We start from the raw sequence: 110817 nt of genomic DNA on the forward strand, positions 1-110817 counted from the left end.
AATCACTTTCGGACTTTCTACAACCTAGGATCACCGCCTCATGCCATTTTTCTAGTATCAATTATCCGACATAAAAAAAAGAGAAATCATCGGTGTAAGCTCCCCAAAAAATCGATAGTTTTATAATTCTTACAATTAAAAAAAAACACCAAAAAAACAAGACAAGAAGAAAGAACATAACCCGTGGTCCTTCCACACTCAACAAGCATGTCATTCCACACTCTTGTTTTTAATTTTTTCGACAATTTCGAGTCGTGCTTAGCAATCTTATTACAAGATTTACACATTCTTCCTGGATTCTCTAAGGCTTCCTCCTGGGGGGCCTTTCATTCTCTCCATTTTTCTTCTTCCTCCCCTTCGTTTGAGAAATGTTGGGATTCAAAACCAAGAGCTGAAAAGAAGATTTAAGAGTTAAAATCAAATAGGATTTTTATCATTGCAAAGATTAAAAAAAAAAAAACAAACTAAATAAATTACATGTGAGGTATCAACTATAGGCTTTTCAATTGGAGATGCTTCATTATTCATTACATCCGCTTTTGTTGATAGTTTCCTTGAGCTCAAACTCCAATAAACATTTCACTCATCTTGAATAAAATATGCATATGTCTCAACACTAGTTGATGCATCATAAGCCAATTGAGTAGCAACCTTGATACAATGGGAAACTCTTAATGGCTCCTCGGTCTTCATGACCGACCACTAGTCCACCATCAAACACCGCTCAGTATGTGTTTGCCTTTGCGAATCTACCGTTTCAAAATAAAATGATATGGAATCTCTTCGATGTCATAACAATTTGAAAAAGCTTTAAAATGTGAGCACAAAGTAATCCTTGAACTGAAAATTCTTACATTCATTAATCACCTCCAAAGTTCTTTTATTAAAAGTCACTTTCCAAATTGAAGTTTGCTTAATGTCCCTTGTCTTCACCCAGATAAATTCATGTTCCATGTATGTCTATCTCTTCTCCAACAATTCTATACTTCATCTTAGCCTTTTCTAAATGTTTCTTGAATATATTGAAAGCACTAATGGTATAAACTTTACCTCGCATGCTTGAGGAGGAAAGCATCCTTAGCCACAATGCAAGAAGTATGTTAGGTAATGATAATTAGATTCCCTTTCATTCGGCTATCGATTCCAAAGACCTCTCATTACCATGGACAAATTCCATAAGTGTAGTCGCCGAACTAACGAATTGATCATAATGAGAATTCATTGATTCACTTCACCCAGTCGTATGCATACCAAAAAAAAATGTCATTGTGATAGTAGGAACCCAAGACGCACGATTTTTTATATATTTCGTCAACCAATATATATTTCGGTCAAGTTATACTTCTTGATGGTGCAGACCACTACTTTCAAAATCAGCAATCCTATGACTTTAAATAATATATGTAAGCTCTAAACACAATACATCGAAGCCTATGGTAGACAAATGACAACTTCTCTCAAAATTTGCAGATAATGTGCCAAAGACAAAATCGATGTCGTAGTAGTAGGGAAAACTCTTCTAACTGCTGCAGTCATCGCTAAATCTTGGTCAGTAAGTATTAAAGTTGGTGGACGACCACCCATAGCTGCAAGCCATGTCTAAAACAACCACACAAATGTCTCTTCTGTCTCATCAAGTAGCAGGGCACAACCAAACTGAATGAACTGCATGTGGCGGTTGACTCCAGTAAAAGGGGCAATAGGCATACCGTAAACATTAGTTCTATATGTTGTATCAAAAGATACGACATCCCCAAAGTACTCATATTGGACACAGGACCTTCCATCAACCAAAAGAAATTTACTACTACACATTTTGTATCTAATTGAACGGCATAGTAGAACTGAGGATTTTCAAGACTCTTTACATTTTAAAATAGTGAAGCACAAGGATGTTGCATCATTATTTGTAGGCATTTTTTCGTCAAACCATAATGGTGGTTCCAACAATGCTTTCTCCTAAACCCTAATCTCATCCCATGGAAAACATCCGCCACTTTCCCTACAAGTATATCGTTGTCATGAAAAACCTCTGGTCAAACTCTTTGACTTCAAGCATATTTTTGTTACCTTTCATATATTGTCTCTTTGATGGAGTGATGAAACGTGGCTATGGTGATTTTCAGCCAAACTCACATCATATATATCTTCAAGTTTTTCTTTTTGTAACTCAAGATTCTAGCTTGGCAACCACACCTAATAGTCAAGTACTTCTCAAAGCTACACCTTAAATTTCTTTTTTCTTGTTATGGACCTCCTCGCATGAGCAAACCAATAGACAACTAGAAGGCAATTCCACACCCGCGTTTGTTTTTATCCAAAGTCCGAACACTAATCTCAAATCCCTCCCCGTTTACCCAAACTCTCAGAGTAATTCTTTGCTTCATCAACACTATTAAATTTCATACCAAAGTATGGAGCAACTAATTTATTAATGTCATTACTTTGAGAATCAAGACAACAAGAAGAAGTGCAATGTAAGCTCTAACATTTTCTTCCATTTCTAAAAAAAAAAAAAAAACAGAGAAAAAAATCAAACGGCGCAAAATAGATATTAATGACTCCCATATATTATTAAATTGACAATTTTAACGTCTATTCTAATTAGCAAAAAACGATTATGGTATAAAAGAGGGCTATAGAGCAATTCTTCAAGAACAAACAACTAAGAATTCTAATTCGAAAAGAAAGCACTTAAGTTCAAAAGGACAATATCAAAGCAAAGAATATTAACTTCTTACAAATCGGAAAATCCAAAAGAACGATAAAATAAGATTAACTTACCTTGGTTTACAGAGATGGCTAATTCCAAAAAAATAGTATAGTGATTTTTTGTGAAGAAGAAAGAGAATGGGCTCCAATTGAATAGTCGGGTGATCTTTTGTGAAGAAGAAACCATGTGGGTTTTCTCTCAGAGAGTGAGGAGGAAAAGAGACAAAGAAGAAGTCTCCAAGGTGTTTTGTTGGGTTTTTTTTATGAATAGAAAATTAAAATGACCATTATACCCACCCTAAATTCTTTGTTTGATAAGGAATAGTTTTTTTGACATTGGATGGGTTGTGATCGAATGGACGTGACGAGCTGTCAAGATAAGCTGTCAATGGAGCTATCAAGGTAGCTAGCCCCTTATATATATGGGGAGGATAGAGGCACATTCTTATATATTATAACCACATTTTTTCACACACAAAATGAATTAAGGCACGGTTTTTTTATAGAAATGATCTATATATGAAGATCATTCTCATAAAAATTATAATATTTGATATGTCTAACCATGTAAAATTAGAGTTCATTATTGAGCTTTTCATCTAACGGTCCCAAAATTTTTGTGAGCATGTTCTAAAGGTTAGATTTTTGGTAGATGAATTTTCTGAGCATATTAATTATGGTGGATAGATTATATCTACAAAAATTCAGCCTTTAATTCAACTTTGAAGATGTTTTTGTCTAGTCTTGTCATTGAATGTGCCTGTTAAAATATCTACGAATACATACTTAAAATGACATTTCTAATTTGAACTTAATCCAAAAGTGGGGTTGAACATGTTCTAAAGGCTGATTTTTGTAGATATTTTGTACCATAGATGATCTCCCAAAAAAATGTTAAATCGGATGTGTCTAGTCTTGTCAAAATAGTGTTAAAATTCTGGACCCGGTAGGATAAATTTTAATTTGAACTTAATTTTGGTAGGGTTAGGACATGTTCAAAGAGCTGATTTTTGTAGAGATGATCTCCATGTTATGGAGATCACATCCCCATAAAATCAGTTTTAGTTCATTATGTAGGTAGGTAGGATATATATATATAATATATATATATATATATATATATATATATATATATATATATATATTCCAAATAATATATTAATTAACAAGAAAAAATACATATAATACAAAATGTCATAATATATGTATATGTATATGTCATTCCAAATGATATATAAATTAGACTTGGTCTTTGGAGAAAAGCCTACATATATTACTTTAAGAAGTAAATCACTAATATGACATTGAGAATGACATACAAACCATTGCCACTTTTTTGGCCAAATTAATTTTTAATTAAATAATTAAAAATCTAACTTGGGGCCCATTTTTAACAAAAAATAATTTTAAAATAAAATTGGGTCCTACTATTTACTTGATTTGGTTGCTACTACTTAGAGTTGGAGATGATTTGTGAGTGACTATTCACATTGGTGGAGGCAAACTATGGGGATTTGCCTCTACCACCTAGAGATGCTCTTATGTAATTACAAATGACGTAATATAGGTCTATGTCATTCCAAATGATATATGGGTACTTACGTCATTACAACTGCATAGTATAGATCCATATGATTCCAAATAACATATTGGTTTTTATGTCATTACAAATGGAGTAATATATATATATGTCATTCCAAATGATATATTAGTACTAATGTCATTACATGTGTGTGTATATGTGTGTGTATATCATTCCAAATGATATATAAATTAGACTTGGTGCTGGAAAAAGCCTACATATGTTATTTTTAAAAAAAGTAAAACACCAATATGGCATTGAGAATGACATACAAACCATCGCCTTTTTGGGTAAATTAATTTTTAATTAAATAATTAAAAACTAACTTGGGGCTCACTTTTAACAAAAATAATTTTAAAATAAAATTTGGTCCACTATTTACTTAATTTGGTTTCTACCACCTGTAGAGTTGGGGACGATTTGTGAATGACTATTCACATTAGTGGAAAAACTATGAGGATTTGCCTCCACCACTTAGAGATGCTCTTATGTCATTCCAAATGACATAATATAGGTCTATGTCATTTCAAAAACATATGGGTACTTATGTCATTACAACTGCGTGAGGTATATATCCATATTATTCCAAATAACATATGGGTTCTTATGTCATTACAAATGGAGTAATATATATATATATATATATATATATATATATATATATATATATATATATATATATATTCCAAATAACATGTGTGTGTGTGTGTGTGTGTGTGTGTGTGTGTGTGTGTGTGTGTGTGTGATTCCAAATGATATATAAACTTGACTTGGTGTTGAGAAAAGCCTACATATGTTATTTTAAAAGTAAAACATCAATATGGCATTGAGAATGACATACAAACCATCGCCACTTTTTTTGGCTAAATTAATTTTTAATTAAATAATTAAAACTAACTTGGGACCCACTTTTTAACAAAAATAATTTTAAAATAAAATTGGTCCCACTATTTACTTAATTTGGTTCTTACCACCTAGAGTTGGAGACGATTTGTGAATGACTATTTCATTAGTGGAGACAAACTATGAGGATTTGCCTCCACCACTTAGAGATGCTCTTATGTCATTCCAAATGATGTAATATAAGGTCTATGTCATTCAAATGATATATGAGTACTTTATGTCATTACAAGCTAGAATATATATCCATATCATTCCAAATAACATATGGGTTCTTATGTCATTACAAATGGAGTATATATATATATATATATATATATATATATATATATATATATATATATATATATATATATATATAAATTTGACTTTCCAAATGAAATTACACATATCAGATTTAAAAAGTAAAGCACCAATATGGCATTTTGAACGACATACAAACCATCGCCCACTTTTATTAAAATTAATTTTAATTAAATAATTAAAACTAACTTGGGACCCACTTTTTAACAAAAATAATTTTAAAATAAAATTGGGTCGCACTATTTACTTGATTTGGTTTCTACCACTGGGAGTGGACAGGCGACAAGTTTGTTTCACCTATTCACATTAGTGGAGAGCAAACTATGGATTTGCCTCCAAACCACCTGTAGATGCTCTTTCTTTATTACAAATCGTAATATATTATGGCGTGATATATAGAGTACTTATGTCATTGCCAACTCATAGTATAGGTCCATATCATTCCAAATAATATAATAGTTCTTATGTCATTATTAAATCAAATAATTCTAAATATATATATATATATATTATGTATATTAAATGGCTTATTATATATGTGATTCCAAATGATATATAAATTAGACTCTATGGCTCTCAAAAAGCCTACGTATCGCTACTCTTTGTAAACTTTAAGAAGTAGAGCACCAATATGACATTTGTAATGACATAAATGCATTAATATTGATATTTTCATTACAAACAATTTAGAGTCATATGAGACAAACTTGATGTGGCATTGAAACAAATCAGACTATGTCATTCCAATTGTCAAGTAAGAAAGATATAGTTCCTTCTCCAAACGCTATAATAAATGCTTAATATGTTATTGTTTTTTATCATAATTCTTAACAATAGATGACAAATATACTGCCATATCATTGATGTCAAAAAGAAACAAAATTATCATAATATAATGATATATACAATTATCCGCCACAAACCATTTTAAAGACTCGTACATCAATCATTTGCTCCTCGCACAATCAATCATTTGCTCTTGCACAATGCAACCTTATACCCTTAGATTTGAGTAGACAAACTATTGTGGTTGAGACAAAATGAACGTGGAACAATTACTATCTCTTTAATTTTTGTTTGGATAACCAATATGAAATTATATTATAATCTTAAACTGATATATACCTTAACCAATAATTCAATAATTTTTTCAATACTGCCAAAGTTTAAACTTAACTTATCATTGGATTGGAGGTCACCGATAGTATTTGGAGCATAGGTGCTCTACTAGTTGTTCTAATATCACTCAAGCTTTGACTTATAACTCGGTGTATAAACAAGTTGTAGGAATGCCCCTTAACTAGGAAAACTCTACTCATTAGCAGAGATTAAATCATTCTCTGGCAAAACTCAATTGAACATTTAATTTCTTACTGAAAAAATAATTGATTTTTTACGTTTCCATAGCACCACCATTGAATGGAAGACAACTGTTTTTTATCGTTGTTAAGTGAATAGACTCATTTGTTTAGTTTAGGATGCCTCGTTGAAATTGGTGAAGTATTGCCAGATTTTTGAACCATTTCAATAGCCATCCCATATTTTATTAGCAAATTTACATTCCCATAAGAGGCTCCATATCTTGCTGGCAACAAGGACATTTCAGCTCAATGCTATTTTGACACAATGACACTTATGCTTTTAGCGGCAAAGATTTGCATGTTACGTCTGATTTTTAAACTTCCGGTAGTAAAAAGCATATTTGTGATGAATATGGTGGTTCCACACTTTGTTCCACACTCCAACTTTTTAGCTCCAAGCTCTCTGCATTTTATAGACAAATATTAGCAAAGTGTATTACGTTAAAACTTAGTCTCATAAAATAGCTTGATTACTAAGTAGAGTCTTTTCATTCAAAACAAAGTATTCTATTATATACCAATATAAAAGCTATGAAGCGCGGGGTGTATCGGTGCATAGGATTCTCAGCCACTCATGTTTAATAACATGAGCGGGTGAATAAGTTTCTCACATAGGGGAAAAGGGTAACACAAAAAGCACAACATATTCTTTCTCAACCTTAACTTCTACCTCTTGAATGTCAAGACCATATTTACTAGAATTAGTCATTCATATACTTCAAGTTGGTTGCATGTTTGTCTTTTGTGATATCAAGAAAATTAAAAGTAGAAAAAATAATGACAAAGTTAAAAATAACAAGAAAAATATAACACAAAAATCTCTCCTCAAGCATTTAGAAATTCTTATGAGTAAAAGAAAATTATTCATCATCGCATGAGTGAATCTTTAGTACATTGATATTATACCTTGATGGAGTAGCTGTGAAATTTTCCATATTTTCTTATAAACATTTCATATGATCCTGACCTTTTATTTTTCCATTTTAGGTGTCCTTTTTTTTGCCTATAAATGTGTGCAAGATCTAGTTGAGAATGAGTGGTTAGGAAAGATGTCTTGTGCAATAATATTAAAAGATATGTCGAAAGTGAGTTGGAAGTCTCACTGGCTGTTACTTTTTTAATGTTTTCATCTGACTTGAGTTTTTATACCTCTCATCCTGAAATTCCCATCTTAAATGGGTTTTAATTGATTTGGCTGCTAAAAAAATTGTAGCACTAGTTGGTCACAATGGTTCGAAAAAGCGATAATTCCTCTCATGGAGAGGTTTTATGATCCCATATTAGGGATATTTGGATGAACATTTTCTCATACACGGTTGGCATGTTTTTTTTTTTTTATTTAATATTTTTATTATGAATTTTTAGTTATGTTTCATCTATATCATCATCGGACTTGATATTAAATGCATTTTGGCCCTTTGCTTTCGAGAAGTCCCGTTGGATGGTGAGAATATTAAGAGTCTTAAACTTAAATGGTTAAGAAGCCAAATAGGATCGGTCACACGGAACATGCTTTACTTAGTTTGAGCATTAGAGATAACATTAATTGACGGACGATCCGCCATGCCCGACGCCGGATCGAGGGAAGTCGCTAAAACAATGCATGCACATACATTTATCAGCTCCTTTGAGAAGGGCTATGAAACACAGGTAGAATATATATGATATTTTCTTCTGTTCAAATTGTTTTCAACCTTGGTGAAAATTATACAAGTAAAGGCATTCATTGAATTATTGTATAACTATATTTGAAAAGTAAAGATGCAACCCACGACTCATTTTTCATCTTGACAATATACAAAGTATCAACTTGTGAAGTCCTAGAATTATAGATATTCCCGTTTCGTTAAGAGTGCAATCCAAAAAAACTCGAAAACTCTCGCAAAGAATACCCCCAGAACCTCTGAGTGGGGAGCTCTTAAACAATGACTATTATCATAGCAAAGTCATGTATCTTAATGCTTGGTATTAAGTTATTAATGGAAGAATTATTCTTTTGTTGATATTCCTCTATTTTTATGCATTTTAGGTGGGCAGAGCTGGGTTGGCGTTAACGGAAGAACAAAAGATTAAACTTTCTTTTGCCGAGCAAAGATGCTTTCAAATACATCTATTCTTCTTCTTGATGAGGTGGTGGTGGCCTTGACTTTGAAGCGTAAGAGGGCTGTTGAGGAGGCTCTAGATATTCTCGGTTGGGGGCGATCAACTATTATCATAGCTTGACGTCTTAGCCTAATAAGAAATGCCGACTATGGAGGAAGGGCGACTTGTTGAAATGGGTACCCATGAGGAACTGTAGCCATTGATGACTTGTATGCAGAGTTACTTAAATGTGAAGAAGTTTAAAGCTTTCCAAAAGGTATAACCAATGTCCTGCTTTTACATTCAACATTTTATCTGCCTAAGTTATTGTCATGGAAGACAATTGATATGTTTTGGGAAGTCCGAAAAGAATTGTTAAATTGTTATCCGATTCGGCAATGCTACTAGAGATTCTCATTTCCTGTTCATGAGCTTCCACAGCACTAGTTTAGTTATTACCATATGCATGGTTCGGATGAAAGTTGCATCATTTGGCGTCCCTTTTGCCCTTTCATTTTTCATTTTTATTTATATTTTTTATTTATTTTTTTACCAAACTCTTGCATGTTAGGTGTGTTTGCTTGTTAGAAAATATTACATGCATACAAAACTTTTGATTAATTGATAACCGAAAGTTATATCTATTTACCGAGGATTTTTACACTTTAACGGGTTCTAGGACATATATGTTTGACATACAAAATCACTCATCCGACAACCACAGGATCTTGAAAGTTTAAAAGTGAAAAGATTGCCACGTGTCGAGTCAAAATGGTGAATTCTTTGCTTTCTAATTCAACTCGAGCCAAGCCAAGTGCACTTGAGTTTCTATAACAACTTCTAAGTCCTCGCTGTCTTTTGCTCCATGAAGCCTAGTGTTTTCGAAGCTCACTTATTGTTTGGGGTTCAATTGGTCGGAGATGCGTTTGTTTATTATTTACAATGTATCATGGCTTGACATGGTATATATCCACATATACTTGTCTTGCACTTGAGCTTATTGCTTCCTTGGTTGCTAAATAATTCAATCAGAAATTCATATGTAAGGGCAAACTTAGAAATTCAATTAGAAATACCCAATCATTTTACATTACCTATTTGATAATATGTTGTCTGATAATATTTTATCAATGACGTGTAGGCAAAAAGTGTGAAAAAATATAAAATTAATTCTTGTGAAGCAAAAGTAACCCCAATTGCTTTCGGGATGGACACCCGGTAGCAACTTGTTAAGCCATGAGATTGCAAAGGAAAGAGGTGTGCGGATGTAGAAGTTTTCGTGGTGACTGTACCTAGGCATGCATAGCCATGGGAAAAACAAAATTCCACAAAGACAAGATTTGGTGGTAAGTCTTTATATGGTACCTTTTGTGATTTTTCAATTTGTATACATATATGGTATTGATACAGAGTTGGTATGTTTATCTCATTAATAGGATAAGATTGGTGCACATTCGCCTCCAATCTTCAATCGAACCAACTTGTGATCTTTGTGGCGTAGGTTTGATTTTTTGATTTTTTATTATTTTTTTAATTTCAAAAGGTAAATTAGTCTAGAATATTAGTTATAAGCATAAATTAAAATTTTCCAATTAAATAGGTTCTTGGCAAGGATGGTAGAGGGCGATCGCGGTTGATGGGATCGGGTTGCTCCAAATCAAAATTGAAGAACTCATCTCCTTATGTCAAGAGGAATCAGAAACAAGTGAAAGTGACTTTGGACTTAGCTGCCTTGTTTGAAAAGAAACTTGATCGGGTGACTAACAAATTTCAAGGACAAGTAGATCACCGACTCAAACAAAGTCTGATTCTCTCCCGTTATGGTACCAATCACGCCTAGTACCCCTAATGGACCATCTTCTTCTTAAAGTTCTCTTCACATAACGCGCAGTTTCCAATGTATGAATCTATTTAATCTTTTTATGTTCTTAATGAAACAACCGTGACTTCGACTAGTAATGTTTCTTGCCTCAAGCTTTTTTCAGGAAAGCAATTACATTGATGTTGAAGTGGATGTTAGAGCTCATTGGCCTTTGAGAAAAGTTGCATCCGGGAGGGTGATAAATGTTGATCCGGGACATAAAATTGGTAGAAGAACCGTAGGGGAGGGCAATTTCCTGGTCTGCGTGAAGCTATTATCGAAAAGCTCATGTGAGATACCTGAACCATATAACCACTTTCGAACCCTTGGACAAATTGGGCAGGGAAATGTTATATGGCCTAAAGCGTTTCTCAATTTTCTCCCTCCTCGTTGTTAGGAAGCAAACTTGAACTAGTTTTAACTTGTATTAGACATGTAAAAACTTCATTTTGAGTTCCATGTAAGCTTAAGTACTTTATTAGACATGTAAGGTTCATTTTGAGTTCCATGTAATTAGCTTAAGGTACTTTTATTAGACATGTAAGCTTCGTTTTGTGCAGACTTTGTCTTTCTATGGATAATTTTGTTAGATGGAATAGTTTATCTTATTCATCTATTATTATTTTTTTTTTCATTGTGGAACTTGCATATGTATGTATGTGTTTGATATTTGGGTGGTGGACTCTACTCAATTGTACTAACCCCTTTTTAACTCCGCCAATTTATTTGCATTGTCGGTCCCAAGCCCGAATAAAAGAGGAGGGAAAAGGGTGCCGACTTGAAGGAATGTTGAAACATAGGTATGCGCTATTCTACATTGAAATATTTACATCTCACTCTTTTTAAAATTTCAAGTTCACTAAGTAAAGTTTGGTTGGCATCGAGGTGGTGGATTACAACAGTATTGGGGATTACTGGATGCGCTGTTGCACAAAGCGGAAGCGGAAGCTAAGGGAGGAAGAAGAAGTTATGGGTTATTGGTTACTTTGGTACAGTAAGCTGCATGATTCCCCTAATATCTCTTCCTCTCCTCCTCGAACTCAAAACTGTGGTATTTGCTTCATTACAGGGGAAAAGTTATGGCTGGATGAGTGGGACAGTGCAGAAGAGTCAGAAAAGTGGTAGAGTTATAGCTTTCTGGGACAAATTAACCTGCGCTGTTTATCATTTTAATTCAGCTTATACTCTTCTCGAATGACTTGGTGACTTACACCGAGCAGAAGTTCTGTTTGTTTTTTTCAGTGAATGGGGTGAAAGATAGAGAGTCTGTGGAGAGCTCTTGGAGAAACCTCATTTACAACCCAAACCGGTGGCGAGATCATGGGAAGGAAAAACTTAATGGACAGGTCTATCTACATTTGAAATAGATCATCTATCTTTTGCCTACTTGTATTTGTTGAAATATACCAAAGTTGTTAGACACTAAAAAGAATGGAAACTCTACAAGGAGGTGTTGAGCCTGTTACCTTTCTACAAGTATCAAATTCAGTTTGTTGTGTGGCCATACTTTTACAGAATCATCTACGATCACTACTGATGATTCCATACCAGAACCCCTTCCAAGTCCACTACTGAAAATACCCGACGTGCAGCTTTTAATGATTAACGCAGAAATTAAGAAGTGTGTTCTGTTCTTCTATCCTCCTAGCCCTCTCTCTTTGGATAGCAGCTTTCTGCTGGTCATCATATCCTACAAATAAATGTTCAACATCTCCCCATGTGGTCTCTGAAGTTTCTGTTTCACCTTCTGCAGGTCTCAAAAAAGGTCCAATTTGCTTGTTCTGCCTTGACGGGTATTGATAGATAGGGAAGAAGGAGCACTCTGAGGATCTTCTATATATCTACAACTTTGATCTATGTTAGCTTCTAGTATCACTTGGATGGTAAAAGATCGTCTATATAAACTTCAGATTTTATTAAGATAAAAAGACGTACTATAGAGTTAAAGAGACACTTATCACTAGTTGTTTTGTGAACAGATGGGCAAGAGAATGGTGATGTGTCTGGACAATTACACTTATGCTGGTGGATGTCTCTTCCAAATAGTCTGTGTAATGTGCTCTACTCTATGTATTATAGCATGCCAAAGGATTAGCCATATGGGCTAAGAGACAAGGTATATCGATATATTCATATATCCCAAACGTAGCGTCCCAAAATTGCCAAAATTTGAGATTCCCTGTTTGTTTTTCACTTTGTTTTTTTAGAAGAAGTTTTATGGAGGGTTTTGTAAAACCCCATAACGAACCAATGCAAAATGGGAGTGTGGAGAATCTTCTGGTCTGCGGTATATTTCTTTTCCTTATGTCTAATTCGAAAATTAATCTTAAAAGAGTGTATGGTGTCAGTTCTTGTTAAACAATCAAAACCATGAATTTGAACTCATCTTTTTGTACTTTTTTTTTTTAACAGCCAAGAATTCAGAAAGACTCTGGAAGTAGCATTAGTGGCACCTCTGCCCCTCGGGCATATGGTTTGTGAACTATGTGCTGAGAAGCTGTGCTGAAAGACAATTTACCTGCGGTATCACATATAAGGTATTTTGACTTAATCTGTTACCTTATATTTCCACGGCTACCGAGTTTTTCTGCTCTTACACATGATTTGTTAAAGATATTGGTTCTTTGTTCTTTGTGTTTGTCTTTTTTAAGATGATATTTTTTTTTTCTTTTTTTGCAACAAATTGTTTAATAGCCGTAGTAGTATCGTGAAATTGCTTTTTTAGCGGACCGATATTCTAGACATCGACCCTATAATGGAATTCATGAAGTTTTCATGTATAGAGCAGTATTGTGAACTTGTGGAAACTAAGTAATTGGTGGTATCTCTCATATTCAATAGCTGGTTGTCGTATTACTTTGTTGCTGAATATAGGTCTATATGTAGGAATACAATTTGATTTGTGGGGAGAGAATGATGGATTACTAGGAACTATGCTTAAATCTGGCTTGTTTCTACCTTGCAACTTCTGTCTTGAGTACCGCTAAATCGACCCATCTATTACAATGTGATGCCTCAGGTTCTTCGTCCTCGTTGTTCATCAGCTTGTGTTTTGAATCATGTCTTGTGGAGTTGTGAGATCGTCTCGTCCTTCAACAATCATAAGAGGAGCTTATTTTTTTCTTACTTCCACCGACTTTTTTCTCTTGGAGCTCTTCTGAGTTTGTTCTGTAGAGTTTCTATGTTGTGTTATACATAGACCCTCCGGATTGAGAATGTGCTTCCATGACGGCTTTTCTAACTTTTGCTTTGATGTGAGATTCCTTAGCTTGCAAGTCTTCATATATTGCGAGTGAATCTAATTGTCCACGTACACTTATTACACTAGTTTTGCTTCTTGAATACACTAGTGATTTCTAAATTTATTTTTCAAAAGTTAGGCCACTAATTTTTTATTTATATCCTCTTATGGTTTGTAGGAAATTGTGAAGGATTGATTCAATTCAATACAAGGTTTGCATTTCTTCTTATCCTATTATCAGTTGTTGAATACTATTTTTATATAGATTCTATGGGAAAATAAGCTTCTTTTATTGTTGAACATACAAAAGATCCTATCGAGGTCATATTATGTCAAATTTGCAACCTTTTGTTTTTTGTTTTCCAGTTTGGTATAGCTTTCTTCACTAACTTTTTTTTAATGTTCTTTCTCATGCCAGTGAAGGAATTTAATATCTAGACTTGCACTTGGTGTTCGTGCCTTGAAGAATCATAGAAAAAAGTACGCTATTTGATGTGCATCCTTCTTAACGGAACAATCAATATGATGCATCTTTATCTTCTTAAACTACAACGAGAAAAGAAAAAGAAGAGATTTCTTTTTAGTACCAAGGTTCTTTCGACACTTTCCCCACTTCTTCTTGACTAGGGCAGAATATGTTTAATTGTTCCACTTGGAATTGGAACATTTTGTTCATCTTCAAATGGTTTTCAACCCCCTAATAGTTTGTCTACTCAAATCTAAGGGTATAAGGTTGCATTGTGCGAGAGCAAATGATTGATTGTGCAGGAGCAAATGATTGATGTACCAGTCTTTAAAATGGTTTGTGGCAGATAATTGTATATATGCGTATATTATGACAATTTTTGTTTCTTTTTTTGACATCAATGATATGTGATATATTTACTGTCATATTGTTAAGTATGATAAAAACAGTAACATATTAGGCATTTATTATAACGGTTGGAAAGACATATCTTTCTTATGACAATTGGAATGACATAGTACGACTTGTTTCAATGCCACATCAAGTTTGGTCTCATATGACTCTAAATTGTTTGTAATGAAAATATCCATAATGTCGTATGTCATTCTAAATGTCATATTGGCGCTCTACTTCTTAAAGTTTCTAAAGTAACATACATAGGCTTTTTTCCAGCACCAAGTCTAATTTATATATCATTTGGAATGACATATACATATATTACACCATTTGTGATATATATATATATATATATATATATATATATATATATATATATATATATATTTGGAATGACATAAGAACCCATATATTATTTGGAATGATATGGACCTATACTACGCAGTTGTAATGACATAAGTACTCATATATCATTTGGAATGACATAAACCTATATTACGTCATTTGTAATAACATAAGAGCATCTCTAGGTGGTGGAGGCAAATCCACATAGTTTGCCTCCCCCAATGTGAATAATCACTCACAAATCGTCCCCAACTCTAAGGTGGTAGCAACCAAATCAAGTAAATAGTGGGATCCAATTTTATTTTAAAATTATTTTTTTGTTAAAAAAGTGGGCCCCAAGTTAGTTTTTTTAATTATTTAATTAAAAATTAATTTTTGCCAAAAAAAGTGGCGATGGTTTGTATGTCATTCCAAATAACATATAGACTTTTCTCCAAACCAAGTCTAATTTATATATCATTTGGAATTACATATATATATAATACACCATTTGTAATGACATTAGTACTAATATATCATTTGGAATGACATATATATATATATGTCATTCCTAATGATATATATATATATAATACTCCATTTGTAATGACATAAGAACCCATATGTTATTTGGAATTATATGGACCTATATTACACAGTTGTAATGACATAAGTACTCATATATCATTTGGAATGACATAGACCTATATTACGTCATTTGTAATAACATAAGAGCATCTCTATGACATAAGAACCCATATATTATTTGGAATAATATGGATATATACTTCACTAGAGTTGTAATGACATAAGTACCCATATGTTTTTTGAAATGACATAGACCTATATTATGTAATTTGGAATGACATAAGAGCATCTCTAAGTGGTAGAGGCAAATCCTTATAGTTTGCCTCCACTAATGTGAATAGTCATTCACAAATCGTCCCCAATTCTAGGTGGTAGCAACCAAATTAAGTAAATAGTGGACCCAATTTTATTTTAAAATTATTTTTTGTTAAAAGTGAGCCCCAAGTTAGTTTTTTAATTATTTAATTAAAAATTAATTTATCCAAAAAAGTGGCGATGGTTTGTATGTCATTCTCAATGCCATATTGGTGTTTTACTTTTTAAAGTAACATATATAGGCTTTTCTCCAGCACCAAGTCTAATTTATATATCATTTGGAATGATATATACATATATTACACCATTTGTAATGACATTAGTACTAATATATAATTTGGAATGATATATATATATATATATATATATATTATATATTACTCCATTTGTAATGACATAAAAACCCATATGTTATTTGGAATGATATGGATCTATACTACGCAGTTGTAATGACATAAGTACTCATATATCATTTGGAATGACATAGACCTATATTACGTCATTTGTAATCACATAAGAGCATCTCTAGGTGGTGGAGGCAAATCCCCATAGTTTGCCTCCACCAATGTGAATAGTCACTCACAAATCGTCTCCAACTCTAAGTAGTAGCAACCAAATCAAGTAAATAGTGGGACCCAATTTTATTTTAAAATTATTTTTTGTTAAAAATGGGTCCCCAAGTTAGTTTTTTAATTATTTAATTAAAAATTAATCTGGCCAAAAAAGTAGCAATGGTTTGTATGTCATTCTCAATGTCATATTAGTGATTTACTTCTTAAAGTAATATATGTAGGCTTTTCTCCAGCAACAAGTCTAATTTATATATCATTTGGAATGACATATACATATATTACGTCATTTGTAATGACATTAGTACTAATATATTATTTGGAATGATATATATATATATATACAGCCCGGCTCCTAAAATGACCTTAAATAAGGACCTTAAATAAGTACCAAATCTAAAACACCCACAACTTCACCTACAAAATGAACCCTAATCTTTTGTGCATATGATCTACTAACCATAAAACACATCTTTACAAAAATTCAACTCGTTTGATATCCTCTAACTTAGATAAAATTGTTTTCCACTTTTGAATATATATATATAAAGGTCCAGAAATGTCTAGTTTTTGCATTCATCTTTTGCCAGTGTTAAAAACTGTCAAACGAGTTGAATTTTTGTAGAGATGTTCTTTATAGTTAGCAGATCATATGCACAAAAGATTAGGGTTTAAATCATTTTGTAGGTGAAGTTGTCGGTGTTTTAGATTTGGTACTTATTTAAGGTCCTTATTTAAAGTCCTTTTAGGAGCCAGACTGTATATGTATATATATCATTTCTGTATGTCGACGTAGCCAGCTCCAATTGACAGCTTATCTTGATAGCTCGTCACGTCTGTTCGATCACAACCCATCCAATGTCCAAGAACTATTCCTTATCAAACAAAGAATTCAGGGTGGGTATAATGGTTATTTTAATTTTCTATTCATAAAAAAAACAAAAAACGCAACAAAACACCCTGAGACTTCTTCTTCGTCTCTCTTCCTCACTCACTCTCTACAGAGAAACCCATGCCGGTTTCTTCTTCACAAAAGATCACCCAACTATTCAATTGGAGCCCATTCTCTTTCTTCTTCACAAAAAATCACTATACTATTTTTTTGGAATTAGCCATCTCTGTAAACCAAGGTAAGTTAATCTTATTTTATTGTTCTTTTGGGTTTTTCGATTTGTAAGAAGTTAATATTCTTTGCTTTGATATTGTCCTTTTGAACTTAAGTGCTTTCTTTTCGAATTAGAATTCTTAGTTGTTTGTTCTCGAAGAATTGCTCTATTGCCCTCTTTTATACCATAATCATTTTTTGCTAATTAGAATAGACGTTAAAATTGTCAATTTAATATATAGGAGTCATTAATATCTATTTTTTACCGTTTGATTTTTCTCTGTTTTTGGCTAGAAATGGAAGAAAATGTTAGAGCTTCATTGCACTTCTTCTTGTTGTCTTGATTCTCAAAGTAATGACGTTAATAAATTAGTTGCTCCATACTTAGGTATGAAATTTAATAGTGTTGATGAAGCAAAGAATTACTACAGAGAGTTTGGTAAACAGGAGGGATTTGAGATTCGTGTTCGGACTACGGATAAAAAACAAACGGGTGTGGAATTGCCTTCTAGTTGTTTATTGGTTTGCTCACGCGAGGAGGTCCATAACAAGAAATAAGAAATTGAAGGTGTAGCTTCGAGAAGTACTTCGACTATTAGGTGTGGTTGCCAAGCTAGAATGCGAGTTACAAAAAGAAAACTTGAAGATATATATGATGTGAGTTTGGCTGAAAATCACCATAGCCACGGTTTCGTCACTCCATCAAAGAGACAATATATGTGAGTTTTGCTGATTTTGAAAGCAGGTGGTCTGCACTACTGTTGAAGTATAACTTGACTGAAAATATTTGGTTGTTAGAAATATATAAAAACAAGACGTCTTGGGTTCCTACATCACAATGACATTTTTTGCTGGTATGCATCATGATTGGGTGAAGTGAATCAATGAATTCTCATTATGATCAATTCGTTAGTTAAACTGACTACACTTATGGAATTTGTCCATGGTAATGAGAGGTCTTTGGAATCGATAGCCCGGGAATGAAAGGGAATCTGATTACATCGTGCGAACATACTTCTTGCATTGTGGCTAAGGATGCTTTCCTCCTCAAGCATGCAAGTAAAGTTTATACCATTAGTGCTTTCAATAAATTCAAGAAACATTTAGAAAAGGCTAAGATGAAGTATAGAATTGTTGGAGAAGAGATAGACATACATGGAACAGAATTTATCACGGTGAAGACTAGGGACATTAAGAAAACTTCAATTTGAAAATTGACTTTTAATAGAGGAACTTTGGAGGGTGACTGTGAATGTAAGAATTTTGAGTTCGAAGGATTACTTTGTGCTCACATTTTAAAGTTTTTTTAGCGTTATGACATCGAAGAGATTCCATATCATTTTATTTTGAAACGGTGGACGCAAAAGGCAAACACATACAGAGCAGTGTTTGATAGTGGACTAGTGGCCGGTCATGAAGACCATGAGCCATTAAGAGTTTCCCATTGTATCAAGGTTGCTACTCAATTGGCTTATGATGCATCAACTAGTGTTGAGACATATGCATATTTTATTCAGAAGATGAGTGAAATGTCTATTGGAGTTTTGGAGCTCAAGGAAACCATTAACAAAACGGATGCAATGAATAATGAAGCACCTCCAGTTGAAGAGCCTATAGTTGATACCTCACATGTAATTTATTTAGTTTGTTTTTTTTATCTTTGCAATGATAAAAATCCTATTTGATTTTAACTCTTAAATTTTCTTTTCAGCTCTTGGTTTTGAATCCCAACATTTCTCAAACAAAGGGGAGGAAGAAGAAAACAGAGAGAATGAAAGGCCCCAGGGAGGAAGCCTTAGAGAATCCGGGGAAGAATGTGTAAATCTTGTAATAAGATTGCTAAGCACGACTCCAAAATTGTCCGAAAAATTAAAAACAAGAGTGTGGAATGACATGCTTGTTGAGTGTGGAAGGACCGCTGGTTATGTTCTCACTGTCTTGTTTTTTTGGGTGTTTTTTTTTTAATTGTAAGAATTATAAAACTATCCAATTTTTGGGGAGCTTACACCAATGATTTCTGTTTTTATTTTTTTATGTTGGATAATTGATACTAGAAAAAATGCTATGAGGCGGTGATCCTAGGTTGTAGAAAGTCCGAGTGATTCGATTGTTGTTCCCGATGGAGCGGCTTTGTCTACATATCGAAGATTTTGAGAATGTGAGGAATTTCCTTGTAGCTGTGGAAGAAATGGGACTTCCCAATTTTGAAATATCCGATCCGAACAGTGTAGACACAATTTTGAGAAATTTCGGTTTTGAGGATGTACATTGTTGCTTAGGTAGCTGAATTTGGATGACGGATGTGGTATGTCAAGATTTGGTGGGAGTCTAAAACCTAGCAATTCTGGAAAATATTTCACAAGGAAAAATTAAGAACCTTTTACGAATTCCTTGTCAAGGAACGCATCCAAATCATTTGGTGTGGAACTGAATTCAAATGGTGATCTTGCCCATGATACTGATATGGTTTGTAGACTATAATTATTTTTCGGTTTATGCTTCGAGTTTTTCCATGTTATGTAGTGAGTTCAAAAGTTAAAATATCTGCAAATTAAATTGGTGCAGAATAATCGTTCATTGAACATGTTTGTCCATACTCTTTTTTCAGAGAAGAAACCAGAAGATGTCCCAATTGTAAGAGTTCTTTATCTCGTTAAGTTATTTCCTTTCAGTATATTAGTAAAATTGTTGTCCCAATTGTATGAGCTATGAACAATTGGACCATGAACAATGAGCTATGAACAATGAGTGTTCATAGTTTATACTTTTGGTAGCTATGAACACTCATTGTTCAGAACAATGAGTGAACAATGAGTGTTCATAGTCCATACTGTACTATGAACATTCTTTGTTTATATCACAATTGGACTATGAACAGTGATTGTTCATAGTCCATATTGTACTATGAACAATCAATGTTCATAGTCATGAGCAATGAACAATATATGTTCATAGTCATAAGCAATGAACATTCTTTGTTCATATCACAATTGGACTATGAACAATGATTGTTCATAGTCATGAGCTATGAACATTCTTTGTTCATATCATTCAAAAAATGAGTTGGTGCAATACTGTCAGCATGCGCCTATATCCCAAGACACTATATCCCAGGCACTATAAGAGGGCGGGCGCCTATAGCCCAGACACTATAAGACGGCGGGCACCTATTTGGGTTTAGAGGTGTGCGCCTATATCCCAGACACTATAAGAGGGCGGGTGCCTATTTGGGTTTAGGGGCGTGAGCCTATATCCCAGGCACTATAAGAGGGCGGGCGCCTATTTGGGTTTTACTTTTCAGTTGTTATTTTCGGTGAGTAGATTGTGGGCTTTGTGACTATGAACAATTGGACTATGAACATTGATTGTTCATAGTTCGGTAGCTATGAATGATCTTCGCTTGTTTATCACTACTTAGAGTTTTGAACTCTCTAAATTGGTGCAAAAGCAATCAAGGTTCCTTACTCACGATCTTCGTTTCGTAGAGTTGGAATAAAGATTCGAACTAAACTAAAGCTTAGAACAACTACAAATTGGAATTTACAATAAGGGAACTAAAGAGTAAGGAGTAATTATTAATGCTAGATTTTTTTCCTTCCTACACAAACATTAACAAAACATTAAAATGAAAACATGCACTTAATACCGAAATAGAAATTTGAAAGAGAAGTTGGAGAGTTAATCCTCCTCATGTGAACTACCATTAGTGTTGATTTGAAATAGGTTTTGATTCTTCCTAAACTCATAGACAAGTCCCTAACGGAAAAATAGATTTGATCCCTAGCATGCATGGCTCACTAAAGAGCTCATACATGCTAGCAAGTGAAACCAAACAATGACTTATCTCTAAGCTCATTGCTTGATTTCTAACTAAACTCTACACCAACTACCATTTTGGGGTAGGATGTAGAGTTAGTTGTTCTTCCTAAACCTACCAAACCAACAATTGATTTACCCTCACATGAGTTAGACTAACTCCCCAAAAGGGAAGTTAGCTCATGATCCTTGGGACAAGGACTTATGAACTAATAAAAACACCAAAGAGAAAGAGAGAGAGAGAAGAAAATCCACCACCAAACTCACTTCTATTATTTTCTAGAAGAACAAGAGTTCCTCCATTAAAAACTATTACAAGCTTTTTTTCTAAAAACCAAAAATTAACTTCTCATTTTCACTAAGGAACTAAAATAATGCCATGTGTGGAAAATAAGTCAAGGAAGTAAATGGAGTGTCCCCCACCCTTGTCTAATTTCTTCTCCATTTGAGAGAAATCTCATTTCCTCCCACGTGAATTATCAAACCACATTGATTCATTTTTATCTACCACATTAAAACAAAGTGACACCTTGCCTTTTTCTCACTATTAACACCTAATCTAATTTATTACATGCAAGGTGTCAACTTTGCACCAATAATTTGTTATCTTTGTCTTGACATGCTCCATGATTGATGACTCATCCATCTTGTAGCCCCACATAGTGGAGTCCATGTGTAGTCCAGTGGCGATCCGGTATTTTTTGGTTTTACAACTTCCCGCCTATCGTGTTCATTCATCCATACGATTATGCGAGCAGCTCTCTTGTCGCATTCGGAGTCCCGGTTCGAGAGGTAGGAGCTTTGGAAGTTTGATGCTTCTACGTGGATTTGGGAGAATTCATATATCGTGGATTCCTCGTGCTTTATTGCGGGTTTAACCAATATTTCCATGTTTCTTGCAAATACACGCAAAAGTATGAAAACATATTTATTTCATGATTATTAAACACATAATGAACCAAATTTATATGTCTCAATGGGGTTTCATAATACACTTTTGGGTGCTTATCACACTACCCCCAAACTGACACTTTGCTTGTCCTCAAGCAAAGAAGAGACACTAAATTAGATAAGTGGCCAAAAATGTGTAGTCCCAAAACTAATTCTCGTTTAGCAGTCGCGATTGCATTGACCATATGCAACAAGGCCTTAAACCACTAGGAATTCCCTAGTGGACGAGTTATAGCCCTCGTGAGAGTTTTCGAGAAAAGATACTCACAAACTTCATTTTATACTACGACTTCGATTCGATGAAACTTGTTTCCTAAATTAATCTCGGATATCCATACATCTCCTTAGCGAGGAAGCGAGGATTTATTTCTTTGAAACTCAAGTTAATATGTATTCAATAATTAAAACATCTACATATGATTATTCATGCAGTGAACTTTTCATTGAAATATACTAGCGGGGGTTGTTTACGGATCCTTGGAGAGCATACCTAAATGGGTTCTCACGGTATGTGTTGAAACACATGTTCACTCAAAATTTTTTCCACTTTCGGGTTTTGTTAACTCCGGTGTCGCGGTGGGCACACGTTTCCTTACATCTCAATGCGGTCGAGGAGGAGCGATGTCGATCAATCACGTCTACTACTTATTATCACACCACCCTACTCCTAATTGAGCTAGAGGTCTTTATTAGGTATTGTGGGGCTTAGGTGATAGTGTACAAGAAAATGGAAATGGATAATCAAAATTTACGAGTATGAGAGAATAGGGTCTTCATATATTTACACTAGAGAAATCCTTGTTCCTTTTCTTCTTCTAACTGAGTTTTTCCAACCTTGTTCTTAAGCCTCTGGATACTAAGGATTTTTTTTTTTTTTTTTTTTTTTTCAAGCTTAAGAACATGATTCTATTTTCCTTTTCTGAAGCAAGTAACTAACTTATATTTGGGACAAGTCTTTCTCTTTATTCTTTCCACATTTCATCCTATTTCTCATACTCATCACTTAGGTAGGTTCTTTTATTTGGTTTAATAGATGGGTAAGGAATTTTTGTGGTGAAAGTGAAAGGTTTGATGAAAGGTTCAGTGGAGTGACTAAGCGGGTAATATTTGTAACAGGTAAGAATTTTTAGCTATGTCGATCCAAAGAAGGCCTAAATTCTCGCCTAGGGTTCGGATGGTGATCAAGTAAGTAGATGCGTGATTTTCTCTAATCGGAAAAACTACTCCTCTGTGTCATCACACATAAATCACTCATGTCAAGGCTTTTGGTTAGATTCTCACAGGATTTATAGTTTAAGTAACTAACCGTTGGTTCCAGAAACTTACTGCTATGTACAATCGATGACACTCAGTACATGAATATTCATGAAAAGATGTATAAACTATTGCATACGTATTATCTAAAGTTTCTTAAAAACAAATCCTGATTCGGATACTAATGTGAGATTTCTAGACAATTTTCATCATTGAAAGGGAAACAAGACTTTGTCACTAAGTACAATTATTAATATGAAAATAGAAACTATATATAGGTTACAAGATGCCTAATTTTTGCTACAGGTTTAAAACACCCCCAAACAGAATGATGCTTAGTCCTCGAAGGATCAATAATTAAATAGAGAAAGTACCTGAGAACCGTGAGCAAAATTAAGGCTAGATTGCTGAACAGAGGGTTGGAGATCATAATATATTATTCGAAAAAGAACAAGAAAATGTTCAATAGCACACTAAACATAGCACCACGAAATAATGAAACATAGCATCTGAAAAACATGAAAAACAATAGCACACCAAACATAAGGTTTAGCTAGATATATGTACAATGGCAAACCCAAGTTTACCATCCAGCCAGGGCGTGAAGGTCGGGGCGTCCTCTTTAAGAAATGCATTTCCTTAGCATCGCTACCAATAGATAATAGTCCGCCAAATTTCTGCCCATTCCTTGTCTCCGGATTCCCTCAAATTGGTCTTCATCTTTTCGTCCTTTGGGTAACATCGAACATGCTTCAGGTATCTTGCGGGACGCTTCCATTGACGAAACCTCAATGAGCGTATGATTACGTTTCTTTGGGCACATGGAGTCGACCTTTGACCCAGATCATGAAAAGTGGCTGCAAAGCGTGGGAAATATGTCCTCATGATCCGTGGCGGTGGTTGGTAAAAGTATATACTTATCCTGAAAAGTGCGAGCTCGTTTCGGCCGAGACAACACAACCTAAAATGTTAAATAATGCATGACCCTGAGCTAGTGCAATCAATACAACGCATAGCGGCCTCATTGGCGTGAGAAAAATGCCAATCTCCCATAATGTTAAGGAGTACAAATAACATGGCAATCCCCATGTTCATGGTCATGCTTGCTAATGGAATGGTGATGTTAGCCATGGCACATGGCCATCTCCTTCTCGTTTGATCTCAAGGCCATCACCATAAGAGTCGCGAAATGCTTGCCAAAAAAGAACGGTAAGAATTATGATAGATGTAATGCCAAGATCGCAAAGCGGGGTTAAGTGATATGGAAGGTCCAAAGTTAGGGCAAGTTGTTGTTGAGAAAAGATATGAGGTGTGTCACCAACTTCGGATAGTGAACCCGTCTAAAGAAAAACCATGCGCATGGTTGAATGCTGGTGTGTGTCTTCCATATTAGCATAAAAATATGCGGCTAAACTTCGGAGAATAAGTCCGGTCAGGTTGAAGAATTAGGGAAGACCACCCAATGTTTGTGATGTAATCATGGAAGAGATGGCCATAGGCATTGGAATCCATCATCGACTGAAAAGATTGCTCAGGAATGAGTTTGGGAGGTACCATGGATGATGTAGATGCAATGTTTGATGAAGATGCCATGGTGGAGGAAGTGAAGAAATCGAAACCGGCAGTTGGATGGAAAAATGAGTATGTAAGAAAATAGACCCTCCTGTAGCACATGTTAAAATTATATTAGTCACAACGGAAATGATGACAATCCCACTAAACATTTCATACAAAAGAAGACAAAAAGATAAGACAAAATACATAATACGACGAAAAAACGTAATAACATATATTATTATATACTTATTGACGTAGTAATATCATGGATTCTGATATGGATCTTGGAGATGCATATTTTGCACCAAACAGTTTAGGTCTACTATTTGTTGGCCGAGCTGCATCTGAATGTCCCCTTGGCTGGCAGAGAGTACAGTTTGATTTTCCATTAGGAGCGCGTGATTTTGCAAGGATTGAGAATGATTGTCCAAGATCTCTTCCTGTTCAACATCATGAGTTGCTTGACGATCTTGGAAATCCTGAAGAGTGGTGATGATGATATTCTGGCGAGCGTGTAGTTCCCTCGAAACCACGATGAAGAAGTTTAATGCCGTCCATGGGATTAATAATATTGACATGGCATTTTCATCAAATAAATGGTCAAATTTGAGCTTGGGGTGTTACTTTCATCTATCAGAGTAGCAGGGGTCCAAAAACCAACGGAGTAGTCTGTTTGAAATACCTTTATATATGCTCTTTGAAGGGGTGTCTCGGAAATTACGGGATAACCCCAACGCAGCATAATCTGCGTAACCAAAGTGGGTAGAGCTTGACCTTCTTGTTTTCTTGGTGATTACGTTCGAGAGGTGTTGGATGATACAAAAGTCATCTCTCCGAGTTTGCAAAATCCAAAGTAGGTGAAATTTGAGGCTTTGTGACTTGATTGGTGTGATGTACCTAACACATTATGTCCCAACCAAATGGAGCACAACACGTTGATTCTGTTTCAAAAGCGTTGAAGAACAATGGGATGTGTATTTCGCGGCGTCGCCATGAGATCTGGTAGCTTCCATGATAAAGTTTTTCGGGAATCAAATGATGACTCTTGAAAGAGGACTCTTGGTTATTTATTGGGATTTGAAGTATGTGGAGATCATGTCCTTATTCAATTCCAAACGTTGTCCATAGGCATTGAAGTAGAATCTTCCATCTTCATATCCGCTAAATTGGTAGAACATCAAAACCAATTCTAGAATAACTAGGCTGCTGAATGATATAGAAGAGGCGTCCGGCCCATGACGGTGATTCGATGTCAAAATAAGGAGAAAACCGCCCTCTTGAAAGATTTGGTAGTCTTTCTCTGCCGTTATTTTTTTCTTGGTTGAGCCATTCTTGAGGGTAGGATAGTGAAAATTGTATGAATAAGAATGGCTTAAAAAGAAGAGATTTATAGGCAATCTATGAGGCTAAACCAATCTGAGTCCAAGTGTATTTAATGACCCATGTGATTATGAAACGCGACATCATAGGGGATCCACAAGAAGTCTTTGTCATGTCGAATCCAAATATAATTAATGAGATGGTTTAATGTTTAGAAATTACAGGAGGAAAGTTTCACGGGGTAGTTAGGCCCGACCGCGTAATTTCAGAGAATCGATGATCATAACTTCGGTAATAGAATAAGGATAGAATACTCAAGTTGCATGTGTGACAAGTGTTATGCCTATCTTGTAGCGTGCGCGATTTTCTCTGAACACCATGTGTAGCCATTAATTAGTTTGATGAATTTTGGATGGCCTTACTTTAATTATATTATCCTTATAACTATATATATATATATATATATATATATATATATATATATATATATATATATATATATATATATATATATTTTTTTTTTTTTTTTTTTTTTTTATTTTTTATTTTATATATATATTTTTCATTTTTTTTTTTTTTATTTTATATATATATATATATATATATATATATATATATATATATATATATATATATTATTTTAATAGAGAGGAAAAGACAACTAATATACACAAATATGTAATACGGAACTTCTCCATTAATACGTAACCCGTACAAATGTGTGAGAATTATTTAACACACCATACTAATATACAAAACGACAGACGGAAAGAAAGATAGTTACATAGATCTAGATGTTCTGGATCATGTTATGCATGAGTGACAAGAGAATAATGATAAACACTGTTATCACGATTATTGTGATAGCCCAGTCGCGTTGATCCTTTTCCCATCGCTCTAGTTTATTCATTATCGTCAAGAAATTGAAAATTTGTGAAGAAGAAGTTGTGAAGATTGAGAGAAGGGAATGAGTGAAAGAGGAAAGGAGAGTTGTATATATAACTTGATATCTGACCGTTGGGCATCTGACCGTTTGGATCAGTCCGTTGAGTTCTGACCGTTGGGCTTTGAGAGTAGGCCCAATGAATCAAGGAGCAAACTCATATTTTTGAAAGTACTATATTCGCTTAACATAAATAATTTCTCATTTAAACCGTCTGGAGATACAAAATTATGAGAAATCAACCGATATATAATAATTTAGCACTAATAAATAAAAATGACATGCATTAGGGAAATAAATGACATAGTCATTTCCAAACCAAAGAAAATAAACAGCTACTGTGAATCCTCCGGGTTAGCAGAAGATGAACCCGGGTTTCTACGTCTTGACCCACGAACTTAACTTCATTTGGCCGATATTTCGGGAATGTGGCCTATAGATCAGAAACAACCGATCTTGGAATTTCTTTGATTTGCCATCATCATTCTCTGAAATTGGCCTTGGCGATTTCTCATTTCTTCTTTGGAATTCATTAAGGGAAGTAATCATCTCTTCTGGCGAAGAAACATCCTGCGCGATACTAGAATTCATGTTCCTCAAGGCATCCATAGGAGTATTGATTCGGGCGATGGTATCTTCATTAAAAGCAGTCGTGGTGAAGGAGGAGGAGGAGGTGCGTTATCATGCTCAATGTCATCTCTAGCTCTTGGGTCCCAATGGTCCAAAACACAAGTCTCAAAAATTCCAAAATTCTCGAAAAGCCCTTGTTTCAATGAAAGGCGAAGCGATGACCGGTACCCTAAGTTAAGCATAAAATTTGAGTAACAAGTCTGACAAAAGAGGAGTGACTGTTTTGACGCCAGTCGTCGTAAGAATATGGCCCGAAATGGACCATCTGACGAAAGTGTGCTTCCTCTCTGTAGGATCCACGGCCAGTGCAAGAAAGTCTTGTTCACATCGGGCGTCTTTGAAGTTCCAATGGCGTTGTGTGCCCGACCATTGAGTGGCGGCTAATTGGTTTACGTTTGGCGAATCTTTGATACACGCCTTGATTCGAGCGGTGTTGTACTCTCCCTCGAAGCGTGTCAAACATCAAATCCCTGCGTGGTCGGATACTCGACAATAACGGGGTCGGCTATCGAGTTAATCGGAATCTACGGTATTCGAAATCAACTCCGGCGTGAGTTCACATTCCATCCCATCCGCCGTAATCAAAATTAAATCACCCGGAAACCTCCATTGTTATAAAATTTCAACACCAAATCTTGAATATTGGCTGGGATTCGATGCAATAGATATTCCCACTCTCTACTTTCAATTTCCTCATCAAAAATGGGTGAAACATCCGGGAATTATAGAGATTTCGAAATTTCTCTCGATTTGTAATTAAATCTTCGTCTTTGCCATAAGCGGGTATAAATTAACTTTTATGGTGCAAATAGCAAGAGGAGGTGGAGGAGGTGGTCTCTGGAGGAAGGGGGTTGAGGTTGGTGGAGTTTGGCCCGCGTGTGCGGGTCGAAATTACTTGGAACAGGTCGCGCGCGCGAGTGGTATGTAGGGGAACCAAGATCCGGTTTTGGTGGAAGAAGAAGTAAGGGGGGTGGACGCGTGGGTGCCCCGCGCGTGGGCTTTGTAACCGGATATTTGGTTTTTGGATCGGGTCAAAATTTTGGCCCAAGTACAAATGAATTACAGAAATTCCTCTTATGTCCCGAAATGTTCCGAAATTTCAAACGTGGAAATTGGATTCGTTTCAACTCCGAATATAACGGATGAGATATCGAAACGATCAGTATTAAAAATGCCATCCACTAGAATATGAAAAATCACATTCAAACATCATTTTTTTTTTTTTTTTTTTTTTTTCAATCTTTGGTTTTTATTTATTTATACTTTTATATACAAATGTACAAGTCGAAGAAGAGCGTGTCAACAACACCGAAATCCAAATAAAACAACATATCACAACAACTTAACTTTCGAGGCAACTTTCATGTCGCGACTCTTAAACCCGATCCGATCCAGGTGGCTTTATCCTTTATGTTTTGGGGGCCTAGGTTCGGGGCGGTACCATCCACGACCAATGTGCAATGGTCTAATAATAATATTACCCTTAGTACATATGGTATAGCCTCAAACCGCCCGAAACGGTCACATAGAAAACCCGATCGGGGTTGGCACGGTGGAATCCATTGCCCGTCTGAACTAGGAAATTTCCGATGGTGCATATCCGCGACTCTCTTTGGGCACCATCTTTGGGGGTGCTAATAAAACAAAAGCGAGTATATACATGTTGAGTCTTTTTCGTCCGGATCCTCAAGGCGAATGTGAGTCTTTTAACGTCGATCCTCAAGGCGAATGTGAGTCTTTTAACGTCGGATCCTCAAGGCGAATGTGAGTCTTTTAACGTCGGATCCTCAAGATCTAATCCCAACCTGTGGGAGCAACGGGGACGGACGGCGAAGTTTATCATGTTGAGCTGGTGTCGGACAATAATATACCTTATACCGCTCATCTCGGATAAAAGATCAAGACACGGACGAGAAAGGAGCTTGGCGGTTCATACACCACCCCATCCTTTTTTAAGCGCGGCGCTTCGAGCAAAAGTACTACGACCATTACCAATTCGAGATGGGTGAGATTTGGACCAAATGATGAGTTGGAGTTCGCGAGGAAAGAGAATAGAAAAGGAGGAGAAAAAGGAGTTGAAATTTTTGGTACCCATTGTTTTCACGGAGCACGCGTTTGCTTTCGATTATCGGAAGACATTTATACTCGGTTCAAGTAGAGTTTTTGTGGACTAAGGTTCCGTGCTTTGCAACCACACACTCTAGGGATTTTAGAAAAGAAAATAGAAGAGGGGCCGGCTACCCTAATGGCATACTTTTCTGTTTAAATCCATGGAAAGAAGTACACCAAATAATCTATTAGTCCGCGGTAGATTTGGATCATTTAGAAGAGTCTCTTCGACATCCGGAGAGCCTTGACTCATGATAATGTTTAAAGCGGGCCATTTACTTGGAATTCGCTACCATCATTTACATTTTTCACAGATAGCCCCATAAGGGGTGGCCAGAGACAATGAAAAGGACCGGACCATCGAGTTTTTAATTTTCACGGAAAAATGTGTAATCTTGAGTTGTACATCAAAACTTTTGACCAACTTTGAACTCTTTTTCGCAATATGTGCTTGTCATGCACTTTTTCATGTTGGCTTTATAGGATTTCGAGATCATAGGCATCACTCCGAATTTCCTCAAGCTCATTTAACCGTAATTTTCTCTTTTCACCGCCACGTTAGTGTTATAATTGAGGCTTTTGATGGCCCATAGAGCCGCGGTGCTCAAGTTCAACCGGCGGATGACAAGGTTTTCCAAAAGCGAGGCGATCTGGAGACATCCTTATAGGGTCTTAAAAGTCGCTTACGTATGCCCACAAGGCATCGATAATCGTAGAGACCGATCTTTCCGAGATGGATTGACGGTTTTTCCAAAATAGATTTTATTTCTCGATTAGAGACCTCTACTTGACCAATCGGTTTTGAGGATGATACGGAGTTGCCACTTTGTCGCGTGACTCCATATTTCTTAACTAATGATTCAAAATTTTTATTACGAAATGTTTTCCCGTCACTAATTATAGCTTTTGGAACACCAAATCGAGAAAAATATTTTCTTTTACAAACAAAAGCGACCGTTTATGATCGTTAACCGCGACATGCCAATGCCTCAATCCATTTTGACACATAGTCAACTGCTACAAGTATGTATAGGAAGCCATGAGAATTTGGAAATGGACCCATGAAGTCGATGCCCCGGACATCAAAGATTTCCACAATTAGAATGGGATTTAAGGGCATCATATTGCGTTGAGTAATGCGACCTAATCTGGCGGTAGCGATTGCATGCTTTGCAATGCTCATGTGCATCTCTAAACAAGTGTTGGCCAATAAAACCACATTGTAGAACCTTGGCGCAGTTTTCTTACCACTAAAATGACCACCACAAGATTGTTCATGGCGGAAGGATAACACATCGTCGATGTGTTCCACCGGGAATGCAACGGCGAATTAGCTGATCTGAACAATACTTAAAGAGGTAGGGATCATCCCAGAAATAAAATTTCACAGTGGATAAGAACTTTTTCCGGTCATTACGAGACCAAGATAAAGGGACTTCCTCGGTAACTAAGTAATTAACTATATCGGCGTACCAAGGGGACGAAAAAATAGAGTACAAGTGTTCATCCGGAAAGGAATCACAGATAGGCTCAGTATCAGTATCAACATCATTGACAAGTCTTGATAAATGGTCTGCAACTACATTTTCGCTACCTTTTTTATCTCTAATTTCGAGAGTAAACTCTTGCAAAAGGAGAATCCATCTGATCAACCTTTGTTTTGCATCTTTTTTTGGCTAATAGATAACGGCGTGCGCATGGTCGATGTAGACAATAGTTGGAGAACCCACTAGATAAGGACGAAACTTATCTAACGCATATACAACGGCGAGAAACTCTTTTTCAGTGGTGGTATAGTTACGTTGAGCTTCATTAAGGGTTTTACTCGCATAGTAAATGACAACTGGCTTATCGTCTCGGCGTTGCCCTAGTACAGCTCCAATAGCATAGTCGCTCGGGTCACACATTAATTCAAAAGGTTTAGACCAATCAGGTGGTTGAATTATGGGAGCGGTAGTTAATGCGGTTTTTAATATCTCAAATGCTTGTTTGCAACTGAAACTGAAATCAAAAACGACATCTTTAAGCAAGAGGTTGGTTAAAGGTCTAGCAACCTTTGAGAAATCTTGAATAAATCTCTTATAGAAACCTGCGTGTCCTAAGAAAGCGCGAATGTCTCGAACTGTTTTTGGTATAGGAAGTGAAGCAATTTTTTCTATTTTAGCTTTGTCGACTTCGATTCCGTCCTTTGAAACGAGATGTCCTAAAACTATACCTTTAGTAACCATGAAATGACATTTTTCCCAATTAAGAACAAGGTTTTTCTCTTCACAACGTGTAAAGACCTTTTCAAGATTTGATAGACAGCTATCGAAAGAATCTCCATAAATTGAGAAGTCATCCATGAAGACTTCCATAAACCGTTCAACCATATCACTGAAAATATGAAGCATGCACGTTGAAAAGTACCGGGTGCATTGCAAAGGCCAAAAGGCATTCGTCTATATGCAAATGTACCAAATGGGCAGGTGAACGTTGTCTTGTCTTGATCAACAGGGTCGATGACTATCTAAAAATAACCTGAATAACCATCTAGAAAACAGTAATAGGCATGACCGGCTAAAACGTTCGAAAGCATCCGATCGATGAATGGAAGTGGAAAGTGATCCTTACGAGTGGCGGCATTAAGTTTCGCGATAGTCAATGCATATTCGCCATTTTACCGGATACTGGCGAAATGCATTCATCTTTATCATTTCGCACAAACTGTAATGCCGATTTCTTTGGAACTACGTGTACAGGACTCACCCAAACACTATCGAGATAGGGTAAATAATACCCGCATCTAGTAATTTTAACACTTCCTCTCGTACCACATCTTTCATGGTAGGGTTTAGACGACGTATTGTGGGTTCACGCGGCGCCTTAGCATTTTCTTCCGTGTATCGCGATGGGTGCACACATTAGGTTCAATGCCTTTAATGTCATCGAGGGACCATCCAATAGCGAACGATGTTGTTGAATGACATTAATTAAACGAGCTTCGATCGTCCGGTTAATTGTGAAGAAATAATAACGGGTGGCGACCATCGGCATCAAGTCATGCGTATTTTAATTCGAAGGAAGTGGTTTTAATTCAGGGGTGGTGAGTGGGTATTAAAGATTCTTGAGGAAGGTCATCATCCATGTAGTAAAACAGAGTGATGATCATCCAAGTTACTAGACATCATTGTTGTAGGGTCAATTAATGGTACTGACTCTAATAACTCATTTACTTCGTTTGTATAATCATCGTCCTCAAACTCAGAGTCGCTAAAGGAAAGAAATTGGTACACTTCATCTTCGGAAAAGAGTTTGAGAAACTCTTATGGAATGTCATCAACCCCATTGACCTCACCATCAATGTCGGGCTCTGAATTTGTTTCATCAACTTGAACACATTCACCTCGACCGAAAGATTTCCGAAGGACATGGTCATGGAACCATCTCGGCGGTTAATAAGAGCATTAGCGATTGGCAAGGAACGGACGTCCTAAGATGATAGGAATGGAATCACAAGCAACTTCAGATCCAAAATAACAAAGTCTACAGGGATAGAAGAAATCTTGGACTTTTACAAGGACGTTTTCCACAATTCCTTTTGGATACTTTATGGAACGATCTGCTAACTGTAGAGTCATGGTGGTAGGTTTGAGCTCATGAAGACCTAATTGTTTAAATAAATAATATGGAAGTAAGTTCACGCTAGCTCCTAGGTCTAATAAGCGATGGTAGCGGTATTTGTCACCTAAGGTGCATGGAACCGTTGGTCTACCAGGGTCCTTGTATTTTACAATACCATTGTGTTTGGTGATGGAGGGAAACTGTTCAGTGAGGAACGCTTGTTGAGGAACATTAGTTCTCCTTTTTGTGGTGCACATATCTTTTAGAAATTTTGCATGTTTTGGTAATAATTTTAAGGCATCGAAAAAGGTAAGTTGATTGTTAAATTTTGAAAAGTCTCTCAATTTCAAAGAAAATTCTCATCGTTTTATTCTTTGCCAAAGCGTCAAGCAGAAACGGTGCCTTAGGGCGAATTTGGCAAAGGGGTCTACTTGCTTGTTTCCTACATTCGAGGTGTTGACTTTGTTGTATCGGGGAATCTTCCGTAGGTTCATTATTAGAAATAGATTCCGTGGAACTCTCTTTTTCCTTTGGTTGATCATCTGGCATACGTATCTGATTGTCTACAGTTTTTACAGATCGTAAAGTAGTGATTGCATGCACCTCACCTTGGTTGGTTGTGCTTGTACCAGGGGCATTGGTGAGTTCAAAGGCTGTGTTTGCTGGTTTAGGGTTTGGAACTGCTTGTGCAGGAAACACGCCTTTCTGACTCTTTTCTTGCGCCAATTGCTGAAGTGATTGTTGTATAGACGTTAAAATTTGAGATTGTTGGTTCATGTAAGCCAAGAAGGTCTCATTTGTCCTATCCGTAATGGTTGGCGTAGGTTGTGCAACCGGTAATAGTTCTCGATTATTGCTTAGAAGTTGTTGATTATAGTTGGGATTTGGATTAGCTGGAACAAGGCTGCGGTTGGTCTGATAATTAGCATTGGAATTATTTTGAAATTGACCTTGTTGGTATTGTTGATTGTTTCCTTGGCGGTATGGAATAAAATTATTGGGGAGGTCGAGCAGTGGATTAGCGAAAACCCGGAGGAGCCCCCATTTGTTAGTTATTTTGGCCAAAGCGAAATTTGATGTTGTCTCCACGGTGCATTGGGAATGTTGAATGCACATGCCTCCTCTGCTTGTTGAGTAGGGGAAGCATATAACAAGGGACAATATGCATCAGGATGATCAGGACTAAGACAAAGGACACAAGGAGCGGTGTCAACGTTCATGACTGGTTTTGGTAGTTGATCGTTTACTTGAACTGCAAGGGCATCCACTTTTTTAGTTAGGGATTCTATCAAAATTTTTATTTCAGGATCGGGTTTCACCTCAAAAATAGATGTGGCTTTTGTAACAGTATCCTTTGATGATCTAGACGACTCAGTGTTACCCCAGTGTGTACCTTTTTTCGCTTGTTTTTCAAGAAAAGTATAAGCTTCAGTTGCTCCTTTGTCCATGAAGCAACCTCCGCTCATTATATCAAGAGTTTCTTTTGATGATCCGACGGACCATTAAAGAATGAACGAACAAGGACAAGCTTTTTCTAGTTGGTGGTGAGGACATTCTAACGAAGATCGAGAAAACGACTCCATGCTTCAGTAAAAGGATTCATGAGGATTTTGACGAAAAGAATTGAATTTTTGAAGCATTTCAGGTTGTTTTCTTACGAGTGTAAAACCGAAGCATGAAAGCTTGAACTAGTTTATTCCATGTGTCTATGGATTGTGATTGTTGTCCCGCTAGCCGATTGACGCTTTTTCCGCTAAAGTGAATGGAAACAAATCGGCAAAGAGTTGTTCCTTAGAGACTTTCACTGGATGGTGAAATGTTGTTGCCACTTGTTGAAGCCTACGAAGATGATTATGACGGTTTTTCGTGCTCCAAACCATGATATATTGGTAACAAACTGAAAACGCGTTTGGTGGGATCTGAAAATCACCGACAATGTCCTCAAGTTTGATCACGGGAAGAAGGTCCTTCCTATAATGCAAAGATAGAAATCCGAGAGGGGCTTCTTTGTTTGGTGGAGGATCGTCGACCATAATGACGAAGTTGATGGCGGCGAAGGATTGTGATGAAGGTAATTAGCGTAAGAAGAACAATTTTTAGGTAAGAACTTACGCAATTGCTTATCGTATTTTTTCCGATGATAGGTATGTTCAATTTCTTTAGTGGAACCAGACCGTAATCTCATGCAAGCATAAAATTAGAACAATCTTACAGAAGGAATTATGAGGACTTGAAGTTTATTATTATCTTAAGCATGAGGGGTGAACAACATATGCCTAAGCTGCTGCTGACGTAGCAGGGAAGCTAGGAATACGTGTGCATAAACCAACAGCCAGGTCACAAGAGAGATATGAGGGAGGATTTCCGTGCAAGCACGGTTCTAATTAAGTAACCTCAATATTTCAAGTTTCCTAGACACCATTGGAATATGATTAAGATTTATGGAATTAAAATTTATGCAAAGGAGGTATTAAATTACTTTTAATTTAATTTAATTTAATTAAATAATTTGTTTTGTTTTTTTTTTTTTAAAGATTTATGCAAAGGTTAAAATACAAACATGCAAATACGATCTACTCATACAATACTAGGTGTAGTAGCATGTGAAGATACTCTATCACATTATGATAGCTATCTGAATAGGCAAGCTTGTGTCATCGATAAATATTTCCATAATGCATGGCAAGTATACATCAAGAATAATGATGTGTATGCGCTAATTTGTAAATCGATATTACGTGGCGATATATCAACAATGAATGTGCTTAATTTGAATCACTCATACGTATTTAAATACATTAGCATACGAATACAGTATACATACGCAGCATAGATGACAAACTAAACATGCAAAGTATTATACCTAAACTAAAATACAACTCGTGAATTGCATAATAAATCGATTTCGACAATACTCATTGAGATTGCGAATGTCCTATAGAGAGCAGCTTTACCCCGTAGGGTTTAGAAACAACTTACCCAACTCAGATTTTAACCCTCGTTGGAATGTTCTCCTCTTTCTTGACAAAATCGACTTAGTATACAAGACCGTGTACGTATACGTAGAGAAATATCAAACATGTAACAAGAAACATTTATACGTAGAAAGACATATACCCATGCAAAACAGTACCATTAATATGTAAATATACATTAATATGTAGATCATGTCCAAGTAATCGTATATAAATATTTACCGGTATACGAACTCGATTCATACATAATTCGAGGCTAAAACTTAAATAATGATCCATAAATATTACCTAATACTATATACATGGCATACATGCAGAAAAACATAAAAAAAAATTTACAATAATACTGAAAATTGGAACCTGTAGCTTCCCGCGTTTTCGCCAAAGAATTGAAAACGAACGTTTCGATCCGTCAACGCGATTAATTCCAAAGGATTATTGAATTTTTCAGGTACAGGGCCAAATATTTAGGCCTGGAAATGGATCAAGGTGGATCAGGAGATGCTGGTGGCCGAAGATGAGCAGCAAACAAGAAAATTGACTTCATGGACGCTGGTCCCACTCAGCCTTCAGACTCTACACAACACACGCTGGTCAATTTTTTTTTCAGAATGACTTCAAATTTTCACAGAAGTCTTATAATTGTCTGTAGTTATCTCTCCCAGTCCTAACTTTTGGTACTAGAAGGAAAGAAAGAAAGAGATTGGGGGTTCCCCCTTGATGCAACTTTCGCTTTGTAGCCCAAGTTCTATGGCTTTAGAACAGCAGCGGCGCCATTTGATCTTTGCTTGTTTATCACTACTTAGAGTTTTGAACTCTCTAAATTGGTGCAAAAGCAATCAAGGTTCCTTACTCACGATCTTCGTTTCGTAGAGTTGGAATAAAGATTCGAACTAAACTAAAGCTTAGAACAACTACAAATTGGAATTTACAATAAGGGAACTAAAGAGTAAGGAGTAATTATTAATGCTAGATTTTTTTCCTTCCTACACAAACATTAATAAAAACATTAAAATGAAAACATGCACTTAATACCGAAATAGAAATTTGAAAGAGAAGTTGGAGAGTTAATCCTCCTCATGTGAACTACCATTAGTGTTGATTTGAAATAGGTTTTGATTCTTCCTAAACTCATAGACAAGTCCCTAACGGAAAAATAGATTTGATCCCTAGCATGCATGGCTCACTAAAGAGCTCATACATGCTAGCAAGTGAAACCAAACAATGACTTATCTCTAAGCTCATTGCTTGATTTCTAACTAAACTCTACACCAACTACCATTTTGGGGTAGGATGTAGAGTTAGTTGTTCTTCCTAAACCTACCAAACCAACAATTGATTTACCCTCACATGAGTTAGACTAACTCCCCAAAAGGGAAGTTAGCTCATGATCCTTGGGACAAGGACTTATGAACTAATAAAAACACCAAAGAGAAAGAGAGAGAGAGAGAAGAAAATCCACCACCAAACTCACTTCTATTATTTTCTAGAAGAACAAGAGTTCCTCCATTAAAAACTATTACAAGCTTTTTTTCTAAAAACCAAAAACTAACTTCTCATTTTCACTAAGGAACTAAAATAATGCCATGTGTGGAAAATAAGTCAAGGGAGTAAATGGAGTGTCCCCCACCCTTGTCTAATTTCTTCTCCATTTGAGAGAAATCTCATTTCCTCCCACGTGAATTATCAAACCACATTGATTCATTTTTATCTACCACATTAAAACAAAGTGACACCTTGCCTTTTTCTCACTATTAACACCTAATCTAATTTATTACATGCAAGGTGTCAACTTTGCACCAATAATTTGTTATCTTTGTCTTGACATGCTCCATGATTGATGACTCATCCAATCTTGTAGCCCCACATAGTGGGTCCATGTGTAGTCCAGTGGCAGTCCGGTATTTTGGGCAGTTTTACAACTTCCCGCCTATGCGTAGAGTTCATCGCCCTGATTGTCTGAGCAGCTCTCTTGTCGCATTCGGAGTCCTGGTTCGAGAGGTAGGAGCTTTGGAAGTTTGATGCTTCTACGTGGATTTGGGAGAATTCATATATAAATGTCGTTCCTGGTGTGCTTTATTGCAGGTTTAACCAATATTTCCATGTTTACTGCAAATACCTGCAAAAGTATGAAAACATATTTATTTCATGATTATTAAACACATAATGAACCAAATTTATATGTCTCAATGGGGTTTCATAATACACTTTTGGGTGCTTATCAATGAACACTCATTGTTCATATCACAATTAGACTATGAACATTGATTGTTCATAGTCATGAGCTATGAACATTCTTTGTTCATAGTCCACAAAGAACTGTTTCTGTATCCAATTGGCATTCAAATACAACAATAATGAATGAACCCATATAAACAATAGCATAGCATTGAATTATTTTTTATATTGCTGATAACAAAGCTTTAAGTTTACAAAGCTTTCAATGTATACACTAACACACCTTGATCAAATACTTGAAGCTACACAAAACAGCTAACAAAATACAAACCAAGAAATGGCTAGATTTTCTTAATCAAACATTGCTTTTTCTTAATTCCCATAAAAAAAAAAGTTATTTATGCTCAACTCAAATTGCAACATGAAACAAGCTTGAGGGAGCTAGAAGCGAAGTAGAACCTCGAGTAGCTCGAGTTCACTAATACTTTGTCGGAAGTCAAATTTCAGATGTTCATACTCGCCCATATTACAAAGCAAAATGAACTTGCTTGAGCCAAGAATGAGCGGCGCCTGAGTAGATCAGTTAGTTTAGCAACCCTACGTGAGGCGGGGGCTCATCGGTGAGTTTAATAGCTAAACGACCAAGTGTTACAACTAAGTGAAGTAATACATTAAAATTAAGTCAGAATGAAACTTACTGCGGCAGCTTGGAAGGTTGTAGTGCCAAAAAAAGCCTCGGTTTTAAGGTCCAACATTATAGCCTTAAGGGAATCAACTTGAGAGTCCAAAGCCTTTCCTCTTCTTTGTAATATATCAACAGTTTGCTTGGATGTTCGTTCGTCATAGTACCCTTCTCCTAACAGAACCTTCAGAGACATAATATAAAAACAAAAGGAAAAATTACACTTAGCAATTGTAGTGAAACGAACAACTTACCAAAAACTTATTCATGTGTATTAGTCGACCAGAAAAGAATGATGCTTTGCCAATGGGAACCTGCCAAATATGCATAACACTTCATTTTCATATAGTGCAAATGTCAAGTAAAGAAGACTTACCATTACATCATGAAAAAGTTCATCTGGTAGCTTCTTCACAAGTCTGACCAAGTTATTATTGTCAGCGATGAAATGTTGCAATTAGTACTATTTTACTCAAACCTCCATATGCTTATATGCTTCGGTTGCAATAATTAGTACTATTTTGGCAAGAAGAAATCTATAAGCTCCTATAATATGCTTATATGCACCTCTACAGGCTACAGTTATAGTTCATTCTACCTAGGATAGTGTGGATGCAGACAAGTGCTATATATCTCATTGGTCAATATCCTCTATTGAAATATGAGATCCTTAGTTTAGGCCAGATGCAAAAATTTCGCACCCCACAACTTAAATTCATTGTTTATCAAAGAGGGAAAAAATAAAAATGATCAAATTAAATAGCATCGGAAAATTAAATTGCATTGAAATCCACTGTTTATCATAACAAAAACATCAATTTATCCAATTTAGAACTCAACATTCATCTCAAACACTACATAATAGAAGAAAAGAGAGTTAATAGAAGAAAAAAAAACTTACATCTTTTGAGTTAATCAAACGTGGTGGTGGGTTTCTTTGTAGTGGTGATGAGTTTCTCGATCTGTAGTGGTGGTGGTTCTCTCTGTAGTGGTGGTGGGTTTCTCGTTCTTGAGTGGTGGTGGGTCTCTCTCTTGAGTATTGGTGGGTCTCTTTGGTCATTTCTCTGTAATGGTAGTGGATTTCATTTTCGTTGTTGAGGGGGAGGAAGCCACTTCATCATCTTCACTGTTCACTGTTGGTGAGGAGAGAGACAGCGAGAAAGGGAGAGGTTTGTGTGTTTTTTTTTGGGTTTATTCAACAAGAAAGCTAAATGACTAGTTTGCCCCCGTTCTATTCTTTAGTTGTTTGGGTGCGTGATCTGGCCATTGGATTAGATGGGATCGAACGGACATCTGGCAAGATAAGCTGTCAATTGGGGCTTTCAAGGTAGTTATTCCGATCCATTTGTAATGACATAAGAATCCATATGTTATTTGGAATGGTATGGACCTATACTACGCAGTTGTAATGACATGAGTACCTATATATCATCTATCTAATAAGATAGGGATTTTTTTAGCACTAAAAGACAAAATTATAATAAAATATGGTCGGGATCATTTTGAGCAAGATCTAACGGCGTGGGTTCGAGCCCAAAAAATATTAGTTTCGGTTTTTTTTACCAAAACACATCTTCTCACCATTTCTCTCGCTGGGGTTCTATTTCTATCACTGGGGTTTTATACCATTTCTCGCACTCGAACTCTCCTTATTCCAAAATCCCCAAATCCTAAAAACGGAATCATCATGTCTTCTTGATTGAGTAGCCATTGAAGAAGGAACGGCAGCTACACTTAACCAATTATTGATCGCCTTTTCTGTCAGCTAATTCTCCTCTGCATCTTCAAGGATATCTTGAATTACTGATAACGTGTTGGAAAGTTTCTTCATCTCTTCATGACCAACTTCGTTTTGGATCAATGAGCTGAGGTTGTCAACTGCCATTAATTGTTTCTTGGTGAGAAAACAAGGAAGAGCTCTAGAATCCAGTTTAGGAGTATGAGAAGAAAATTTTCAGTTGGAATCCAGTTTAGGAGTGGACGACCATAGCAAGATTTGGAATAGTCAAGTTGATAGTGGATTGGACGACCATAGCAAGACTTGGAATAGTCAAGTTGATAGTGGATTGGATGACCATAGCTCCACTTCCTTGCTACTGTTTGGTTTGATACTTTGATGATCTAAAGCCGTTTAAGGTGAGTTTTATTGAACCCTCTAGCTTATTTGTTTTTTATTTTCAAATTACAAAATTGGTATCAAAGAAATGTGTACCATTTTTTAGCTTCGTGCTGGCATCGTTGCTAGGGGTGGAGACAACTTCCGAGAGATCGAAGTTGGCGTCATTGCTGTTCCGCAACTGTTTCGAGAGATCTGAAGCCGTTTAAGGTGATTTATTGATCCCTCTAGCTTATGTTTTTTTCTTTTCGAATTTTATTGAACCCCTAGCTTATTTGTTTTTTCTTTTCGAATTAAGAAATGGGTATCAAAGAAATGTGAACCATTTTTTTAAACTTTGTGCTGGGGTTGTTTAATGGCGTTGTAATGCTTTTGAATTCCTCTTTTTAATTTTTATGACTATTTCCTCTTTTCTTCCATTTCTTTGATAGTGGAGAATGTAAATAAAATGAGAAAAGCTAGAAACCATCGATAGTGGAGAATGTAAATAAAATGAGAGGTATACTAAAACCACTTTAAACAAAAGAACAAAAGCTGAAAAATAGACTTAATTGAATTAGAATTTTCTATGTTAATTCCTAAATATATCTGAAAGTCAATGTATTTCAATGCTTTTCAATTAGGTGTTCTACTATTTACTACTTTGAGTCTTCACCGTGCTCTTTGATTAGAGCTCCATTTTGATTCTTTAACTTTGTGTTTTCCAAATTTTTTTATTAATTGACGCTTCCTAGGCAATCATGGTTAAAGAGCGCATGGAAGAGAGAGGAAGGGAATCGTTAGTTCACCCAGACAATTCCATAGCATGTCATCCTATTGAACCTCCCAATCTGGTATATGTGCCTCCACATCGAAGAAATGTTGTGCCTCCTAATCTGGTATATGTGCCTCCTAATCGAAGATCAACTGCGACTTCCAATATTTTATTTGTTGTGCCTCCTAATCGAATATCTAATGCGGCTCCGAATAGGTTATCTGTTGTTGTGTGGTTGTGCCTCCTAATCGAAGATCTAATGCGGCTCCTAATAGGTTATCTGTTATGCCTCCTAATCGAAAATCTCCCACGGCTCTTAATAGGTTATCTGTTGTGCCTCCTAATCGAAGATCTCCCGCAGCTCTTAATGGGTTATCTGTTGTGCCTCCTAATCGACGATCTCCTGCGGCTCCTAATGTGTTATCTGTTATTTCTCATAATCGATGATCTACTGCGCCTCCCAATCTCTTATCTATTGTGCCTCCCAGTCAAAGCTCTATTGCACCTCCTAATCGGAGATCTATTGCACAATGTCTTCGAAGAGAAAAAGATATCGATCAAAGGACTATAGCACAACAAAATCGGAGACGAAGAGAAAAAGACGTTATGTCTAATTACATATCATATTCCTTTAAGAAGACGAGGTACGAAGTTGGGTCCTCTTCATCTATCACGGAAGATGTCACAATCCAAAGTTGTGAGGATAACACTATGTAAGTCAAGTGCTTAAATTCTCACTCTTATGTTAGGTTTCAATATACCGTAAAACATGATATATCATAGATCTATTTTTGCAGTGATCATGATATGACTGGATTTGATGAAAGTGAAGAAGAAATTCTTAATCCTCATAGAGGCCATGTGCTTCCTATTCCAAATCACCGCCACTTTCTGGGAAAGATGGATGTTCTCTGTCCATTTTGTTCGGCCCTTCATTGGAAAGATGAACAGTTATCAAAATCAAAGCGCAACCGACCTTTATTTGGAACTTGCTGTTTACAAGGAAAAGTTATGCTACCGCTTCTTTCTCCACTGCCTCCGGCACTTAAATATTTATTCGAAGGATCTAATAAACGTGCAAGATTATTCTATGAGCAGATTCGAAATACAATGTGTGTAATGCCTTTACCAGTCTTGGTTGAAAATTTAACGATCGTGTGTTACATGGACGTGGTCCTACCTCATTCACTGTTCATGGAGAGTTGCGGCACCAAATCGGTTCATTGTTGCCTGATCCAGGGATGGAACCTAAGTTTTCACAACTTTATATTTATGATCCCCTAGCTACTTTGGATCACCGCCACAATCGCAACCCGAATTTGTCAAAGGAAGTGTTGAAAACTGTACAAGAAACTCTTCTGCAGACCCACAAGTTTTGTGATAACTATAAGCAAGCATTTGAGGTTTTAACTGAAAATGCTTCTGAGAATAACAATGTTCCGGTTCATCTACACTATTATCCGCGTTCGGATAGACGAAGGTACAATCTTCCGACAACTGATGAGATCGCAGTGATATTGCCTGGAGATGGGAGTAAGGTTGATGCCATGCGTGATATTGTACTTCGCTTGAGAGGAGGGCATGAGTTGGAACGGATAAGCGAATGTCATCCCGCTTTATTTGCCTTTGCATTATGTTCTTCTGTTTCCTTATGGGGATTTGGGTTGGTCACCGATTTGAAGTTGTGGGGCGTCAAGAGAAATGCTCCAAGCAATGCAAGACTCACCCAATTATTGTATTATGCCCTACTTGTTTGTTTGAGCGACCCACGAGTACTCATCTATCTTCTTTGGGGTGTAAATTGTTGCATGAATTTTTGGTTGATGCTTGGGCTGCATATGAACGAACCGGCCATACATTAGACTAAATCAAGACACCATCCGTTCGGATGTGTACAAGTGCTTGATAGATGTTGCACTTGAGGGATTAAGTCCCGATCACATTGGCCAACGGTTCATTTTGCCTTCCTCGCATGTTGGAAGTCCAAGGCACATGTCTGAGATTTTTCAGATTCAATAGCTATCACCCGCACTATAAGCACCCGGATATTTTTTCTTACGGTGACTGCAAACCCTAATTGGCGGAAATTAAAGATGCGCCAAGGAATACCAAACTTCGACACTTCGGCCTGAAATAGTTGCACGGGTATTCGAGCTGAAACAAAAAGCAATTATGAAAGAAATTTTGAAGAATGATATCTTCGGTCGGGTGGTTGCATATGTCTATACCATTGAATTTCATAAGCGCAGTCTTCCACACATGTATTGCCTTTTATTTCTTGCGCATGATGACAAGATCCGAAACAGTGAGCAAGTGGATAAATTTGTATGTGCTGAATTCCTAGACCCTGACACCCACCCTGCATTGTTTGAAACAGTGAAGAAGTGCATGGTACATGGCCCCTGTGGTGATCAAGATCCGAGTGCTTCATGTATGGAAAATAGTCGATGCACCAAAGGCTATCCAAAAGAGTTTGTGGAGGAAACAATTATGGATAAAAAAGGGTACTCCATTTACCGAAGGCGCGACACTGGCAAGAAATATTTTGTGAAGAGGAAGAATTAAATGGTTAAAGTTGATAATGAAGATGTTGTTCCCTACAATGCATATCTGTCTGAAATGTTTGATTGCCATATCAATGTTGAAGTTTGTGTATCGTGTCAAGCTGTTAAATATATTAACAAGTACATCAACAAAGGCTATGACAAAGCAACAGTGGTGGCGGCAAGAACAAATGATGAGATTCAGCAATATATCGATGCAAGGTACATTGGACCAACAGAAGCTGCATGGCATATATTTCAGAATTCAATGCATAAAGAGTTTCCAAGTGTCCAACGATTGGCGCTTCATTTGGAAGGTATGCATAGAGTTGTTTTCAATAGCAAAGAGCCCATGGATGCAATTCTTGCCTAAGCCAGAGACCAAACTTCAACACTGACAGCTTTCTTTAAGCGTTGTGCTGAAGATCCAGATGCACGTGCATATACCTATCAAGAGTTTCCACGATACTATGTTTTCCACAAAGACTCTCAAGAGTGGACTCCTAGGACTCAGGGACCTTCCATTGGTAGGATGTATTTTGCAAGCCCCAATGCCAGGGAGCGGTTTTATCTATGCTTGCTACTTACTATTGTAAAAGGGCCTACCTCATTTGCATATCTTTATAAAGTTGGTGATACCGTGTACAACACATACAAAGAAGCATGTATTGCCCATGGGCTGTTGGAAGCTGATGATGAGTGGATACAATGCCTAGAAGAGGTGGCGATAATGAAAATTGGATATCAACTGCGGAGGTTGTTTTGTGTAATTCTTTTAGAGTGTCATCCGTTACGACCAGATCTACTTTGGAGCAAATTTGCATCGAGTATATGTGATGATCTTGGACACTGGCTTCGAACAAAGCACGACATCCCAGATCCAACTGATGAGCAAATAACAGATTACAGCTTATATTTGGTGGAACAAGTCCTTTTAGAATTTGGGAAGACATTGGAAAATTTCCTGCCCATGCCAAAGCCAAAAGAGGATTGGAGAAAAATTGTTGGCAATAGGCTCATTTGGGAGCAACGCCAACTTCAGCATGAAGGCATAGGAGAAGAGGCTGCAGTTGATGTGAGTTGTCTTAATGACGAACAACTTTATGCTTATAGTGCTATGACTGATTCAGTGTTTGGTGACAAGGGCAAACTTTTCTTTTTGAATGGAGCAGTTGGTACAGGGAAAACTTTTTTGTATAATACAATTGCAAAGGCCTGCCGCAGCATGGGTTTTATTGTCATAATGGTGGCATCATCGGGAATTGCATCTTTGTTATTGTCTGGTGGACGCACTGCTCATTCTACATTTAAAGTTCCAATTGATGTGATGGATACCACTTTTTGTGGCTTCACTAAACATTCTGACCTTGCTGACCTATTTAAAGAAACAAAACTAATTGTTTAGGACGAGGTGCCCATGCAACATATATACTGTGTTGAGGCTGTGGATAGAACACTTCAAGATATTTGTGGAAACAAGAAGATATTTGGTGGTATCACTACAGTTCTTGGTGGTGATTTTCGACAAACACTGCCTGTTATACCGTTAGACCAGAGAGAGCAATTTGTTGGTGCATCACTACGGCGCTCTTTCCTTTGGTGTTATTTAGAAGTTTTGCACTTGGTACAGAACATGCGGCTTGAAATGGTAGAGTCCGAGAATGTCGAATTCGCCGATTTTTTGTTGGAGGTGTGCTACTAATGCCTTCTAATTAGAATGTTTTTTTCTCCATTAGTTCCATATATAAACGAACTATTTTAGAAACTAATGAATTCAGTTTTTGCTTTGATTCATTTAGATTGGTTCGAATCCTAAAGAATGCGTACAATTGCCGAATGGAATACGTAAGTGTACCAATATCCAAGAACTTATCTTCTCTGTCTATCCCCAATTGGATGTTATGGACTCACCGTCTCCAAATTTCTTTACTGATCGTACTATTCTTGCTTCCCGTAATGATGATGTGAGTGCAATTAATGAGGTTGCACTGAATTTGTTCCCTGGTGAAGCGCTTGAGTATTTGGCTGCAGATAAAATCATCGGAGATGATATTGATAATCCAAGTGGGGCTCACTATCCCACCGAGTTTCTGAACTTCGTCGACCCTTCTAGCTTACCACCTTTCAATCTCAAGTTAAAACCTGGATGCCCTATAATGTTGCTCAGGAACATAGCACCTAAAGATGGCCTTTGCAATGGGACACGACTTATGGTGCTTCAATGTGCGAGTAAAGTCCTTCAAGACAAAATTTTAACTGGAGAGAAAGCTGGAAATCCGGTACTCATCCCAAGAATATCTCTGTCTCCCTCAAATTAAGAGTTGTCTTTCAAACTATCAAGGCGACAATTCCCTGTTCGACTAGCTTATGCCATGACAATTAATAAGTCACAAGGCCAGTCAGTGAAATATGTTGGCATTGATTTGAGGACACCGGTTTTCAGTCATGGGCAACTCTATGTGGCCATGTCCAGATGTACTTCTTCAAAAAGAATATATGTTTTTCTTCCACCTAATGCAAGAAATTGTACCACAAATGTCGTATACCCAGAAGTTCTTCTCTAAAGACATTGATACCAATGAGAAAAGGCGAGTGAGAAATTAAAGAATGTTACTTTTATTGGTTTAGAAATTAAAGAATATGTTGTATCCATATATATGTTATGTAAGTTTTTATGATAGTTTTTTTTTTTTTTAATAATAGCGTGGATACTTAAAAATAATAATAGAGATTATTTTATTTTGAAAACCATTTCTTTTGTAAACAATATGTTAAATGTATCAAGTCTAAAAAAATCATGTATATGTGGTTTGTTTGCAGGTACCAAGTTAAATTGCTATAATTTTTCAGCGACATGATTGTAGTCTTTGCTCCATGGCGCATTTATCCATATGGTAGTAGAATGGTGTGAACAGTATGCATAGAGGGGAGAATGAGAGAAATGAGGAACTCGATCAGTGGGCGTGGAGTATTTATTTTATTTAATTTTTCCCTTTCGTTACTAGAATTAGCCCCAGGTGAAAAATTATGCAAAGTCTTCTTTAATGTTTAATGAGTTGTCTTTTAGTTTTAGAAGTAATTTGTGTTGTATATAAATATGAAGTTATATATTTTGGTATGGTTGATCTATTATGAGAATTGCATTGTTTGATTTTCAGGTTATGACATGATTTAGGTTTTTGAAATGTTGAAAATACAAAGGAGACTCTGCTGAATTTTTTTATTTTAAAAAAAAAATGATGATGCTCTTAATTGAAGACTCTCTCCCTTTATTTTCATCATTCTCATTCTGATATGTATTGAATTAAGGTATGTGTAATGAGTTGGTTTGTGAGAAATGAAATGCATAGAATTGCAATAATTAAGCTCACTTTAGTATGCGTATGAAATGATTAAGAAGTATAAAACTGTTAAAAATAGTTATATCATCGATCCAATGCTACTATAGAGATGGTCTCTTGGGGTGTTGTTCAAAAGCAATGTGTCTAGAGTGCCGACTGCCACGGGCATTCACTAGTTTGGAATGACATAGACCTATATTGCGTCATTTGTAATGATTTAAGAGCATCTCTAGACGGTGGAGGCAAATCCCCACAGTTTTCCTCCACCAATGTGAATAGTCACTCACAACCCATCCCCAACTCTAATTGGTAGCAACCAAATCAAGTAAATAGTGGGACCCAATTTTATTTTAAAATTATTTTTTGTTAAAAGTAGGCTTCAAATTAGTTTTTTAATTATTTAAAAATTAATTTGGCCAAAAAAATGGCGATGGTTTGTTGAAAGAAAACCCGCGCAACACTCCCAAAATCACCCCTATAAGTTGAAAAGTCAAAAGAATACCCAAGCGACATTGCCAAAGTCGCGTGACACTCCCAGTGTAGTGTCGCGCCATATCCTCAAACAAAATGCCAAATTTGTGAATACGGATGCAAATAGAGGGGTTTGATGCTAGATTTGCCTCCATCTAGATATGGAATTTTGGTAAATTTCGAATTGGTGGAGGCAAACCCATGTATTTGCGTCCACCTAAAGATGTTAAGTACCCATATAACATTTGGAATGATATATACATATATTACGCCATTTATAATGACATTAGTACTAATATATCATTTGGAATAACATATATATATTACTCCATTTGTAATAACATAAGAACCCATATATTATTTGGAATGATATGGACCTATACTACGCAATTGTAATGACATAAGTACTTATATATCATTCAGTATGACATAGACCTATATTACGTAATTTGTAATGACATAAGAGCATCTCTAGGTGGTGGAGGCAAATCCCCACAGTTTGCCTCTACCAATATGAATAGTCACTCACAAACCGTCTCCAACTCTAGGTGGTAGCAACCAAATGAAATAAAGTGTGGGACCCAATTTTATTTTATAATTATTTTTTGTTAAAAGTGGGCCCCAAATTAGTTTTTTAATTATTTAAAAATTCTTTTGGCCAAAAAAGTGGCAATAGTTTGTTGAAAGAAAACCCTCGCGACAATCCTAAAGTCGCCCCTATAAGTTGAAAAGTCAAAAAAATATTCACACGACATTGCTAAAGTCGCGCCGTATCCGCAAACGAAATATCAAATTTGCGAATACAGATGCGAATATAGTGGTTTGAGGCTAGATTTGCCTCCACCTAGATATGAAATTTTGGTAAATTCCGAATTGGTAGAGGCAAACCCATGTATTTGCCTCCACCTAAAGATGCTAAGTACCTATATATCATTTGGAATGGCACATACTTATATTACACAATTTGTAATCACATAAGTACAACCTTTGTTAATGTCACACCAAGTTTGGTCTCATGACACTAAATTGAAAAAACAAAGACACTAACATAATTTTGGTGTTACTTTTTCAGATGTTGATCCTCAACACCCTAGCTTTTCCTTCCTAAATGCCAAATCAAGTTTCCTTTAGCAAAAAAAAAAACGTATAATGAAACAAAAATGGGCATATTCTAATGTCAACTGCCCTTATTGCTATGACACATAATAAATAAATTGTTTTACCAAGAAAAAATCAATCTAAGTACAATTGATAATACTGGGATTATAAATATCACCTCGAGCTATAATGTTGCTCATGTAGCAAAACTTATGACAATATATTCATCATACTTAAAGTCACGCTAGTTATTTTCTCATAAACTTAAGTATGTCATATGAAATGACATTAGAATTTGGGCATGTATGATTAAAAACTACACCGATGTATGCTACATGTTCTGTCATAACCACAACATATTAAGAGGAATCGTTTTCACTCCAAACGTGAGCTTAAAGAGAATTAGTTTCCTGGTTCTTGCCCCATCTAGGCTTAATTACACATTGAAAGATGTAATTGTAGCATGTTGAGTATACTTCTATCATCAATCTGGTGCAACTCTTCTTTTGCAGCTTTCTCCGCAATAAATCAACTTCGAAATACGTCACTTGTCCTCGCCCAGTTATTGAAACACTCACAATAGTTAAATCCTTATATTTGTAAATAAAGCCAAATCCACCTCCACCACATCGAGATACACAATTAAACCAAATAAGTTACTCAGCCAATAATAAACATCGAAACTCTATATAACCAATCCACATTCTTTTAAGGGTTAGTTAGTTATACTTACCCCCCATTACTAGTTGTTAGTGTTAGACCCAACCCAACACCCACCCTCCCCACCACACACACCCACCCCAAGATCAATGATCCAACGAGATTTTTTTTTCCAGATGAAGAAACAGGACTGTTGGATACCAATCATAATAATTATTAAGGTATGCAGCTTCAATCCATAACGGACTTGTAAATAAAATCCTTAGAATATGGTTATACAAGTATTTGAACTAACATCATCAAGAGTAAAAGAGTAATTGCATTCAATAAAAAGTAGTTGAATAGAAACACAAAGATCTAAAATAACCAAATTAATCACCACAACAAAATAGTAATTAGAGATACTACACAAAATGTGATATTGATAAAAATGTGTTCATAACATGTAATAACATTAGATGCCTCAAACTGCTATAAGAAAAAACACACCAAATTAAACTGTAAAAGGATGAAAAAGAACAACACATCTCTAATTTTTAAAATCGTCAACTAAAAATCAATGGCACAATCTATAAAGTGTTATATTTACAATGAAGGAGAACACAAAAGACCATAAGATCTTGAGCTTCTAGTGATGAAGATGTAGGCTAGGAAATTTAACCTACCAACAACTCGACTAGACCAGAGAGTTAACATACGTTCATCAACAAAAGCATGATGCCTTGATATCTGCAGCCAATAAATAATCCCCATGCCAGATCAATATATATAACAATTTAACAAGTATTATGTCGTAAATATAAGTATGTTTTATGTAATGACATAAGTTTCTTGTATGATTCAAGATTATCAAAAACTATGAATAGTCACATAACGCATTTAACAATATAATAAATTGCTTCCGCTACAATTATAATTGAAATAAGCAACCCGAAAAAGTACTACCACAATATCATAGAAAGTTTTAGCTCAATATTTTTTTGGGTTAAATTTAGACACCCTCCCCCCTTTTGATTAGCCCTCCCCACTATAAGGAAAAAGATTAGCCCTCATATTTCAATGCTCAAATTTTCGTTTATCTTTTTGTATTTCAATCATTGTGATTAGCAATGCCTCATGTAGTCTTCCAAAAACATAGGTTGAAAAAAAAAGTGAAGTTAGTTGCAGAAAAACAAAGAACTAGAGGGAAAGAAAATCACAATGAATTACAAGCCATCTTAGAAAGGAATCTGTCACGCCCCAAATTTTGTAATGCCTGAATACCAAAGACACATGACATCTACAATCATTACGAAACTCAGAACGTGATACGAGACAACCAAGCAAAACCCAAAATAAACAAAAACAAAAAAATCCTACAAAAATTTCGACAGAATCTCCTCTGTATTTTCGACATTTCATAAACTTAAATCTTGTCATAACTTGTAAATCATAACAATATATATTTCATTGCTCAACCTAACTATTTAACCGTCTCAACAAATGCTAGAACAATTAAGTAAGTCTCACGCCTCAAGACAATTTAGTTCCTTCCCTCGGAAGGCATTAGTTTCTCTAGTACGTCTACTAAAAACATTATATAACTTACATCAGGACAGTTAGTTCCTCTATACAGTGTGAGGCGTCTTTTTTTTTTTCAAAATTAATCAGCAAATAAAATAGATTTACCTTGTTCAAATATCTTTATATGGTACACCCCTACAAGAAGGTTACTATACTTACCATTCTACAAAACATATTTTAAACAAGTGAAACTAGTTAACATTTATAAAAATTCACACTTAACTACATATCTGAATTCATTATAATATTACACACAAATATCCCTAGTCGCGACCACGATAGTCACCTCTACACACTGCTGTGACTGACACATATATCCATCTGTGTCTTCTCGCATAACCAGCTCCCACTCTCAGTAACAGGGAACCATCTCAGCTGTGATATCGACTCAGGCTCACAGAACGCTAAGAGAGCTGGATCTATGCATCCGCACGCTAAATCATATCATAAATATCACAACAGCCACTCTTGGGCTAACAACCACACTTGAGCTAATATATATAATCACACCTCGGGGAATACAGCTAAGGAATTTCGTGATCAAGCAAGCTAAGAATTTTACCATGTTAACTACACCCCAGAAGATTCACCAGAGGAATTTTCATACAATAAAATCAGTCATTACATGACTTTCATATCAAACGAGTTATAGCGGACTAGGAATTTACACACAAGCATACAATTATTTTCAAGGAACCAATGAATCATATCAAAATAAAACTAAAGTGAAACCAATATCACTACAAGCTCCAAGAGGGTATATCGTTTAATACCCAATGATCAATATCAAATAATACAAGCTTTATCAAATATCGTTTAATCAAATAATCAATATCGTTTAATATCAAATAATCAATATCAAATAATCAATATCAATATCAATATCAATATCAATATCAATGGGTATATCATTCAATACCCATTGTTCAATATCCATATAAGTTTTATCTATTTCAATTTTCATATCTTGGAACCCCTAGGTTCCCGTGGTAACACCACCACTAATAAATATTAAATTTCTACAAAATCCAAGCGTGATCGCCATCACATATAAATATAATACCACATGACCACCGTTTAGTTTAAACAGTTTAAAAGCATACAACAATACTATTTAACCCTACATCAAGACCAGTAGTTCCTCTTACTTTCCGAGACTCACAGGATAGTTTCTCGTTTAAGTAGAAACATAAAGTTTTTTGACTCATACGTAAAACACAAATTTATTTACAGATACTACATCCATTGCACACATATATCGGTCGCAAAAACTAAATATATAATATGTACTATAGCGGCTACACCTTTACATAAGGCTGCTTACGTATCCAATCTTTCAAGATTATAATCAAGCCTTACGTAGCTCTTAACCAAAAACATAATTGCCCTACAGAACCGTGCTCAAAATAATCATTATTCTCATTTTAGATAATGTTCATATTCAAAACATCATATATAATCCCCAGGGCATATCCAACACTAGCACAATGAAAACATTTCCAACAAGTTCAACTAACATTCGTTATGATATAATTGTCCCATTTCAGTAAGAGAACTTATCTAGAACTCACCTTGGAACTCTAGAGCACAAAACAGTCTCCACGACATCCAAGTATAAAATTCCTCTAGCAATAAAGAGAATTCGAAAACAATAATGTATAAATCTCATTATGTTTACAAATAAGGAAACCAACTGCTTAAATCATTTAAATATATATATATATATATATTTGTGGGGATATTTGGAACTTGTTGTACCTATTTTTAAATGATTTAAGCAGTTGGTTTCCTTATATATATAAAGTTTCAGCCCTAGTGATGCACAATAAACCTATAAGTCATAATTGCTCAAAAACTGATTTTAATATACTTTCGGGCCTCCAAAAACTATCTTAAGATTCACGTCAGATCTAAACAAAACCACCATCTAAAAGTATGCTGCAAACGTTATATAAAACACCCAAGAAAAGTTTAAGAAACTCCTTGTTCATTACTAGACATATTTCCCAAAACAAGTTCATGCACATAAAAGGATAGCACGATAGGTTTTCTAGCCAACTTGTCAATGCTATAGTTTTTTTTTACATTTATCCAAATGAGACATGACTTGATTATTTTGAAACTAGGATATGTTTGAGCTGTGAATTCTCTCTAAAATGACAGACTTCTTTGCTATCAAAAAGAAGACTAGAAGTTTTGGTTAAGAAATAAATGAAAACTGCACAATAAGTAACCAGCAGCTACCTTTTCTAAGTTGATTATGGAAACCATCCACCAGTAATGAAATCAGACTAAAGTAAATAGGTAGATGGAATTACCTCTATTATTAGATCTAGCGAATTGTGTTCCCCTTCTGCATTGGTATTAGTTCATATTTCTTTGCTTGGTCGGCTGGTGAGAACTGTAAGAGGGAAGCCAATATCCCAACCGCCACAGTCACAATGTCCACCAGACCGCCATCTCTCAGTAAGACTAGATGGACCGCCATTTCTGGTTCCAGGGCCACCGTGAGCACCAGCTGGAATTATAACATTCATGCTTGTAGAGCAATCACCCATATCTCTAAGTCTACTTTCCTGTGAAGGCTCGGAAGAAACAGGTGCTACTTGAGAAGTATTAGCACATCCAACCCGTGCTTTCTGAAGAAATTTCAATCCCCAACCTCCGACTACTGTTTCTTGATGACTGTCATGGGCTTCTTCTCTTAGAACAACGGCAGCAAGCTCAACATTAGGTGGGCCTGCTTGAAATATCTTGGCACCCAACCTACCAACATTGCTTGATGTATCTGCCTCCCAAGAAATATGCTCACGCACATAGCTTTCTGTACCAAATTGAGAGCAGGATTTATGCTTGGGCAAATGCTTTGGCCTGAACATATCTACCATTTTGTTTACTGACACTTTAGTTTTGCCAAGGATATAATCTGAACATGCAATGTTCCCAAACTCTTTTGCATCAGCACCAAATAAAACCCACTGGGTTTCCATCACTTGCGAATTGTCAGAGTCTGCGCAGAGGGTCAAAGAACTTGTTACATTCATCTTTCCAACAAGATCCAATGACTTATCACAAATTCCCTTTTCCCCTTTCCACCAACCTTTTTCTTATAGAATAAATATACACAATCAAGAGGCATATTTTTAGAAAATTCAGACTCCACAGTTTTAGAAACATAAACTACTCTTTGATCATCTACCGAGTACTTAAAGTACGGAACTCCATTCTCCCACTCATGCTGAAGTGTACCTTGAGAAAAAGTGGCTGAGGAAGACAATGACTGGTCTGAAGATGTAGAGACACCATTTGAGATAGCAAAAATGTGTTTATTTAATGATTTCAATCCACTTCTTGGATTCTCAACATACAATGTTCCTATCTCTGGCTTCTGCAGTGACCTAAGACTGGGTCTAGAAGGAAAGCTCATAAAACCGGAGTCTTTTGTTCCTTTAACATCAATCAGTCCCACTCTCCCCATCACATTACTACCTAAGGCCCCCAAATGGCAAAGTAATGAATCGTTCAATACGTCTTTCCCACACTCTTTCTCATCAACAGTTTTCAAAATCCACTGTCCACTCTGGGTTGCTGATGGGCAATGAACAACAAAATTACCCAAATCACTTCTATTTCTTCTCATGTTTCGATGTGGCTCCAAATGGTTGTCATAGAAAACCTGCTTTGAAGACCTCAGGTTCACAGCAACATTGCATGGTACTGCTGGACTACAGATCATACTTAAAGAGTTGGCTGCTCTAAATTCTACCAAATCCAAGCAATGCTGGAGAAATTTCTCATCCAGATTTACAAAACGTAGATATTTGGGGATTCTATGGTTTGCTATGTGTTCACTTTGAAGTAACGACTGCTGTATGCATCTTTTACTGATAAGTTGTTGCTTGGAATCAGATGGCAATTGTTTTTCTGCTTTTACCCTTCCTAGCAAAAATTTGAATTTAGACGAAGCAGTTTCTGAAATAAGCTTTTCTGCTAATTCTGTCATTGTTCAAACTACAGTGTGGCTCCTCCCCTTCTCCTGTTTTCGTGTCCATAAATGCCTTTTCAATCTATAGTGATGAGCATATGAAAACACTGGGTAAGTTCAATCACATCTGGAAATGAATCGGAAAAGAAATTGTAAGAATTACCAAACATCCATAAAGAACTGCAGTAACACTCTAAGATTTGAAAATTACACACCATTGAATAAAGAGAAGATCGATTTTTCAATCCACAACAAAAAGAAAGAAAAAAGAAGAAGAAGAATCCATAACCAGGAAGAAACACACTTAGAAATTAATGCAAATATTGCAAACCCGTGAGAGCTACTCGCTTTATTTATAACCTTTATAGAGAAAACTATAGTAGTCTGCCAATATGTTCAAAAGTACACGCAAATTTTTGAATGTGAACAGTTTAATGTAAGGAAAGTTATAATGTATCTTCTTTAAAATTCCTCAGTAGTGGGTAATGTGGTACACTGTTTCAATTTGTGGCCCCATAAATCAAATCTTGTAAAGTTTGGTTTGGATCAACATATTTGGCTCTTGGCTCGGATTTGGATCTATTGTGAATTTGTCCATTCATTAAGGGATCAAATTCAAATCAACCTTAATCCACTCTGTACTGACCCATTCTCTTTAGTAAAATAAATATGTAAAAAATTGGTTCAGAGCTATGCTTATCTGTAGATTCTGATCCTGTTTTGATCAGATTGTATTTGGATTGTACAAACTACAAGTTCTTATTGTGTTAGGATCAGAGTGTATCTTAGATCACCCTCACTATGATCCAGGGAATCCATTGACAGCCCTAGTTTTGAGAGTCTAGTTGTCTTGTTGATGGGCAACGATTTTTTTTTTTCTTTTATGGGACCTTGTTACTGGTTTTTCATTTCAATTATGAACAACTTTGTAATTTAACTAATATCAGGATTCAGGAGTTATAATCTAGTCATTTTGCACCGTGACGTAAGGGACATTTTTACTTTATTCCAGTTGGAAATTCACTGGTTTATGATTCCAGTTCCAAATTCACTGATTTATGATTCCAGTTTCTAAGCTGAGGGAGCTAGAATGCAGAGACTGGGGTTTGGGTCATAGGTGTTATCTCGTTGGTTTGTACTGGTTACTGCACTTGTAGTATTGTGGGTGGGGGTGGTTATGAGGCCTTGGGGTAGGACTGTAATCTTTTTTGGTTTTAAGAATTAATATATTTTGCTTATTAGGAAAAACATGAATAAGCAATATACTGATTTTCTTTTAACAGTTTTCTAGCTTTACCTTAAGGGGTAGCACGGTTGGTTTGGCCTTGGGTTTGCTCTCCAATGGTCACCAGTTCGATTCCCCTCAAGGCCACTGGTGAGGCAGTACCTGGTCAAATTTCCAACCAGGGCCCCGGGATTAGTTGAGGTGCATGTAAGCTAGCCCGGACACCCAGTTCGAAAAAAAAATGAGGGAAGAATTTCCTTCACTTCGAAAAGTTGAATTGATCTATATTTGAGGATGTGCACTCACTTCTTTTCTTTATATAATAAATGAGTAGTGTTTCCAATTATCTAATTCTAAATAAAAAATATCATATAAAATGGTCTCAACAAACCAAAAAAATGGGACGATGGGAGCAATGGATTGGGGGTTACTAGTAAGTTTCGAGCTGAGGTCGTGGCTATACTTGAAAATATTGAACTTGCTATAGAGAAAGGGTGAGTATCAGTGTGGGTAGAGTCTGACTCTTTGGTTGTGCATTCGGTTCAATTATGATCCCTTAGGAACTAGAGATTGATACAATGTGAAAGCTATGTCGGATGAAACTCAAGTTTTGTATGATATACATACATGGAGAAGCCAACTTTGCTGCAAAACAGGTAGCAAAATTGCAAAAAGATGTGTTTGTTTTGTATGAAGAGAAACCCCTACAAATCTATATGTGGGAGGACCCTACTGTTATTTACTTAAGATTTTCCTGAATGCCTAAGAAATTAAATGTCTTGTAGTCTACTTATTGTTACACTAAACTTGGGAATCATTCTAGGAAACTTTGTAATCTTCTCTTATCTTAATCCATTCTACAATATACAAAGCAACTTAACTAGCAAAAAAAATACACAACAAGACAAGAAATAAAACCTTTAGTCCCACTAAAGCATGTATCATATCATTTCTGGAAAAGAACATAACGACATGGAACAATATATATTCAAAAAGTACTTTCGCATTGTTCTTAACATGAAAATGGACAATAAACCAGAAGAATTAAGAAGACAGCATGTAATTTTATGTTTACACATAAGACCCATAAGTATAGCATAATAGATGCTAATATAATATCGAATATAGATGTTTCACAACCACCAAAGAGGGTGTATGTGTTAATCAACTCTTCAATCATTTGAAAGACCCTTATGGTGCAAAGTGCAAACGTCAAAAATGGAGTTTTGATACACATGCAATAACCTTTTTCTTTCATAAGTTGAAAGGAACAAAAACAATCAATCCCCACCATGTGATTTTTGAAAATCTGAATTTCAATCTCTGAACCACCCACCTTGAATTTTAAGCCCTTGGGAGGCCTCAACGAAGCTTCTTGTCTCCCATAACACTCATTTGACTCCTAGGATTCTAATCATGAGTATTATCTATCACATTTCTCAAGTTTGTTGCATACCAAAAGAAATATGTTTCCTTTTACCAAATATCCAACCCAATTCAAAAACAAATTTTAAAAACTTCATCTGAAGAAATAAACAAAATTTATTAAAAGGTGTAGAAGAATAACTTACCTTCTTTAAAGGGCAAAAACCATACAATCTCTGTCGTATGATGGGTAAGTCTATGCAGCACATCGTCCAAAAGAATTTGTTTCCACAATCTATGGCTTCCAGCTCTCTAAAAAAAAAAACACCCCCATCACTATGATGAAAGAATGCATAAACATATTTTATTCATGAACATCTGCATATAGCATCTATAATTCTATATAAATGATAGCCTATACATCATGGACTCATGGTGCATGTTCTGAACAAAATATCAATCGTGCCATTACTTTATATAGCTAGAGAGCGAAAAATATCCATTCAACAAGATATGATGCTGCATTTAGCAAAAAAAAAAAAAAAAAAAAAAAATGCTGCATTTCAATTCTCATTGCTATGAGTGTAAGACTTGAACTTTGAAACTTAGAACCACTGCTAACGCCCTCGTATGGCCATATCAATTACCACTCCAACTATGTATAAAGTCAGTATCATATTGACATTCTTGAGACCACAAAATCGTAACAATAAACCAAAAACCAAGTCGTGAATAGAAAATCGTAACTGGAACAAAAACAAAGAACACTTAAAATTATCTCTGTTTTCCTTGAAAACTAGAGCCGCCTTCTTAACTATTACAATCCTTTTTCTTTCTTTTTAAGCACCCGATCCAAGAGATTTTCTGACTTCTCTACCCGACACGTGCCCTAATGCTATTACATCCATTTCGACTACAATTACTGACTTGTCTCTATTAAACTGATAAAACTACTTGCCTGTCCTATAGGACATGACGGGGGGGAAATGAACGCAGATTACCTTGACAAAAGTCCCTAGTATAGCCTAAGTGTAATCAATGCTAATCTTGGAGTAAAGATTAAGACCCTCCCTCCCAACTCCATGTTTTCCCTTGACATTAACGAACAAATAAAGGTCACCTGCTATGCCCCTAGAACAAGAAAATCATGTGACCAGCGTTCATCAGCAAATAAGTGGTTACATTGACTATCATTCAATTATTACAATCAACAACCCTAAACCCTAAACGGCAAAGAGTCATAAAAAGGCATTGAGTGCACCCTTTACTAACACTTCAGATAAGAGAGAATATACATAAAAATATATAGGTCCATGAAAAATCTAATATGATAAATGTTTATTTTGCAATGAAATAATTGATAAATGACAAGGCAATAGAGAAGGTATTAGAAGTACCAATACTATTGGAGTTAGTGTTCTTATATGTAGTAGCACTTTACGTGTACATCATGTAATAGCACAAAGGGCACTTGTGCAATTTCAGAATACACTTAATATATAATGTGGTATTCTCTCATTTCAGAGAACCCAGTACTTATCGCAATCCTCAAGTAAAGGGAAGAAGGTCACTCTGTGAAGATTTTTGAATTGGATTGCATGAAGTTAATAAGATCATTAGGAAAATAATTGACACCGTTAGAACTTTCGGGTAGCAAATCCGTACTTGTGATTAGAAGTTAAGAATCTAAATCCTCAATAATTTTCTTTTGGTCCGCTTCTAAGAAGGGTAGAATGTCGCTCTAGGTGATTTCTACTAATTATTTCATTTGCATGATGATGATGATGTGAATCATAGAATAGGACTCAAATGCAAACCTTTCTTTATCAATGTTCCCTTCTCCTTGAACTTCATTGTTGCTCCATCATTAACACCAGGTGGGATAACTACTTTGATACTTCACTTCAATTGCACTTTTCCTTGCCCATCACATCTTCGACAATAATCAGTTATTATTTTTCCTTCACCACCACATTTTGAACAAGTGGACACCTAGATAACACATGACATATACGAGAAAGTTGAGTAAATAACATAAATTTTCAATGTTGTGAATAGCATCACATATTAACTATATTGGGAGTACATTTAGAGTAGAAAAACAAGATATCCTTTATAGCACAGCAAGAGTTTAATAAGGTTCAATAACACGAATAACAACATCGAATAAAGTGAAAATTGATTTGGACATATTTAAGCAACAGTTGTGTTGGAACTTTCATCTTATAGGAGAAAAACCTGTAACTACATAGTTACTCGACTAGTCTTTTCCAATCACCTACTCGTGTATTAGACTGTGGTATGAAGGCTGCCTTTTTATATGTTTATACTGCTTCTACCAATATTACCCACCAGCAGAGAGAGTAACCATCAAAGTCTAATTAATCTTATTTCTTTACGTGTCTTTACTTTTTTGACAGGCATATGTTATACAGTCTAATTACTGATACTCCTATGTTTGTCTCTTATGGTCTCTATTTGTCCCTTCATTTTGCGCAACTCAAGCCAGTTTCAGTGATGGGACCACAGGAACAAACTTCAACATCCTTACGAAAAAAATAAACGTGAAAAATCTGCATATTACAACTCTCATAAGTTACCTGTGACATCACACCAAATGGTGTGATCTGACTTTTCATTACCCCTCCTCTACCTCCACAATCCACACAAGATTTTACACAACTGCTGGATTTTGCACCACTCCCATTGCAATGATCACAAGTTTCAAAACAGGAAACTTCAATGTTCTTCTGTCCTCCAAAAATTGACTCTTCGAAGCTCAAAGACAGATCATACCTATAACATTTCAAGATGAATTAGAGAGGAATTAAAATACCTGTTAAAAGATGAAGGTTCGATAAATGATAAGTGAAGGGTTACCAGATATCAGGACTTTGGTTGGGATTGTTTCTGAAACTGCTTCCTCCAAAAAATGAACCAGATTCTCCAAAGTATGTATCAAAGACATCAAAAGTGTCCACCTGATTGTAATTTTATAATACATGGATATGAAAGTTGTTTACCTTCCAGTGTACCGTAACGAAGTTGAATATGAAAAGAATTTATTACCGTAATTTATAAATTTAGGTATTGGGGAAAGTACAGAGTGGTTTTTGAATGGGCTCTTACCCCTGTGAATTGAAATCAGATCCATCATGTTGTCCCTGTACACCAGGCTCACCAAAGCGGTCATACAAAGATCTCTTTTCATCATCTGATAAAACCTACATAAAGGCTTCATTACAATATACGAAAAACAAAGGAAATGAAAGTAGTATGAGTAAAACTTAAGACATGAGACGAAAAAATAATAATTAGTACTTGAGTGAGTTGGAAGAGAGTATATGAGTCCGAGTTAAAGGATGAATTTTGAGTAGAACAATGAAAAGTGTAAAGAAGAAGAAGAAAGAGCACCTCGTAAGTAACGCTGATCTCCTTAAACTTATCTTCAGAGCCAGGGCTCTTGTTCATATCTGGATGATACTGTGTTCAACAAAGCAAAATACATAATAGTAAAGGAAGCTTAATAGTGATGCAAAGAGTAAAACAGCAGAAGGAATGCAAGCAAAGATAGTACAAAGTAGTAAACATATTGGGACATAAACACAAACACGTAGAGATCATGATGCATGGCAGCAAAGAAAAGATGATTGTTAATTAATTGTACCTGACGAGCAAGTTTTCAGTAAGAGAACTTGATTTCCCGCAGTGTTGCATTTCTACTGACATTCAATGAGGAGTAGTAATTCTTGTTGCCACTTGCGGCTCTTATTGTGCTGCTTCTTCGACGACAACGAGCACCGTGGATTGAAGGAAAGTAGTAGGAAGGGCCAACTTGCTCTAAAGCAAGTTGACCAAAATGAAAGCTCAATTACACCGTAACAGAATTGGTCCCCAACAACTTGCTCTAAAGCAAGTTAACCAAAATGAAATCTGAATTACACCGTAACAGAATTGGTCCCATCCATGACATTGGGAATTAACTAACAGTGCATTATTCCTTCATCGAAATGATGCACAAGAATGGATTTGAAAGATTGCTATGCAAAATGTGTGAGTCTATTCTAGATAAATCAAAATTCACATCAAATTAAAACACCCCCAAAGCTCAAAAAAAAAAAAAAAAGTTAAACTTACTCAGTCCCTTTTGCCCTCAAAAGCCCAAATTGCTCAGGAGACAAAATAGCCGGCCACTCTTCTTATGATTTCTGCACAGCCATAACAACACCACTTGTTCTTTCACTACACAAACTTCTTGTCATGAAAACGAAAAAATATCAAACACCCCAAGTTCTAAAACTATCAAAAAACATCAAGTATCACTAAAATAATTATACCCCATCACTGGATACTTCAATTCAAAGAACTCCAACTTATTAAATTAACTCGGTAATCAGTCCACTGAATTCAAGATTTGTAATAGGAATAAAACTTACACAAAATTTACCTTCTTCTTCTTTGTGTTTTCTAGGTCTGTGTTGATTAATTTGGAGTGGGTTAGAGAGACGAGAGTGAGAGATTAGTCCGTGACGAGAATGAGTTTATGTAGAAATTATATGATTTGGCAAAAGATAGCTTCAAGATTGTCAAAGGTCTGCTGAGTTGAGAGACTTGATGGCCATATTATAATTGATACAAATCTCAATATTTTTGCCAACTTGGTCTAATGATATTGTGTGTCTTCTAGATTAGTTGGTAAAATCTTTGGGTGATGATACTAGAGGTCGGGGGTTCGAACCCGATACACACTATCAAGTTACTGATTTCTTTAAAAACATACTTGCCAAAATATTATGACACTAGAGGTATGGGTTCAAACCCCGCTACACACTATTGAGTTATTGATCTCTTTAAAAATAGGCTTGCCCACACATTTTTTCGTAAGTGTCTTCTAGCTTAGTTGGTAAAAACCTTTGGGTGATGATACCAAAGGTCTGGGGTTCGAATCCCGCTACACACTATTGAGTTACTGATCTCTTTAAAAACAGGCTTGTCTACACATTTTTTTTTGCTGGTGCCGACCAGCAAAGTCGGGAAAACCTTTAGGTGATGATATCAGAGGTCTGGGGCTCGAATCCCGCCAGCATCAAAGAGTTACTGATCTAATTTAAAACAGGCTTGCTAATAATAATAATAAAAAAAAAATATATATTACGTGGGCTTTTAGATGATTAAACATGACAAAAATATTAGGTTTGCATTGAAATACATTACGCCATCTCAAAAGTGTAATAAATATAACCTCACATTGACTTTTGCGTGAATGCTTTATTTGAATTTTGATTCCCTAGTCATAAAGTATGTAACACGTGGGGGGTTAGCTAAGCAATATTTATCTAGAAATGGCCACAAACGTTAAGTCAAATGCAATAAACCACATTACATACACCGAACTGATGTTGCTATCTTCACCATTACCATATTCAAATTATTCATCCCTTTTCAAGCTATATAAGCATCAACAAAACCTCAAACAATCCATCAATTTTATTCTCCCTCTATATACACATGCATGACAACACACGGACAATCCATTATTCTATTTCCTTAGATCATATGACAATTTTCAACATGCTTAAATTTGATCAAATTATATTGCTAATATGATTCATTTGATAGGTTAAAATATAAGCAATAATAAAACCAATAAATGTATAAATCATAATATAATCATATATTTGAACAAAAAACCACTAGTTGTAATGATAAACCTATGTATCTCACACAACTACATAATTATTATTATTTAGGCTAAGGAGATCCTCAATTCCCCTTGGTTGGGGATGATTATGAATATTGAAGTTGCATGCAATGAGAAGCCAAGATCCGCCTTCATGAGCTTCCAAACTTTTATTGATTATTGATTGATGGATTAATAGGTGAATCTTTATGACACCTTATATATGAACAAAGGATAATGCCAATTCATTGATGACTCAGCCTATTCCCTCGTTAACTCAATTTCAAATTTTTACGAGAGGATAATTAGTGGAAAGTAAAGAGTTTATTGAATGAGATAAACTCTAAATGAAAAGTATCTCGAAACAAATCATATTAGACGAATACTACATCTCAAAACAAATCATTCCTTTCAAAATTTCGACATAACCTCTTTTGTGTTTTTAGCGTTTTAAAAAATGGGAAACCTGTCATAATGCACTTTCATCCAAATCCATCCATTTTCCAATCAATCCAACAAAGAAACCATAATAGTTTACAAAGAAGATAACAACATTCACCAAGAAGACGTTATTACATATAGAAACTACACGAAAGGTTATACATAGGTTACAATCTGTTCCAATCTTAATATACACCATGCAAAGAACATAGTATATGTCGAATCACATACCAAAATCCATTTGTAAAGCACGATCCAAATAGATACATTTTATTTATTCTCCATTTAAATCATATACAAACGCATTCCCCGCACATTTAACTAATTAACATTAACATGTGAGGTAAAAGTTATGTATTAAGCGACTTCAGTGTTTCAGTATCATCTCACTAAAGGTAGTAGTCCTGGAAATATGGAATTCACAATTTAATAAAGAGAGATTAGTACGTTAAAGATGTAGAAAATGTCCATGCTCTAGAAAATCCAAGTTATTAAAAGAATTTTAAAGACATTCATACTAATATTACACGAATATATGCAAATGCTAATTAAAATGTAAAAGTGTTGTGTAGCAAATATATGGAGGCACATTCTTAAAACTAACACTAATAAAATTCAAGTTCATGCAAACACTATAACAGAAATAAAAGACCAAACTAATTATTTCACTAGCAACAAACTCAACCATACCAAGTACTAACATATAATTTTGATCTCAAGAGGGCGATGTAATCTTGCAGCTTTAAAATGAAAGAAACACCACAAATGGTCGTGGATGGTAACAAAGAAAAACTTAAGAACTAAAATTCAAAACTCACGGCCGGTATATTTTAGGTTGTACAAATATATAAGATGTGTCGCTGCTATGTTCATGCAAATTGTCCCCACTGAACCTTCACCACAAATAGTTTCAAACCTCCCATCATATCAAATTCTCAACCAGCACAAATAACACAACCAACGACATCATAACATATGGTTTAATCTCAAAATACCTATAAGGGCATACCTTAATTGGTTCAAATTTGTAAATAAGGCTTTCGTCTTCCCCAGTTCAGCTACACTCTCTTTTGCCTGTATTTATATGGTATTTGGCTCTAACTATAAATTAAATATTGTTTTCAGAAATAAAATAGCTCAGACAACATTTAGGTGAGAATTATTGAGATTAATATGGTGAAATGGACATATTGACAATTTCGAGAAACACACTCATAAGTCATAATTCTCAAATATTGATGATGCAATAATAACCCACAATCATCCATACATAACTTTTAACTGGTTTTCCAATCTGAACAACTCAATTCTATATTTTCAGATCCATGAACATAGAATAAACTACATTATAAGTGAATTCTCTTATGTAACCAGAATCCTCAAAATAAAAAAGAACCAAAACTAATTAATAAGAACTCCAAACCAACTCCGAGTATAGTAATAGAAATAAGAACACTACATATGTGCTAGGTTTTATGTTTTTAACCAATAAAATTCTTAAGTCAAACAATTCACCACCAAAGTAATCCAATTAATACCCCCACCCCACTAGTATACCAAATACCCAGTACCACCAATGGCTTTCAAAATTTTGTAGTGTTGTATTGTCATTGCCATGTGTAACAGTGAGACGGATCGGGCTTTAAGCCCATTGTCTAAGATTGGGCACCAAAAGCCAGCTCCCCCCTGCTTGGACACTCCTCAGCCTGAGGACAATCTCTCAACATTCAGATCCCTTTTTCTTTTCTTTGCTTTCTCTCTTTAGCGCTCTATCCCCTGTACTTTGCTCACTTAAGAAGCTACACATTGTTTCACTCAGGGTGTGTTTGTTAAATTTTAACTCATGGAAAGGAAATGAAATAAAATGGGTGGTCCACTATGGAATGGAATGGAAATGAAATAATTTTAAATGATATGTGTTTGGTAAACTGGGGGGAAAGTAAAAACTGGGGAAAGGAATAATCATGTTTGTTTGCAAAAGCTATGGAAAGGAATAATCATGTTTGTTTGCAAAAGCTATGGAAAGGAATAATTGTATTGTTGGGTCATGGGTGTATTAGTAGTAAGTCCCTATCTATCTATTTCCTTTCCTTTCCTTTCCACAAAATTTTCAGGGGTTAGCTAAGGACACAAAACCTTTTCCATTTCCATGATTTTGTTTCCATATGGGAAAGCTCATTTCCTTTCCATGGGTAAACAAACGCCTTAAAAACTATGGAAAAGGTGGACCACTCTTATTTTCCTTTCCTTTCCATAGTGTTTCCATCATAACAAACACACCCTCAATAACTATTTTCTTTAGACAAGAACACGTTTTTTTACCTGAAATGACCAATCTCAAGTTAAGACTCCTAAAACGTAATCAAAGTCTAAGGAGAAATGGCTAATAGAAATCAACTCTCAATTACGGAGACTAGAACACCCTTTCTTCTCTTGCTCCCACGTGCACCGCTCGGAAGAAGTGGAATGAGTTACCAGCCTTTCTCAAGTCAGAAACGAAACTACGGATTAGAAAAGAATTCTCCAAAGCGAGGCTCCTATTTACTCCCTGAGGCTTAGCGCAGGCGAGTCCCAAGCAAGTCTTGATAGAGGGAAAGGGGGATATTTAATTAGAGGAAAGGAATAGCAGACCGTGGAAAGCGGCTCTCCTAAACCAGGGGCTTACCTTATAAGCTCTTTTTAAGTTTCCTTTTCACTAAAAAGAAAAGGCCTTCTAGCGATAGAGACTAACAAGGGAACTTACCAATACGAAGCGGATCGATCAGTTTGAGCTATTGTAGCATCTCAAGCTTATCTTTCTTTTGCACCCACCTACCCCAGATTGCCCGAACGTTTGCTACGGTTATAATCCTCTATAATAACTAATAAACCGATTCATGTGATTGAAACACGGGACCCTTTTCCACGATTCTGGACCGTTGCAACAATTGTTGATACCTATACAGTTTCCCTCAGACATCTCGACCGGGAAGACCTCTTATGAGAGTTGCTTGCCTTCTACCAATTGACTGCTTCTATTCCCGTTATGCCCCTATTTCACTGCTTTCCCTATTTGCTTATGAATTTGCTTAACGAATGCTTCCCTTAGGCTGGTTATTCCTTGCTTGACAAAAGAGAAGGAAAAAGAAAGTGCTTTCAGAGAAGAGTTTACTAGAAAGCACTAGAAGGGAGGGGCATACAGTTGCAAAAGTTGGTGTCACACATACTCATTGATCGGTCTATCCGCTGAAAGCGAGAGGAATGGGAGTGGCTCAACCGACGGGAAACTAGGAGTGGCTCTACTATTAAGGAGATAAACGGAATTAGAGTTACCGCTTTCATTTCGGAATGTGGGACGAGACTAGTCCGGTCAACAGATACTAAATCATACCTCATATTCAATACTCTAAGTACTCCCAGACCGGGGCTAGTTGTTGGGAGATTTCACTAGAAAGTCACATCTCAATCTAGTTACTTTCTATCCCAAATGATTTCAACTTGGAGCTCACACCAAGGAAATCACCCACCCAAGACTTTGGTAGTTATCACAACAAACTCAAACAACCAAAGCCACTAATTTATCATCACCCATAGCAAGCAAACAATAAATAAGGAAGTAACTATGCCAAAAGACACAAAGATTTAGGTGGTTCGGTAAATGTTACCTACATCCACACAAGAGCTGAGTTTCCTTTATAGTAAAGATTGGAGAGTTTACAAGAGATATCAATAATCAAGAACAAGAGGCCTCACTCAAACCCTAGCTCAATAGAGCTCCCACAATACCCAAGAAATGAATCTCTCAAAAGGTTGTCTCAAAACCCTAATCTATTTCCTTTATATAGTAGGTGTACATAGAAAAAATGGGAGAAAATGGGTTTGGGCCGAAACAATGAAAAATTTCGGTAGGCATGAGCGCAGGGTGCGCCCTCTTCATCAGACTGAAAAATCGTAAACGTGGCATACGGACACCGGAGCAAAGCTCGACGGCTCCCACTTGGAACCTTCGAGATTCTTCATGCACATCACATCTCAATTGTAACAACTCAATCCAAATCCAATTTACTAATGAAACACTCGGCTCATCTATCATGGTCTTCAAGCAAGAAGACCCACCGAAGTTGAACACAACTTTAACTTCTTAGTAGACACGGTCTTGGTCAACATATCCGCCGGATTCTCACTCCCTTGGATCTTCTCAAGTGCCAAAACCTCATCCTCCAACAGAGATCGGATAAAATGTTATCGGAGACCAATGTGCTTGGTCCTAGAATGAAAGGCGGAATTCTTAGCAAGATGTAAAGCACTCTAACTGTCACTGTGTAACACACTTCTCTCTTGCTTCATTCCAAGCTCTTCCATCAATCCCTATAACCAGATCATCTCTTTGTTTGCCACTGTAACGGCCACATACTCTGCTTCTGTGGTAGACAAAACAACAATCTTCTGTAACTGAGAAATCCAACTCACTGCAGTAGCACATACTGTAAAGACATAACCAGTAGTGCTTCTTCTGTGATCTACTTCTCCTGCAAAATCGGTATCCACATACCCTTGCAGGTTCACAACACCCCTTCCATAACATAGGCATTTCTCTGTAGTACCTCTCAGATATCTCAATATCCACTTCACGGCTTCCCAATGTTGCTTGCCAAGATTAGACATAAATCTACTGACAGCTCCCACTGCTTGGGCTATATCCGGACGCGTGCAAACCATGGCATACATAAGACTTCCAATGGCAAAGGCGTATGGTACCTTAGCCATGAAGTTTCTTTCCTCAATAGTCTTGGGAGAGTGTTCCTTGGACAACTTGAAGTGGACTGCCAAAGGTGTGCAAACTGGTTTCGCACTACCCATGTTGAACCTCTTCAATACCTTCTCAATATACTCAGCCTGAGACAACTCCAGAATACCTTTACGCCTATCTCTTTCGATCCTCATCCCTAGAATCTGTTTTCACACACCCAAGTCCTTCATAGAGAACTCACTTGCTAACTTCTCTTTCAATCTCCCAATTTCTGACATATCAGAACTCGCTACTAACATATCATCAACATATAGCAACAGGATGACGTAGCTGGAGTCGAATCTCTTGAAGTAGCAACAATGGTCAGCGTTGCACTTATAGTAGCCATTTCCTTGCATGGAGTTATCAAACTTCCTGCCACCAACTTGGGGGCTTGTTTCAAACCATACAAGCTCTTTCGAGCCCGCATACCATATTCTCTTTTACCCTTCTTGATGAAACCATCTGGTTCTTTTGCATGTAAATTTTCTCAACTAGGTCACCATGGAGGAAGGCGGTTTTAACATCCAACCGCTCAAGATACAAATCTTCCTTGCAAATAATACTTCAACACTGACCGAATGGTATTAAGTTTTACCACTGGGGAGAATATCTCTATGAAGTCAATGCCTGCTTTCTGTTGAAAACCCTTGACTACTAGCCTCGCTTTGTATCTCTGAGAACCATCATGTTCCTCTTTGACTCTAAACACCCATTTGTTCTGTAGAGCCTTCTTACCCATAGGTAGTTTGGCTAACTCCCACGTGCCATTAGAGATGAGGGACTTCATCTCATCTTGCATAGCAAGCTCCCACTTGCTTGTATCACTCACCTCCAATGCTTCATCATAGCATTGAGGCTCGCCACCATCAGTAAGTAGCAAGTAATTCACATAGGTGGAGGGTGGATATCTCGTACTCGGTACATGTGGCATGGATGTCTTCCTTGGGGCACGAGGTGGAGATGGACTCGGTGGTGTAGTATCCTCATTATTCTCTGAGTCACTACTAATGTCATCCTCTGACTGTGGGGCTCCTACTATACCACAACTTACATCGAAGTCTTCCAACTCAACATATTCTGTGCCGCTCTCTGTACCCGATTCCTTGGTTTGTGCTTCATCTCTGTCCTTGTACATCACCTTCTCATTAAACACAACATCTCTACTCGAATGATTTTCCGATTTTGATCATCCCAAAAGCGATACCCAAAATCATCACCGCCGTAGCCGATGAAGGTGCACTTTAGTGACTTAGCATCAAGCTTGCTTCTAGCTTGGTCACTAAAGTGAACATAGGACACACAACCAAACACCTTCAAATGGAAAAGGTTCACATCCTTCCCGCTCCACACTTCCTCTGGAATCTTAAAATCCAAAGGTACTGATAGTCCTCTATTGATCAGGTAAGGCTGGCATTGTCTAACACTTTCTGCCTTTAACTGCCAGGGCAAGCCTACTAGTGTCGATACACCTAGCTCTCTCTGTTAGTGTTCTATTCATCCGCTCTGCAACCCCATTCTGCTGAGGTGTCCCTGGCAAAGTCTTTTCCATCTTGATGCCATTGTCAGCACAGTACTTCTTAAAACCTAAATCCTCATACTCTCCACCGTTGTTGGATCTCAGCTTCTTTACTTTCAAGCTTGTCTCATTCTCAACCATGGCCTTCCAAGTCTTGAACACTTCAAATACTTCTGACTTGTGTCTCAAGAAATAGACCCACACCTTCCTAGTATGGTCATCAATGAAAGTCACAAAATATGACTTTCCGCCAAGTGAAGAGACATTAGCTGGTCCCCAGACATCTGTATGAATTAACTCAAGTCTTCTAGCTTTCGGAGTCTAACCCATTCTCTGAAAACTCACCCGCTTCTGCTTTCCAAATACACAGTTCTCACAGAAGTCAATTTGGGAGTTTACCAGAAGAGTGAAGGATTTTCATTCCTTTCTCACTCATGTGACCAAGTCTGCGGTGCCAAACATTCGGATCCTCTTTGCCATGTGCCACTGCAATCGACTCACAACCATGTGCAGTCATGTAGAGAGTACCATCTTTCTTACCATTTGCAACAACCATTGAACCCTTCAAGACCTTCCAAGTATCACCGGTGAAGACTGTAACAAATCCTTCACTTGCCAATTGCCCCACAGAAATCAAATTCTTCCTCAAATCCGGAACGTGTCTGACGTCCCTCAATAACCATGACGAGCCATTCATCTTGACATGCACGTCACCCTTGCCGACAATGTCATAAGGTTGGTCATCACCAAGAAAGACCATTCCAAGGTCACCTTCGGTGTAGTTCTCAAGGAACTCTCAATGTAAGGTAGCATGGAAAGATGCACCGGAATCAAATACCCAAGACTCCTTTGTGCTCCATCGAACATATCAAAGCATCATATACCATCTCAACAACATTAGCTTATTGATTCTTTTTCTTGTTCTTATTAATGTTGTTGTTGTTTCTTGGTTCCGGACAATTGTTACTATAGTGGTCATGCTTACCACAATTGTAACATACAACTTCACTTATGTCTCGAGGATTGTGTTCAACGCTTTGCAATCGGGGGGCTTGAGATTTCAATCCTCCCCTCCACTTTTTCTTACTACGACTCCTGTTTGAATTTCTTCTCCTACTTTCAGTGCTCAATGCCGACCCTGAAGTTGACCCCGAAGATGAAGGACAATCCTGTCTCCGGATTTTCTCGGTTAGTACCATACTAACAACGTGCTCAAACTTCAACTTGGTCATTCCCGCAGAGCCACTAATAGCCGCCATAGTCGCCTTCCAACTTGGAGGCAATTGTTCAAGTATCACCAAAGCTAGCACCTCATCACTAAATGTAATCTCAACCGACTCCAATTAGTCCTTAGTTTGGTTGAATTCATTTAGGTGATCCTTGAAAGAGGTCCCCTCCGACATTCTCATACTAAATAGCTTGGAGGCAATTGTCCAAGTATCACCAAAGCTAGCACCTCATCACTAAATGTAATCTCAACCGACTCCAATTAGTCCTTAGTTTGGTTGAATTCATTTAGGTGATCCTTGAAGGAGGTCCCCTCCGACATTCTCATACTAAATAGCTTGGTGATCAAATAGACTTTGTTCGCGGCCGAGGGTTGTTCATACATCGTAGTAAGTGCCTCCATGAGAGACTTCGTCGTCTTCTCGGTTTTAATATTGAAGGCTACCAACTTTGAAAGACTCAATCGGATTGTGGCCAAGGCCTTTCTATCTTGCAAATCCCATTTGTCTTGCGGAATCTCCTCAGGCTTCTCACTTATCAACGTTTCCATCAAATCCTTTTGATAGAGAATGTCCTCAATTTGCATCTTCCAATAGCCGAAGTTTGTTCCGTCAAACTACTCTATCCTGTAGCTTTCTTTGTCAATCGTCATGACTTTACTGAATCAAAACTAACGATGGAGAACCTCTTAGACGAATTTCCTCAAACACCTAGCCTCCAATGCTAAAGGTGGAGTCTTTTCCTCACACACCCTGTAGCTCTGATACAGTCCTGTAGCTCCGATACCACTTGTTGGGAGATTTCACTAGAATGTCACACCTCAATCTAGTTACTTTCTGTCCCAAATGATTTCAACTTGGAGCTCACACCAAGAAAATCACCCACCCAAGACTTTGGTAGTTATCACAACAAACTCAAACAACCAAAGCCACTAATTTATCATCACCCATAGCAAGAAAACAATAAATAAGGAAGTAACTATGCAAAGAGACACAAAGATTTAGGTGGATCGGTAAATGTTACCTACATCCACACAAGAGCCGAGTTTCCTTTATAGTAAAGATTGGAGAGTTTACAAGAGATATCAATAATCAAGAACAAGAGGCCTCACTCAAACCCTAGCTCAATAGAGCTCCCACAATACCCAAGAAATGAATCTCTCAAAAGGTTGTCTCAAAACCCTAATCTATTTCCTTTATATAGTAGGTGTACATAGAAAAAAGGGGAGAAAATGGGCTTGGGCCGAAACAGTGAAAAATTTCGGTAGGCATGAGCAGCAGGGTGCGCCCTCTTCATCAGAGTGAAAAATTGTAAACGTGACATACAGACACCGGAGCAAAGCTCGACGGTTCCAACAACCCAACACTAGTAACTTTGGATCCCCATAAGTACGACAATCTCTCCTTCACTCGGAAGGGCACGGGCATCAGCCTTACTTAATAAAGTACATTTCCATTTTCACGAGCAGAAATACGCTTTGATTGAAGCAGCAACGGCGGGGGGCGAAGTAGCATCGGCTTTATAATGATATTGGGTAGATTGCCAAGACCCCTTTTATAACGTAGTTGGGGATTCGACCTAGTTCCATAGAGGGAAGAATGGCGGGGCCCTGGCTGCACGGGGGACCGAGAGTGCACTTTTCTTGAAGCTTCTTATAGAGAAAAAAGAAGCGGGATTGTGGAGCTGTGAAGCGGCAAAGCTGACTATAGATACACCCCACTTGCCTTTTAGTTGGGACTTGTCCTATTTGGTTTGGAAAAGGGGTCAACTGGCCCAGGAGACACAAATGGAAGTTGGCTTGGTGCCCTATTCGGTTAAAGGTTTTGTACTATCAAACATATCCGACTTTCTATCAAACAGCTTTTTGCTCTATCTTTCTAAAAACTGAGAATGCCCTTCTTTCTTGTCAAAATTTCATGTTAGTATCCTGCGTGCTCATGGTTGCTCTATGTGTTTCTAACTGCTGTGTAGTGGGGACCTAAATCCGTGACCTCATGGAGGTGCTTTTCCTAATAAGCTAAACGTGCCCCTGCTATACCTATGAAGTGCAATTATAAAGTAAATAGCCAGAGAGAAAATATTCATGAGAGTTCTTCGATAGAGATTTACCTTGTTCTTCTTGATTCTCGCTCTTCCTTCTCACTCCCCGAGCCCGAGAGGTGTCAATACCGGCAGAGACTTCAACCGAGTGGCATCTTCTTTGTTGAAGGGAGATAGGTACCCCACTTATACCTTAACATATATGCACCGCTCTGATCCTTTGTTGATATGTCGATTCGCCAACCATTCTCGATGCTCTAATGTGAGTAATCTGAGGTCGGACTTCGATTCTTGGGAATGAGACTTTTGAATTTCCGTTATGAGAATATCACCAGTGGACAGTGGACACAACCCATGTAACCGTCTTTACATTGGATGGTTCGGTGTTTTGATGATCCCTACTTTATTGATCGAAACTTCTATATTTATTATTGCCTTCATTGCTGCTCCTCCAGTAGATATTGTTGGTATTCGTGAACCCATTTTTGGGTCTCTACTTTATGGAAACAATATCATTTCCGGTGCTATTATTCCTACTTCTGCAGCTATTGGGTTGCACTTTTACCTAATATGGGAGGCAGCATCCGTTGATGAATGGTTATACAATGGTGGTCCTTATGAACTAATTGTTCTACACTTCTTACATGGTGTAGCTTGTTACATGGGTCGTGAGTGGGGACTTAGTTTCCGTTTAGGTATGCGCCCTTGGATTGTTGTTGCATATTTAGCTCCTGTGGCTGCTGCTACCGCTGTTTTCTTGATCTACCCAATTGGTCAAGGAAGCTTCTCTAATGGTATGCCTCTAGGAATCTCGGTACTTTCAATTTCATGATTGTATTCCGGTGAGCACAACATCCTTTTACACCCATTTCACATGTTGTTAGGCGCTAGTGTATTCGGCGGCTCCCTATTCATTATGCTATGCATAGTTCCTTGGTAACCTCTAGTTTGATAAGGGAAACCACAGAAAATGAATCTGCTAATGAAGGTTCTGATTCGGTTAAGAGGAATAAACTTTTAATATCGTGAGTCGCTCATGGTTATTTTGGCGATTTATCTTCCAATATGCTAGTTTCAACAATTCTCGTTCTTTACACTTCTTCTTAGCTTGGCTGTAGTAGGTATTTGGTTTATTGCTTTAGGTATCAGCACCATGGCTTTCAACCTAAATGGTTTTAATTTCAACCAATCAGAGTTGATAGTCAAGGTCGTGTAATTAACACTTGGGCAGATATCATCAACCGCTAACCTTGGTATGGAAGTTATGCATGAACGTAATGCTCACAACTTCCCTCTAGACCTAGCTGCTATTGAAGTTCCATCCACAAATGGCTAAGACTTAGGTCTTAGTGTACGCCGATTTTAGTGTATATGAGTCGTTGAAGTTGCGGGACTAATACCAAAATTCTTGTTCCATCAAGAAGGCGGTATTAGTCCCGCATTTTGTTTTAAAAGTGTTTTATCCTCTATCGATAGATAGGCTGAAATCTGAAATAAGAAATAGAAAAATGAAGGAATTATTATCGCTTAGCGCTTAGCTTAAGGAAGAATGTTCCCTCGCAAAAAAGATTCCTCTACAAGCGAATTCCCTCTTATCCGGTTAGGGCTTCTTCCCAAGAAATGAATAAGCCGCCACCTTCCGGAGAGTGGTTTCAGCTCTCCCTCTCGCCGCAATCGAGTGCCCCGCAGTTTCAACTAAGCGGGTGCGTGCCTAGATGAAATCCAGCTATCGTTGAGTGAGATGCTACTTTTTTCTTCTACGCTTGACTTGCTTGAAGAACGGAGCAAGCGAGCCTATTTCCTTGTTCACCGCATCGGCCTTTCCGTGGTGTAGTCTTTTCGCATATGAATTCACCGGCCTTTTCGAACAAAGTCGGTGTAGTCCCGATGGATCTCCACTTTCTAGACCCCCTCCTCTCTTGCAAAGAAGTCTCTCCCTCCCGTCCCCCTAGAAGTTGACTTGTTGACGGCGGGTCGCCTTTGCTTTCTTCCCAAGCCGTGAAGGGTTCTCGAAGAAACCAACTAACAAAGCGGGTGACTTGATAAGTAGGGGTAAAGCCCTTACCCGTTGCAACCAAGCCTTTCTAATCTAATGAATAAAGGCGATTGAAGCTCTCATTCTTGGTCGATATTCTTCGATCCTATTGGTGAAACTAAACGTAAGAGCTGCAAGAAGTCGTAGCCCCCGTTTATCAAGCCTTAGTCAAAGAGTGAGTGCCCAAATGGTGTGGTAAAGGGGAAGGGGCCTTGAAGTGCCTACTACTAGACTACTCTACGACTTGCAGGCAGCTATGAATGAGATTAGATCTCTTGAACTGTTACCCCACATTGGGAACATCCTAGTTCTGACTTGAAGCAACCGTTTGAACTATCCTATTTGAGACGAGGGCCTTAGCTTGGCTTCATTCAATCCGTCCGGTATTTCGTAAGTGGGCGAAGCTAGAGCTCAAAGTGCCTCACTCACTAATATCATATCTTCTGCTCTGCTTCCCCACTAATTGACTTCGCAGTCTTTGCTTTTGTTGCTGAATTCCCGGATAGCCGAGTGGTGAAGTGAAGTAGTCTTCAACATCGCCTGCGCAAGATTGTCTCACGCTCTTTTCTGGCGAGTCAAATGCCCTAGTAACAATGCTTGAATTAAGATTTCTCACCTGCAAATGAGTCTCCCATACTTAGGATTACACTTTAAGGTGCGGTCTTTGCTTTCCCATCCCCCGCAAAGAGAAAAACCTCCCCACTTTAGCATTCCTTCCTAAAGGTTTTTCCCCGCATGAGGTTCTTTCACCGTCCCTCTCAGATCCCCGGGTGCTTCCATAATTCGAGAGTGAGTGGCGATAAGTTCAATCAAGTGATATTTGAGACAGATGCAAGCAATTGGTCCAAATCTAGCTGACTTCTTCAAGCGACCTTCTTCTTGACGAGAAAAAGGGGGACTACCAAATAGCCAACCCCACTCCGATCCGAAATGCGCACTTCCATCATGAAACTTACTTTACTGGCGGTCGCTCAAAGCAAGCATTTCCTTCTCCCTCGATGAATTTGAGGCATAGAGATGGAATGGAGTTTGGGTCGACCAACAACTCCGGCCCGTAAGCACGCTTTGTCTTAAGTTGCATCCTTAGGCACGCGTTCTACCTCTGCCTATTGGTCGGTATAGCCAACTTCCGGCCTTGAACCTGCCTTCTTGGAACTACATTCAGCAAGCATAGGATTCGGGGATTGGACAAGAGCACCCGCTAAGACAGAGTTCACCGCTCCACATGAAAGACCGAATTGAGCAGCCAACCAACCACTTGAGTGACCCGCTAAGGTAGTTACCCTCCCGCATTCCCTCTCGATCTTATAAAAAGAAAATGCCCCGAAAGAGAGCCAACGGATGAGCGAGCCCGCTTTTTCTATTGGATGGAAAGATACATTGCCCACATTCCACCAACCGGTTTGATACTTTGACTCTGAGGGGTGATCTATGCTCTTGAGGTGAACAATAAAGGCAATCTGGTTGTACCACGTCGTATAGCAAGAAACTAGCACCTCTCTTCCGCATACCATAGCCTAATAGGAAGGAAGTATAGGAAGGAAGAGGCCTTCGCGAGCCCCCGAAGACTCTTTCTTCTTTTTTGGTCGATCCGATTCCAAGATATGGGGTTAGGGTTGCTCACCTATCAATGCAATTCCTCCTATGTCTCACAACATCCCCGCCAAAAGTGCTCCTTGCCCACCTGTTGACGAAGTGGGGGCGGGATTCTTTTATTTTACACCTTCTCTAGAGTTTGAGGAAAAGACGCATTCCCCACTCTAGCAGGAACCGATAGCACCTACTTACAAATAGAAATAATTGGTCTATTGCTTAAAGTATGAATATAAGCAAGCTTTCTTATTCTAAGATAGATAGAAATATTCAACAACAGTTCGAAGGCAAGAGCGATCACCACGCTCACCCACTCGCTCTGAATTATGGCAAAGACACCGCCTCTTCTCTCCATATATACCCCCTCGAACTTTGACGAAAGCAAAGAGTGCATAGTGCATGGGGCCAACCACTACCAAGCAAGAACAGGCAGACTACTTTATTCATCTTAAACAAGAGATCAAACGCAGGAACAAGCCGTTTACTTTCCCAACTACTAATATTCGTCCCCGGCTTAACCTACTCGTTTAGGGTTCGGATCTGCTTCTGGGCGCGCACCGAGAGGGTAAAGTCTTCATCAAAGAGACCGATTCGCATCAACCCGACTCGCTATCAGTAAGGTCAGCTGGTTGAGCAGCGGGAGGAGAATCCACAAGACAAGTAAGGGTATGAAGAAAGAAGCAAGGGATGAGCGCCCAACGCGCGAAAGCTAACGCGCTTTAGTTTTCTTCCTTCTTCGGGCCTAAGGGTGGAATTCGAGCTAAACAAACCGAGCTTTACCATGCTCAAGCTCGGCTCGCTAATTACACGAGCTTTAAATTGAGCTTGAACTCGGCTCATATAGTTAACGAGTGAGCTCGAGCCGAGCTTAAACGAGCCAAGCCCAAGCCGAGCTCCGAGCCCTCAGTTATTTTACACTATAAATATGCTATTTGAGCTAAACGAGCCGAGCTTCATCAAGCTCATTTGTTACACGAGCTTTAATTTGAGCTCGAGCTCGCTCATATAATAGTAAACGAAATGGCGGCTCGAGCCGAGCTTAAACGAGCCAAGCCTAAGCCGAGCTCCGAGCCCTCGGCTCAAATTCCACCCTTATTCGGGCCCCGGGTATGCTTTTTTTAATTCCGTTCTGGCTGCGGATATAGAGGAAAAATAATTTTGAGGGGGGGGCACATCTCAACTTTCCCACGGAAAAAATGAGTCTCCTCGGAAAAAAAATTGGAAAAAAGAAGAAATATCATTAACAAATAGTTGAATTATATACATACATGTCAGAGAAAAAGATTGTCGTGGTTTCTATGTGTTAACATGATAGATAGCTAAACTGGTCAAATTCCACAAAAACCTGGCGTGAATACATCCCAGCAGGAAATGCTTACTTGTGCAAACACATATGGTAAAGCAGAATACATCCCAACAGCTCTTTCTCTGTAAAAGACAGTCCGTTACACAACCACAACTGGTTGCACGGTTGAAGCATTTTGAGTCCCAATAATAGAACTGTTGTAAAGATGGAACCCATTGCACTGAACCTGCTTCCTGAACCTGCAAGTTTCCCAAGAAGAATAGACGTATACACATGTTGTGGTGAAGGACTTGAAAGTTTGTAAGTTAGAGATTAACTTACGTTTGAGAACCTTGCTTCCAGAATATTGACCCAAACATTAAGGCAACAACAATTGTGAAGAATATTTGTACTGCAGTATATGCTGGATCACGCCAGTAGGACAAGTGTTGTTTCCACAAGCAAGCCATGCACTGGGTAAGTATGGGCTGGGAGTATTGAGTGCTAAAGTAGAGATCCTTGGAACTTGGAGGAGGGACACTAAGTTCCTTTATCAAGAGCTTGTTTCTCCTGAAAAGATATTTTATAGACAGGTTAGAACCAGAAGAATTGATGTTAATCTCAAGCAGAAACTTTACTCTACTCAGTGAAAGAGATCTGAACCCTTATATATTTCAGCAAATCTAATTCCGAGATTCTCTTCCTGGGCTGCAGTAGTCACCTCCAACATCCATGTCGGTGGGTTATATTTGTCTCTCATCTTTGGGACTCCTTTTATACCCTTGAAATAGCAATATCTAGTTTTCAGTACAGATTTGTGAGAGGAAAAAGTCACATGATCAGATTTGGGTTAGGACTCACTTCAAAGTACTTAATTAGATGGCAAGAATTGTGTCCCAGTGGGCCAACATATATTTCTTCTCCTCGCTTCATTAGGAAGAGCTGCAATTATGCATATAAGACCAAAATATCAGCCAAGTTACAGTGGAAAAAGGACAAGAAAATGAGTTTATTAGCTCAACTCTTGAGAATCTCATACCTCGTCAAACGCCTCAAATATGTCAATGATAGGCTGGTGAATGGTACACACCACAGTTTTCCCTGTATCCACTATGTTCCTCACTGTTCTCATCACTATAGCAGTTGCTCTTGCATCGAGTCCAGAGGTTGGTTCGTCCATGAAAGTAATATAGGGATTGGCGACTAGCTCAACTGCAATGGTAAGTCACTTACTCTGCTCAGTTGAGAGCCCACTGACTCCAGGCAACCCTACTAGTGTTCCCCTCAGTGAGTTTAGCTCCACGAGTTCTACGACTTCTTTAATAAACATCTAGAACATTAGATTAAGACCAAATAACCAAATGAGCACAAGAAAGAGAGTAACTGTCAAATGAACCTTTCTAGCTGCTGAGTCGACTCCAGTGGGTAGCTGAAGCCATGCGGAATAGAGTAGAGATTCGTAGACTGTAAAAAAAAAAGGATAGTGAAGAAATATTGAAAAAGTATGACACTACTATCAAAGGCATTATAGACACAACTTAAACCTGGCTATATAGTACCACTAATGAATGAATGAAATGCATACCAATAATCTGATGCTCTTGTTATAAGAATATCATACGGTATTTTAGCCGACCCTTTTGCATTATGTAACAGTGGTGCACAATGACTTCTTTAGAAGTATGGCATGTGGTTTTGGATGGCTCATGATATCCATGGGTATTGTAAAATGAGTCATGTTTGGATTGACACCACCAGTTCCAGTTCCAGTTCCACTATCAACTGAGATAACCTACGTATATTAGTAATGTCATTAAAAAATAGACACGGTCCGCAAACGCATTTGTACCTAAAGATTGTGATATTATCTTTTTTAAATGTGTAACAATTTTAAACTTTGGTACATCATCTCAATTAACTACCCCATAAGCAAGCCTGGATCTCACAAGGTTTTGTGAGCACCACGGAAGATAAAGCATCAGTATATACTAGAAGACTTTGTTTTTTATGTAGAGGCTCTGCTCATACTGATGCCACTCTATGAGACGAAGTTTTGTAGCAACACTCCACAATTTGTCCAAAATGTGGGAAGCTCAAACATAAAGTTCGATGGTGGAACAAAATGTGGAACCAGCACATCCATCATAAATTTACTGCTACAAGAAGGAAATCCAAACTCAGCGACAACATGAAAACCTAGTTGCTAAAAGCGGAGATGTCACATTAGCATTGAGCTGAGATGGCCTTGTTGCCAGCAATATATGGAGCCTCTAGTGGGAGTGCAAATTTGCTAGTGAAATGAGAGAATGACTAATGAATTGGTTAAGGATCATGCAATATTTATGAGGCTATATACCTAGAACTAAACGACGAAGTCTATTAACTGAACAACAATGAGAAGAAGATGTCTTTCATTAAAATGTGGTGCTATGGCAGCGTAAGGATTCAGTTATTCAAAATTAAGAATTAATTTTCAACTGAGTTTTTTGTAGTTAAGGGGCATTCCTACAACTTTCTTAAACACCGAGTTGTGTCACGGCTTGAGTAATATTTGGAGAGCTAGTAGAGCACCTAGGCTCAAAAAATTGTTACTGGTTGCCTCTAGGGCAGGCCGGGAACGGGTCGGATATGGCTATATCTGAATCCGAATCCGAATCCGAATCCAAATGTTTCAAAAAAATTCTATCCGAATTCGAAGCCGAATCCGAAGCAGATAACTAATTGGATAACACTAAAAATTTGAAAATTTACCCAAAACCCTTATCTGAACCCCGTATACTTATCCGACCCGAATACAAAATCGAATATGACCCAAACCCGACCCGAATTCATCAGGTTCGGGTCTACCCAACCTAATTCCCTGCCCTAGTTGCCTCCAGCCCAACGACAATTTAAGGTAAACTTAGATGGTGTATCAAGAAGAATCTTTGAATTGTTGGTTATGGTATATATGAGTTAGAGTCTTAGAGATTAGGGGTGTGCATAAAACCATATAAACCGACCGAAGCGAAACGAACCACGTGAGTTGGGTCGGTTATCCTAGGGTGATTGTTTGGTTCGGTTTAATAAAATACAAAACCAACAGGGTTGGTTCGGTTAGTGGTTTTTAGAATAAGAAATTATATATAACTGAACCAAACCATATTATTACCAATATTACTAAAGTAGATTTTTTTACTTATAACCTACTATATTATTCATCAATAATTTCCGTTTCAGTTACAGTTAAGGTTGGTTAACCGACAAAATAATGGTTTGGATTGGTTTTTGGCTATGCAGAAATAGGATGGTTTGGTTTTGGGTCGGTTAATTGTAGGGTGACGGTTTGGTTTGGTTTTCGTAACACCTAAACCGATAAGGTCGGTTTGGATATCGATTTCAACCCAAAACCAAACCGAACCGACCCAACCCATGCACACCCATTTTGGAGATTACATTAAACCTTCCCTAACCTCACGTACTCTAGCAACTAGACAATCACTATATCAGTTTATGACGTATCTGGTTATTCTTTTATAAAGGTTGAGATAAAAGACCTAACATGAGTTATTCTTCGTCCAAATTCTTACCACAATCCTTCTCATCTACGAAAAAAAAATTATGAGCTCTCCCACAAGAGAACACATGTCAGTATAGATTGTATATTGTAAAGTGACAAACTTAAGAAATTTTTTAACAAGTAGTTAATATCAGATTTGGAAAACTTTCTAGAATAGGACAGGTTGTCTTCTTTCCCCAACAAAAACTCGCACGCCTAACTTTTCAACAAAGAAGGTGAACTAAAACCATTTAAAGAATTGACAGAGTATTTTATCGTTGAGCCAAGATCCATTCAAGGCATAAAACAAATGACACTATAACGGGCAAATGCTATAGCTAACGAAAAAGAGTAAACACACTTTCTACAGCTCAATGCTAGCATGATTGCCAATTGCCACAACCTTTCATCCCCTCAAGTTTAGCATCCCCAACACTTAACTTGAATCCAAATACAATTCATCAAGAATTCTTTCTCAACCCAACTACAATCCATAAAGACTAAACAAACAAACATGGTAGGGAAATGTAAATAATCAAACACCAAACAAGATTATGTAAATAAAATCCTAAAGAGAACTTCACCATGCTATGTATAACATTGAATGCCTCAAACAACATTCTTACGCGTTTACCAACTTGTGAGAGTTCAATCCTTAAATGTATTCGAAAATAAGTTGGAAACAATCATAATGTTCCCCAAGTAACTGGTCAACTGGTATAGGTTCAATTATCTCATTACTGATACTAACATTAAAATTGACAACCAAAGAGTAACAAAAATAATTTACAACAGAAGCATAAAAATTCGAAAGCAAATATCTTAATAGTAATCACAACTCCTTTTCGGCTAAACTTCACTCCTCAATTTTGATTGAATTCCTAAAGAATATTGTCGCATTCTCTAACCCATAACCAAAATTTATGACTATAAAGTATTTTAGATTTTACTTCACCCGATTCAATGAAGCAAGTTTGTCAAATAAAAGGAAGACTATTATATTGATGGCAAAAGATCCAAGCTTATGATATTCGTCAGGTACGGAAAGGACTTGATTTGGTCACTATCAGTTTTGTTGCCAAAATCATAGAGGAGACCGTGGAAGGTGGTGGTAGAAGTTGTGAAAGGAGATGACAATCGGGTGGTGGGGTGGTGGCGGCATAGATATGGGTTTGTGAGGATTGTCGCAAGAATGGGTTGATGGGAAACTACAACGCTTTCTTCTCCTTTAGTGCCATCTGGTTGCTGTGTACCGCTAGCATCACAAAAAATACCATGAGACTAATGTAAGAGTGATTCTGAAGGGCCAATCAACCATGTAAAAGGTTGACGAAGGAAGTAGTCAACAATCCATTCTTTAATGATTTCTGATAATATTCACGTCAAAATGAACTGATTTTGTAAAAACGTTAAATTCCCAAATGCCATAAAAGAAAGTGCCTATAAGAGTTGATGCCAATTGACTTCAATAATAATATAGGTGGTGTCCTCACATATCTTTCTTATATACTAGTACTGGTTAGTTTCTCTTGGACAATGAAAAATTCAAATATTTTGAAGAACCATGTTAAAACTTTAATGTGCTAGTAGGTGCTTAGGAGTAAATAGTTCAAAGCTTAGGAGCCAACTTTCACTTCATTGATGTAGGCACTCAATCAAAAAATGTATTCTCTATTGTGCAATCTTTTCGACATTCACTATGGTTTTGACGGTTTGAGTTTGTAAAGTTACTACATGAAGGGATGTGCAGCAATCTATCATTCAGCAACACCCATCAACAGGACACCATGCCTCCTACTAATAATTTGAACGAACTAAGGTCAATTATTGGTGGCAAGGCAGAGTCTTGTTACCGAGAAAAATTAGTTATACTAATTTGTAAAGAGGAACTTTATGACAAACCATACTTTTATATATGGGCAAAAAAAATATTATCAGACTTTAGAACACAATATTCTTCAACTAAAGTTTCAATAAGGTGTGCATATCACTTTGAAGAATTCATAAAGACCGCTCCAAAGAGAAGACAACTCAGATTCAATACCAGGAACTAAATTGTAATGATAGGCAAAGATCTTTATTTTCAGTAAGGTGGTCTCTATGCAACTCTATAGACAGTTACTTCTTAAAGTTCATCAGAATGAATTACCTGATGTTTGGAATAGGCAAGAAGATATTTTCAGTGAGTTTCTCAGAGACTGACATAATTCTACCATTGTTGTGCTATTCAAAGAGTGATCGATTCTTCTTCTTCTTCTTGTTTTACAATATTGTGGAGTTGGAGTAGTTTCTTTGATTTGTCCAGGTTCAGTTTTAGAGGAGGTGGAAACCCATTTTTCGTTTACATTGTCGACAAAATTATGATGTTATCTTTTAAAAAAAAATCTTCCGATTCTACCCCTCCTATTTTTCTGGTTCTACCCCTCCCATTGTGTGGTTAGGAATCGTGCGCACCAAAAAACTTTCGGTACATCTCGCGCGCCATGGATTTTGGATTTAGCATTATATATGGGTAAAAAAACATTGTCAGACTTAAGAACACATTATTCTTCAACTAAAGTTTCAATATGGTGTGCATATCAATGAAGTAGCAAAAAAAAAAAAATGATGATTGAGAAATGCTACGAAATATCACTTTGAAGAATTCATAAATACCGCTCCAGTGTCCTAATTTCTTTTATAGGAGAGCAAGTCAACTTGGCAAATTCTTAGTGATATCTTGTCAAGCAAAACAGTCAAATCCAAGTTATTGAATTCCTTCCATCCACACATTCTCATTGCCTTATCTTTCCTCTGTTTCCGTCTCACTCTTCTCTCACTTCTATAATGTTTGCACCAATTAATTCTCCTTCATCCCCTTGTCTAATTACTTCACTCAAACATGGTGACCCAGTTCAGGGTTGCACTCACTTCTCCTCGTTTACTCTTTTCTCCTCCCTCCAAACCCTTCTTCTCCCTTTCATCATCATCTTATTCTTCACCAACTTGTTCAAATATTCACTTCAATCCATTTGTCCAACTTATTAACCACAAACTATCACCTCGGCATCGGGTTTTCATTATTTCCCCTAAAGCCACTGAGCAACAACAAGGTTAGTTTCTTATGTTGTCTAGTATATATAATATATCATCTCGGTAATTCGATATATTTACTTCTACTGTGAATATTATTTTTAGGTCAGGTAAAAGAATATGAGATTTTTGACAGTAACATCATGCCGTATTGTAGCATTGAGAAACAGAAGAAATCATTGGGGGAGCTTGAGCAAGAGTTTTTTCTAGCACTACAAGTACTCACTCTTATAGTTCTTTTAATTCCTCTTATGATTATTATTGTCTGTACTTTGCTTCGGTTTTCATAGATTCTAGACATAGAAATTTGAAGAACGAGATTCCGACAAACATAAATACAATCTCATGCTACATTAACATCAATTAAAATCAATACACATGATCTTCTGTTTAAATGTTGTCAAAGAATCATATTTCATAAATATGAATGTATATAATTAAGTATCATTTTTTACCACTAGCCATTACTAGGCCAATTAGCTGCCTAAGATTCACAAACCTGTCAAATCTTGTTTGCTCCACCCTTGATTCCCTGAATCCTGCTTTCTCCATGACCCAATCACCTCGTGAGGCGTGAATATCTGAAACCCAAAGACACATAAATGTAGGAAAAAAAAGGATTCAACTCTAGTTCTTTTTAGTTTCCATGGTGTAAAGTTCAACTCAAATAATAACAGAACTAACCAAAAAAGTAAAATACAGTCTAAGTTACCATTTTCTCATCAAAACAACCAATCAAATAACATAATCAATCAACAACCCAAGAATGTAATGTATGATCAAAGACAAAACTAGCAAAAACCCCCTAGAAAAAAGAATCATTTGTTCAAGAGTAGGGTGTGCGAAAACAGAGTCGAAAATCCCAGTTGCAGAGTTATTCTTTCAAGAAGAATAAGAACCACCCTTTGGTCCAAAAACCTCATTAGATATTGAAGAACCAGTTTGAAGGTGAAGAAGAAGAAGAAGAAGCAGCAGTTTGGAAGTTTGGAGTAGTTTCTTTGATTCGTTCAGGTTCAGTTTTAGAAATGGAAACCATTTTTCGTTTACATTGTCGACAAAATGATGAGGCTATCTTTTTTAAAAAAAAAATCCGGTTCTACCCTCCTGTTCTTTCGGTTCTACCCTCCTGTTGTGTGGCTAGAAATCGTGCGCACCAAAACTTTCGGTACATCTCAAGCACAGTAGGTTTAGCCTAATATTAATGGGTCAGTGGGTGAGAATAGAAAAGAAAAAACAAGTGGTGGGGTGAAAATAACAACCGCCCAACCTATTATAAAATGAAAAAACAGACCCATCCTCTTTTCCTCCTCTCCAAAAACCCTAAAACCCCAAAAAAATAAAATGAGAGCACTAGACGAGACGAAACCTCGATGGTATTCAAAAGTCGTTCAAATTCACAGGCAACAACCTTAAAACATAGTAGAAAAAAAGCCCTCCTTAGAAGGCCCACAACAAGATGGTAACAATCAAGGGCGCTTCAAGCTTCCGTTTACAAAAGAACAAAGTGTTTTACGTAAGTGAGTCATTAGTAAAACGTGCAACTAATATAAGTAGAGAGAAATTAATTTCACTAGGAACATGTATTGGTAAATTTACTAAAGGTGGTAAGTTTCATTTAACAATACAATGTTTGAATTGGTGTGGCTAGTCAGTATTAATTTGATTAATTATTCGAAACTTTGACTATTTAGAATGCGACTATTTGATGCATAATTAAATAAAAATAATGAATATTTGGAAAAGTTTTAACAAATGAGTGTATACACACCGAAAAAAATGAATATAGTAGAATAGAGGATAGAGGATATGTTGAGTGAGTTGATTTGTAATTATTATTGATCAAGCTTATTTAATGTGCTTTGCACTGATGTAGAGAAACTGCATTCGAAATGCCTGTTGGTGGTTTCTGTTGTTTTAAGTATGGATTTGTAATAGGTTATATTACAAGGATCATCCTCTTTGAATGTTTAAGATGCTTGAACGAGTTTACTATCTCTTTAATTTTTGTTTGGATAACCAATATGAAATTATATTATAATCTTAAACTGATCGATATATACCTTAACCAATAATTCAATAATTTTTTTCAATACGCCGTCAAAGTTTAAACTTAACTTATCATTGGATTGGAGGTCACCGATAGTATTTGTGAGTATAGGTGCTCTACTAGTTGTCCTAATATCACTCAAGCTTTGACTTATAACTCGATGTATAAACAAGTTGTAGGAATGTCCCTTAACTAGGAAAACTCTACTCATTAGCAGAGATTAAATCATTCTCTGGCAAAACTCAATTGAACATTTAATTTCTTACTGAAAAAATAATTGATTTTTTACGTTTCCATAGCACCACCATTGAATGGAAGACAACTGTTTTTTATAGTTGTTAAGTGAATAGACTCATTTGTTTAGTTTAGGATGCCTCGTTGAAATTGGTGAAGTATTGCCAGATTCTTGAACCATTTCAATAGCCATCCCATATTTTATTAGCAAATTTACATTCCCATAAGAGGCTCCATATCTTGCTGGCAACAAGGACATTTCAGCTCAATGCTATTTTGACACAATGACACTTATGCTTTTAGCAATAAGATTGCATGTTCTGTCTAATTTTTAAACTTCTGGGTAGTAAAAGCATATTTGTGATGAATATGGTGGTTCCACACTTTGTTCCACACTCCAACTTTAGCTCTTAGCTCTCTGCATTTTATAGACAAATGTTAGCAGTGTATTACGTTAAAACTTCGTCTCATAGAATAGCTTCAGTACTAGTAGAGTCTTTTCATTCAAAACAAAGTATTCTATTATATACCAATAGAAAAGCTATGGTGCGTGGGGTGTATCAGTGCATAGGATTCTCAGCCACTCATGTTTAATAACATGAACGGGTGAATAAGTTTCTCACATAGGGGGAAAAGGGTAACACAAAAGCACAACAGCGATTCTTTCTCAACCTTAACTTCTACCTCTTGAATGTCAAGACCATATTTACTAGAATTAGTCATTCATATACTTCAAGTTGGTTGCATGTTTGTCTTTGTGATATCAAGAAAATTAAAAGTCAAAAAAAAAAATAATGACAAAGTTAAAAATAACAAGAAAAATATAACATAAAATCTCTCCTCAAGCATTTAGAAATTCTTATGAGTAAAAGAAAATTATTCATCTGCATGAGTGAATCTTTAGTACATTGATATTATACCTTGATGGAGTAGCTGTGAAATTTTCCATATTTTCTTATAAACATTTCATATGATCTTACCTTTTATTTTCCATTTTAGGTGTCCTTTTTTTTTTTGCCTATAAATGTGTGCAAGATCTAGTTGAGAATGAGTGGTCAGAACATGTCTTGTGCAAATAATATTAAAAGATATGTCAAGTGAGTTGGAAGTCTCGCTGGCCTGTTACTTTTAATGTTTTCATCTGCACTTGAGTTTTTATACCTCTCTCGTCCTTAAATTCCCATCTTAAATGGGTTTTAATTGACTGTGCCTGCTAAAAAAATTGTAGCACTAGTTGGTCACAATGGTTCAGGAAAAAGCAGTATAATTCCTCTCATGGAGAGGTTTTATGATCCTATATTAGGGATATTTGGATGAACATTTTCTCATACACTGTTGGCATGTTTTTTTTTTTTATTTAATATTTTTTATTATGAATTTTTAGTTATATTTCATCTATATCATCTGTCAGACTTGATATTAAATGCATTTTGGCCTGCTTTCAGGAGAAGTCCTGTTGGATGGTGAGAATATTAAGAGTCTTAAACTTGAATGTTAAGAAGCCAAATAGGACTTGGTCACACAGAACATGCTTTACTTAGTTTGAGCATTAGAGATAACATTAGCGTCTGGACGATCGCCATGCCCGATCGGATCGAGGAAGTCGCTAAAACAATGCATGCACATACATTTATCACTCCTCCGAGAAGGGCTATGAAACACAGGTAGAATATATATGATATTTTCTTCTGTTCAAATTGTTTTCAACCTTGGTGAAAATTATACAAGTAAAGGCATTCATTGAATTATTGTATAACTATATTTGAAAAGTAAAGATGCAACCCACGACTCATTTTTCATCTTGACAATATACAAAGTATCAACTTGTGAAGTCCTAGAATTATAGATATTCCTGTTTCGTTAAGAGTGCAATCCAAAAAAACTCGAAAACTCTCGCAAAGAATACCCCCAGAACCTCTGAGTGGGGAGCTCTTAAACAATGGCTATTATCATAGCAAAGTCATGTATCTTAATGCTTGGTATTAAGTTATTAATAGAAGAATTATTCTTTTGTTGATATTCCTCTATTTTTATGCATTTTAGGTAGGCAGAGCTGGGTTGGCGTTAACGGAAGAACAAAAGATTAAACTTTCTTTTGCCAGAGCAGTGCTTTCAAATACGGAGTTATCAAAATTTTGGGGGTACCAACAAACTACAGCTATTTAATTTAATATAGAAAAGTCAAATAGTTATCTTCACACTGGGCCCATTATTAATTTTTATGCCGAATAAGTAAATATCTCTCTGGCATCTGAAATTTGTAATAAAAACTAGCCAAAAATTAAAAATAGCCTAAACAAGGTAAAAAGGTGAAATTTCGTAATTTGAAGCTAAATCCATTGGAAAGGAGGAGAAAATAATAATATTTGTATACCGAAGCAAAAGACATTAAAAATATTAATGAGTCAGTGGGTGAGAATAGAAAAGAAAAAACAAGTGGTGGGGTGAAAATAACAACTGCCCAACCTATTATAAAAGGAAAAAACAGACCCAACCCCTTTTCCTCCTCTCCAAAAACCCTAAAACCCTAAAACCCAAAAAAAAAAAAAATGAGAGCACTAGACGAGTCAGAAACCTCAGTGGTATTCGAAAAGCTCTTCAAATTCACAGGCAACAACCTTAAAAACATAGTAGAAAAACCCTCCTTGGAAGGCCCACAACAAGATGGTAACAATCAAGGACGTTACTGTTTCCGTTTACAAAAGAACAAAGTGTTTTACGTAAGTGAGTCATTAGTAAAACGTGCAACTAATATAAGTAGAGAGAAATTAATTTCACTAGGAACATGTATTGGTAAATTTACTAAAGGTGGTAAGTTTCATTTAACAATACAATGTTTGAATTTACTAGCTGATAATGCTAAACATAAAGTTTGGTTGAAGCCAAGTAGTGAAATGAGTTTTTTGTATGGGAATCATGTTTTGAAAGGTGGGTTAGGGAGAATTACTGAGAATACTAGTACTGGTGATGGGGTGGTTGTGTTTTCTATGTCGGATGTTCCTTTGGGATTTGGTGTTGCCGCGAAATCGACTCAGGATTGTAGGAAGTTGGATCCTAATGGGATTGTTGTTCTTCATCAAGCTGATACTGGGGAGTATTTGAGGATGGAGGATGATCTTTGATTTTGGATTGTTGAGTAAGTGGGTATGTGTTGTTTGGGACTATTTTGTATTTTGGTTGTTCTCGTAAAGTTGGGATTATGCTTGTTATGTTTATTTATCTAGTTTTGTGTTGTTAATTGTTATAATCTTTGTGGTAATTTTATTTATTTATGGTGAATGTTAGATACGTTTGAGCTCTTTTAGTTTATGTGATGTTTCTTATAATCATTATGGAAATGTGAAAGGAAGGAATTGTTTTAGTTGTCAATGTTGTCACTACTGTGTCCTGCAGCGGTGGTGGAGGGGGAAACCTCAGAGAGAGGGATGTTGTTTTACATTCCCCTTGCACCAAAATACCTACATAGTTTAAGTCTTGGGTTGACTATATGATGAACCAGATGTATTTTGTCTAGGATATTCAATTTTGCCATCTGTGTTCAACTGTTATCGAGTCATGGAGTCTTACATTCCGCGCAAATTTTTTATCCTCCTTTACCTCGAAAAGGACGATACGAACAGAAATGCCTTGCCTCCTGTGAAATTTTCACGGAGTTTGGCATTGGAACAAATGACCTAGTTTGTTGCTTGAAGGGAAGGGATCATCTTTGAATGTCAAGCTTGTTACTGCTGCAATCCTGCCGCGGTGATAAATCTGTGGTAGCCCTCAGGAAGAGGGACATTGTTTTATACTACCCTTGCATAAAATACCTACATATTTTAGGTCATGGGATAACTGTATAATGATTAATGAACAAGATGTTTTCTGTCTTGGATATTCAATTTTGCCATCTGTGTGTAACTGTTATCGAGTCATGGAGTCGTACATTCTGTGCAAATTTTTTATCCTTGTTTACCTCTGAAAGGACGATACGAACAGAAATACCTTGCCTCCTGTGAAATTTTCACGGAGCTTGGCATTGGAACAAATGGCCTAGTTTGTTGTGTGAAGGGAAGGGATCGTCCTTGATTGCCAAGCTTGTTACTGCTGCAATCCTGCATCGGTGATAAATCTGGGTAGCTCTCAGGAAGAGGGACATTGTTTTATACTACCCTTGCATATTTTAGGTCATGGGATAACTGTATAATGAACAAGATGTATTCTGTCTAGGATATTCAATTTGCCATCCGTGTTTCTCCAGTTATGGAGTCGTTTGCTGTCTTTTATATGGTGTAAAAAAATTGCTCTTGTTTTGTTCCTGAATAACATACCAACAAAAATGCAGTGCCTCCCGTGCCCTTTTCATGGAATTATTCATTGGAACATATGTCAACTTCGTTGCTTGAACAATCTTCTGTATGTCATTTAGAAAGCTGCGTCTCATTTTCTACATAGATTTTAGTACATATATACACTGCAGGGTACTTGGTGTAGAGGAGACTGACTTATTGGTAGTAAAGCCCTCTACCATAACATCAAACTGTTGATAATAGAAAACAGAAGATGTCTTTGCAGATTTGATGATAAGCCTTGCAATATGATCATGGATTCAATATCATAATCCACTTGTTCCCAGTACGATTTCTGCGGTTAGTTTTTTATAAGGACTATGTAGGTGCTTATTGGTCGCATATATTCCTTTCTTCTTCGTTTACGCAATATTGTCTTTCTTCTTCAGTAAGATTTCTGGTACTAATCCCATTAGGTTAGGGTGGGTGGGTGGCTGGGCTGGGCTTGCTGGGCTTGGGGAAGGCGCTGTTTCATGTCAGAAATATGGTTGTTGTTTTCTGAATGGCTACTGGCAAGTGCGATGCTAAGCCAAAAGTCCTGAGGGTAATCCAAAGATTCAATTAATGCTTAGACCTGGAAAGAGACGCTGCCATTGTCAAACTTGGCTAAATTGTATGTTTGTCAATCAGTTCTCATGTCCATGCCACTGTTGAAATGGTGATTTATTGCTAAACTTTGGGTTACACTAGAAAGACTGCTAGCTAGTCGAAGCTCAGAAGAGAAGATGCTGACATTGATCATGATAAAAGTTTCTGCTACATATTTGTGCCAGTCAGGTAACAGAAGCTACACCCTTGTCATCAAAAGATTATGACCTGCCCCTTCACTTCCACCTCCATGGTTTTCGAGGCATTAAAATTTACACAAGCTCGGGATGTGCTGCCTGTGGCCACAGTCCCAGCAGCCCAGTACTAAAAGGCAAAGATCTTATGTTTGAACTTTGAAATCATTTTAATTTGAACGAAACTCAAAACCAGCAATATGAAAACCAGTAGAAAGGCCATTTGCAACCATTGTTCAGACTTCAGAGTCAATTACATTCAGTAAGAATTCAAATTGGTCCATTTCGGAGACATAGATGATAACTGTTCGTCACATCAAGTGTTCCGTATTGCCTAGAACTAGTATTGGCGAAGTTTCAACTTGAAAGAGCTCTTCCACAACATTTCAAACACTTTCTAGAGATATTTCAAAAAAATTGAAGACAAAAGGATTAGAAGTGAATTTGATGTTGAATAATAATGCACTGGATCATGTTTGTCTTACTTTTGACCGGTGAATTTTTTTTTTTCATCTCTACATTCTGTAAACAGGATAGTTAAAATTTAAATTATTTCTATTTGGATTTAGTATCTAGCTTAATTAGATTTCCTAATCTAGTCATAATCTGAACTTGATTTAATTCTAAACTTGATTTATTAGAGAAGATTTCTTATATTTCTTTCTGAATTTAAGCAAGTTCCATCTAAGTAGCAAATAAAACTACGGAATAAAAGAAAATGCACCATCATCAGTAGTATACATGTTCTACTCTAGTGCTCTTTCTAACTTTCTAACATCACAAGAAGTGCACCAAAATCTCTATGAGCATTGAGTTTCCACCATTGTTTTGTTGGCTTTCTATTGGTTATAGTAGTTTCTTGCAATCGTAAGCAGGTAAGTTCATACTATGTCCATGTAATCTGGTAGAATTGCTCAACATTTTACTTTTCCGAGTTTTGTTTTTCAAAAATTGTTTGAAATGTATAGGAACACAGAACACTAGAAGTCCTAGTCTTACCATCCATTTAGCAATTGAGTAATGTGACGTCCTTTGATCTATCTTCGGGATTCGATTAGAATTTATTAATCCTTTTTGACACTGAATAAGTCTACTTTCTAGGATTATAGACATGTAGTCCTTTTGCTTCCTAGTATAAAAATGGTGTAGTGTCCCAGTAGGCGAGTCGAATGGAAAGTGTTCGGTTATTGTTAGTATTTCAAAGTTTAGCTTTAAGTTATCAAATGAAATGCTAGATAGAAGTAATATCTTCACAAAATCGATAGCCAAATTTCATTAAAGAGTTGTCATAAACTTCAATTTACGATGTAGCTGTGCAAATATGTATGTCATTGTTTGGAGACATAACAGTCTTCGCTGCCTTGGTGATGGTATTTGGTGAAGGCATAAGGTGTTCTAGAATCTATTGTTCTCAAGTATGTTTCACATTTTTGGAAGGACTTATCCCTAGTATAGTTCCAATCGCAGAGTAAAAACAGAAACGCATTTACCAAACAATAACACCAATGAAGCTCAGGAGCTCGGTGTCTCAGCAACCCATATGTTTGTTCGTTGTTCTGGTTAGTTATCTATTGTTTTCTCAATCTCTCTATACACTTCTGTGTTTGTTTGTTTTTTTTTAAATCTAATGATGAAGTATGGTTTCTGTTTCTGTGTACATCAATTAACACTGAAATGCAGGCATTTGTAGTTTTCATTATTCCTTCCTTAGCAATCTCTAATTGGTTTGTTACGACCAAACAAGTCGAAGATGCTTCCAAGTTTGCTACTCACTTTGTCCACAAAGAAGCAGTTTTGGGCATTGAAACTGCCGCAACATTGTTATTTCCAGCCAACGCGTCGGCAGTGAACTTAGCAAGACTTCTGAATTCATCATTGAATGCAATCAAACCATCACTATCTACCATTGAAACTAAGGTACTGATTACTACTTTTGTGTTATAGGTGGCTCCTCATCTGTTTCTAGCACTCAAGACAAATAGTTTATCACAGATATCCTATATTGGTTCAGACAGTTTTATCTATTCATACTACACTGAAGGCAATCAAACTCGTGTTCTATACTCCAACACTAGCACTCCTGACACTTCAAAGGTCGAAGATACCAGCAATGTCTCCATAGTGTGCAACTATTACACCCAGGAAGTAGATACTTATACGGGGAAGCGATATGATGAAAAGAAACGTCTGAATTCACTAATCTCCATTGACTCAAGCTGGCTTCGAGAAGCCTTAATGAATAACCCGAATGGTGCTTCATTAGGAAGGGGATGGGGCAAGGATCAAGAGCAGTTGTTTCTTTCCACAGTGGCTATTGATGGATTGGGAGTTGTCTCTATCGGGTTTCCAGTGAAAAACTATATGGATGCCATCTCAAGGATTGACCTTCATGGTGGAGACATGTATTTGGCTACAAAAGATGGGATATCTCTAGCTCAAACTGGGCCTCATCAAGTGAAGCTCAATAATGGATCAGTCTCAATTGTTGGCACTAACTCTAGTGAAAACCTAGCCACTTCACAAAGTATTCCATGTGAACCCAGTGATGAGACACTTGGAGTTAAAAATGTGGACATCAGGGGAAAGAAATACGTGGTGTACTGTTTGCCGCTGAAGATAGCAGGAGTTCCATCGGTATGTCACAAAGTAAACAGTTTACATATTGGACGTACAGAAAGCTTACTTAAAGTGATCAAAACATTAGATCATTTACTATAAAGTAGGAGCAGTCCATTTTTTGGATGAAGTGTAAAACTGTTTTGAATTTGGGAATCTTTTGTTTTGCAGGTCTCAGTAGTGGTGTACCCCCACAAGGGATTAGTGGGAGTGGTACAGAGACATAGCAAGACCGCAGTGGTGCTTCTGATTTTGTTGCTTATATCTCTAGTTATAACAGCTTTCTCCTTCATATACTTGATTACTAGATATTTCAGAAGAGAAATGTTCCTCTGTGCTTCACTCATAAAACACATGGAAACAACACAGCAGGCAGAAAGGAAGAGCGTGAACAAGAGTTTAGCCTTTGCAAGTGCTACTCACGATTTACGTTCTTCCCTTGCAGCTCTGGATGGTATAATCACCCTTTGCATTGCAGAGGTTATTCCAAATTCAGAGATACATATGAATTTGGAGCAGATGAGAACTTTTACTGCAGACCTTGTAGGTGAGTTTTACTATTCATACTTCTTCTATCCAAAAGACTTGCTTAAAAGATTATATTTACATTTACAATTTAATATTTGTTATTTTGATAGATGACACTCAGAGAAAATAAACAAGTGCATGAAGAACTGATTCTCCTTTTCTTTTATGCGTGCAAAACTTGTTGCAGGATTACTAAACTCTGTCCTTGATACTAGTAAGGTTGAAGCTGGGAAGATGCAACTCACTGAAGAAGAATTTAATTTGGCACGATTCCTCGAGGAATCTGTTAATTTGTATTATCCAGTTGGTAAGAACAAAGGCATTGATTTGGTGTTGGATCCTTGCGATGGATCAGTACTTAAGCATTCCCTTGTTAAAGGTGATCGTAGAAAGCTTCAACAGGTACTGAATAATTTACTCCACAATGCTATAAAGTTCACATCAGATGGCCATATCATCATCCGTGCGTGGGTAAAGAAATCATGTGCAGAAGATCCAATTCTTGTTTCTAAGGATAGTGGTGCCTGGAAATATATACCGCGGCTTCTTTACAAGAATAATGAAACTTGCAGTGAGTTGCGATCACTACATGTGGCTCAACAACATCAAAATTCTGTTGAATTTGTAATTGAGGTGGATGACACTGGAAGGGGAATCCCAAAGGAGAAACAAAAATTTGTCTTTGAGGACTTTGTTCAAGTTAAAGGAACAGCCCATGAACATGAAGGCACTGGCTTAGGACTTGGAATTGTGCAATCCCTGGTAAGTACTCTTAGACTTACAAAAACTCTAAGATCATTGTATTGAATATTTTGAATATTTGTTAGTGTAGATTTTCCATGATTACTGACGTTTCAATATTAACTGAAAATAGTTTCTTTTTACTGGAAATATTTCATATAGATCGATCGATCAAGTGTCGTGTTGCATAACTTGTTTTGAATTATGTATCAGGTACGTCTAATGGGTGGAGATATTGGAATTATGGATAAGGACCTCAGTGAAAGAGGAACTTGTTTTAGATTCAACATTTTCCTTTCTTCCTGTGAGGCTGCATACGGCACTTCAACTGCTGAAGGAGAGGACACTAGATTACTAGTTGATCAGTTTCCCATGGAGATAAGCCAGAATTTAGACCTAAATTTTAGAAACCAGAGTCCGAGACCAGAAAGTTCGCATGTTGTACTATTTATTGAAAGAGGTGAGAGAAGAAGAATTGTACAAAGATTTTTGCAGAGCACAGGGGCCAGAGTATGGACAGTGGACCGATTGGAACATATTTTTCACACTCTTGAGAGGATAACACGCAAATGTCACCTTGATCATCTAAGTTCTTCTGGAAAGTCAAATTTGGGTAGTGACTACTTGAGTAACTCGGCATCTCTGGGGAAAACAGATGTGTGTATCAACATAAGAAATGAAATGGATTATCAATCACCTTTCCGCAGAAAGACAACTTGTAAGACTACTTCAAGTTTTGTACTCGTCATTATTGACTTCAGTGCTGCTCATTTTAGTGATGATCAATTCTCGGAGTTGAATTCGATGTTAGAAAGTTTTCAGAAAGACATCTGTGATTCTCGATGTAGGGTTGTCTGGTTATACACGCCCGAAACAAATGTTGAAGCAAGAAGACTTGATGAGAAAAAGCTAGCAAAGTGTGAACTCATTGTGAGTAAACCACTTCATGGGTCTCGCTTGTTTCAATTGCTAAAACTGCTGCCAGAATTCGGGGGTGCTATAACCATTGATGGATACAGACCAAATTTTACAGAAGAAATTGCACAACCTTCTAGTGACCCTGGTCCATCTACAGGTCGTATCCAAGAGGTTGTTGGTAGTGTTCCAAGGAATGACAACCTTCTGGCAGGGAAAAAAGTTTTGGTTGTTGAAGATGATAGGATGTTACGCAAGATAGCCATTTTTGCTCTTAAGAAACTGGGTGCAACTGTCGAATGTTGTGAGAATGGGGATGAAGCAGTGATACAAGTGCGTGGCGCTCTTCAAGAGAGTGATCAAAGGTCTTCAAAGCTTCCTTATGATTTTATATTCATGGACTGTCAGGTAAAGTATAATTTGTGCTCCGTTATGAATACTTCTTTCGTTTTTTCCTTCAAAATATGCTCTCATTGTTGATGTTATTTAGAACATGAACCTATCATAATTAACATAACAAGCCTCCTCTTGTGAACTATCATAGATGTTAGAACTGCATTTTGATATATTTCAAGAAGAGAAGAGGCTTTGCTGCTGCTAACGTCGTTTTGTTACTTTATCAGATGCCAATCATGAACGGGTTTGAAGCAGCCAGACAAATACGGTTGAAGGAGAGACTTTACAATGTTTGATTCGCCATAATCGCACTAACCACTCATACAGAGGCCGAGCAACATAGAATGATCGTTCTGGCTGGCATGGACGCTATCATAATTAAACCAATATCAGGGCAGAAAGTATACGAGGCCATCCATTCTATCGAGAACTATAATGAGGAAATTTGAATAAGTTCATAAATGTCCTGTTTATATCCACTCTTGTATTTACTTTAGTACAATATTCAATAAATTACTTTCTACACATTATCACCTGGATGAAGTCTATGCTTAAAACTCAATAGACTAATTGCTAATGAATTACAGTTCGTAACTACATGGCAAAGATGTCTTAGACAAACTTTCTGCTCAATTACACAACTTTGCTACTAACTTGTGTTTCTAGTTTGCTTCATTATTTTTCATAATGTGCTCTCTTTCTTGTCTCTCTTTATCTGACGGATTGACAGTTTGGGTGAAGTCTTTAGAACATCTTTCTAGGTGATTCGGAGCTCCTTCCAGAAACCCAAGGCTGGCCTGATTGCTGTTGCCTGTTCTAACAATGGAACTCGGTTTTATTGAGGAGCTGGTTGTATAGGGCACCTTGGTGCTATGGCTGTATGGCATATCAATTGCAGGGTGATTTATAGTATATGCTGCACTGTGCTCAGTTGGGATTTGTGAAGTGATTTTTAATACGACAATCAAGGTGATGATCAGTTTAACTGATACAAGTGAATTCATATGGCTAGAGATGGTTACGATTAAATTCTGCATATTGAAAGAAGATTAGTACCTTGTTAATTTGTTCTACATCAAAGCTAGTTATTTATTACCATCTCTCCATGTAAAACGTGATACTCTCTCATTTTATGTTCTTGTTGGTCGTTAAGCGAAAGAAAAAATATGTTCATTTTTGGTGTACATGTAAGAGCCTACAAATATTATTGCTGCTGCGTAACACTTCTCATTGTAACACTGCGAATAACTATCACAAATGATTAGAAGATAGTGGTTTTTTGTTTTGTTCGGGTCTTTTTAGTAGTCCCTGCTTTTTTTTATTTAGTTATATGATCGAGTAAATTGCCAAAATATAAGCTGTGTTCTTGGTCATTGAGACTTTGATCAAAACAGAAATACAAGACCATGGCTATCACCTTAATTTAATTGGAGTAATGGACACAGACAAATCCATATGTGATTTCACAATTGGTAATCAAGTCCAAAGCAATTTATGAATACTCATAGTGACAAGATTTTGGAAAGACACTCATTTTGCAAAACAGCAACAGCCATTATTATTTGGGCAGTCACCACCTGGATATCCTCTACCCTTGCACATACCATTACAACACTCATGATTGCAAACAAAAGGAGCAACGTGGCTGTAGCATCCCGAGCCGCATTCATCATGCTTTTCTGCTAAGTTTTTGCGAGCAGCTGCAAAACACATAAACCTTTTGGGTTATCACAATATTAATTAATAATTGTCATTTCTTTTTCTATATCATCATATATATATAACTTATTTAGTGAGTCCCCACAAAACATTCTGTTTCTCTACATTCATTTTTTCTCTACTTTTCTTCTTCTTAAATAAAACATTTGAATGATTTTACTGATTTCCTTACTCCTTTACCCAAAAGAAAAAAGCTTGTACTCAAAGTAATGATGATTTTCTAAAGTTCTATTTCACCACTGCACCAGCCACCAAACCAATAGATTAGGTGAGACCTAAGAGGCTAAGATCCTGTTCGGTCCAACTCGTATTGCCAATTTCGCAAGTTTCAAACTTGTATGGACGCAATCCTATTACACCCACAACGCAAAAGATTTGTATATAAGTTGATATCCCAGAGATTCTCAAATCATGTTAAAGACGCCTAAGTTACTTAGTAAGTGTCAATCAACACTTTTGGTTGCCTGACTATTGCATTCTATCTGAACTTCAAGACGTCAAGACTTAGGATTATGTCAAGACTTAAATTCACTTAAGGATTATATCTTTACACGTTAGACTTAGGACCTGAATACGCCAGAGTTGGGAAACGAAACATAAAATATGAACAAACAAAAAGAGCATACCTGAAACAGATGAAACAATAAGACAAACAAAAAGAAGAGAGAGCACAAGTTGTTTGGTTAACACAACAGGTTTGAACCCCATAATGCTTTCTGTTTTATTTTTCTTGTGATAGGATTCTCTGTACAAAAACCTAATTAGCGTACCTTAACAATTTATAGGTGAGAAACAAGCTGCTTTAGGAATCTTACTTATTTTATTATTTATAGCTATTTGCAATATTTGAGGTTTTGATTCCTTAAAAGAAAATTCAGTGGTTATGATAGAATATTGAATAAATCATAAGATTTTGCTTTCCAATAATCCAACATTAATGCATGCAATCAAAGTAGTCAATATTCTAGATTAGAGTAGTCAACATCGTTCGGGGACCTTATGTTCAGGTGGGATTCCTTTGCTCGGCCATGCATGATTGCATCCCTTTGTTTTAGTTTCTTTTTTCTAGTATCGATTTTGTATCTGTTTTTTCCTTTGTTGTATTTGAGTGGGAATCTCATCTACGAATTTTGACTTTATATATATATATATATATATATATATATATATATATATATACACACACACGAGCAAGTTCCGTTTACTACACTTTTTATACCATGTCCCACAACTTAATTTACTTATAACATGAATTATAACCTAATTTTTTGTGGATGTGTTCAACCAACCATAAAGATCACCTCTACAAAATTTCAACTCATTTGATAATGTTTAACTATGTCAAAAGATGATTGCAAAATCAAAAAATTTGAGTCATTTAAAAAAAAATCAAAATTGAGAACAATTTTTAACTAGGTTAGAAATTTCTAAATTATACGAATTTTTGTGGAGATGTCATCAATGGTTAGTAGATCATATCCACAAATTATTAGCACTTAACTCATTTTGTAGAGGGGTGTGGTATAAACTATGGTATAAAAAGTATGGTCAACGGAACCTGCTCGAGATATATATTTATTTATTTATTTATTTTAAGTTAAAATAAGTACGTAAGTAAAACTTCACCTAGAAAATGAATTCAAATCTAATGTTTTGTGGATATCATCTACTCACTATAAACATCATCTTTACAAAATTTCAACTCATTTGGAAATCTCTAAATGGGAGGACAAAAAGTGGTAGGGATCGTCTTGGGATCTGAGTTAGATGTGTGTGGGGATTTGCGTTGATCTCTTCTCAACCTTTAATGCAAAATTAAATCAATAATCTATAATGCAAAAATTAATCAATAAAACGTTTTTATTTGGGTTAATGCAAATTTAATCTTCTTTAAACGTTTTCATTTGGGTTAGTGCAAAATTAAATCAATTATCTTTAATGCAAAAATTAATCAATAAAATGTTTCCATTTGGGTTAGTGCAAAATTAAATCAATTATCTTTAATGCAAAAATTAATCAATAAAACGTTTTCATTTGGGTTAATGCAAATTTAATCATTTTTAAACATTTCCATTTGGGTTAGGGCAAAATTAAATCAATTATCTTTAATGCAAAAATTAATTTTTTATTTGGGTTAATGCAAATTTAATCCTCTTTAAACGTTTCCATTTGGGTTAGTGCAAAATTAAAACAATTATTTTTAATGCAAAAATTAATCAATAAAATGTTTCCAATTGGGTTAAGGCAAATTTAATCATCTTTAAACGTTTCCATTTGGATTAGTGCAAAATTAAATCAATTATCTTTAATGCAAAAATTAATCAATAAAACATTTCTATTTGGGTTAAGGAAAATTTAATCATCTTTAATGCAAAAATTAATTAAAGTAAATTGGCATCAAAGGTTACTCCCTTCCATTAGTTGGGCTTCAAAAGTGGAGTTAAATAAATAAATGTCATTTAGTTCATTAGGCCAATAGCGATTAAGCATTTAAGCTAATAACGGTTGTTTTAATTTATAATAATTGGTCTGTGTTAATGAGTTGGGCTTAAGACGTGGGCACCCAATGGTAATGTCAGTACGTTTTCTCATCTAGCTTCTTCTCCAAAAATTCCAAAAATCAGTTGTAGTGCAAATTATCTATCTCCATCAATAAATTTATTAGTAACTCCTTGACTCAACTTTAATAAACCTCATGAGATTCTTCTCACATTATTCCTCACATGGTGGTGTTTATTTCCCATCAATTGGTGTATTACCAACTTGCTCCTATTCATCACCAGAGCATTGCAAAATGTTTACCTCATTTCAATCGTCGTTTCACCTTTTCTTCTTATTCACCTCCTCCTTTCTCCCTGGTGTCGATTTCCAAGATTATTAGCAAAATTTCAGCTACAAGCACAATATGGTTTTCTTAGAACAATCTTACTAGGTATTGAACACATTTTACTTCATTTATCTCCATTTCTTTTCTTATGAATATATGGATAATAGTAACATTGAGGACTGGGAATTTTTAATTGTATTACAGAGTTAAACATGGTAAAACTTAGAATATGAGATAACTAGACTGCTTGGTAATATATTGTTTCATAACAAATTGGTAATTTTATTGAGAATTTAACCATTATATTTGGATTCATATATGGTCGTTTTTTGTCTCAACAGCTCTTGCATTTTTTTTTCCCGGTTGCACCTACCATCTCTACATCAAATTAGGGTATACTCCTTGCAACTCTACAGTTCCAATTTCTTTATGAGATACTTGAATGTGGTCTACTATGTATTTGAGAATTGTTACAATTACTCTATTTTGATGTATTGCATCTTTTTTTTAATCGCCGTGAACATATACGCCCTTTTTTTTACAATTATTTTTTACTTATATAAATTTGATATAGGAGCTGAATTTTTGTTACTTTGAGTGCATTTAAATTGACGATAGTTTTTTTTTTTTTTTTTATTGATAATTTTAACTAATTTTACAAATAATTAGGACAAGCGTCTAACAAGCTGCACCGCAAGTCCTTTCTGAATAGCAAATCATATCCTTCTAAAAACAATTAACTCATTAGAACCAGCTAGTCATAACTTTTTAAGTCTCTTGAGAAGCTCAACAGACTGTTGTTCGAAAAAATCGAAAGTATCGAAACTAAACGGAATGAAACAATGTTGGTTAGCCCTGCAAGCTTCCTCATGCTTCTCTATCTTCCCTGTCGCTACTCTCTTAACTGCTTCTCCCACCTCAAAGTCACCATTCCCTAACCCTACCAATGGAGAGATTCTAGTTACATCAACACATTCATGTTTTCCCTCTCAGATCAACTGTAAATCAAGACATCCGCAGGCCGAAGAGTCGATCTTCCCTCATTCGGATCAGTAAGAAAGTTAACAGGAGCTTCTTTTTTCACTTGTAGCCCAGCGGCCCCAGCCCTCCAAAATGCATCACATAAAATGTCTCAGACATTTTTTTTTCCAATTTTATGGGTTGTTGCACATCAGGGGCCAATTGTGTCGTCGTCCATTGCATATGTTTGAGGTACCTACAAAAATAATGACACATGTTTGCTTGAACCCACATATTTTCTTAGTTTTTTAACTTTTGGTTGCTTCATCACATTTTGTTTCATCTCTAACCTTAATTTTGGTTGTCTTATAAAAGTAATTCATTCTATTTTATTACCTTCACCATAATGATATTTTTTTTATTAAGCAAAATAGTTATTCTAACAGTAGCTTATAAATTGGATTTATGTAATATAGGGTAATAAAACGTGTAATATAGCATTATTTTATCTAATTAATTGTGAAACTAGGGAAATTATGGGTCGTAAGGGAAATTGGATTATTTGGAATCATTCCATTCTTCCTCTCACAGTCCTGGTCAGACTTTGCCTAGCAAATTCTCTGATACCTCTAACATGAAGCTTGAAGACCAATCATGTATCTTTCTTTCTCTACATTCCAGCATTTTTCTTTTTCGTTCCTAGAAAAAGATATTGAGAGATTTTTGTATTCGGGGTTTGGTTTTCAGGTTTATAATTCTCTTAAAAATGTGTTTTGGTTCCAAGGTACACCAAAGTCTGAAGTTCTTTAGAACCCCGCAACCAATATTTGGCGACCTCATCTGAAATTATGATTTTCGTAAGATTCCTTTGTAATTTAGAAATATTACTAAGTAGGTATACACAAGGGAAAAGACAAAGGGTGGTCGGGATTTCATAGAGATCTGAGTTTGATGGGGCAGGTGTGCATTCAGGATCATTTTGAAACATCTTTGAGTAATTTTAATGTAATTTTTAATGTGCTAATTAATGTAAAGGGTCATAATTAATTGCATAAAAGGATTTAGCAGAAAGAATAGTTTACGTTTAATCGTCTCATTCGGTCTCTCAGGTGACCAGGCTCCCTACTCCTCGCTTGGTCAGTCACTCCCGACATTCTCTGGTAAGCTTGGTATTATTGTATTAGCCCACACTTCATTTTTGGCTCTTATCCCTCTCTTTTTATTACGATTTTTCTCTGCTCTTATCCCTATTTTAAACATCAACGTTTCGATTCTACACTTATTTATGTTTTAGTTAATTACCTTTTTTATCATTTTTTTTCTTCGTTTCTTGCATTTTTAGGTGTTAGTTTGGAGACAGGCTAGAGTAAAAGCTCTACTAAATTTTGTCAAAGAGTTTGGTGAGTTGCCCTTGCATGTCCATGACATGTCCAATTGAAGAAGTTGTTTTTCTATGTCCATATTATAGTGCTGAACCAAGCTTTAGGCCAATAGGATGCTCTTAGCAGTGGAAACTTCATGTTGAGCGCAAGAAAAGATCCCAATCTCGCTCTATGTTGACACTCTTGATTCTTGAATCAAATTGGTAACTCCTACTACTATTTTATCCAATTTGATTGTGTTATTATTTGTTATATTCCTGTATACATAAGTTTGTTGATTATGTTGATTGGGAAAATAATTAGTTTCTATTTATATATGGTTAATTTTTGCAATAAACCTTTATGGTGTACAATGTTTGACAAAATATCATCTACTCTCATGAAGAACATTTTGTGGCATATGTTTAATGATTATGTCACCACACATTGCGTTTTCTTTCTCCACTTTTAAAATATTGCACCTTGCAACCTATGGTGAAGCAACTTTCACACGTGCACGTTTGCTCTTCGAAGTTAACGTTTCTATATGGCACATCACCACGAAGTATCTTAATATGTGTTTATTTATATATTTTTTTTATAAGATTTTTTGTTTATTTGGTTCATTGCAGTATAGTGCATGGACTATGGATTCAACATGCAAATATATAAGACCTTAGACCTATTATGGAAAGGACCGACAATATGTCATTTGACGTGGTGCAAGATAATAGTGACGTGCTACTATACAAATACAAACGAGCAATTAAGTCCATCAACGAGAGGAGAATTGGTGGCACTGCCCTTCAACCAATATGTATTCCTAGAAGTCGATGTAAGGTTGGTGTATCCACTTTTGATATTTAGGGAAGATAGTTTATTAGGCAGACTTACAAGTAAGCTTATAGTTAAACTCTGCAGTATTTGATTTTATACAAGTAAAGTGACTATGATCTGAGTTAAACCAACATCCCTTGCTACTGTCGATTGTATGCATAATTTTTGTTTCAAGTATTATTTAGTCTAAAACAAGAAACATATGAAGATGCTAGAGTAGAACTGACCATATATAAATCGGGTGTTGTCCTTGGCATAACATAATAACACTATAATCAGTATGTTTCGTAAGTCTTTATTCGTAGGAATTTTATAATGTCATTTATATGTACATATGCATGCATTATTGTAATGAGCATTGACCCTGGACTACAAAACCATGTATTAAGTTTGGAAACAGTGTTGTGTTTAGAGAATGACTGGGAATAGAACTATCGGAGGGATTGAATATGTGAAATTTTTGTAGCTACTTTTTGGGAACTATGAATCAAGAGATATCAATACCCTATTTGGCTTTAGAAGTTGCAATTAATGCATGCATGGTTAATTTGAATATATACATTGGTGTTTTCAATTCACAAACCTTAGCCTGAAATTTGTTCTTAGCTGACAACAATGTGAAGGGATTGGATCTAGGCTTCACATTGATAATTTAAAAGAATCATGTTAAATATATTGCCACCTGTTATCCTCATGCCTGCATTCACCTTTGATGATTTGCATATGATTATTGTTCTTGATTTTATTGCAATTTTATTTTTGTAGTTTAGACGCTACCGAAAATTGACGTGGAAGTAACCAGTATCATAGACATGGAGCCGAAGGGCGAGAAGGACATGAAGGAAATGGTTTAAGTCATACACCGACAAATTTTGTTGGAGACGGGCACAAGATAAGATAGTTGAATCATTGGGTGAAAATGCAAACTGTCGCAGGAAAGTGTCGAATGAGGATGCTGACCAACATAGCAAGCATGACGAATATGCATTAAATACATTTCATTGCAATTTGGTTGACCATCGGTTGGTAATCAATTTATGTTTTCAAACTATTCTTGCATGCAATGAATCCCCAAGACGTCCACATTACTTTGCCAATGATAATTGTAGGTGTACCAATGCATGATAACTTGGCCACCTGCAGTGTAGAGTTATTATAGAGCGAAAAACTTATTATTATTAAGTGATAAGATTGTTGTGGAAAGTGGGTGTTGCGAAATGACCTTTGTTAGTTCAAGCACATAGTTACTTTGATAAGATTAATGTGGAAAGTGGGTGTTGCGAAATGGCCTCTGTTTGTTCAAGCACATGGTTACATGGAATTAAGTGAAAAGATAGAGAAGGCATTGACTAAGTTGATGGGTATATATGAAGAAGTAAGAGAGAGGGGAATGAATGTGTCCCCATCAAAACATGTATGAGATAGATAAAATTCTCTATCTTTGTAGTTTATTTATTTATTTTTTCTCTTGGTGAATTGTTTATTTATTTATTGACATTGTAATATAAAAAATAACTATTGCCATATGTATAGCCTTGCAACATGTTCGTTCTCCTATTTTCAATCATATGTTTGTGATTAGATTTCATATGTTATGTCTTTCTCTTCTAAGCATACTATGTCGCATGTTCCATGACACTAATGCTTTAATTGTATTATCTTTTATAGACAACTTCATAGTATTTCTAATAAAGTTACATTATTATTATATCATAGTATTACAATTTGTAAACATGCAAAGATGTGTCGTACTTACTATTAAAAACATCTATGTTTTCTCCGCGAAGGAATGAGTATGTTTAAGCACTCGATCACATGTATGGTTTGATTGTCATAGTGCGCGAATATGACTCACATAAAAAATATTTGATTGATATAATTCCTTTTTTTTTTCCTGTTAACGATTGATATAATTCTATGAAAAGCAACATTAGCGACATCCGTGTCATAGGCACAGGCAATACCTAGTATTAATAATAAAACAGCTTGTTCTTTAAGTGCTTTGTGTGAAGCCTACATCGGATGGCTAATAGTTAATACAATTAGTACATCTGACGGTAGACCATCATGATTAAAGAGTAAGTTGATTCCAATTAGGAAACAATTTTATGAAACTTATCTAAATAACTTATCTAACTTATTTAAATTCTAACTTATCTAAATTTATCTGAAATTATCTAAATTCTAACGTACTGATGATATTAATCCTCATAGCCTTCTTATCGACAAACTCTCCATAGCCTTCTCCATACTGTCCAACACCTCCTCACAGATTACTTTCTTCTCAATCTTGATCAGCGGGCTTCGCAGGTACAATTACTTTCTTCCTTCTTCACAAACTTTCTATAGAGTATTAGTGTGATTGGGAAACTCCCAACACTTACTACATAAACTCATACAACTAAACACGAAGGGTTGTGGAATTACTACTAACTTATCTAAGAATTCTTCGTTATCAACACTTATTAGGGAAAGTTTATGTATTACATTGGCTTTTCATAATTCCAGTTATCAATATTGGCTGGCTTATTTGACTAAGCAAACACCAAGCAATTGATTTTTCCCTTTGCACACATAGAATTTGTGTCATTGAGCGGCACTGTACACATGTATAAACACTGGAACCATATAAGAGAACACTTCAATTGATAAGCCTGAATCAAAATAACTTCTGGAATGGAAACCGTTACTTCAGAAATTCTTTTTACTTATTGATTAGATAGATTGTTCATAGGAAAGAAAAAAAAAAAAAAGGTGAAGCAAGTTAACATTCCCCAAAATATTGCCCTTGAATATGTTGTTAGTGATTAGTATTCAATGCAGTCATATTTATTTTGTTTTTTACTCAACAAGTTATTGATTATCAATATTTTGTAGTCTGCCATGTTCTCATAAAAATTTTATTGTTTTTCATTTTCTCCTTAGCATGGATAAGACACAAACCACTTCTACCAGTGAGTGTGCTGTATTTGCTGAGGTATTTATCAAGTGTTTTTTTTCTTTTATTCTTATATGAATTGTAAAACTCCACAATCTATACAATGTTTGTTTTCTGCTTACGTTAATATTGTTAACATATTTGTATTTTTGCAGGTGGGGAGAGAAGTATGATGGGAACGGTAGCAGTATAAAATACACTGACAAGTGGGCCGAGCGCTTAGAGGGTGATGGATGGACAAAATGGGGTGACAAGTGCGATGAGAATTTCAATCAATACAGCCAAGGTGTCAAGCAAGGAGAGATGTGGTGGGAAGGAAAGTATGGGGAGCGGTGGAACCGTACATGGGGGGAAGGTCACAATGGCTCTGGTTGAGTGCACAAGTACGGGAAAAGCAGCTGTGGAGAGCACTAGGACACTCATGGTCAGCATGACACATGGGATGAGAGGTACCCGCATTTCGGTCTGTTTCCAACATTGCTTTGAGAACTCAGTGCAGCTACGAGAAGTTCATAAAGCACCACCTGAAACATCATGAACCCAAGCATCTTCGTTCGATTGTAGAATACTACTTCTTACAGCCTCAGGTGGAAGCACAACCGCAAAAGTAGCAATAAAGAATTTGATTTCATTAAGACTCAGTAGATGGGTTCTATTCCCAAGTGGTGGTATTGGTAGTTAGGTTAAGAGGCTTTTTGAGTTATCCCCCCAAAGATATGTCGAGTTTTGTGTTTAACCCCCAAAATTTCAATCATCACAATTAGACCCCCAATCTGTCTCAGACCTCTAACAGAACTGTTATTTTTTATGTAATGCCCAAACTACCCCCAAAAAACGTTTTTTTTTGTCTCTCTCTCTACTGGGCATAACTTCAAATTCTTGTCTTCTTCTTGTTTCTTACTCACTCCTTCTGACATATCCTTTCTTCAATCTAATCGATCTGAACCATTGGATGATTAGATTTTGACCACAATTTAGATGTTGAGATAAAGGGGAAAAAAAAGAACAAAAATCATAGCTAAATGGGGCAGTGCTATAGCAAAAACATTTCTGTAGTGGAAGAAGAAGACCCATACACTATGGTGAATCACCGTCCTCAAACCCCGGTGAACAACAACAACAACAACAATAGCAATGGCGGCATTAACGTTCGAAACACACCGGCCGATTCATCCTCAAATAGCCCATGGCCCAGCCCATACCCACACGGTGCAGCCAGTCCACTCCCAGTCGGAGTGTCTCCTTCCCCAGCTAGATCCTCAAAATCCACACCCCGCAGATTCTTCCGCTGTCCTTTCCCTCCGCCCTCTCCCGCTAAGCATATCAAAGCGGCGCTCGCAAAGAGGCAAGGACCTGCCAAGCCCAAGGAGGGACCCATTCCTGAAGACTGGGCTGAATTGGAGAGGCCACTTGACAAGAGTTTCGGATATGCCAAGAATTTTTGGT

General features: G+C 36.6%; 6 protein-coding genes and 2 long non-coding RNA genes across 34 annotated transcripts; 5 read left to right on the forward strand and 3 right to left on the reverse strand.

The window, feature by feature from the left end:
- The first annotated feature begins 11246 nt into the window (after positions 1–11246).
- LOC147494868 (uncharacterized) lies at positions 11247–14325 on the forward strand. 7 transcript variants are annotated; one of them, XR_015198656.1, is made up of 9 exons: positions 11247–11601; positions 11687–11767; positions 11871–11922; positions 12044–12147; positions 12555–12684; positions 12781–12917; positions 13009–13088; positions 13214–13338; positions 14221–14325. It is a non-coding gene; the product is annotated as an uncharacterized LOC147494868 (long non-coding RNA). The 7 variants fall into 7 exon arrangements; XR_015198662.1 differs by having other exon boundaries at positions 11431–11601; positions 11687–11790; XR_015198658.1 differs by adding an exon at positions 13821–14055 and having other exon boundaries at positions 11251–11601; positions 11687–12147; positions 14221–14285.
- Positions 14326–45258: 30933 nt separating this feature from the next.
- Positions 45259–47554, forward strand: LOC147494869 (uncharacterized). Its single transcript, XM_086568269.1, has 4 exons — positions 45259–45553; positions 45662–46560; positions 46642–46926; positions 47036–47554. Exons 1-4 carry the CDS (start codon positions 45259–45261, stop codon positions 47552–47554), a joined length of 1998 nt encoding a protein of 665 aa, XP_086424395.1.
- Positions 47555–50195: 2641 nt separating this feature from the next.
- LOC147494870 (uncharacterized) lies at positions 50196–63596 on the reverse strand. Of its 17 annotated transcripts, none has more exons than XR_015200260.1 (13): positions 63392–63596; positions 63082–63152; positions 62612–62784; positions 62359–62427; positions 62074–62168; positions 61825–61925; positions 61545–61740; positions 60762–60936; positions 59151–59256; positions 55619–56436; positions 54688–55379; positions 53941–53994; positions 51202–51535 (listed from the first exon to the last, which is right to left on the reverse strand). XR_015200260.1 is itself a non-coding variant. In XM_086569347.1 (11 exons), exons 10-11 carry the CDS (start codon positions 56370–56372, stop codon positions 54739–54741), a joined length of 1395 nt encoding a protein of 464 aa, XP_086425473.1. In that variant the 5' UTR covers positions 56373–56436; positions 59151–59256; positions 60762–60936; positions 61545–61740; positions 61825–61925; positions 62074–62168; positions 62359–62427; positions 62612–62784; positions 63082–63152; positions 63392–63596; the 3' UTR covers positions 54340–54738. The 17 variants fall into 17 exon arrangements, 1 of the variants encoding a protein (XP_086425473.1); XR_015200263.1 differs by lacking the exon at positions 53941–53994 and adding an exon at positions 59946–60075; XR_015200270.1 differs by lacking the exon at positions 53941–53994 and adding an exon at positions 59946–60075 and having other exon boundaries at positions 55619–56481.
- On the reverse strand, positions 61431–69988 carry LOC147494871 (chaperone protein dnaJ A6, chloroplastic-like). The gene is made up of 5 exons (XM_086568270.1): positions 69923–69988; positions 62359–62427; positions 62074–62168; positions 61545–61740; positions 61431–61490 (listed from the first exon to the last, which is right to left on the reverse strand). The coding sequence occupies exons 1-5, from the start codon at positions 69986–69988 to the stop codon at positions 61431–61433; spliced, it is 486 nt and encodes a 161-aa protein (XP_086424396.1).
- On the reverse strand, positions 65306–86685 carry LOC147494872 (ABC transporter G family member 39-like). Its single transcript, XM_086569357.1, has 7 exons — positions 86642–86685; positions 80572–80862; positions 80394–80474; positions 80196–80313; positions 79875–80102; positions 79627–79792; positions 65306–65469 (listed from the first exon to the last, which is right to left on the reverse strand). The coding sequence occupies exons 2-5, from the start codon at positions 80710–80712 to the stop codon at positions 80086–80088; spliced, it is 357 nt and encodes a 118-aa protein (XP_086425483.1). The 5' UTR covers positions 80713–80862; positions 86642–86685; the 3' UTR covers positions 65306–65469; positions 79627–79792; positions 79875–80085.
- Positions 86686–89898: 3213 nt separating this feature from the next.
- LOC147494873 (RNA binding protein) lies at positions 89899–91661 on the forward strand. Its single transcript, XM_086569356.1, has 2 exons — positions 89899–90087; positions 90467–91661. The coding sequence occupies exon 2, from the start codon at positions 90973–90975 to the stop codon at positions 91543–91545; it is 573 nt and encodes a 190-aa protein (XP_086425482.1). The 5' UTR covers positions 89899–90087; positions 90467–90972; the 3' UTR covers positions 91546–91661.
- A 1525-nt stretch (positions 91662–93186) lies between these two features.
- On the forward strand, positions 93187–99259 carry LOC147494874 (histidine kinase CKI1-like). Of its 5 annotated transcripts, none has more exons than XM_086569351.1 (8): positions 93187–93528; positions 94989–95092; positions 95214–95450; positions 95526–96167; positions 96321–96696; positions 96865–97439; positions 97632–98741; positions 98957–99259. In XM_086569351.1, exons 2-8 carry the CDS (start codon positions 95039–95041, stop codon positions 99023–99025), a joined length of 3063 nt encoding a protein of 1020 aa, XP_086425477.1. In that variant the 5' UTR covers positions 93187–93528; positions 94989–95038; the 3' UTR covers positions 99026–99259. The 5 variants fall into 5 exon arrangements, with proteins under 5 accessions (XP_086425477.1, XP_086425478.1, XP_086425479.1 ...); XM_086569352.1 differs by having other exon boundaries at positions 95001–95092; XM_086569353.1 differs by lacking the exon at positions 95214–95450 and having other exon boundaries at positions 93188–93528; positions 95478–96167.
- Positions 99260–105218: 5959 nt separating this feature from the next.
- On the forward strand, positions 105219–107868 carry LOC147494875 (uncharacterized). The gene is made up of 3 exons (XR_015200332.1): positions 105219–105395; positions 105578–105820; positions 107199–107868. It is a non-coding gene; the product is annotated as an uncharacterized LOC147494875 (long non-coding RNA).
- Positions 107869–110817: the final 2949 nt, after the last annotated feature.

This window comes from Coptis chinensis, chromosome 6 (genome assembly GCF_015680905.1).
Source record: "Coptis chinensis isolate HL-2020 chromosome 6, ASM1568090v1, whole genome shotgun sequence".
NCBI classification, from domain to species: Eukaryota; Viridiplantae; Streptophyta; class Magnoliopsida; order Ranunculales; family Ranunculaceae; genus Coptis; species Coptis chinensis.

Excerpts from the sequence above, each read along its gene's own strand:
- LOC147494869 (XM_086568269.1), top strand. The coding sequence starts at position 45,259 with ATGGTTAAAGTTGATAATGAAGATGTTGTTCCCTACAATGCATATCTG. Across the intron at positions 45,554-45,661 it reads ATTGGCGCTTCATTTGGAAG|ATCCAGATGCACGTGCATAT; the intron begins GTATGCATAGAG and ends GTTGTGCTGAAG. Across the intron at positions 46,927-47,035 it reads TCGCCGATTTTTTGTTGGAG|ATTGGTTCGAATCCTAAAGA; the intron begins GTGTGCTACTAA and ends TGATTCATTTAG.
- LOC147494870 (XM_086569347.1), bottom strand. The coding sequence starts at position 56,372 with ATGACAGAATTAGCAGAAAAGCTTATTTCAGAAACTGCTTCGTCTAAA. Across the intron at positions 55,380-55,618 it reads CTCAGCCACTTTTTCTCAAG|ACTCTGACAATTCGCAAGTG; the intron begins GTACACTTCAGC and ends CCCTCTGCGCAG.
- LOC147494871 (XM_086568270.1), bottom strand. The coding sequence starts at position 69,988 with ATGAGGATCGAAAGAGATAGGCGTAAAGGTATTCTGGAGTTGTCTCAG. Across the intron at positions 62,169-62,358 it reads AGATCAGCGTTACTTACGAG|GTTTTATCAGATGATGAAAA; the intron begins GTGCTCTTTCTT and ends GCCTTTATGTAG. Across the intron at positions 61,741-62,073 it reads TCTGATTTCAATTCACAGGG|GTATGATCTGTCTTTGAGCT; the intron begins GTAAGAGCCCAT and ends GAAATGTTATAG.
- LOC147494872 (XM_086569357.1), bottom strand. The coding sequence starts at position 80,712 with ATGGACGAACCAACCTCTGGACTCGATGCAAGAGCAACTGCTATAGTG. Across the intron at positions 80,475-80,571 it reads TATTTGAGGCGTTTGACGAG|CTCTTCCTAATGAAGCGAGG; the intron begins GTATGAGATTCT and ends GCATAATTGCAG. Across the intron at positions 80,314-80,393 it reads ATCTAATTAAGTACTTTGAA|GGTATAAAAGGAGTCCCAAA; the intron begins GTGAGTCCTAAC and ends TGCTATTTCAAG.
- LOC147494873 (XM_086569356.1), top strand. The coding sequence starts at position 90,973 with ATGAGAGCACTAGACGAGTCAGAAACCTCAGTGGTATTCGAAAAGCTC.
- LOC147494874 (XM_086569351.1), top strand. The coding sequence starts at position 95,039 with ATGAAGCTCAGGAGCTCGGTGTCTCAGCAACCCATATGTTTGTTCGTT. Across the intron at positions 96,168-96,320 it reads AGATAGCAGGAGTTCCATCG|GTCTCAGTAGTGGTGTACCC; the intron begins GTATGTCACAAA and ends TTTGTTTTGCAG. Across the intron at positions 96,697-96,864 it reads TTTTACTGCAGACCTTGTAG|GATTACTAAACTCTGTCCTT; the intron begins GTGAGTTTTACT and ends AACTTGTTGCAG.